The sequence below is a fragment of the Scardinius erythrophthalmus genome (genome assembly GCF_964197995.2).
Source record: "Scardinius erythrophthalmus genome assembly, chromosome: 12".
NCBI classification, from domain to species: Eukaryota; Metazoa; Chordata; class Actinopteri; order Cypriniformes; family Leuciscidae; genus Scardinius; species Scardinius erythrophthalmus.
This window is the reverse complement of record NC_138232.1, coordinates 36,364,285-36,471,828: the sequence shown is the minus strand read 5'-3', so window position 1 is coordinate 36,471,828 and position 107,544 is coordinate 36,364,285. Positions and strand designations below refer to the sequence as shown.

Below are 107,544 nucleotides of genomic sequence, written 5' to 3'. Positions count from 1 at the left end.
CATAAAATGAAAAATTCCTTGGATTCATTAAATATTGATGTCTTTCTTTTATCCTTTTTACTTTTTCTCTCATTTTTGATGTGATCCTATGATCTCTTCTTTACACTTTTCCTTTCTTGAAGACCAAACCCTTCCCCTCCCCTCGTCTTATAGTAACCCCAGAAGCAGTGGATCTCCCTGCTGGCTCTGCCTGTTGAGCCGAGTGTCTACTGTACTTGTTATTGAGATTCCCTGCTGACAGCCCAGCTCTGGGAAACCTATGGAGATGGAGGGATTCTGGTGTACCTGGCACTGCCATGTGGGAGGAAGGTGGGAATCAGTACTTACAGCATGTCATGAAAATAATTTATTACCTTACAACCTCAAACACACATCATTCCACAGCCACACACAGCCCTGGTGTAGATTATTCATAACTGTGAGAGAAAATCGCCTGTGGTTGCCAAGCTTATTTATAAGGCTTCACATTCCATCACTGATATAAATTTGCACAATATATGAAACTCTTGGCAGTCTTTCTTTTGAGCTTTGAGAATATGGGCTATAGAAGCCTGATAAAGCCACACTTAAAATTGTTGGGATGTCATTGTCTGAATGTCAAATATCGAACAAAGTGGACTTTATTTTAAAGATAACACAAGCAGACTTATCAAGCAAATCATTTCACATTTCAAGTTTCTTAGGTATTTAAAGGATAATTCCGAACATATCTAACCACTCGGTGAGTTGCACAGTTTTGAAAACGAACGTCAAGGGTTGTTTTAAGGACATGTTCGTGCATGCCGGTAGCCAGCCACTCTGAAGCGGTCAAAGGTGATTCTAAACGAGTCAAAAAGTCGAGACACGACTCATTGTCAAAATTTCTGTGTCCACCACTCTAGTTCATCCAAAACAAACCAGAAAAGAGACTCAAAAGTGCTAAATACCGGAATTATCCTTTACTGATAAAGCTGACTGAGTCTCATCGAAAAGTGTTCAAAATTAATGTCACAATGAATTCTATTTAAAAAAAAGTTTTTTATGGTCCAATTCTCGCCATTAACTTGTTGCTTATTAGCATGCATATTACTAGAATATTTGCTGTTTATTAGTATTTATAAAGCACATATTAATGCCTTATTCTGCATGACCATATTCTACATCCCTTAATCCTAATACCTAAACTTAACAACTACCTTACTAACTAATAAGCAGTCATTTGGAGTTTGAGGCAAAAGTCGTAGTAAATAGGGAAAATTGGACTAAAGTAAAACTAAACTAAACTAAAGTGTGACCAAAATTATACATTAAAAGTACTGAATATCTAAACTGACCAATCAGAATAGGTGATACAATGCCTTTGCTTCCATCCAAAATGTAGCTGAAGCGAAAAAGGTGGTTACATTTAGCTGGCTTGTAGCAGTGCATGCCGTTTAGAAAAAAAGAAGTGACGTATCAATGTGATGTATGCCATTGATGTTCCACGACAATACTTTGATTGACATGATTAGGCTTATAAATGTGGTAACCATAATCACAGTAAAATGGCGTATGTTGATTTCGCAATAAACAGGCATGTAAACACTTGAATCGCATCTGTTCCAATCAGACCAAAGTGCGCATGTGCTTGTGATGTACACTGACATTTTCATACGCAGATTCATAAACATAGTGATAAAGAAAGCATTACATTTTTGGGGTGCTTAATAAACTCATGTTTAGTTCATGTTGACAACATTGTGCTACATGAATATAATCAAAGTCTCTTTCAGGCAAGTCATTTCACTCGGCGGCCATCTTTGAAATGTCTCTCAGGCAGCTATTCCAGAACAATGAGACATCTAATAAGTATATAGATGCCTCATTAGCGGCTATACGTAAGCTGTTCGCCATATTGGAACAGTCAAAGCCGGTCTGTGAACATTTGAGAGCAAGTTGACTAAGCGTCAGCAAACGTAGTTAGATGCATATATGATTATCTAATTATAAAACACAAACCAACACATTCTCACTAGTGAAAGGTTATCCCATTTCTTCAAGGATTTAAATCTTGGCAGTTTCATACTACATACGTTCATACTATCTAGAACAGACTTTTTAGCAGTTGTGAAGTCCATCCATCCATCCATCTTCTACCGCTTATCCGGGACCGGGTCGCGGGGGCAGCAGTCTAAGCAGGGATGCCCAGACTTCCCTCTCCCTAGACACTTCCTCCAGCTCTTCCGGGGGGACACCGAGGCGTTCCCAGGCCAGCCGGGAGACATAGTCTCTCCAGCGTGTCCTAGGTCTTCCCCGGGGTCTCCTCCCGGTGGGGCATGCCCGGAACACCTTCCCGGGAAGGCGTCCGGGAGGCATCCGGAAAAGATGCCCGAGCCACCTCAACTGACCCCTCTCGATGTGGAGGAGCAGCGGCTCTACTCTGAGCTCCTCCCGAGTGACCGAGCTTCTCACCCTATCTCTAAGGGATCGCCCAGCCACCCTGCGGAGAAAGCTCATTTCGGCCGCTTGTATCCGGGATCTTGTCCTTTCGGTCATGACCCACAGCTCATGACCATAGGTGAGAGTAGGAACGTAGATTGACCGGTAAATCACGACAGACCGGTACAGGGACCGCATTACTGCAGAAGCTGCACCGATCCGCCTGTCAATCTCCCGTTCCATCCTTCCCTCACTCGTGAACAAGACCCCAAGATACTTGAACTCCTCCACTTGAGGCAGGAGCTCTCCACCAACCTGAAGCAGGCAAACCACCCTTTTCCGACTGAGAACCATGGCCTCGGATTTGGAGGTGCAGATTCTCATCCCAGCCGCTTCACACTCGGCTGCAAACTGTCCCAGTGCATGCTGAAGGTCCTGGTTTGATGGGGGCAGCACGACAACATCATCCGCAAAGAGCAGAGATGAAATCGTGTGGTCCCCAATCCTGACCCCCTCCGGCCCCTGGCTGCGCCTAGAAATTCTGTCCATAAAAATTATGAACAGAACCGGCGACAAAGGGCAGCCCTGCCGGAGTCCAACATGCACCGGGAACAAGTCTGACTTACTGCTGGCAATGCGAACCAAGCTCCTGCTCCGGTTGTACAGGGACCGGATAGCCCTTAGCAAAGGGCCCCGAACCCCATACTCCCAGAGCACCCTCCACAAGATGCCACGAGGGACACAGTCGAATGCCTTCTCCAAATCCACAAAGCACATGTGGATTGGTTGGGCAAACTCCCATGAGCCCTCCAGCACCCTGTAGAGGGTATAGAGCTGGTCCAGTGTTCCACGACCGGGACGAAAACCACACTGTTCCTCCTGAATCCGAGGTTCTACTATCGGCCAGATTCTCCTCTCCAGTACCCTGGCATAGACTTTCCAGGGAGGCTAAGAAGTAACTACTTGATCTAAATATTAAATATCTATTCAAGAGAGTACGATTTCAGACGCTGCCTGACTGTTTCTTTAGCAACCAGAGCTTCTAACAGAAACTGCAGTGACGCAATGACTCTACCATGCCGATTGGCTCTTTTATTTAGAAGGCGGGATTGATTCCGCCATATTGTGCGTTGCACTTTCTTTGTATGTCTAAAGTCTTTGATATAATGCAGTATATTGATTGCAATGAAGACATTTTTGGGCGCATCACCGAAAAAAAAACAAAAAGTTAAAACAGTGGCCAGTAGAACACCTACTATATTTGAGTTCATAATTTGTGCTGTGCATATGGGGTATGTGAATAATCAGAATAATGAGTGAAGAGGTTTTCTTGTCTCGTGTAAACATTTTACTGCGATTAGGCCCTTACTCTGATTATGGGAAATAATCACATTATTGGTGCACACTGCCATCGTGAGGACATTGGGCATACTAGCAACGAGAGACAGAAATAATAAAACTCTTGTTCTCTTTCATGCATCATTTGTAGTTTTATATATATACTTGCTCACACGCATATACACACTCATGCCATTCTGTCTCGCAAGGACTGCTGGATCTGGTTCCACAAGTTATCTTAGGTCACAGAGGGCATTGGTAACAGTACAACACACACACACTACTTGTTGGCGGTGATTGTATTTGACAGCTCAGAGGCGTAGGAGAGAGCCGGACTGAGGTTGTGACAGTCGGATCTTGTGGCAGCATTGATTGCAGGGTAATGGGTGCGGCTCACAGCCATCGACCGGCTGCTGGGCTTCATCCGCCTACAACTCCCTTTGGGCCGGAGGAGGCAGACAGACAGACTTTCCTTTCCTGCTTGTGTCAGATTGTGCTAAGAGAAACAAGGTGACGAGAAAGGATGCATCTCAGTTCTAAAGCTAATCAACAGAGTTCAGGGTACTTCTAAATCTGTCATAGTATTGATATTTTGCACAAGTGACAAGACCTTCAAAGTTGGAAGGTTTAGCAGGAAGGAATGTTGCAGGAAGGTTAAGGACATTTTAAGAAAACAGTTTTGCTTACAAGAGATTGTAAGACTTTGTCATTTAGTAGTTTTGGAAGATCATTCGGTTTATACTGCAGGGTTTCTGCGGGTTTTAATTCACCCTTCTACAAATTAAAGCCTCACCAAAGTCTTAAATCGGAACAGAAAGTCTTAAATTCATAAAGTCGCAAAAGATGACTATCTTCCTCTTTTTTTATTGTTTTGTTTTGTTTTCCCATTGAAATATAAACTTGAGATGCAAAATAACATAAGATGTCTTGATTTTTGAAACTGAACAAAATTAAAAATGATTTTAAAAGCAGAACACATGTCAGTGGGGTATGACAGCTTATTTTGTATTTTAATTAATTAAGTAGATTTTTCTGAACCAAGCCGTATGCTATTTTGCTTGGTAAATGTACCTTCATTTAAGAATCTTTAAACATTTGCAGTGGAATCAGAAGGAACAGTAAGCGTTATTTCTATGTTATAGTGCTTGGGAATTGGCTAATTTTTATTTATATATGTTGAAAAATGAATTAAAAAGTAATGGAGATAAGTTGGAAGTTGTATTTTCAACTTGCTAATAAAACTCATTGTGTTTCTCCCTAGACATTTACATTTAGAAAACATTAACGTATTGTTTCATTAAATTTTTCATTAAAATTAATTTCTTCAAAAGGTTTTTTACAAAGGCCTTAAATTAAAACCTGAAGAAACCCTGTAGTGAATTTATGAAGACAAAAACACTTTCTTAATGAGGATTTTGTCTTGTTCTCCAATAAAAATAAATAAATTTACTTAAAATGCAAAATTACACAAGAAATTATCTTCAGAGAATGTCTTCTCTCATTGGCAAAATGTTTTTCTTGTTTTCATCATAAATCTTTTATAGTTTTGCTTGAGAAATTAATTTTTTAAAGATGTTTAGATATTTTTCTGAACAGAGAGACAAAAATACTTCTGCTGCGCCAATATAAAAAAAACCTTAAATTAAGATATTTTAATGAAATATGAGAGCTTTCTTTTCCTCCATTGACAGTCCACACAACTACTACTTTGATTCTTCAAAAAGTTCATAAAGAGATCGTAAAACTAATCCATATGAATCGAGAGGTTTAGTCCAAATTTTATGAAGACACTCAATCTCTTTTTATGATGAACGGATTGAATTTAAGCTTTTATTCACATATTTTTGACAATTTTGTAAAAAAAATTTGGTGAACTTTAACTAATTTTAACATATAACTTTTGATCTTAAAAATGTATTAGTAAACGTTAACATTAAGATTAATAAATGCTGTTTAAGGCTTGTTCATTGTTAGTTCATGTTAACTAATGTAGTTAAAGGTGGGGTAAGCAATATTTGAAAAACACTGTTTGAAAGTTGGTCCACCGACACAACAACAAACGTAGCCAATCAGCATTAGGGGGCGTATGACGGTGGAGGAGAGAGAACGAGTAGGGAGATTTGAAGAAAGACTGTAGAAAGAGAGATGGCTGAGAGACATTAAAATAGAGAAAAGCTCATTAGAATATCACTGTAAAATGGAGGGTTATGATCAGGAAAGAGCTTTAGGACACGCATTAATATTTGAAAAGCTTTCCAGCGCTGGAGAGAGCTAAGCGGGAAGGCCTGAAAACAGACAAGGAGGTTGCTTTGATTCCGCTCCATACGTGACTAACTGGTTTTGAGTGTCATTGTTTGTCTGGAGCTGCTGTGCTGTTGGCAACTAACAACAAACTCTTGTTTGTATTTACTCTTGTGTATGTTTGTTTATTTTTGTGCATCCTTGTCGTTCACTCATCATCTTCGCTTTATTTTTCATGAAGCATTATTTTTTTTGCGCTTTTGCTACGATTAATAGACATTCACTCTTGCATTGTGTGTATAACGGAGGCCAGCTAGATGACTGAGAGAGTGCAGTGTTTACTGTTTAGCGTCCTTGTTAGTGCACTCGCCTCGCATGCCAGTACGGGAGTATGGGGTCTCTGCGTTACAAAAGTGGGCATTTCTAAATTTGGCCTCGACCACTGATCTGGTAACTCCTATTACTATCCTGCAGAGACCTATCCCAGACAGCAACATAGTGTCGGCCCAGATCCGGCCCACATCTGGGCCGACTCTATGTTGCTGTCTGGGATACTTTGCGATTGGGGTTCGAGACCGACTCAGATCAGGGTGGTTAGGATTGGAGGGTGAGCTTTGGAGGCGGAGCAATGAAGAGAGGGGTGAGTTTGTTTGGGTTGATTTCAAATATCAACAATGTTCAGCAACGAATCTGAGAAATAACATACTACAACTCTAACAAAGCTTACCAAATGAAACCTCACTGTAAGTCATACCTGATTTTTTGCATTGTGGAGGTCAGTCATACATGATGCATCAAATCACATGATATAAATAATTTATTTACATTACAGCGAATAAAAACGAAGAAAAATAACATCACAAGTATGTTAACCTATTGTAAATATATAATACATAACCAAGGAGAGCCTTGGAGAGCTCATTTTTTTTCTATGGTGTCATAGACAACAAATACAAGGCAACATGTGGCACACCGCTCCAGTCATCCATCCGTCATCCATTCATCCATCCGTCCACACTCCTCTTTTCCAGACTGTTGCAACCCCAGGGAAGAGGTGTTTTTGGCTGTACGCTCTGACGATTTGACGAAGCTGACTGCCTTTTCTCTTTCTCACTGAGCTTTACTCAAGCCTGCAGGCCAGGTGGAAAAACCACTGCAGGCCCGTCCCATGAGGCCCATCCTCTGTGTGCATCCTATGGGAATCAAGAGACGAGAAGGTTTGCACACTGCCATGAGTCCCGCCTCAGGTCTTACACACCTGTCTGGATAGGGGTGTGTGTTCCCACAATTCCCTGGGGCCTTTCTTTGCTGTCTTTAGCACATGTCACTCTTTTTTACTAGCACAGTTTAAGGGTTCATCAGATGAGTCTGGTGGAGGCCCGCAGGGTGTTTTCGGAGTTGAAGTGTGGAACGGTTTGTTTCTGCCGTGCTATCCGATTCCCACGTGGACATCTTCTGTAAACACACAAAAAAAGTTTTATATTCCCAAACTTGTAATGAGTAGCGTTTCTGTGGTTTTCTGTCAAAATTAAAGATTGATGGTTTAACGACAGCCATAAATATTAGTGACCAGTCACTGTAATTGCCACAAGGACCCGCCGTTAATGATCTGTCCCTCACGGACTGCGTGATTTCGCCACTTCCTGTGGATTTTTTTTTTTTTTTGCGACTAACTAACTTAATACAATTTTGGTCGACTAAAGGCTGATTTATACTTCTGCGTCTGACCTACGCCGGAGCCTCTACGCTATAGACTACGCATTGGTTTTCATTTATACTTCTGCGTCGTTGTCCGCGTTGACGCGCAATTACACATGCAGAGTGTAGAATTACACATGTGAAACCCGAGAGAGGGGTTCTAGCAGGCTTATCACAGCACTTGCATCCGCGTAGAACTGACGCGGTTACATTTTTGCAGAGGTGCACATCAGGGTACGCCGAAGGGTACGTGTGCTACAAACAGCCTACGACGTAGCTATGGCGTGAGTTCGACGCAGAAGTATAAATTGGGCTTAAGCCTCTTCTCATCGACTAACATTTAGTCGACTAATAGGAGGCAGCCCTATTATTATTGAATGAATGTATACAAAATAAGAAATATTAATATTGTATTATTATTATTATTATTATAGCTGTATTGATATACTGTAATCACAAATGTTTTGAACAATTTGTGCAGCCTACAAATAAGCACAGCAAACTTGGGCTTTTAAAAAACAACTGCAATTTTTCCTAACAGAAAAATCACATTTAGATTTTAGATTATGGCTGTCAAAAAAAAAAAAAAAAAAATTATATATATATATATATATATATATATATATATATATATATATATATATATATATATATATATATATATATATAATCAAATTAAATAAAAATAATCACATATCAATACTTGCTAATAAAGCCCCTAAAAATTATAAAGTTTTCAAAGTCTAAGACAGTGGGCCTCCCTTTTGACATAACTGACCCAATGGTTATCATGATTAACTTCATGATTACTTGTCAGATCAATCAAAGACTCTTTGTCTTGTATAGACAGTGCGTCACTTTCTGCTGGCTTGAACTTGAATGGATTGCGAATCCACTCATCCTGGATTGTCTCTTGTCAGAAAAATAGTGTGTGAATTGCTGACACAAACCCTTCAAGTGTTCAGTGACCAAAGGCTGAATAGTAACCACTGACAGCCCTGTCTCTTTCATGAAATCAGCCAGCGTGAGAAACATGTCCAAGCATCCTTTCTCCACACGAGTGGCCCATAGATCCAGCTTTCTCCTGAACGAGGACTCTTGCTCATATGCCAAGAACACATTGCCGTCTCTGCCCTGAAATGATGTATTAAGCGTGTTGAGGCGTTCTATTATGCCAACCTTGCAATCCAATTGAAATTGCTCATGTGCTGCGCCAGTGGGGATTTGAACATTTGACAGAAAAAGTAGTACTTCCTCACGCAAATCAAAAAGTCGTGATAGAACTCTGCCCCGTGACAACCAGCGGACTTCGGTGGGCAGAAGCAGCTGTTTGTAATGCGCTCCCAATTCATCTAATAAAATGTGGAAAAGACAAGCATTTAGAGGTCGTGCTTTAATCAGGTTGACAATTTTCACAGCTTCATCGAGGACACTCCGAAGATCATTTGGCATCTTCTTGGCAGCTAAGGCTTGTCTATGGATTGTGCAGTGGGTCCACACGGCTCTCGGGGCTACCTCTTAAACCTTCGAGATGAGACCACTGTGGCGGTCCGTCATTGATTTTGCCCCATCACTGCATATGCCACAGCAGCGTTCCCAGTCTATATCGTTCTTTCTCACAAATTTGTTCAATTTTTTGCAAATCTGTTCACCTGTTGTGTGGGTGGGCAAAGGACTACTAAATAGAAACTCTTCTTGAATGTCCATGTTTTAACAGATGAGTGCAGCTGGCCACATCGGTGGATTCGTCAATCTGGAGTGCAAAAAATTGGCTGTGTCTGAAGCTGTCTAACACTTGCTCCTTCACATCCTGTGCCATGTCTGAGATGCGCCGACTTATTGTGTTGTCAGATAGTGGAACAGAATCGATCTTAGAAGCCGCTGCCTCTCCTACCACCAGAGAACACGTCTTCCGCTGCCGGCAGAATTAACGTCTCTCCAATGGTATGTGCTTTGCCTGCCTTGGCTATACGCAATGCAACGCGATATGAAGCTTCAGTGGCCTTTCCATTTAATTTGACAAAATCTCCCACAATTATTTTTTGACATTGAAAGCTTTGAAGTTTTCTGTGGAAAAATTCTGGAGGTTTTCCTGTTACCTCGACATGCTTGGTTTCAAGGTGTCGCCGAAGTTTTGCGGGTCTCATGCTGTCATTAGCCAAAATCTCCTAACAAACCACACATAAAGGTTGTGGTTCATCAACTTGTCCTGTCCACGTAAATGCTAACCTCAAATACTGATCATCATTTCGTCGTCTTTTGGGTTTAAGCCCTGAATTTGAAGGCTTTGAATCGGGGGGGTCTCAGAAATCGCTCCATTGTATTAATAGGCATATCTGTATTGGCGGGCTTGCCAAACAGCAGCGAACTCACAGCTACGGCATTCTGGGTGAAAAATGTTTATCTTATTTTTGTCTTATTATTTTTAGTATCGTTTAAATAAAAACATTTAAATACATAAAAAAAATTACATATAATAATTAAACTCAATAATTATATTTTAAACTAATTATTAGGCTATAATTTTTACCACTCTTCGGGCCTCCCCTGGCATGCTCTGGCACCCCCTGGGGAGGCGCGCCCCACACTTTGAAAACCCCTGGTCTATAGTAATCCAATTTTGTCCGAGGTAGACATTCACACAGGGCTTTTTAAGTTGATCTATGTTCTTATGAGCAAGCCTGCATCACTTTTTTTCTGAAAAAAGTTACTTTTTATCATTGTTGGAGAAAGTAATGCATTACAATATTGCATTGCTCACTTAAAAAGGTAACTGATTGTGTTACTAGTTACTTTTTTATGGAAAGTAATGTTACCTTTCTTTTTCATTACTTTTTCTCACCTGGACTAGGCTTGCTTGTTTTGTTTTTTATAATAATAAAAAAGTTATATTTTTGGCAACTGTAAAGGCCCTTTCACGCCAAAAGTGAATTGTATAAGCCTCAGGCTGAAGGAAATACCTCTGCACTTACTCCCAATTTCAATCAACATGGGGACAGGAGAGGTGTCAGTGAATAAATGTTAAAAGTGTTAACTCTTTCCCCGCCATTTGTCAGAAAATACTTCCCCGCCATTGACGGAATTTTCCGGCTTTGCGTGTTTTCACTGTTATACAGTAGGGGGCTCTATAACGCATCTTCTGAAAGATTACTGAATCTCCTGATCAAAACACGTGTGAGGAAGATGCAGAAAAAAGCGATATCATATGTAACTATATGCATATGTAAAATAACGCGATCATCAACATTAAACAGCATATAACTCAAAACTGCCTAATGTTACTGAACGAAATGTTGATACAGGATGAGCATAGGACTGTGAAGCTTTAGGGGTGTTGATGGACTTGATCTACTTCATCTGTGTTTTGTTCATCGTTCTGAATCCGATCTGGATGTAGTCTTTGACAAAAACACAATTTTCTCAGCTTTTTCCTCAAAATGTTGCTTTTTTAATGAAACTTGCCTGCGTTCAAGTGTTGATAAAGCTAGAATAAAACTTTTTTTATTTTTATTTTTTTAATAAGAGAGGCTCTGTTCTTAAGTTCATATATTCAAACAAAATATTCTGGGGGCCATGAAACTTTTGTGAAAATGATCAAAAACACTGGCGGGGAAAGAAGTAAGTAACTCATTACTTGAAAAAAGTAATCTGACAACAGGTTCTTTTGCATAATTAATTGTACTACATTTATGCGTTAAGTTCAGCTCTAAACATATAAAGTATAAAATGCACAGAAAAAGGCAGACGGAAAGACAGACGAATGGAAATCAGATACTGGCAGACAGGCACTTGCTGTGGTTTAAATTGTCTCATTAACAGCTTCTCTCGCTTCCCTAGCAGCTCGGCAGGGGAAACCTTCCACCACAAGGAATTTTTATTATATTTTCCTCTTCGCTTTATTAAATGTCATGTTTTGCATAGGGCAGAGTGCGCCCCTGGCTCTTAAATTGGCTCGGAGGCAGCAGGGTACGCGGGGGACACTGATTCTTGACCAGACCAAAGCTGTTCCTGTTTTAATTAGTTCCATCCTCTTGCTCGCAAACATTTAGTTTTACACAGTGAAGAGAACCTTTAACTCACTGGCTGTATGGGTTTAGAAAACTAATCACCTACCAAGTCTTAAAGCATTATATTCACAGCCAAAAAATAAAATGTTTGCCACACCAGCAAATGACGGCTGAATTGAGAAAATTAATGGCCATACATATTTCTTAGCAGCCATGAAACTGTTTTGCGCATAATTTGAATTAAATACTTTTTTTTTTATAGCAGTGACAGTCTAAACCATTTTCTGTTGCTGAAACTGCACAGTGAAGACAAAATATTGATTTTATTTCTCATAATTTTGTTTATGTGAGAAGTATCCCACACATACTGTACTGTTCAAACCCATCCATAAACCAATTAAAGCTAAATCAAAATATTTTTAAATAACAAAAGAACAAAATTACTTAAACTTAAATAAAATGATCAAAATATAAAATATAAAAAAGCTAATTCAAAATATGAATACATACTTTAAGTAGTATATAAATAATACAAAAATATTGCAGATTTTCCCCCATTTTTGATTTAAATATTCATGCATCACAGAGTTAAAGTGTCACAACCCTCCTGTTTTAGCACTGAGTATTTGCTCTTCATTATGATATTAGGACCATTATATCACCTTCCCATTGTTGATGGTCATTCAGCCCAACTGTACGCCCTCTGAAACTGTAATGGCAAAAGAGCCGGAAAATTCCGTCAATGGTGGGGAAAGAGTTCATTTCTCATTTGAAATCATTTCAACCCCAGCAAGCTACTGCTGGATGACAGCATCAAACAAGATTGTTTGGGTAAGTTATTTAAAGTTATTTATTATTTAAAAATGATTTAATCATTTAAAATAGGTCACGTGCCAAATTATTTTATTCTGGCTGTTGCTGCCACTCTTTTATATATTTTCAGTTTTATTTGAGAAAACAGTAATTTTGCTAAATTTTGCATTCTGTAAATTTACCAACTCAGCAACCATTATGCATATTTGCTGTAATTCTGCATGTGCATAAGTAAAATTAAATAAATAGATAAAAAGTTTATCACGGTCTGTTTCATACATTTAATCGTCTGCTGTAATCCAGTCTAATGATATTGTTTATTATCAACATGTTCCAAAATGTCACGATTGATGTTCACTGTCATGATGCATCGGCTTACATAAACTTTTGTTGGTTTTGTGTGCCATTAATTTAACAACCCGCCAGTTGTCACCATAGGTGAAATGCTAATCATTGTAACAAGGATGTGTATTTTTTTTACATTTTGCATTATTTTTTTATCTCATTGTGCTGTTTGCTTGTTGCATTTCTTGTCAAAGGTATGGCGTACTATAGAAGAGGACACAATAAGCTAGGCTGATTTAAGGCTGAGTTAACGTATTTCAGACGAGGGTAGGGGGTAAGAGGGCCAAGGTTCAAGAGTCACGGTTCACTACTGGGTATATGTTGTCCTGAAAAAAAAAAAAAAAAAAAAACTAGACATTAAATCCTTGCAAAACACTTTTGCTGCATTGTTGTGTCTGTTTGGCACTTTCACTTCAATCAATAAACTCTCTGCTTTAGGATCCTACAGGGCTACTTTTGGAGAGTTATATTAAATGGATTGTAGTCGAAGACCATTTGTGCTGATTATACAAAAACGAGGTGGCAATTTCTCCCTGGGGAGGAAACACAGGGCAACAGAGCCATTATGGCATCACGGTCCATTCCACTGCCCCGCTCGTCCCTGGGAGCCAAAGCAACAATCACAACACAACCATAACACATTACAGGCCTCAGAAAGCCTGCTTACAGGTGGAGGTACAGCGGAGGGTAAAAACAGCAGTACTGTGGGTTGTAAACTTTCAAAAGGTCAAAGAGTCTGAATGATGGCTCATCAGAGAGTGCTTGATTTTCTTCCTCGCTCTTCGTATTTTCTCTCTATTACAATCTCTCCGGACCACTACTTTTGTTACCTCCCAGACGAGCTCTCACACTCTGCATGCAACGCGGCGTCAGAGAATCATTACAATCACCTAATCGCTACGTCCTTGCAGGAGTGTTTGATTAAACATGCTTCAGTCTGAGCATCTTTGATTAGCTAGAAGGAAAGACATGAAGAGAGAGAGACGGTGAGAGACAGGACTTGAGAAAATTAGAGAGAGAAAGCAAGAGGAGACAGATAAGAGAAAGTCGTCCTAAGTCACTGCTGCAGTTAGAAAGTGTGTTGCTATAGAAACGGTTTGCGGGCTGTAAGGTGAAGGAGGGCACTGCGTAGTACAGTGTGCCTTTCACTTCATGTTTGTTCATGACTGCACGTGTGTGTGTATCAGGTTTTAATAATTGTAAATCACAATTGTTGATAATTTCTCTGGAAATTGCAATCACAGTTATTCTGATTTACATGGTTTACAATTATAAACTTATTTTGTCTGAGGCAACTGCATGCCATATTTATTTATTGTAGGCTTCACATCTAGACCAAGCTGAGAAATGTTAACGAATCAATCAGACAATCAAGAAAATCACACTGTCCTTCTCAGCAGCAGGGAAAACAAAGCTGTTGAATTTTGAATAAATTATATACAGGCAGTGTGCAATGCGACAATACTAGAACACTCGAATCCCATTATAATCAGCAAAGCTGTCACCGCATTCATACAAGTGTGTGTATTTCTGTGTACATGCAGTTAATACATATTATTATACGGCTCAGTGGAATACTTGATTCTGATAGGTCAATCGTGGTATGTTATTCCCCGATAACAACCGTTAAAAACTGATAACGCAGGCTTGTCCGGGAAAATGAAGTCAGCCCTTGCTAGGAACAGTTTTTCTTCATGGAAGTTTTGGTGAGCTAATTAAATAATTAGCTAATTAAATATTAAAACTCAAATCAATATTTTTGTGTACAATTATTTAATTGTCATCAGGGCATCGCAGACTCGCTCTCTTGTTTCACTGCGTCCATTTTGCAGCAATCAATATCTTTTATCCCCATAATTAACTGTGTGGTAAAATGCAGTGTAATAAATGGTATTACTGTATCATATTCCTTAAATGTCCGTCTAGTCTGAACTTGCCGCTTGCTAGCAACTGCTTTCTTCGCTGAAAATACCTAATAAATATTTAACGTCTAATTGTTTACTTATGTGGCAAGTAGCCGTGTAATAAGCGAGATAATGTACATCCAGCCGGTAGTTATTTCAGAATAAACCCCGAAAGGTTGATCAGCGATATTCCGCAATAACAACCGGCTGGATGTACATTATCCCTAACATATACATGTATTGTATATTATATTAAAAGGATAGTTTGCCAAAAATCAGTATGAACACTACCATTCAAAACATTGGGGTTGGTAAACTATTTGTATTGTTTTTGAAAGTCTCTTTATGCTCATCAAGTAATATGTTATAAAATGTAATTTATTCCTGTCATGGCAAAGCTTCATTTTCAGCATCATTACTCGATTTGAGTGTCACACGTCAGTGTCACATGATTCTTCAGAAATTATTCTAATATGCTGATTCACTGCTCAGAAAAAAATTATTATCAATGTTGGAAACAGCTGTTTAATATTTTTGCGGAAACCATGATATGAATAGAGAATAAATATGTACATAGTAACATTATTTATAATTATCCAATAGATAATGTTTAGATAGGATTTATACATAATGACAGATGTGACCCTGGACCACAAAACCAGTCACATGGGTCAATTTTTTAAAATAAATAAATGAGCTTTCCATTGATGTAAGGTTTGTTAGGATAGGACAATATTTGGCCGAGATACAACTATTTGAAAATCTGGAATCTGAGGGTGCAAAAAAATCCAAACATTGAGAAAATCGCCTTTAAAGTTGTCCATTTATGATTTTTTTCCAGCTACATGGGACCAACATCAGAAAACCATGACCGTGCATTTGTGAAGTTTGAGTGTTTAGAGAAAAATCTGTGTATTTAAGCTCACCGTGTGATGCAAAGCACTACAAGGCAGATAATGGCCACTTGCAGAGCCCCAATGATGGATGCGATCAGAACGTAACGCAGTTTTCCAGAACCAGGTACCACGTACATCACATTATAGTCCTTCCTATCACACTGCGGCCCAATGAAGCCCGAATGACAACTGGAAAACACACACAAACAAGATAAACTGATGTTAAAGTTTAAAGCAAAGAGAAGATGGGCATAATCAATAGACTATTTCAGCAGACCCCAAGACATCAAGTAGTGTGTGTGTTGATGTGATGATAGAGGACAGTGAAAGAGCGCGAGTATAATCACATGGCAGTAGGATGTTGATGCCACTTTTTGTGGATAATTACTAGGCATTCAGTGTTTATAGGTGCAAAAAAGCAATGAAAGTGTGTGTGTGTGGGAGTGAGTGTGCAGCAGGGAGCTGGTGCACACTGGGAAAAACATAGTCTTGTTTAATTAGAACCTCGACCTCTCAGAGGAGGCGGTTAAAGGGACACCTGCCAGCCAGCGCACACTCTCTCTCTCTCACACACACACACACACACACACACACACACACACACACACACACACACACACACACACACACACACACATACACACACTCTCTCACACACACACACACACACACACTCTCTCTCACACACACAGCTGGTAGGAATGAGTCATCTTTTAGGCAGAGGCACATACACAATATCTGTTCTCTTTTTCTCCTTCCTTCACATCTTTCATCTCATTCTCATCTCATCTCTCATTTCTCTCCCCTGCTTTTGTCTTCTCACCGCTTCTCCAAAATCAATCTCACACTGTCCTTTAAAGAGTGGGTGTGTAGGTGAGGGAGAAGGAAGAGTTTGCTTCGTTGTATGTGTGGTGCCGTTACCTGCAGGTGGGGGGCGAGAGGTTGCTAGGATACTCGCACTCTCCATGGACACAGTAGTTCTTGTAACGCTCCGGACACGGGATGTAAAGACCCCACGGTACCTCACTCACCTGGTCTCTCTCCTCTAAACACAGCCAGAAAAAGAGAGAGAGAGGAAGACTGTTGTAATTCTGCAACCATGTTTATGTTGTCAGGTTGTTATGTGAGCACTATGCTGCGGAGATGACGAGTCAGCAAATGTTATGCAGCCAACACTGACTCAGAAAACACTAATTTATGAATAAAAAATTAAAATGTCTCCTTGCTATTTTTCCCGACACATTCATAATCATTAGGCAAGCTTTTTGCGTGCGCTTGAGCGTGAGGCATATTCTGCCCCCAGGTGGCCTAAATGAGTCAACAAACTGAAAAAAAGGTAATTTTTAGGTATTATATAATGTAATCTTGACAAAAACGGGTTTCATAAAATTGGTATCGAAAAAAGTATAATTCAGGAACTGGTCTCGAAGTCAAGGTATCGGTATCGATATCGAACATTTTTGAACGATACCCATCCCTAATTATGCCCCTTTTTACAAGATGTAATATAAGCCTCAGGTGTCTCACATACTATTTAGGATGGATAGTATGGACATTGAGACGCAGGGTGAGTTTGAGATCGTTGTGCTAACTCGTTTCCTGCAGCACTCATGTGAATGTGAATAAATAATTTGCTGAAACCTTCCCTTTCCCCACAGCTCTCAAATTTCAGTCTTCAATTTCTATCGGTTGCTCACAGACTTCTCTAAAATAATTAGACTGAGCACAAAGAGGGTGAGTAAATGATGACAGAATCTTAATTTTTAGATGAACTAGCCTTTTAAAGGAGTTTTAGACTATTTAGCAGAGACTACGTTTGGGCTCTAAACGGTGAGTAGAAAAGTGTGTGTACGTGCAAGAGAGCATTTGAAGGGTATCCGTGTAAGTCAATGGAGGGATCAATGCAACAGCAGTGACACCACACCCTCTGTTTACTCAATCACAATCTTTCTTCCTTTCTTTTCTTCTCTTCTCTCTTTCTCTCACTCTCAAACTCCCTCCTGACACTGTCTGTGAAGCAGGTCACACCACTCAGTCAAACTGTCACACACACTGGGAGGTATCAGGGTACGGTGGCCTGTTGAGGACACATAAAGCAGGCTAGTTCTCCAGAGACTCACTGTTTTCAATATGCTCCTTCACACCACTCTGTTTATCACAGGAGAGGAGCGACACTGTTTTTAGAGCTACTGACATTTATGTTTGGTGCCTTTGATTTATTAACACTTTTAGTGAATTTGAAATTAAAAGCAAACCAGACACTTATTTACTAGTAAATGAAGGAGAAAATTTATTTAAGAAAAAATTAATGTAAAATGTAATGTTTTTAATCAGAGTAGGTCAGCATTTAATTAAAATGTTTGACATCTATGAGTGGGAAACATTGTTAATTTGAATGACTGCTGTAGCAAAAATCTTTTGTATGCATTATTTTGATTTCTTTCCCTAAATGGGAAACTTAATGTACAAAAATGTAATGTGTTTTAAAAAGACAAAAATACATTAACCTACACTACCTTTCAAAAGTTTGGTTTTGGTAAGATTTTTTCTTTTTTCTCCAATGCTCAAGAAAGCTGTATTTAATTTGATCAACATATAGTGAATATTATTACAAATTAAAATCATATTTGTTTAATATATTTAAAATTTGATTTATTCCTGTGATCAAAGCTATATTTTCAGCATCATTACTCCAGTCTTCAGTGTCACATGATCCTTCAGAAATCATTCTAATATGCTGATTTGCTGCTCAACATTTCTTCTTATTTTCAATGTTGTGCTGCTAAATATTTTTATGAAAACCACAATGCAATTTTCAGGGTTGTTTGATGAATATAAAGTAAAAAAAAAAAAGTATTTGTTTGAAATATAATTTTTGTAACAATGTAAAAGTCTACTGTCACTTTTTAATGTGTCCTTGCTAAATACAAATATAATTTAGTATGCTTTTTTTTTTTTGCGCAGTAACAACACTTACATGTTGTTCAGGAACCTTCAGAAAAAAATCAGTTTTAGATTTCTTCATTTAAATTGGGCCAATAATGCATCAAAATGCTGTGAGGAATTTTATACAAATGATCATGGGTTTCTAATTTTTTATTATGACTGGGGCTGGGTCAAAAAATCTAAAAATTGCATTTCATGTGATTATTTTAATCTACTAAGCTCTACTAAATATACATTGGCTACAGAATATAGTTATGCTTATTAAAAAATCATAAAAGAAATCACAAAGCATTGTAAGAGAAATGGTGTGTGAGGGGTAACTTTTCTCATAACCTCATCAGATCGGGAGTAGAATGAAAGTCATTAGACTGTCAGGCTGGAGCAGAGGTGAACACATTTGTTTTGAAAAAATTGAGAGTTGCGACTGACCCTTACAATGTCCGAGGTATTTGACCTCAATCCTCTCCTGCTTCTGACACGACACCTCTTTCACCTGGCAGGGGTTGTCATAGGAACGGCCGTCTGATGCACAAACTGGATTAAAACTGATGTGGGAGCAATCGATGTTACACACACACCTACAGAGAGAGAGAGAGAGAGAGAGAGAGAGAGAGAGAGAGAGAGAGAGAGAGAGAGAGAGAGAGAGAGAGAGAGAGAGAGAGAGAGAGAGAGAGAGAGAGAGAGAGAGAGAGAGAGAGAGAGAGAGAGAGAGAGAGAGAGAGAGAGAGAGAGAGAGAGAGAGAGAGAGAGAGAGAGAGAGAGAGAGAGAGAGAGAGAGAGAGAGAGAGAGAGAGAGAGAGAGAGAGAGAGAGAGAGAGAGAGAGAGAGAGGGGGGGGGCAGAGTAAACATAGGGCAGAGTAAACTTTACTGTCCGCACTAGATGAAGATTCATGCCTGGGTTTTCTAGTAAGGGTGAGACAATAAATTCCCTATATAAGACTGTTTTGTTTATTCAACTATAGTTATGTCCCAGGGCTTATTTTTATTATTTTTCTTTATGTACTGAAACAGAATTTTTTTCTTGTGCATTTTTCATGTACAGAAGACAACTTTGTCAAAACTATCCGTTCACATGGATCTGCAATACGATTAAAAACGCTGTATTTCAGGCCAGTAGTCACTTTGTAAAGAAACATACGCGCCTATAGACTAAACATGTAATACGCATGCGCATGACATCACCATTTTCACAAATTCGCTTTTTTTGTCGTTTACACTAATACAATAATGGTACGGTATCATTTTCAAAAACTTTGAAATCAGTTTTCAAAAATTCAAAACTGCGTCTCCGTTCCCTCCTTCAGGGAATGAGGGTTACCCAATGTAACCGAGATGTTCCTCTTCAGTCTGTCTCTCGACACCACGAATAGGAATCCCTAACAAAGGGCCACAACTGCTGAGCCCCTCTTGCCTGGAAGGACGATAGGAGAGGGCTTACACAGAGTTTATCTGTCACTGTTGTTCTGTGATAACCAATACAGTGAGATTTTTAGATAACACTGGGAAAGCATGCCCTTTCTGTTAGGAAGGAGAACGCTGCGTTCTTCCCCGAAGGAGTTATGTGGAGATATACATATGGACTAACCCAAAGTTTGTACTGCAATATGAAATACTGGGTGACTTAGCCCAAGGGAAAGACACAGGCTTCGATTAGGAGCAGCCGTGGAAGGATACACATTTGGGATCCCCGCAGGGTCACATATTTGGAACCCAGCCTAGACCCGGTTCTCAATTATTCAACGGATAAAGCCTGGCACCGGATGCTCTGCCACATCCGGGCCGAGGGTGTTGGAGGACTCAACAGGTTTTTCACTCTGGAGCAATAAGGGACGCACTGTGGAAAATGCATATTTTCGAGGGCCCCGGGGCCAGCTGTTCCAGTGCGCCCGTGCCGAGTGTTCCCTCGGTCAGGGAGTAAAACAGTTGGCAGTGGGAGGTCTCTGAGGAGGCTAACAGGTCTATCTCGAACTCTGTCCAGATCAGCTGAACCGCCTGGGGGTGGAGTCGCCATTCTCCCGGGAGAACAGCTCGTGATAGCTCGTCTGCCACATGGCTGAGCACACCGGGGACATACATGGCCCGCAACGACCTCAGCGTAGACCACCTTGTCGGTTGATGTACGCAACGATCGCAGTGTTGTATGAACGGACCAGCACGTCCCTGCCCTATAGCGGCCTCTTTAAGCGGCTCAGAGCGAGACGTACTGCTAGCAAATAGAGGCAGTTGACAGTTGGGGGCCCATCCACACCCCTGACACTGCATGCCCTTTGTATGTGGCACCCCAGCCGGTGGCAGAGACATCTGTGAACACCTCAGCATGCCTGGACACCTGTTCCAAGGGCACCCATCTCGGGACTCGGCCATGCAGACAGTGCTGAAGCTGTCTCATATGGAGCAGCCCGAGCGGAGTTACCTCTGCTTCCGCTGCCATATGCCCCAGGAGCCTCTGAAAAAATTTCAGTGGTACCGCCGTCCTGCCTTTGAACGTGTTCAAGCAGTTCAGCACCGACTGAGCGTGTTCCTCTGTGAGGCACGCTGTCTGTGCAACCGAATCCAACTCCATACCGAGAAAAGAGATCCTCTGCACGGGGGAGAGTTTGCTCTTTTCCCAGTTGACCTGAAGACCCAACTGGCTGAGGTGCCTGAGCACAAGGTCCCTGTGTTCGCATAACTGATCTTGAGAGTGTGCTAGTATGAGCCAGTTTTCGAGATGGTTGAGGATACGAACGCCCTGTTCTCTCATGGGAACAAGGGCCCCCTCCGTGACTTTCATGAAGAACTTGGGGATCATGACCACCCTCATGCAGGTCCATCAGTGCCTTGACCTGATGGACCTGCAACAACGCCATAGCGTGTATGGCAGAGGCGACTTCCCCACAGGCCTTGTAAGCCTTGTCGGTTAAGTCCGACGAGTACTTACAGGCTCGGGAAGGGAGACACAGCACTCTGCGCCAAGTGGAGTTAGGACACAGCTGCATAGCAATGGCCCGCTCCACTGGAGGGGTGCGCGTGTAACCCTTAGCCGCCCCGCCATCAAGGGTGATGAGGGAGGAGGAGCCACCGGGACGGTTTCTGGCCGTTCATGACCCAGTGAACTCCTCATGCACCTCCGGGAAGAAAGGAACCGGGGTGGGTTGCTAAGAACCAGCGCGCGCCACCCTGAGAAACCAATCTTGAGGGCTCAGGCTCGAGGGCTCGGGACACAGTGGAGGGTTCTACACGAGGCTGATCCTGTTGGTGGCTTGGGAAAGCATGTCATGTCATCACCATCATCTCCGGGTCCAATTCGGGCACTGCTGTCACACCCGAAGGGGGCAGCGGCGCTGAATCATCATCCGCAGAGAAGCCTGACCCACTCTCCGAAGCAGCGATCGACATCTGGTCATCCTGGGGAGCGCTGAAGGACATGGCTGGTACACACCTCGTGGATGGTCCAGCGCGTTCTGTCGGCGTCTCTACTGGCTGCGGAGCGTGGGAGGGATGAGGGTTCCTAGGGGGTTGGTTCGCCGAAGGAAGCGTGCTCACCAAGATCCTCAGGTCACCCGTACTACTGCCTGAAGTAACCCTTAGAGGAGAGTTAGATTGAGGCAGAGGTGCAGGGACTGAGTCTCGACCGTAGCTCCGAGATGGTCATCCTCCCACAATGGGTACATGACTCATCCACGAACGCTGCCACAGTGTGTTCAATGCCCAGACACACGATGCAGCGCTTGTGACCATCCCGCGATCCCAGGTAACGACCGCATCCAGAAATACAAAGGTAGAGTGACATCTTTAAAAAGATGCGCTCCACCTGTGTAAGCTCTTTCAGGGGACTGCTCTCCTTGGTGCTCCGCAGGGGAACGGTTGCAGCAAACACAGACAGGAAATGCAGCTTGTCGTGCACTGTCTCTCTTCACGGCGGTCTTACCAGCCGTAATAACGGCTATTCAGCGCTCTTGGCGCACTGTTACCAGCTGTGAAAACAGCCTTTTTGTTTTGCTCATCAACACAAAAACAAACAAAAAAAGAGATAGAAGAGAAAGAGAAAGAAAGTCGACCCTGCTGCCGCGCTGTATCGCCCGCACCAGACACGAGAGATCCTCCTGAAGAGCTTGCTCGTTGTTTGATCACTCAATAGATTAAACAGCATCAAAACGCTCGGCTCCGAAGCAAAAAGTTGAAGTGCAATCGCACCTGCTGCTCATTGATTGCTGCAAATGATTGCACGCCAATGTGCATTGGCTCGTTTAGTTTCACTCGAATTCGTCGGTCCCCGGCATGGCATCGAGAGACCGTCTGAAGAGGAACAATTTTGTCCCTATAATAAGGTTTTACAAAAGTTACTGTACTTCATTACCAAAAAGACAACAATGTGCATACTTGATATGAAATCTGAGACATGTGATGTACAGTATGAAGAATACAAAGAAAATTCATAGTAAATATCACTTGTTAACATTTCCAATCAAGTTGTAATTATGTAAAATGTATGCATTATTATTTATGTGCATTTAGGTTACAAAAAATTTGCAATATAAAGTAGTTATCATTAGATTTCAAAATGTCATCTCCATTGCTGTCATTTCCACCACATAATCAATGGTGATTTGTACGGAGCCCCTAAAGGGACATGGTGATGAGAAAAAATATGAGATGGTAGGGAAAATGATTGGTCAATGCTTTTGCACTTTATCGCAAATGTTTTGCGTTCCCTCTGGAAACTTTGCAAATGCAAAGTTTTGCGAGGGAACGGAAAAGTCTAGTGAGTTAACACAAAAGCATTGAAATATATATTTTTCCTCCCATCTAATTTTTTTCCCATCACCATGTCCCTTTAGAGGCTCTGTAGATTTGAGATGGTGGAAATGACATTTATTCATGAGGGATCAGATGATGCATGTATATCCACTGTTGGACATTGTTAGTAGACAAATTTAATAAAGTAGTGAGCTTCTTTAAGTCCACATGGTCAAACATGTTCTCAGAGTCAGAAAAACACTGATTAATAAATCAGATTCAGAATACAATAATAAGAGAAAGCCATTTGCACAAACAAATCACAGCAAATCAAATACCAAGTAATTGTACCAAGTGATGTTCCTATTAGAGTACAGGCAAGCACTCACAAATAGATGCACACAGATTCTTAATTTATTCAAGCATTCTCAGAGTATCTTTCAATTTACTTTGCATTGCATTTGCAGTTTATCTGTTCATTTATTTATCTAAACACACAGTTCTGCCAGACACCCCATTAATGGAGACTTCTGCTATCCTGGCAGAATGAGCATCGTCTCTCCCTCTCCTACTTGCAGCCTGAGATATTTATCTATGTGGATGAATTACGATATTGCCATCTGTTTGCCTGTGTGGTCTCATATTAAATATATGATTGTTTTAGCAAAAGTTTATTATAAAGTTTATTAAAAATGTATTATTAGATAAGGAATCATTCTGTTCTTGCTTTAAAGATTTTAAAAAATATATTAAGATCAATGTTGTTATTGTTAACTAAAACTAAATATTCAAAATACGTAGTTATTGTTACTTAAAATATAAATATTAAAAGACAACTTGAAATGTAAAAAATAAAATAAAAATTGCCTTGGCAACTATTTGAAATAAAATGTGAAGTTGAAGTATAAAATTACTAAACAGAATTATTTTTTGAAAAACAAGAATAAAACAGACAAAATAACCAAAAAATAGTAAAAGTTAAAACTAAAATTACTGAATAATATTATATAAAATTATTATCAAAATATTAATATATAGTGTAATAGTAAATAATATTAAAACAATTCTGATTTATATGGGGGTATGTTTTTAATGAATGCAAGTTCGATTAAACCATAAATATATGAGGAAATTATTTCAAATATTTTTTGATTATTTTAATTATGAGGAAAGAACAAAACATTAACTTGGTTAAGGTTTTTATCTGACAATATTACTTGTCAAAAAAGGCAAACTACAGCTACAGGTTTTATTTTATATGCATAAAATGCTTAGAAAAAAAAGCTCACAGGACAAAGCATACACTGACTACAACATAATCAGTGAATCAGTTAATCAAATACAATTTCATTGGTTCTCCTGTTTTTGCATCTGTTCTTAATTTCTTTTTCATGACACCCTGGCCAAAAATTATTCACGATTTGGCATGTTTCATTGCATTATCACAAATAAAACAATTGACTCAAAGCAAAACTATGCAGTATGCTTACAAAATCTTTAACAAATTTTTAATAATATTTGAGTAAAGTGTGTAGATTTTTCTTAGGCCGGACATCACTAATGGACACACACACACACACACACACACACACACACACACACACACACACACACACACACACACACACACACACACACACACACACACACATCAATATGTTTATTTGGTTGTATTAAAAAATAATAATAATAAAAATACTAAAATTGGTTGTTTTATAGGTATGCTTATTTTCAAGATGTAATGTTTGTTTGAATCCCAGATGTGCTTTCAGGCTTTTGTACCAAACACTTCGAACATTGAGTATAAAAGAACTTTATATACAGTCATATTGCTAGTTAATAAGATGAAAGTGTTTGTGTGTGTCTGTCTGGCATTGGTAAGTGTATAACTATAGTAATTACCATACAGGCACACTTACAAATTCTTAGAGAGAGAGAGAAAGACAAAACGCTCTTAGACCACATACATTTGTTAGATCTCATCTGTCTAATATATTTACTGGCGAGCACTTCATCTCTGAGTCTGGTATTGATTTATAAAACCCCTCTGTAATATTTCTAATCCCTCCATATATGCCCAGAGGATAACAGACCAGACCTGGCAGCATTTGGCAAGACATACGCAAGACAAAGCAACATGAACCACGTCTGACTCACTTATCCACACATATGTTCTCACACAACCATTTGACACAAAAACACGCACATGCATGCACACACACACACACACACACACACACACACACACACACACACACACACACACACACACACACACACACACACACACACACACACACACACACACACACACACACACACACACACACACACACACACACACAAGATGTGATTCTTCAAAGAGCATGCTTTGAAACAGATTAATTGCATTTCCACTGAGCTGAAGTAAATGTGATTAGAGGGTATGAATTGATTACTGTTGGCTTGAGCTGGATTTCTCTGCTATAGGACCATCAATGCGCGCAGATGTAGCTGCTAATTGGTTATCAGACACAACACGCACATACAAATAGATTCCAGGGGGAATGAAAGGTAAAGAAAGAGAGAGAGTGATGGAGAGAGGACTTCTATAACGTCTGGAATTACAGCTCTGCAAATCAATCTAGCACACTCACTGTTCGCTTTGGCTGATGTAAACTATATTTTCTCATTTTTCACAGCTTTCCAAAAATATAATTGATGAAAGCAACTTAGAAAGGATCAGCAGGGATTTCATGACTCTCAAAGATATACTTAATCTCGTGGAATTGGAGCAGCTATATTTGGTATATTAGATTCCCTGCATATTAAACCACAAAAATTACAGCGACTGTAACACAAACATTTTCTAACAGGCCATTTTCTATAAATGCATTGCTGTTTTTCGCTCTGTTTACACCTGGTTCTAAGATGCGTTTTGGTCGATCAGATCACAAGTAGACGAGGGAGACACATTCCTGTTTACACCTGGTGTTTTAATCCGTCTCTTTCGTCCACTTTCAACCACTTCTGCCCTGATTTCTTTGAAGGGAGGGTCTATAGGTGAGTAAATGTATGGGCTTTTTCAGATATTTTGATATAATGGACAAAAAAAACTCACGCAATTTACATATAAACATGACCGAAGACAATGGAAAAACATATGGAGATCAGAAGCTTTTGTTTCTGCTCCGACAGTCGCAAGACCAGCCCAAATGCTGTGAGTGTGTGTTAGAAATCAGGAATGATGAAAGAACATTGTGCTTGGTATGTATATTGTCTTCAAACCAAACTTGGGTCTTCAGTCGACAAAGTTTAAATCCCGCCTGGCTAGAGCTCTTCCCATAATGTTTAAGCAGTAGGCGGGGTCAGTAGGTGGAGAGGAGACTGTCTTTTGTGGCTGTTCGAACACATTCTACACTACGAATGTAATCCGGTCGAATGCGTTTTCTACTACCTCTGGAAGTGGTTGAAATTGGACAAGCTCAAAGTGTTTTAGACCCCGTTTACACCTGTATTTAGCATTGCCACTTGTGATCCAATCCAGGTGTAAACAGTGCTAAAGTATGTTAGTCATACTTTCTTGCACCAAAACAAAACACAACCATTTCCCACCTCACTCTGACCCTTATTAAACAGGCTAAGTTTTTATACATTTACTTTCTTATTTTGTGTATATTCTGTAGCCTATGTATTTTTTCACTTCCGTTCAAAAGTTTGGGGCTGGTAAGATAGTAAAAAAAAAAGGCAATATTGTAAAATAACTGTTTATTATAAATTATGTATATTCTAAAATCGAATTTATTTTTGTGATGGTAAAGCGTCTTTAGTGTTACATGATCCTTCATGATCCTAATGTGCTGATTTGCTGCTCAAAATTATTTTGTATTATCAATTGTTTAAACGGGTCATGACATGAGAAATTAAATTTGCCTTGATCTTTTTTTGACATATAAGAGGTCTTTGTACCATTAAAGCTCCAATATGTAATATTTTTTCACCACTCGAGGGCGCAGTTTCCAACAATAACAAAGGCGAAGCTTGATGACGCTATGAAGGAGGTGACGATGGGAGATGTCGTTTTTAATGCGTTTTCACATCATTTATTTGTTTTTGTATTATCTGTATGTCTGATCGTATTATTTTATGTCATCATAATTAATGAACTGCATGGAACGTGAAATGTTATGCTATATTATTACAGGCATGTGGTGTAATTCATACCTATTAAAATCATCTTTACTGTAACTATTACATTAATTGTACAATAAAAAAAAATATTTATTTGCTTACCTATCAATACACTCGCGAGAGCAGAGTCTCTGTCAAGTCCAAGATTGTCGCACAGCTCTCTCCATCTCGAAAACGCCTGGCCGATATTTATCCGGGTTTTATTCCTCCGTTTGTCACACAGTCTGCGTGTATCCGAATATGGACGCTTTCGTTTTGTTGGCACTTCAATACTCGCCAAAGAGTAATCGTGATCCATAACAGCTATAACCATACAGTCTATGGCTATAACGCTATAACCACCACTTCCGCATTTGACCATGTGATGTTCCGGTGTGGTGGAATATCACATGGTCCACACCGGAAAAAAAGGATAGTGCGGACATTGCGTCACTGAGAGGCGACATTTCTTTTCCGGGACGGACAGTTATTTAAAATCGGAATTTCTCTGAAATAAGTACACAACTGGAGGAAATATATCACACTGTGCAAGTTATTTTCGGAAATTTTATTACAAAATTGTTACATATTGGAGCTTTAAAACATCCAATAAAAAAGCATTTATGTAATCAAGCTTAAAAAACAGCTTTTTTTGATATTGGGTGACCTGTGATGTCACACGGTCAAATACATTTGCATATGCCTGCCTCCAGAGCAAGACATCGACGAATAGCTATACATCATCGCACCATAGAGTCCGCCTACTGGCATTCAGTCGTTTAATGGCAGACATTTGCCTACACTGGATGTGAGCATCACCTTGTAACCAACTACCTTGCAACCAATCACGTCAATGTGTGATCGTCAACGAGTGAATCTTTATTAGCATATTCATAGAACCGCATATACTAAATGAGGCAAGGCTGTAGATTTTTTTTCAAGGAAAAAATGCTTAAATGTGTAATTTTGGTGATCAAAGATGAGTTTTAAGGGTAAAATGATCGACTACAGGGGGACTTTAAAACTGTCCCAGATCGTGTCTGAGGATTATATGTTTGTTCTAAGCATTTTGTTCTGTCAGCGAGGCAAAGTGTAATGGAGAGTTAGCGAAGAAACTTTTGTTGAAAAATGAGGCATGCAGCCAACTGTACAGGATCTGACAGCAGCTGCATCACAAACCGTAAGTAAATGATTTCATAATGCTGTCTGTAAATTGTTTTTTTTCTTGCATATGGGTTTTTTTAGTGCAAAAATCTTTATTAACATTATAAGTGAACTTCAAGGAACAGTGAATTTTAAAAGCTGTGAAAACTAAGAAGCACCTACACTTTCTCTAGACATTGTGTACCTGAAAGAGAAAAAGCAGAACGCATCTTTCAGAGTAATCAGCAGAATGAGGGAGAGGTGTGACTGCAGAAGAATAAGCCTCTGATTTCACAGTGACAAATTGAGCTGCTGTTCTGACATGTAATTGGCAGGTGTGGCACAGGTCTTTTGTAGAGCTGCTAAATGACATTATCTTTGGTCAGTAATGAAAAGGAAGTCAGGCAGGAGTAAAAAAAATCATTCTTTTTTTTTTTTACGTAACGATTTTGTAGTTCCTGGCACTTTCCATGACTTCTAAATTGTTAGAGGCAAAAATCCCATGCTTTTGTATTGAGAACTATATACTATTATCTAACATAACATAAGAAAAAGTAGTCATCATTTTCACATGATGAATTGATATTCAGTTCACTGCAGTAATCTAACCAATTTGATCAGAAAATAGAATATGTAACATTCCTTAAAATTGTTAGATGCATGAAATAACAAGCAAATATATTTATTTATGGAGTGTCTATTTATACCAATTGCAAATAGCCCGCCTTGTTGGCAGAGGCTATTTACACCACCAAAATATGATTGAGCCAGGCGAAATTACAAAAGAAATTTGTTCATGACAGGCATTACCCGCCTTTTTCCAAACTCATTCTTCTCCCTTTTCCATTGCATATCGACTCGGAATGGTGTTTATTTTAAATAAACATTAAGGAATTATTAAAAAAATTAAATGAAAATATAATAGTGGGAATAAGCGTTTACTGGGTTAAGGGTTAGGAGTAGGTGTAGTGGAGGGCTTTAGGAACAGGGTCAAGCAAAGCCCCAATAAGGCGGCATCCATTTAGGATTTTATTCAATATAATCATATACACTGAATGTGTTGTTATAATGTTATACTGTTTTATAATATACTACAACACTCTGAGGTGCAAATATCTGCCAATATTTGCACTAAGTATAAATAGCATCTATCAACTATTTACACATAGTGCAAATAAAATACTTTTTGTTTCTATTTACACTTAGAGCAAATATCCGCAGCCATTTCTTTAGTTTATGGGCAATATAAGCTTATCAGTAAACCAAATATATTTTATCTATTTAATTACAATGTTTATTTTGTTTATTGCAAATCAGGGTTTTACGATAAACTGTATTTAGACATGTTCCAAATTTCAGTGACAGGACTGCTAAAATTAAAAACTTATTAATAATGAATAAATAGAAAATAGCTCATATAATATTTAGTCTGACCCCCCTTGAGGACTGTTGAAGGTTAAGCATCTCTTTCACTGACCATTTGCTGGAAAACAAACAAGGAAATTAATTTATTAAGAGTTTCAGGGCCTTCATTTTTCCCTCTTCCCTCCCTCTTTTAACCGACATCATGAACCTTACCGTAGACACACTCACACACATGAACTGCCTGAAATGCCTCATTTCCCTCTTTTCATCTCTGTCTCTTTCTGACATTTTCTCCCTCAATCCTACCCGTCCCTTTTTTCACATCTCTATCTTCTCTCCCTCTCCCTCTGATCTGTCTGGTTAGTGTATTACCATGAGGGATATTTGAATGGTAATTGCCCTCCCATGGTCCTGAGGTTTTAATCTGTCTGCGAGGGAAGAGGAACTCTATTAATTGAAGATGGGATTGCAGCAGAGACGTGCACTCGTTTGCCCCTCCATCTCTTGGGTTTCCTGTCCACTGTCCTGAACGATGGGTCTCGTACAAGGAAATAATCCATCATCTTTCCAGACTGACAGAGAACTTGCCCAAACAGTCCGGCGACAATACAATTAACATTTACAATCTGGTCAGAATGCCACAGAATGCCAAGGGACAACATGTTAGTCAATGGGTTAAATAAATTACAAGGCTGAAATGAAACAGAAAAGAGAAACCTGAAACCTTGTCCATGTGAGAGTGATTACAAAAGGGTCAGAATACTGACCTGGAATTTTGCTATACATGCGGCAAGAAGGGAGGTTGGTAAATGACATTAAAAATAGACTTTTTTGTAAATAAATTTTTCATCAAAATGTAATAACTTGCTCTGCCTCTGAAATTAGTTTCCTGTTCTGCTGATATGAACTGGAAAAATCATTGACTATTTGATAATTGATCTATCATTGAGTATTTTTGTCCTGATTTCCAGTAAAAAAAATCTCAGCGTTCTCAAAACAGAATCAATTTACTTGAATTAAGTTTATTACTTACCCTACAGGCAAATTGAATGTGTTCTCAATTTGAGTGAGACAATAAATTCTCTATATAAGAGTGATATTACTACTAAGTTCAAATAAATGGTCAGGGCTTGGTTTTATTATTATTTATTGTTTTTTTGTTTATTATTATTTATACATGAAGGTCATAGTTAAACAGTCTTGAATTTTTTTATACCATGCCTTCACAGTTTATTTTTGATGACTCCACGCAGTTTATTTTTTTTGTAGATTTTAGACAGTTATTTTAGTATCATATTGAGTATAGTATTGAGATACTATAATACTTTTCTATTTTCACTTAAATTTATTGTTTTTGTTATTATTATTACTATTTTTTTAAAGTCTATATAGTTTTTAATAATGTTATTTCAGTTTTAGTTACTTTAGTACATAAAGTTAAACTAAATGAAAACGAGAAGTGTTGCCTTGCCAAGTAGATGAAATAAAATAACATCCATATATGTGTGTGTGTGTGTGTGTGTGTGTGTGTGTGTGTGTGTGTGTGTGTGTGTGTGTGTGTGTGCGTGTGTGTGTGTGTGTGTGTATTCACCACTGAAATTAGTTTCCTGTTCAGCTGAAATTAATTTTTTTCTTGATTTCCAGTAAAAATATCTAATAATATTCAAAACAGGATCAATTTACTTATCAAGAATTCAGTTTATTTTACTTACCCTACTGGCAAATTGTTTTTCTTGCTTTAATCATAAACCTCACTAAAGATAAGGGATAGATACCACAAGAGAGATTGCAAAGCTAAAAGGGGAGCAAGAGAGAGATGAAGAATAAAAAAGAAAGGAGACGGAAAGACAGAGAGAAGGACAATCGAATAGAGATTATTTACTGCAGCGCACACCACACAGCACACACCCTCGGCTATGCGCTGTAATGTATCACAGTGAAATGCCGTAGACTTTATCAGCCATCAGAATCAGTGCCAGGAAGAACAGAAACTCAAGAGAAACAGGCCTGCAGAAGACTCTGCATCTGATACATACCATTAGACACAGCCCCATATTCCTAAAGCCCTCCGGTTCTCTGAGGAACAGAACGTCAGGACCCTGAAAAGCTGTGGCGTGTGTTTGTGACTCACCACACGTCCTCAGAATCCTCGTCACACTCTGCCCCAAACTGACAAATGTCGCACGTTGATGTCTCCTTCTGACTGATCTCTGCAGAACCCTCGTTAACTGGTGAGAGCGAAAGAGAGAGAGAGAGAAAAGTGAGTGAGAGATCTTAAAGGATTCATCATATCATGAGGAATAAAATGTTCCTGTTTCCTTTCAGATAAAAGAGTTCAGTGTTCTTTTATTGGTTTATGAAATAATCTGAAACTGATGCTGTTGTTTTTCAAATAAGCTTTGGCAACACAAATACATTTGTCATTTTATTCCGAAAAGAATTCCGCTCCATCACAGAATGGTACATGCACGTATAGGCCTACTTCAAAATATCCTGTAAAATTTACTGTAAAAAAAATCCACAATAAAAATATGCTGACAATGTTTCAGGTGTTACAGGATGGCATATTGGTACCTGCATATTTTACAACTTTTAACCGGATATGTCATCAAGTAATTTAATGTTTATACAAATCTGCTTGAACTACCAAAGTCTGATTTCCCAGACAGCAACACAGTGTTGGCCCAGATCCGGCCCACATCTGGTACCCGTTGAATCCCGGATCTGGGCCGACACTATGTTGCTGTCTGGGTTGTACCTTACAATGTGCTGATAACCACCATGATAATAATACAGGTGGTAAAATAGAAAGCCATGCAATGAATCAAAATTCATCATAAGTAGGTTATATTAACTAAGATTAACAAATGCTATAGAAGGTTTGTAATTTCTAAACAATAAGTTATCTAAACCTTATTGTAAAGTGTTACAGAAAAAGCGAATGTAATCCTATAGGATGTGAAAATTTGAATGTCTCGGGTTTCTAGATGACCATATGTAGATCACAGCAGAAACCATGAGGTGTATGATTAAATAATTGGTTGATTATTGCTGGGGACCAGCCCGCTGGCTGCAGTATCAGCCAATTTGCCCCTCTGCAAAATAAAAATGTAACCGTAAAAGAGATTTGTGATGGGTTATTGATGGCAAACAACCAGATACTCTTCCTTTAGCCCTCGCCTGCATGAAAATCTGACATTATCACCAGTTCAATAACATAGAGATCAAGACACCTCACCTTAGTGGTTTTATGCCAAAGAAACAAACAGTGTTCGGTATGCATTTGCAATGTATTCTAAGCTTTAATAGTGCCCATGACTAAAAAACTTCAATTAGGGCAGTGCTAATTGCAAATTTACGGTGCTTGAGCAGCAGTTGGCAGTAAATGAAAAGATCTAAGTAAACATATCATGTGAGGGCTTCTGAAGGCTAAATATGGGTCAAGCAGCAGCTTTTAGCCTGAGAAAATAGCTGGTTTGAGTGGGTGTAAAGGAACGGCCTGATTTTCCACACATTATGGAGTATGAAGTGTCAGGTCTGAGCTGCTGCACTGTGTTCACATTCAGATTCAGGAAGTGTGTGAAGTTGCTAATTAAAAGCTAACTAAAATGGAGATATTAGCAATGGGTTGATTTGCACTTTGTGAAAGTCACCTTCTTGTTGTCGCTTCAAATGCAGAATGTTAGTATGTTCAAAGTCAATTGTGAGTTACTTGAGGAAGCACATTTTTACATCAGTTCATCATGCTGTATGATGAATCTGATAGTTTGAGGTATTGAGGACCTACAATCGCAAAATCGAACCCGACAGCTCTGAATATAAATCATTATTGTAGTCTATACTCAGGACATGGTTCTGAACACAAGATTTTTTTTTTTTTTTTCAATAATTTATTTCTGACAAAAAACTAAAATAGCAGTTTTTAATTCGTACCTGCATACGAATATGTCTACCTCCCTACTATTTAGTAGGTGAAAAAAAGTAGAGTGTCCAAATTTACAGTATTCATAAAATAGTCTTTTTTGTCACTACCTTTATGTGTGTGTGTGTGCTTGAAAATTCTTGCATATCGCTGCTCAGTTATGTGAGGCAGAGCAAGAAGGAAGTGCTGTTTCCACGTCGATAGAACATATCTGATTCTGAGTGTGTATGTGTTTGATTTAGAATGTATGAGCCAGAGTTCATCAATGATTTACACTCAGACATTAAAACATGTTTGATCCTACTGGAGGAGGGGAAATGCTTTCCTCAAGCTAAACTCTTCTCTTGAGTCTCTAAGCAGCTGAACCCCTCCCTCCATCTCCCTTCCTGCCCTTTTCTATTTCTCTCCCACAGTGGCTACATTTGTTCACTTGTTCTACGCTTTCTCACTCTTGTATGGCTTTCACATGTCTTTATCTATCTGCTTTCGTTTTGTATCCTCTTATTTCAATTATTTTCTTCTCATCCTCAATTTCTTGTTCTTTGCTCTTTGAGCCACATTCTTCTATTGTTCCGTTCTTCTATTTTTTTTTTCCCAGTCCCTGTTTATCAATTCCTGATCAGTAATAGGGATGGGCAGGGTGGCTTACTAGCTGTCCAACAACAGTTGGGTTCTTTCTATTCCATAAAAGAAAGTACATCACGATTAAGAAATGTTTCTTAAGCATCAAATCAGCATATGAAGGAATCAAACCAAACAGAGCAGAGTAGGCTCTCGGAAAGGAGGAGTTTAGAGAGCCTGAATCTTCAAACTAACCGTTTTCAGTCTCTGAGAAATGAGGTGATGTGCAATATATATAATGAGAAAATTAAAGTATTTTTTTTTTTACCTCTGATGCATGAAAATGCATTGTAGGAACAAAATTAGGAACCTTCAAAATAGCATATTAGGGGCACACAAAAATATTAGTGCAATTATAGAAAATCAAGCATAGCGTTAGTTCTGGCAGATCACATTAGTCAAGCTCGCATCAGATGACTCTCAGCTGATCCACGTCTACCTATAAGAATACGACGCCTATCACATCATCCATATATATAAGCTCCTTCAGTATTATCAACAGCAATCGCATTTCTCAGGAGCAAATTACCCTGCCCCATCCCCAGCTCCTCCTGTCGTCACTCAGGATTTGGCATTCTGATTCCCCTTTGAATCAGACTAATATCTCAAATTATGTTGTACATTAAAATCTTTATTAATTAATTATATCTGCAATACATTCATGTTGGTTCTGTTCTGTTTACCCTAAGGGGGGTTGCCGCTGCTCTCCCTGCTCTTATCTATGCTAGGCTGCATGGATGCGCAGGGAGTTCTTGCCCAGAACTGAACCATACCACCAATCCAACTGTATGCTAAATACAGTATATCATATTTGACGATAGTGGTCCTTACAGAAATGAATACAAAAGTACGAAACACAAAATCATGGAGACAGTTGTACTTCACAGTACGCACACCTGTACGTCTCGTCTTTCACATGACTTGCATCAGCATTGCCCAATAAATAGAACTATAAGAGAGAAACATCAGCTATTACCTCCTGTGGCAGTGTGCCAGTCAAGCATTGTATTGTGTCGCTCGCAACTATTTAAAGTTTAAACTATTTAAAATTTGACCTTGTTTGCCATGACCTTTTGAGACAGCCAGTGACTACTGAAAAATTCACACGCAATTACAGATCCTAAGTTTATTATTTTTACACATGCTTTTACATCTCTAATGATGTCTTTTACAGTTAAAAAAAAACAAAAAAAAAAAAACAGTCAAACTATATAAGGAGATCTTGAATTCCTCATCATTTCCTTTTAACTGGTTATGTTTGCCCTCTTGTTTCCAACAGCAACCCAGTTTTTAATCCAGTGCATGGACTTATACATGTGGACCAATGTTTGATGATTGCTTTATTTCTTTCAAATAAATGTGTCCACTGTTTACTGTGTGCACATTCTGCTTTCATGCTACATACAGTATACAGGATACAGTGCACAGTGTACAATATATAGTGTCCACTATTTTTTTTTTAAATAGGAATTGAAACAGTAGGCAATATTCCTTAAACATGGATGTCATGGAAATGAAAACATTTTATTTAGCAATTTGCTTTTTTAAATGTAAGAATTTCATAAATGCCTGCAGTCTGATAAAAAAAAAAAATCATGGCTGTAATTATCGTTCATTTTGGAAATGGAAAGTCAAGCAGAGCACACTGCAGTGGAGCAGTACCCTATCAAAAGTTAAAGGGATAGTTCACCCAAAAATGAAAATTTTGTCATAATTTACTCGCCATCAGATTGTTTCAAACCTGCAAGAGTTTCTTTCTTCTGTTGAACACAAAATAATATATTTTGAAGAATGTTGGTAACCTGACGTTTGACGGTAGCCATTGACTTCAATATATTTTTTTTCCTACTATGGAAGTCAATGGCTACACCCTGGTGGGTAAATGATGACTTAACTTTCATTTTAGGGTGAACTATCCCTTTAAGGGTGCATACTAGTACATTTTAGTAAAGGTATACATTAGTACATAAATGGTCCATATTAGTTCCTTTTGAAAGAGTACCACCCCAGTGTCAGCGGAGTGTGTATTCCCTGTATGCAATAACTGTGTACACATGCACAGTACACGCATACTATTTATAAATTATATATACTTTACACACATACTTTATCGAAAGTGAATACATTTTTACACAAAACTTGATCAAAAATACAAATTATGTTCTGATATAAACATGTGACTTGGTAAGTATCAAAATGCCTACTATTTCAAAGTTTATCTTTCTCCATTCCTTGTTTCACATTCATCCCCAGTTGATCAGTCGAACTTTCCTAATATTTCAGAATATATATATATATATCATCCCTCACTTCAGAGCATCCGTCCCTCTCTCTTTCTTCTGTTTCTCTCTTTTTAGATCTTCCCATCACCCCATCCTGTATCTCTTTTTAATTAGCCATGTTCTAGAGTGAAATTCCTCATCCTGGATTCACATCATAAGTACCGCTGGCATATTCACATCTATCAAGAGAGGCGGACAGAAGCTGCAGTCATCCGTACTCAGTATGAGCATCTACAGTATGTGTGTGCGGATGTGAACAGACAAAGCGAGATATGAGATCATTATTGTAAAGCTCCGTATTAATTAGAGATGAGTTGAAAATACTCACCATCATTCCCTGATCCAGAGCCAGCATCTACAAAGCAGAAAAACAGATGGTCAGGATTGGAACAGAAGTGCCGTGTCCATTCAAACGGATTTAGTTGTGTTTTTGAACCAATTCTTAATGTAACTTGTTCAATATATTCAATACTGTTATTCAATATATATATTCAATATATTATTCAATATATTTGGTAATTAGTTTGCACACTCATAGATACAATCAGTCACACCTCTAAATCCATCTGTCTAATCGAGTTGCTGTTTTTGCAAATTATTTGCATTAAATTGAAAATTCTGTCATCCTCTATTTAGCCGTGCACATTTTGTCTAACTTTTTTCTTGTGGAATGCTTATTGATTACTGGCTGTCAAGTTCAGTTGCAATTTTATTTTATGAAAATTAATTAGGTTGGGATTTTGAACCCTCTTTCCTCATTAAGCAAACTGTAGTTTTTTAAAAAAGAAAAGAAAAATGGTGTAGTTTAAGTAATAATCAAAAAAGATGCATAATGTCAAATTGAAAATTTAAATTGCATAATGTCAATATTAAGGGGATACAAATTAAAGTGATAAGAATAAAAAGTAATCTCACCAGAAGTATCTGGATTTCTTTCTTCAGATAAACACAAATTAAGATTTTTGAAAAAATAATCAATTAATGTGAGTCCATATGTAAGTACTGTATATGGGACCCCCCAAAGTTGACGCTTCATAAACCACACAAAGTGAACACAACGGTAATCCATACGACCCCAGTTGATGAATTGATGTATTCTAAGCAAAATGATAGGCGTTTTAGAAAAATACTAATATTTATAACATTTTGACCTAAAAAAAACATTGTTTCAGGCCAACTGTCATATGAAAAATATTAGCATTTTAAAATATTAGCAATTAGCATTAGCACACATATAATTTTGCTTCATAAGAGATTAATTCTTATTAAACTTCTGCATTACCACCGTGTTCACTTTGTGTGGTTTTGGGGGTCCCATACACTAATATTATATGTATCAGTATTACAAAAATCTTTGTTTTTTATTCATCTGATAATGAAAGCCATATTCATCTGGGACAGTAAATGATGAGAGTTTTCATTTTTGGGTGGAGCATCCCAAATACAACCAATTGGGCCAGTTTAAATTAATGTGACCGTTTGTTTTTATTCATTATTGACAATAATGTATTTATCGTTGTAATTATTAAGTTATTGGCATCTTATTAAAGGTTCTCTAAGTGATGCGACGCGTTTTTTAGGCCAAAACATTTTTTATCACATACAGCAAACATCTCCTCACTATCCGCTAGCTGCCTGTCCCCTGAACACACTGTAAAAAAACGTGGTCTCTGTAGACACCACAGGCTCCACAAACGGCAACAAAAACAAACTGGGCTCACCCGCACCACGAAACATAATAAACAGGGTTCCAGCCAATCACCGACAAGAAGTGTTGGAGGGTGGGGTTTGCGGGGTTAGTGTAGTGCGCGTACACATGAAGGGGGTGTGGAGGAGAGAGAAGCATGAAGAGGGAAAATTTGAATTATGGCCGACACACGACCAAAGAGACGACGTTCCGATGAACAAATTGCAAAGAAGAGGGACAAGGATGAGGGACAAGGATAAGAAACGCGCAAAGTCCCGAATTTACATCGGAAAAACCTTCGAAAGGTGGCGAGAACTCCGCCGGCAGAAGGGCTTCCAATCCGACATAGTTGCTCTGCTTTTGCAGAACAGGTAAATCCATTTTTCTTTCTAAACTGACGTTCATGTTCGCCAAACCAACACAAGGATGTAATTAGCTAGATCTATGCAGTCAGCGTTAACTTTGGTGAATACAACATGTATGTTTCTAGCAGCGATCAATCTCTATTGTAAATGATCAAGCAAATTCACAGTAGGGCGACAATTTATGTGAACGATTGTTTTCAGCCACTGTTTGTTATGAATTTGAATGTTCATTTGTAGGCTATTGACAACTTTGACAAAAAAAATTTACGAAGCCGCCGTTGTTTATGCTCACTGGGAAACGCGAAGCTAACGTTATCTTGCTATTATTGCGTCCTTGTATGGGAGCTATAGTTATAACCTCAGGTGGCGAGACGATTTTAACGATAAACTTTTTCTGCATTCTGTTTTGCAATATATAAAAGCATTTATCTAACTTGGCGACATTACACATTGAATGAAGTATCAGTAAAACTAAACTTTGTTTGTAGTGACTATTTTGACTTTCCTTTATGTTGGAAGGGAGGGGAGGAGGGAGGAGACGGGATGAGGAGGAGGGAGGGTCTAGCTAGCCTCCGTTTTGTTTGACAACAATTCGAATGTCAACAAGAAGTAACGTCTCCCGGGATCGCTTAGAGCACCTTTAATTTTAAACAATTTATATAGCTAAATATGTTATATGAATATCCACCCCTCCCTCCCCACCGCCCGCAGATTTGAGCTATGCCACTTGAATAAGCTTATAGATCAAACGTCAAATAAAACTGTCACTTTGTAGGTTAGATGGTCACTGCCTATGCTTAGATTACAAATACAAATTCACCTGTTGTGCCATTTTCCCAATAGCCACCTTATGAATCTTTATCTGAGTCAGTGAAGGTTGCACAGACAGCGCACAGGAGAACAATAGAGGCAATATCACAGACATCATGCAAAACAAAAGTCAATGTGGCACAGTGCACTTCTTTACAAGCCCTACTTAAAAGAGGCATTTATAGAACACTAACGTACACCAGAGGCTTCTAACTCTAGAACATTCCCAGGACTTAAACTGAGCTGTTATGGGCCTAATGTATTTGATATGTAGAACTGAGAACTAGTGGGTGAAAGAACAAGAATTATCGAGGGAAATGTATACATTGGAGAGGAAGGGGAGGGAGGCTGGCTGTCACCTCATTTCCAATTTTTAACACTTATAAATCTGCCCTCCGGCTGCATCTGTACCTCTCAAAATATAAATAATGGAGTTCTTGTGGTTTCATTTGAGGTGAAAACAAAAAGTAGCCCCAGATAACCCCACTTTCTCTCTCTCAAGTTCAAGGGCACAGCCGCTATGACTAGACTGTACTGTGTTCTCTCGCTCTCAGTCTTTTTCGCCATCCGCCCCTGGGCTTGACGGCAGCTTTGGGAAAATCTGACATTCATCAATTTGTTATGATGGAGAGGAGCAGCTTATAGCTCTGTGCCCTCCCATCAATCACCCCACCAATTATTCCCCGCCCAGAACAAATATAAATCTTCGTTTGAGATGGCCACAGGAAGGCGAGGCCTTAATGTGTTATTCCTTTAATTCCAAACTGTGCCTCTCCTGCTCTAGTGCAGAAGTACTTTTCTAAATCAGTATTTTTTTGTCTTTTTTTCTGTAAAAATATCTTAACCCCTCTAAGGGGCTGTTAACGCGACACCATTTTCAACTAAAAACGTAAAACTTTTAATGCATTTTGGCCATTCGTTTACACGACAACAGCGTTTTGGGTGCCTGAAAACGCAAAGTTTTGAAAACGGGTTTCAAAGTGCAAGTTTTTGAAAACGGTCTCTGTGTAATCAACAAAAACGCGAATCTCAGAAGACGGTGTTTCATCGCCATCTAATGGCCTGGCAGCAGAATAGAGGGTTTTTAGTCGTTTTCGCGGATCCGTGTGAATGGGGATCGTTTTGACAATGGTATCATCTGTACACGGAAAACACGAAAAAAAGGAAAGACATCTCAGTTTTAAGCACATCATCGTTGTGTAAACGTACCCTAAGTAAGGGATAATGTAGAGCCAGCTGGTCATTATAGCAAAATAATTAGCTTTAGTTCAATCATGACATCTCTCTGAATAGTTTTAGCATGTTATTGCTATAAAATGTTATAAAATGATAATGTTTAGTGTCTTGGCGGATTACGCTGCTGCTGTTGATTAATTCTGCTGCTGCAGAGCAAGCATGGACTTGCTATTGCTAATAGATAACAGACATATGCTGCTGCTGCATTAATATATATACAGTACATATATCCTGTAGCAGATCTAGGCCGGTGGAGCTGGGGGAGGTGGAGGGTTTCAGACAAAATCTGAGAGCAGCCTGCAGGACTAGCTTACAGCAAATAATGAACCAGACGATTTAAATGTTCAACAAGCAATCTCATTGGCTGCAGTATCAGCAGAGGCCAATCAGCTTGTGCCATGCTGTAATGATGCGATTTCTAGCAGATTGCATGTAAAGGACCTATCAGCTAGTTTCATGGCTTACCTAGATATATTATGAATAATACAACTTATTCTATTATTAAAATGTATGAAGATGGCAAACTGTGAAAATAATATAAAAGCATTTAATTTAATTATATAAATAACCATTTAATTTAATTAAAGTCCCTGTAAAGGCAATTCTAAAAAAAAGTTTTAAACACATTATAAATGTTAGAAATGTATTGCTAAATCATATTACAAAGACTGTGCACTGTGTGAAGTACTGAATTGTGGAGTTAGACCGTTAAACAGTTTTTCACCGTTGCTGTGTTCCGGATTTTTTGGGCGGGGCTAAAACGGGGGCTCGATGACGCACTGAGGCCCCCTGAGCTATTGGACACGCCCCTACTTGATGACGCACTGGAGCAAAGAGTATAGAAGTAACAAGAGGCGAAACTCAATAGAACGTTCCATTGCAACAAACTCACCCATGCGCAGAGCTGCAGCTCCGCCATCTTGGACTGAACGCAACACCGCTGTCATAGGATTGAACTATACCGGTTCAAATTCAAAAGCGGTTAAATTAACTAAAAAGTAGTTTCTAGTTTTTAATATCTCTAGAGCAGACATCCCATGTCTCCCGGAAGATCCGGGAGTCTCCCGCATATTTATAGCGGCTCCCTGATGCCCGCAAATTAGCTAAAATCACCCGGAATCTAGAGCGAGCGAGCAAGAGCGCGCAGCTCCAAACCGTGTAACGTTAGAGCACACGGCAGAAAGGGTGAGGGAGCGAGATCAACATATCAACCTAAAATGTGGAACACAACTTGTTCAGATTTTTTGCTTTCATTTTCTTGCAGTTCTAGAGTAAAATATATTTTGTAATATATATATATATATATATATATATATATATATATATATTATATAAAATATAAATAATTATATTTTAAAATTTGTACATTTTAATAAACTCAAACTTATATAACTTTTTTCTGTTTCACTTTCATAATTTATTTCACTTCAACAATAATCTGACAAATTAAAACAAGACCAACCATAGTATTAACGTTACAATCATACTAACGTTACAACCATTTAAGTTTGGATAGTGATTTTCATGTTTAAGCGAAAAAAAGGTGACAGTTAAAGGGTTAATTTAGTGATAACAATGAATTAATAAAGCGGTCATTTGCCAGGTTAGGTGTTCATATATCTCTGAAAGTATGCGATTTAAAAAGCCCATTTCGAGTCTTGACAATTTCGACCAAATACATAACGTTAGCAAACTGTTACTGCGGTTATGGGATAGCTTACATTAACGTTACAGCACCTGTTATCGTTGACGTTAGCTCACTTTAAAGTTAATAAAACCTTTTCTACTTTACCTCTCTGGATCATTGGGGAATCTATGAAATGCTAGTTGATTGGTTGTACACTGGTAGTTGTTGCAGTTGATGGCAGAACACTGTTTTCTTTGTTTGCAATTATTTTCAGACATAATGTTAATGCTGTACAGTAGTTGTGCTACCAGTAAAGCCGTTGGTTCAGTCCAAAATGGCGGCCTCGCTACCGAAGCGCCACCTAGTGGCTGTTGTCAAAACTGCAACGGAGTTTCGCCTCTTGTTACTTCTATACTCTTTGACTGGAGCCCCATTCACATCAGTTTGCAACTCAATCGCGAGTTACTGTCAGTACTATTATTTACTACATCCTACAGTTTGCTAGCTAACTATGCCTTCGTAACGGAAATGCGTATTACCTGGATGCGATCACGTACAAAACAGATCGGTGTCCTTATTTAAATTTCCGAAAAACTATCATATCAACAAGGTGGATTAATTTTGTGAAGAGCCACCTTGATGGTGAGCTGAGGATCACCGCCAAAACCCGCCTCTGTAGTGATCATTTTACATGGGATAGTTTTATAAACTTTCGTCGGAGACAACTGGGATTCATTGACTGATAATCCGCTGTTACTGGTGAATGTGGCCGAACCGACTATCTCCCGCCTCGGCCTTCATCCTCCCGTCGCGCCGACAACTGGTGCCATCATTGGCAGTGCGTGCCCACCAATGAGTGTAAGTTGCCTTGTGTGCTTATGTTATAATTATAGTAGGTAGTCCAGGCTCGAACATGTATGGCTTTGTAAAACAAATTAAGCTGCTAGGAGCATCCATTCCGGCTGTAGCGGTGACAGTTGAGTGTTGTTGTGAGTCGACGGCAGCGTGCTTTCCCGCGAGTGGGCGTGGTTTCAGCGCAGCCAGCGGACACGCCCCCAGCGTTTGAGAGCAGAGACTACTGCTCATTTTTTCAAGATTTTGATCGCTTATCTTATGTACTTGCCGGCTTTTTTTATCATTAAAATTTGTCTGGGTGGCTAATAACACATTTTTCTGTGGTGTGACAAACTCAGAACACATACTTAATTTTGACTTTACAGGGACTTTAATAGAATCATACCATAAGGAGGATAGGAAAGTCAAAATACATGTACAAAATACCACTACAGCACTACTATTTTTTGTAATTGTATTTCACATTATTACTGTTTAAAAATGCAGCCTTGGCGTGTATTGAGTTTTTCTTTTCACTGTTCTGTTCTTGTTTTGCCTGTCTGAGTTTCAAGCTAGTTTCCTGGCTGTAAATTAGTTTCCACAGACCTGTTTCTGTTCACCTTGGTTACATGGAAACTTGTAACCGTGTAAACGTGTTGTGTTTTATTTATCATGCAATCTCCTGAATGTTCATTGTGGATATGATAAAGACTGTGTTTTTGTCCTCTGTCTCCTTCGTCACGCAATTCATTCAACCAGCGCCAGACAGAAGCAATCAATTATGTTCAACAGCATTTTTGTTGTTGACATTAGTGAAACTATAGTTCCCAGCATGTTTTGAAAGGAACTGAATAAGTACTATTTTATGTGTTTTTGAGCAGGATGAGAAAATACTTTAATGTTCAGTTATGTTGGGATTTAGAACCGGTTCAATTAACAATGTGGTAAAGAATGTAGTTACGAAAAAAGCAAGCACAATTTTATAATTCAGTGATGTGATATAAAATATATGAACCTGAATAAATTAATAATTTCGGGGAGTATAAAATCACTTAGAGTGAATCACTAATCTGGTCAATTAAAAAAATAATATTTCATTTCATAGTGCTTAAATTAAATGAAACAATTATTAATTCATGTGGAACCAATATACATGATTAAATCATGCAAATTCAACACACATTTATTTAAAAAAAAAACAAGACAAAATAAAAGAACAGATTAAGAAAACGATATTTTGCAATGCCCTCTTCCTCACCCTTTCAGTTTCTCACTTCTCTTTCTCTTTCCCAAACTTCTGTGTCCCCTGATGGGTCACAGGTAACACAAATTGTCAGAAGTATGCAGATGAGGCTGAGCTCGTTCATATTCATGAAGCTGTGGTTTTAATGAGGGACTCAATTACAGGACCACATTACACTGAACCTGTGACACTTCGGCTGTCTGAAATAGAAAGAGAGAGAGACAGAAGCTCTATGTATTCAGCATCTCATTTCTTCATCTTCAATCTGCGTTTTAATTCTCCAGATCATTCCTCGTTCCCTTTGCTGATCAGACCAATCCCCGTTGCACTCATGATCTTCCATAATTAGCCAAATTATTTGTCTGGGTCTGTCCTTTTGGTATTACATCATACTGTCTCCCTCTCTGCCCGTCTCTCTCTCTCAAACTGCTCTGTGGGGAGCGTCTAGATGTTCTGATGGATTATACTAATGATGACTTTTCCGATTCCATCTTCCTCCAGCTTGGCCCCTTCCTCAGCACACACACACACACAGGGTCTGATTTATAACCACCTCCCGCTATCTTTCTCTTCTTTACAAGTAATGGGGGATCAATTTGAGAACAGTGTGACCTGTGTTTATTCTGTCTCCAAACACACACATATTTGTGTGCACCCATATAGCACAGCACACACAATGATTTGTGGTCTGTGAGGAAATGTAGCCCACTTTACTTGACACTGATTACTGTCTTTGCCTCTGAACAGCCCCGCATCTCTGCATCACACTCAGACACACAGATGGCTGTTTTTCTACCATGGCTGGGTTTTTTTGTTATGTTGTATCAAACAGAAAATTAACTGAAAAGCAGTTTGTTTTAAAGATATCTAGGCACGGTTTAACAGACAGGGCTTAGATTAAGCCAGGATTATGCCCTAGTTCAATTAGGGCATTTAAGTGGCTTTTATAAATGTGCCTTAGAAAAAAACAAATTACTGGTGTGCATCTTGAGACAAAACAATGCCGTGACAAACCTATTACCCAAGTTATTGAAAGAAAAAAAAAATGAATCAAACAAATATTATTTTCTATAGGGACTATACTACTAATATACTACTACTAATATTTGTTTTATGTTTTTAAAAGAAGTATCTTAGGCTCACCAAGCTGCATTTAATTGAGTAAAATAAGTAAAACAGTAATATTGTGAAATATTATTACAATTTAAAGTAACTGCTTTCTATTTAAATATAATTTAAAATTCTATTTATTTATGTGATGCAAAGCAGAATTTTCAGCATCATTACTCCAGTTTTCAATGTCACATGATCCTTCAGAAATCATTCTAATTTCTTTAAAAAAATCTTACTGACTGAAACAATAGTGTAAGCTGATCAATAACTAAAAATATTTATATATCCTAACTACACCTGAATTTAAGCCGCTTTATATTTAGATATTTATTATTATATATTTATTAGGGGTGCAACGGTATAGTATATGGTAAATGTATTCGCCCCAAACCGGCATGGTTCAGTGCTGTTATGATTCCTGTCTTATGTTCCCCTTGTCTTGTGTGGACTTTTGTCATTTCCTGTCCTGTACCATGTTTTGTAGTCCCTTGTAGTTTTTCTTGGTTATTAGGCTTCCCAGGCGTTTCTGATTAGCCACGCCCCCTTGTTATCTTATTTAGCTTGTTAGTCTCTGTATTTAAACCCTGTGTCTTGTTTCAGTGTTTGTGGGTTCATGACTTTGTAATGTTGTTTGTGCTGTTCCTGAATCCTGTTCCCTGTTACCTAGTCTATGTCTGTCTAGTTTTGAGTTTATCTAATAAAGCTGCTGCACATGGATCCTGCTTCCTCCTTTGATTCAACCCTGCATCGTTACAGGTGCATACAGTCAGACGACGAATACAGTCAGTCACAAGGAATGTACAGTTACACCCCAAATATTTCTTTGTGTTCTCGATTAAATTAGCCACCTTCCTCATTTAATAAAATAAGACTAAAATTGGGGTAATCATGGCCTCCTAATGATCCCCATATACTAATTGGCTTCATCACTCTGTCTCCTCTCCACCAATAAGCCGGTGTGTGATGGGCGTTCTGGCGCAATATGGCTGCCGTCGCATCATCCAGGTGGATGCTGCACATTGGTGGTGGTTGAGGAGATTCCCCCCTCTATGTAAATCGCTTTGAGTGCTGAGAAAAGGGCTATATAAATGTAATGAATTATTATTAATTATTATTATTATAATCTAGAGACAGAGGACAGAAAGAAGACTGGACCAAAATACTGTGTGTGTGTGTGTGTGTGTGTGTGTGTGTGTGTGTGTGTGTCCTCACATGAATTTACCTCTAATGAGTAGTGTGTATGTGTATCTGTGTGAGAAAAATGTAAATAGGTGGAATGAAATAATTTGCCATTATAGCAATACATAAGCCCGATTGTGATTCCCCTGTGCTTTTCTGAATTGCCTTCAGAAAGCTGTGTCTCTCAGATAATTTATCAGAAAATTAAGAAAAGGCGAAAGAAAGAGACTGAAATGAGAGAGAAAAACAACGTGTGAACTGTGAAGTAGTGAAAACAAACAAGAATCGTTTATGGTATTAAATGTTATTTAAAGATTAAATTCCAGTGAACATTGGAGTATCAGTATGTTCACCTCCGGTGTCTGTTGTCAGCACTGTGCTCTGCTTCTCTTTCTCTCTTCCACTCTAATATTGTACCAGGTGAGATTTTCTCGAATTGCCTGCCATCACAATATCACCTGAAGTGTCACACTGTCAGAATGTCAGTCAAACCTGTATCTCAGCTGTCTCCCTCAGCAAAACAAACTGTAACCTGCACAAAATGTCTTTGCAAAAGTAAAACATTTTTTAAATGTATATCTTTGATGTTTTTCAGTAATAAATTGAGCTTTTATTTAAATTCCAACAGCCTGTTTCACACCACACACATTAGCAGAGTGCGAGGGGAGCTGCCGCAGCAGGTGTGTGTTGAGCTTTCACACTGTTTCACAGCAGTGAAATCCAAATTTCAGAAGCGATCTCACCAATGTCACAAACTGTGCTCAGATTTGCCAGAATGTCTGCGATAAAAACCCAAAGATTTTAATATGAACTCAAACATCATGTCATTAAAGTCTTTGAAGACCAATTTATCTATACAATTCACATTAAATTTATAACTCTATACTCATACTATACATTAACAATTTGTCCCTGTTTTCTTTTTCTTAAAGATCATTATACACTCCCCAATCACTTTATTAGGTGCATCTTGCTAGTACCGGGTTGGACCCCCTTTTGCCTTCAGAACTGCCTAAATTCTTCATAGCAGATGCTTCATAGTAGATGTTGGTCCACATTGACATGTAGGCCTGTCGCGATAGTCGATAAGTCGATTAATCGCACGATAAAAAAAATGAGCTCGATAATTTTTCCGGCCGCGATAATTCCATTTGCATGCTTGTTTGTTTTCCTCGTCTCTCTCTCTCTACCAAAGAGACTGGATGACCACTCTCGCTCGGTTCTTTAGCGTATAGGAGGAGTGAACCCTCTTGTTGTCAGTTGCATGGTCTTTGTGTGGGAAGGCGGCGCTTGTCAGTCACATGGTCTTTGTATGGGAAAGCGCCGGCGGCCGCGGGACTGTTTGCGGCTACTGCCGGGAGAGAGAGAAGACGCTAGTTGTGAGTTGCGACAGCGAGCCCAATCACATGAAAATGCATATCTATACCACAAATGTTATTTCTCGTGCCATTTATATGCCAAAAATAGTTTTTGCGTGCATATGATACACTCTTTATGGCGTGTAATACGCACGCACTCCTCACCCCTAATCCTAACCAAGTATTTTCAGTGCGTAGCATGCACGCAATAAAGTGCGTCTCTGTCTTCCCGACAGTACACAATCACTTGACAAAGTAACAGGAGTAACAGTGCAAAATTTGGGTGATATGGCTTGTTGAGGCTTTTTTTATTTGTTTACAAAGGTCCTAACTGTCAGTTTTGCCTGTTATGGAATGTATCACTATTTAATAATGTCTAAAGCCTAATATTTAATATTTTTTGAAGTGCAATTTTGTTTCATTTTTTTTTTATTAACAGACATTTATTTTGTTAACAGACACTAAGAGTCCATTGCTTTCATTGTTTTTGGTTGTTTTGTTCATTTTTTTGGATATTTAAAATGTTTTCCGTTTTCAATGTTTAATATTCTTTAGAAATAAAAGTTTATAGATCGTTGAAAAGGTGTACCTGCATTATTATGCCATTATAATTATATTAAATGAAAATGGTCTCAGTACGACAATATTATCGTTTATCGCGATAATTTCTTGGACAATTTATCGCCCAGCAAAATTTGTTATCGTGACAGGCCTATTGACATGATAGCACCTCGCAGTTGCTGCAGATTTGATGCGAATCTCCAGTTCCAGCACATCCCGAAGGTGCTCTATTGTATTGAGATCTGGTGACTGCGGAGGCCATTTGAGTATATTGAACTCAGTATGTTCAAGAAACCAGTTTGAGATGATTTGAGCTTTGTGACTAAAATGGTGTTTTCTGGCTGGAAGTAGCCATCAGAAGATGGGCACACTGTGGTCAAGGGATGGACATTATAAGCAACAATACTCAGGTAGGCTGTGGCATTTAAACAATGCTCAGTTGGTACGAAGGGGCCCAAAGTGTGCCAAGAAAATATTTAAACACACCTTTACACCACCACCACCAGCCTGAACGGTTGATACAAGGCTGGATGGATCCATGCTTTCATGTTGTTTATGCCAAATTCTCATCAGATCAGGCAACATTTTTCCAATCTTCTACTGTCCAATTTTAGTGAGCCCATGGGAATTGTAGCCTCATTTTTGTGTTCTTATCTGACAGGAGTGTCACCGGTGTGTCTTCTGCTGCTGCAGCCCAACTGCTTCGAGGTTGGACGTTTTGGGTGTTCAGAAATGCTCTTCTGCAGACCTTGGTTGTTACAAGTGTTTATTCGAGTTACTGTTGCCTTTATATCACCTCAAACCAGCTTAGCAATTCTCCTCAGACCTCTGGCATCAACAAGGTATTGTATCCCACAGAACTGCCACTCACTGGATCATTTCGCTTTTTCAGACCATTTCAGATCAGCAGTTTCTGAAATACTTAGACCGTCTGGCACCAACAACCATGACACGATCAAAATTGTGACACAAACCATTCTGATGCTCAGTTTGAACTTCAGCAGATTGTCTTGACCTTGTCTACATGCCAAAATGCATTGAGTTGCTGCCATCGGATTGGCCGATTAAAATTTGCATCAACGTGCAGTTGAACTGGTGTACCTAATAAAGTGGCCGGTGAGTGTATTTCCCAATCTCACAAGTGTCTTATCAGCATTAATATTCTGAACCAACCGTGTCATTCTGTATTCACCCAACACCAGGTGCATTCGTCACTCTCACTAGCCATTAGCCGTCAGTGAATGATCATTACTTTAGCTTATAATCACTGTTATTTCCTCCGTGGTGTGGCTCTAAGGAACCCGAGTACTGCCACGAGTCAGAACTCAGATTGAACCCCGCTGGATGTTTCACTGTGGAATGTTGTGCCTCTGAGCGTCGAGGGCATGTGAACATATCACTTCTCCCTGCTAATGGGAGTTTGCAGTTAAATTTAAACTTTAAAAACTTATTTGCAAAGCTCGAACGCCTATGAAAGATAATAGAGAGATTCTGAGCCTATAACACTATCCTTGTTTTTGTTGAGCAAAACACCAGTTCTTTAAATGTGCAAAAATGTGCAGGGTTTAATTCCCTTGTGCAACTTTATTATTAAAGATATACATACATTAATTTATGTATGGACTGTATGTATGTATTTATTTGTTGGTTGGTTGGAAAGTTGAATTCAGAATTCACTTGCCTGAAAAATCTGGCCACAATCCATTTCTATGATGGAATCAATGTCAAATCTCTGTTTAAAGGACAATATTGAACCCAAACATAATTTTTGTCTTGTATTCCAGACCAGTCTATCTAATATATATATATATGTATATATATATATAAGTGCCATCTGAAATTTTCTTCTAGAATGATCATTTTTATCAAGCTCGTATATTTAAGTTCAGTAATTTCACTTAAATGACAATGAATAGGTAATTTTCATTGCCATTTATGTGAATTTACTGAACTCTTCATATATACACACACACACACACACACACACACACACACACACACACACACACACACACACACACACACACACACACACACACACACACACATATATATATATACTCTTAAAACTTTTTTCTAATCTTAACTTTTTTCATGTTTATAAAGCATACATTTTTACTGCTTAAACTTGTGTTTTGGATACATTGTGAGTCAATAAAGAAACAAAGAATAAATTGTAAGAAAAATAAACTTATACAGATATTTTCTGAAAACATGTCTTTATGGCTGATTTGCTTCTCAAATAAATGTATCCCGTTTTAAAGATATTTAGATCAGTTTCAATGGACAACAATACAAAAAAATATTTTATTTTATTTTCTAAAGATTTAGTAACACCACAATAAGTTACAATTTCTTAACAATAGAAAATCATTGAAGAACAATATTTAAACAGCATTTATTAATCTAGGTTAAAGTTAATTCATAAAAATACTGGGTTTTTTTCTTAATAAATTAGCAAATATAATTGTTTACAACTTGAAACGTTAAAAAATGCATTAGTGAGAATTTACAAAGAATTTAACATTAAATTTCATCATCAAGGTTATTGGAAAAAAATTCATTCACTACTATCTAAATTTATTTGGGCTGGTAAAAGACCCAGAATTAAAATTTCTGTCCTTCAAAGGCCAAAAAAGCCTGGGGGTTTAGGACTCCCAAACTTTCAATTATATCATTGGGCCTTTGTGTTGCACCCTCTTTCCACCTGGTTTGACACGGCATCTTGTGTATCTTGGCGTTCTATTGAGGAAAATATTGTAAAGCCCCACCGACAACAAGATCTTATTTACTCTAATATCTCTATTAAACAATCTAAGGTTAAATTTGGGTCCATTATCACTGAGCTGGGTGGATATGTGGTATTCCCTGCATATACTCTTGTCTATTTGATTTCATATGTCTGGTAGTTTTGCCATTGTTATGTATTTATTATTTATTTGTTATGCCACACTACCATGTCAATTTCTCTGTTAATCTTGCTATTACTGTTAAATTGATGCTTGCCACATCTGTTTGTTCATTTGCTTGTTGTTCTTTGTTTTGCTTTGTTTTTCAAAAAAGTTAAATGGAAAAACCAATAAAAAATTGATCACAAAAAAAGAAGTTAACATGAATTATTATTTAATAGGCTAAATGCTGTAAAAGTATTATTCATTGTTGGTTCAAGATACCTAATGCATTAACAAATAGAACCATATTGTAAAGTATTTATGATATTTGCTTCTCAAACAAATGTATCATGTTCTAAAGATGTTTGGATAGTTTCACTGGACAACAAAACAAAAGAATTATTAAGATTTGGTTCATTTCTTAATAATTTGGTAACACTACAATAAGGTACAATTAGTTAACATTAGTAAATTGTTGAAGAACAATATTTTAATTGCCTTTATTAATCTAGGTTAAAGTTAATTCACAAAATACAGTTTTTTTTCCATAATACATTAGCAAATGTAAATGTATACAACTTAAAATGTTGGAAAATGTATTAATATGAGAGTATTTAGAATTAAAGTATTGTTCACTGTTAATTCCTGATACCAAATAGAACCTTGTTGTAAAAAGTGTTAAAGATTGCAATCATCAGCACACACACAGTGTCACCTCTAAAACACAGGGACGTACCGACAGGGCAGGCGCCCTCTGACACCAGCAGCACTTCTCTCTGCAATTTGCAGGCATCTTTGCGCAGGAGACAGTGGTTCTCATAGCTCTCTGCGTTAGATCCGCACACTGGAGCATAGTCACTGCTGCACTGTAAAGAGAGAAAGAGGCACAGGTGTCACAGATGCATGTTTCTGTTGTAAATGTTTAATGGTCGAGATCAGATGAGGACAAACTTTAATTACATTGGCGCTCTGAAACACAAGACATCTGTTCAGGTGTACATGACTGCAGATAGCGAAGAGTGAAATAATGGCTGGTATAACACCTGACTGTGACTCTACAGCACACACACACACACACGGGGAGGAACACAAGTCCGCTGGTGTTGTTGTGGCCAGCTGTGGTGTGGCGCCTGGAGGAAGCAGGTCACCCAGAAGCAAGAACACTGAAGGTGAACCGGTTTCACTCGTATATCAAGCCAAAGCAAATAGAGGTTATTTACATCAGCCGTTAAACAAGAGGTTATCCATCTATCTGAATACACACACGCACACACAACTGACACACAGCAAACACACTGTAAAATCACTGGAAACACACATTCACACCCACACAGAACTGCTGACTAATGGCCTGAGGGGAAAAGAGAGCACAAGTGAAGGACAAAACAGACACGAGAGGGAGGGTGACTCTTTCAAAGTTTGAAATCTCTAGTGTGATTTATAAATCACAGGCAGTCAGCCATTAACACAGGACAAGGTGATTTAATGAACCAGAACACACTGAATCTGATGGAAATGTCCACTGATATGTACATTGCCGTGAAGTTAGGTGGACTTCTGTAATGAAGAGGCATGTTAATTCATGGTTTAATTTCATGTTTATACAAGGTAAATAAATGTATATGGAACCACATTTACCTTTAACAAACATCTAATACTATAGTATTTTTTATTTTTTTTTACTTTTATACTGACATACAAATTTCTTTATTCTGTGGAGCGTGAAAGAAGATATTTTTGAGTGTTTTTTCCCATACAATGGATGTCAGTGGTCCATATTAAAATCTGAGGGTGAGTAAATGATGACAGAAGTTTCATTTTTGGGTGAACAATCCCTTTAACATACTGTATTAAAACCAAGTCTCAAAGTCCCATTAAGTTTATGTAGTTTTAATACATTTTCAACACACTGTTATGGCAATTTGTAAATTCGTTTTGGTGGCTAATTTGAATGAATTTGTACAATCTTATTCATACGTTTACTTACAATCTGTTTGCTCCAGTTAGGCCACCACCTCATAAAATATGTTTTCTCATGAGAAATTTTTGAGTTGCTTTAATAATACAGTACAATAATCAGCAACGACTATAATACAATAAAAAGTTAATGTTAATTGAACAAAAACAAAATGTTAATTGCTGCAGTCTATTTAAAATGTTTAACTAATCTGAATGATTTTTTTTAATCGGTTTGAATGAATAATTCAATGACTCGCTCATAAATATTTCACTTGTTTCATCACTAGATGAATCAGCTTTTTTTTCTTTTTTTTTAAACGAACCTCTTGAATGAATGATTCAATGACAAATACATTTTTAACGGTCACTTGTCGCCCCCTGGTGGTGTAATGATGTAATCGATACAATCATTGTAATGACAAGTTCCGTTCAAAAAGTGATTTACTCCGTTTTGTTCACTACCGTACACATCAGTGTTTATATCCGAACTATAAACTTTTATCCCAATACTTCTGTGATAATAAGAATATTTGAAACACTCTCTCTCTGGGTCACCAGCAGCAACAATGCAAATTTGAATGTTCCGCTGTGATTGTGTCAAAGGTTTAAATAGACACGTTTAATAGGTGAATCTGTGTCATTTAGGAATGAGATCGAGATTATGAATCAAGGTTGCAATCTTTTAACGATTAATCATGCAGCTCTACTATCTAGGCCAATAAAACAGAGCGTTTGTGATGAGCGTTTGACAGATTAGAGAGGTGAATGAAAGACTGAGTAGGAAGATATAAAGAATTGTAAGGCTTAAATAAGAAAATGGATAATAGCAGGTGAAGGATGAATAGAGAGGAAGGAAATATGATATAACCGCTGTTTCCTCATATATCTTCAACCAGCAGCCGCATTTTGACGAGGATATTAAAACATGTCATTAAGAGAAATTCTTTCTTCCTGTTCCTCCATTTACTGTAACTGCTCTCATCTATCTCTCATATAGTTTTTCCTGCTCTGTAGAACTGTATCCCTCACTGTGTCCTGGAACTCAGAGCGGAGCCACAAGTCATCTTCTACCAGCCTGGTCTCAATGTTATACATATAACAGCTTCAGATCCAAAGCTACAGCTGCTGTTATTACCACAGGAACAGAAGTGATGGGCAACCTAGCCAAAAAAGTAACAGTAGGAGTAACACTTAACATTAAGGTTTCATTTGTAGTTAAATACATTAGTTAATGTGAATTAACAATATACATTTGTATAGCATTTATTAATATTAGCTAATGCTAACTTCAACATTTATTACGTAATACAGTTTTTTTTAAATCAGAAACTGAATCTGTTAACTTTAGTTAAGGCACCCTGAACTAACATGAAAAAACAATGCATAGTATTTTTTATCAGCTTGCTTATTGCTAGGTCATGTTAGCTAACCCATTAACGTTGACCAATAAAAATGAGCTAAGCTAAGCTAAATGAGATAAAGTAGCAAGTTATGCTACCAAGATTTTAGCTCATATTTTTTATAAGTATGAAATATCAAAAATTGTGTTTTTGAGAGTAATTTGATCTTGATAAAAATATCTAAAAGTACAACTGAAGTATTGTGTGTGTGTGTGTGTGTGTGTGTGTGTGTGTGTGTGTGTGTGTGTGCGCGCGCTTATGAGGAAAGAAAATGAGTGTTAATGGTTTATATTACAATTTACCGTAGTTTTATAGTTTTAAAAAAATGCTACCGTATGTAGTAATGTCTGTTCAATAATGTAGTGTCTTAAAAACTTTGAAAATAAAAGGAACTTCATCTCATTAGATTTTTTTTACCTAATTAGATCTAACTCATTAGATTCAATTTTATGGATGCAAATCAGAAGATAGGATTATTAATAACAAATGAACGATAAGCTTGGCATCAGTGCCGAAACAGCTCCACAATATGTAACACGTAAAAACAAAAGACTCAAGAGTAATACATTATATGACTGGATGAGCAACATTAAACAGATGATATATTCACACTTGCTCACCAGCACATCAACTGTAGACTAATGTGCCAAGTTATATGGCGCATAAGTCACGTTAGAAAGATATTTACGAGACGAACAGCACCACAATGTCGTAATTATGTGTGGGATCCCAGAGTTTCCGAGTTAGGGCTGTCAGAAAACATGGTGGATGCAATGGTGGATCATATCATTGTTTACAATGTACAGGTTCAGAATGTCATGAGGGTGTAAATAATTACAGGACCTTTTTTACTGAACTATTCCTTTAAAGAAAGCTCAATTTGAAGGATGCATTAGCAAATTTTAGTGTAGCATAGTGCTGTCAAAAATGGTCAAAAAACATAATTAGCAAACAAATTACCAGCTTTCATTGTTTCATTTAAGGCATTTGTTGGGGGACTTTAAATAAAGTGATATTACCTTGATTACCTAAAGGGGTCACTGTATCCCATAATTAAAAGAGCAAGAAACATGTCCTGTACTATTAAAGCGATACTGTATAAAAACCAAGTCTCTTATTCTGTAAGTCTCTAATACATTAGAGATGAATCCACATGACTCAAGAGAAGTAGCTGCATACAAACTATCACATACATACACCTGCCAAATCACACACATTATCTGACTATAGACTATCTGAGATGTGTTGGGAACAGCATTGGAGGAAGACGTTTGAATTAATCAGAGCTCTTAGATACAGTAATGAATTGGTAGGTGGAAAAGAAAAGAAAGAGAGAGGAAGGAAAGGGACTGGGCAAAAGTCGGTTAGCATGTTGCTGTGAGTGTGGAGGTAATGTTACTGTGATAGTGGCTCCTAATGGAAGCTTTCGCTAGCATTATTGAGCTAAAGCACTCAGTTCTTCATATCGCTTCCAAGGTGATGGTCTCCGTCTGTGGACGTTGATCGTACGCGCATGTGTGCGTGTGTGTGGTTCAGGAAAACTATGTTACGGAGGGAAAAATGTCCCCACAAAGTTGGCAATCCTTGTGGGGATGTTTTTTGGTCCCCATGAGGAAAACAGCTTATAAATCATACTAAGTGATGTTTTTTGGAAAATGTAAAAATGCAGGAAGTTTTCTGTGATTATTAGGCTTAGGGTTTGTGGATAGAATATACAGTTTGTATATAATATATCATCATCATCATTGTATTTTTCATTTTATGCTTTCCCATATTCATTTATATCCACTTTTCAAGACAAATTTCCACATTCTCTCTGACTCTTGAAATTGTTGACTTTATTTTAAGACTTCAATGTAAATGCCCTTTTTGCATGTGAAATGAGTAACAGTGCTTCGCTGAATATTATAATAAATGTGCCCCATCCTTCAACAGCCTTTGTTCTCTCCCATATTCATTTAATACATTCTTTATCATTTTATTTTCACTTTTTCATGACCATTTTCCACATTCTCTCTGACACTTGAAATTTCTGATTTATTTATTTTTAATAATTTATTGCTTTTTTAATTCTTCAATGTAAATGGCTTTTTGCATGTGAAATGACTAACAGTGCTTTGGAGAATATTATAATACATCACAATTTTCCCCATCCTTCCACTGCCTCCTTTGTTTCTCATTTTTTAGTTTTTGTTGGCATTTCCATGATTGGACAGGCCAAATTTCTGTTTACCCAACAGGGTATAGTAAATGTGGCCGGTCACGTGTGTTCAGTCAGGATTCCTCATTTCTGGTTCTGGAGAGCCACTTTCCAGTAGTTTAGTACTAATCCTGCTCCAACACACCTGGCTGTATTTATACTGTATAAAAACCCAAAGACCTTAATTAGTTCATTGATGTGTGTTCATCAGTAATTAGAGCTGGAACTAAACATCCAACAAAAGTGGCTCTCCGGTACCAGGAATGAAGAACCCTGATCTAAGTTATGGAAGTGTGAAATGAGACATTTTTGCAGCTATAGGCTGGAATTCACTACATGGCTTTAGCTCAGATTTCTGAACTGATTTGCAGTCTAGAAGAGTCCACAATAGTTGGCGAAAGTTTGTGCCAGTCTGCAGATCTGGACAGATTTGACAGAAAATTGTGTAGTGTTTGATGGGCACAGACTTGATATTTTGAGGCAATTTCAGTAAACATATAGTAGTGTAAGATGTGTCGCTACTGAAACCGTAGCTGTCTTTTTGTGTTCAGAACAATTTATAAGTCTGGTAGTTGTGATCAGATTTTAAAAGCCGTGTGTATTCCAGCCTTTCGTTTCAATAAACGAAAGATATATTACAATACAACAACTATATATTTCAAAAAAATAAAAGAGATTACGTTTATAGTACATTTTCATTTTAAAATATCCTATTTGAGAAAAAGAAAACCTTTATTCTTCAACAACATTGCATTCAACAGGAATTTGGACATCGTTTCTATTGTATAAAATGTTCTCTTGAACCATTACATTTCAATTCCTAAGGATTTGAGCATTGTGCAAGAATACTACTCGTGTACTGGTTCTTCTCTCAGGCCCATTATTGTATGACAGTTACATGCACAGATGTGTAATTTAAAGTGTGTCAGTGTATGTTTTTCAGTGTTTTTCTTTTCTAAATTGGAACATGACAGACTCAGACCCATGCCAGACTAGATATTATATAGTGCTTTGGCACTTGCACAGTCATTTGACTCACATGCTACAAGACAGATGGCCAGAGTGCAAGGATAAATGAAAGAGAGAAAAAGCATTTTGCTTGACTTTTATGCAGATGAAAATACACTGATAGCCACTACAAACCTGAGATTTAAAAAAATTACATAGGTATTTCAAATTCAAATATACGCCACCGTTCAAAAGTTTGGGGTCAGATTTCTTTTCCCCTTTTTTTAAAAAGAAATAAATACTTTTATTCAGCTGCATCAAAGATGCATTAAATTGATCAAAAGTGGCATAAAAGACATTTACAAAATGCTTCTGTTTCAAAAAATACTGTTCTTTTGAAATTCTATTCACTCTCAAAAAAATATTGCAGTTTACACCAAATTTTTAAGCAGACAACCATTTTCAACATTGATAATAATAAGAACTGTTTCTTCAGCACTAAATCAGAATAGTAGAATGATTTCTGAAGGATCATGTGACACTGAAGACTGGAGTTACGATGCTGAAAATTCAGCTTTGCCAGCACAGGAATAAATTACATTTTTAAATATATTAAAATATAAAATAGTTATTTTAAATTGTAAAAATATTTCACAATATTACAATGCTACTGTATTTTTGATCGAATAAATGCAGCCTTGGTGAGCATAAGAGCCAAAACTTGTGAACGGTATTTTATGTTATTTTATGTTTACACAATATGTGTTATTGCTTTCCATCTGTGATTACTTATTAATTGTTGGTCCATAGCTACATGTGTCGGATGCATTTTTAATAATCTCGTGCCCACGAGTGTTTCATTTATATGGCACCATGTCAAATTAAAAACCGTTCAACGCTGTGTTTCAAACACTCCCCCCATCCTCCATTGTTCGGACAAACAGGCGAGTTACTCAATCAAACAGATTGCATTTCCATTCGGTGTAGCTAGTGGTCCAGAAAGAGACTGACCGCCTTCCATTTCTGTCTTTTGCTCTCTCTCTGAGTATGAGAGTTGGATCAATAGCATGTCAGTAAGTGAACTTGTGTGAATCACATCCATTCATCTCTCTCTCACACACACTTCTCCCATTCCACTTTCTGTTTGGGAGTCTAGAGGCAGGGCAGGGCTTTGGCTAGCAGTGTCCAACCGCATGAGTAGGGCATCCCCACACACACCCTTAAAGCGGCGGGTACCGTCTCTCGCTGCGCATGATACTTAACCGATAACCCTCCCCACCACAGCTAGAGGCACTCACATGGCCCCAGACTAGCGTTAGTGCCGCTCAATTGTATTAAGGGCAGAAATGAATGCAGCGTGACCCTTCTTAAGTGCACAAGGCATCTTTGTGCCGAGCGAGGCCGGGCGATCGAGCAGATGCATCAAAGAAAATTCCCCCCCGCGCACTGTGCGAGCAGACAGATAATGCTATTTACCTGAGTGATGCAGCTTGGCCTGCAACAAGACGCAGATGCACGATGTCTGAGTGAAGCAGAGCACTCTGACCGAGCGAGAGAATGTATGTGTGTGTGTTTTCTGTGAGAAGGCATGTGTAGGTGTATTTTAATTTGTGACAGCTTGTTTACTCTGCGTGTGGTGCTTTTAACACGGTCACACGTTCAACATGTGGTGCTAATAAAGCATGCAAATGTTAGATTCCTACCTTAAAATCACAGATGCACGTCACCGTGTCCCCGATTCGCAGACACTCGCCGTCAAACTTGCATGTGTTTGTGTCACACAGAAAAAGATCAGTGTCCTGCTCTTCAAACCCTGTCATGAAACATACACAAATATAGGTTATAGATTACAAACAGATATTGTACAAAACATGCTAAGAACATTTAGCTGTGGTTTTGGGGTCTGTGAGATTTTTTTAATTCACATTTTTATCCAGCAAATTTTTTTTTTTTAAATGACAAAATAGTTTATAATATTACAAAAGGTTTGTATTTCAAATAACTGCTGTTCTTTTGAACTTTCTATTCATCATAGAATCCTGGAAAAAAAACGTTAACGTTTCCACAAAAAAATGTTTGCATCAGAAATGTTTTAAATACTGATAATATTAAGAAATGTTACTTGATCTATAGGAATATAGATGATTATCAGCAGTCATCACAGGAATCAATTACATTTTAAAATGATTAAATTAGAAAACTGTTATAGTTATTTAGTTGTTATTAGTATTTTGTTTTTAGTTATTTTATTAGTATATTAATAATAGTATTCATACTTTACTGTAATTTTGATCAAGTAAATGCAGCCTTGTTAAGAGACTTTCAAAAACAAAAAAAATCTGTCTTACCGACCTAAAACTTTTTAACGGTAGTGTATATAAAGCAAAAAACATTTTACATTATAAAATTAAAAATTAACACTCATTTTACTATTTAGCATTGCACATATTTAATTGATATAATTTTTTAATTGACTGACAGCACTAATTGCAATAACTACTGTAATTTTACACACACATTTTGGGTTTGTTCATAATTTGACAATACCAGTTAGATCAGGTCACAGGAACTCATTTAGCAACCAAGTAAGCGTGTGATGTCTCAAAAAAGGGCTTGAATGTTTCATAATCAGTTCATATCAGTTTAACATCGACAACAATCTTTCCCCTAAGAGCACCAGAGGTCAGATGAAGCACTGTAGTTCCTTAAAACTGAATATACACATCACTTGGTGTGAAACAACCTCACACAATTACTTCCTCGGGACAAAAGGACATTTGGATCCAAGCTGGATAGAGGATATTAAAGCTAAAGCATATCATGAAGGCAGTAGCAAACAACAGATACTCTGTTGCAACAGCTGCTTTGATAAAATAGAGCATATCCGTGTCCCTGGTTTGAGGTCATAACAGCCCAGGGTATGAAGCTTACAGACCTCTGTACAAAATGTGGGCAGGATGTCTCTTAATGGACTGAGGTTTTCTCCTTGTCTGTCAACATAAATGGTAAATTCATATCGGAATACAGCAGACAGCATACACACTAAGAGAAAATAACTAATTAAGTTTTCATTATTGCTAAATACACTTCCAAGGCCTCACACACAACCTCCATATCTGACTATTACATACTGTACAATGCCTTGAGTCAAAATTGAACTCAAAGGCTCCTCCCTGTAAACGCAAAGATGAACAGTATAATTCAAGATGAATATTTCATAAGCTCCACCATCTGCAAGTCAAAGAACAGGATGTGCCGAGCATCAACGTCACACTGTATAAACGTTACAACATGGAGCAATGATGATCCTCGTGAAAAAAAGTGCACTTAAGTGTTTTGATCATATATTTGAAAAATGTGGGACTCTTAGCTTTCAGCTGTTTGCATTGAACAAATCACACAAAAGTAATTGAAATAGCTCAACACAACAAATGTTTCAAGTGGTTTCCCCAATTCAACTGAAAATACCACTTTTAATGACTTCTGCAGTCTCAATGAATAGAATCCCTCACAACAGCACAAATATGCAAAACAGGTGTTGATGCAACTAATCAAGGGCTTCATTAGTTGCACCAGGTGTGCTTGAGCTAGAATACATGAAATATCTGAACTGGCTAGGTTTGTTAAATGTCACGTTTGACTGCATGTTAGAAACATGGCTAAGTCAAAAGAATGGTCCAAAAAGTTAAGAGAAGATATCATCACCGTTCACAAACAAGGAACAGGATAGAAAAAGATAGCGAAGTCACTAAATGTTCCTAGAGACAGTTTGAAACATAGTTTGCAAGTTCAAAGTTAAAGAAACAGTGGTTACACTACCTGGACGGGGCAGAAAAAGGAAGCTATCAACGGCTAAATCCAGATTTCTGAGAAGGCAGGTTCAGAAAAATCCTTGAGTGACTGCAAAAGTTCTGCAGCAAGACTTGGTGGCAACAGGCACTGAGGTTTCAGCTGCACAGTAAGGAACGTACTTAACGCATACAGGAACTCCGATATGTACACCACTACTGACCCAAAAGCACAAGAAAAGTAGGCTCCAATTTGCTCAAAATCATATGAATAAGCCACAGAAGTTTTGGGATTCTGTTCTGTGGAGCAATGAAACAAAACTGGAACTTTTCGGCCCTATAGATCAGCGATATGTCTGGAGGAAGAAGAATGAAGCATTTGCTGAAAAGAACACTGCCTATAAGCATGGTGGGCTCGTGATGCTCTGGGGCTGCTTTGCATCCTCTGGCACTGGAATTTGAAGAAGGCGGTAGCAGCATGCAAACCCAAGAATATTACTGAACTGGAGGCCATTGTTCATGGGGAATGGGCTCAGATTCCTCAGAAACGCTGCCAGAAGCTGGTGTACATACATCTTGTTTGCAGCAGGTCATTCTACTAAGTAAGATGCTTGCCATGAAGGGGTATATTAATTTTGAGACTGCAGAAGTCATTAAAAGTTGCATTTTATATATATATATATTTTTTTTTTTCAACAAAGGACATTTTTGAACACTATAGCCCTTAAATACAATGAAGTTGCAATATGTTTAATCACGGGATTGGGACGGGACAGGAACATTTTTTAGCGGGAAAATTTTTCGTATTTTAATGACAAGACATTTACTAGGCTTTGTTTTTGTTCACATTTTCATTTTTATTCTCGAACTTACAGGATAAGCATATGTATGCATGCTACATTATGCATTTATTTATTTATGAAGAGAAAGTTTAAAAGAGACTGTGGGTCACTTTTCAGGTTTCATCATGATTTTTTTGTCCAATAAATCGCAAATATATTTGTGCTTTGTTAATTTTAATATGACAAAAAGTCTCAGCTTTCAAATTCTGTCCATTTTATCACAAAATTCAAAGAACAAATGCCGTGTTGGCGCTCTTTAATGTGGCGCGAGAGATCACTGTAGCACCACAGCGGGAGTGAACGCCATCATCCCTTTCTCTTTACGTTGCAGAACGAAATAAACATGAATGAACATCAGAAAATGTGTTGAAAGATTCAGTCCAACTTACTGGAATCGCTCAATCCGTGTTTCAACCGCAGAAAGATGTCAATAAAAAAGCTCGTAAGCAATCTCACTTAACTCAGAAAAGCCATTCCTTGATAGTCAGCAAGAGCGCACTCGCCACCAAGTGGACAGGAGTGAGAATTACAGTTACAAGTTACAATATATCAGCCTCAGTGTAATCTTTCAAAATGACGGACGACTTTCAGATATTTCCGTCACTGCTAATTATCCGTCAATGACGGAAATGTTTTGGTTACCGTGACCTGTGTGTGACACTGAAGACTGGAGTAATAATGCTAAAATAAAATCAGCTTTACCATCACAGGAATAAATTACATTTTAAAATATATTCAAATAGAAAAAGGTTATTTTAAATTGTATTAATTTTTCACAGTATTACTGTTTTACTGTATGTGATCTAATAAATGCAGCCTTGGTAAGAATAAGAGACTTTACTAAATCTTACCTACCCCAAACTTTTGAATGTATGAAATCTATGTAGGAATATATAATATGAAATCTATGTAGGAATATATAAATGTCATAATAGCCTACATATCATTTAAAAAAAATATATCTAAGCTTAGTAAGCTTCTTTTGATCCTTCTAACACTATGTGACTTTGCATAGCGGTTATTGGAATTATTTTGAGATCTGGAAAAAAAACTTGTAAAAAAATGCTATATTGATAATATATGACACTCATGTAGACAAACTTATCTGAGCCCAAATTAATGAGGAGTGGAGAAAGAAAATAAGATACAGGAAGAGAGAGAGCGAGCTCAGAGCACAGATGGGAGATATGATTTCTCTCGCTGAGATGAGACATGCATAAAATTTAAATATTGCCGGATCAGTTGTGTCTGGCTGTGCAGCCCATCATCTTCAGCGATGTTGCAGACTACTTAGCCGAGACAAACGAGTGGGTATGCGTGTGTGTGTGTGTGTGTGTGTGCGAGAGAGAGAGAGAGAGAGAGAGAGAGAGAGAGAGAGAGAGAGAGAGAGAGAGAGAGAGAGAGATGGGGAGGGGGGGAGGGGGGTGACACAGAGTGATACAGCGGTGCTGAAACAAGACAAGCAGCCAAAGTCTCAGGATAAGTAAGTCTGTGAGGAATGATAATGAACCAGAGACAAGCAGGCTGAGTGGAACAGAAAGACGACACACACCATATGACACTGCAAACAAAATAGAGAATTTCAGAGTAGGAGTTGTGGCACTCCAGTGCTGGGGTCACTTCCATTTCTATTCATCATATTCAGTGGATTCAGTGCTTCGCATGCAAAATCAACTGTCAAGATTTTGTGCTTTGAATTGCACTATAACTAACATAAGGAATTTAATGATTAGATCAATAATTATAAGTACTTTTGAGGTATATATACTCAATATATATATATATATATATATATATATATATATATATATATATATATATATATACCCCTGCTAAAATTAAAAAATAACAATTAATACAAATTAGCATTGCTCGCAAAACCTTTGCTTTCCAAAGAAAAACATTGTGTTCCTTTGCAAAACTTTTCCATCCCCGGAAAACTTTTGTGTTCTTTGCAAGTGAAAAAAAACAAAGCACAAAAGCATTGACATACAGTATATATAAGCATTGATATACATATATGTAAAAGGGGCTGTCAGTCAATTCAAATTTGTTACATACACTGATGAATTAATCAAATTAATCACATATTAGCAGATAAAAACATCAATAAAGATCATTCAAAGACATTACATTGTGGCATAGCATAGAGTAAAGCACTGAACAGAAATGAGAGTGGCTTTAGACGTCAACATACTGTTTGTAGGTCAATGTACGCAAGCAGAGGAACATATTTGTCCATTACAGTATGTTGCGTCTCTTATTTGGAATCGAATATGACTGAAAGTAATTGCGAGTGAGTCAGATGTTAATTTGGTAACCACTCCAACTATTTCAGTGTGTAAGTGAGATGTTTTAGAGTTTGTGTGTGACTCATTTCCAAGTCACTTTGATTGACTCATTAAAAATAACCAACTTTCATTGGCGAATCAGGCAACACTGGTTGCATAGCCTGGTTGGCTTTTACATCTCAGAATTAATTAAGACTGCACATCCATATTATCTCATCTAAAATTGTTAACTGGTAATATGATTACATGATATCGCAAACTACAGAGAACGTTTATAGTGTAACCAGCAACTGAGCTTAGCATAGCTAATTTTCTCTAAAGAAAGAGATAGTGTGGTAGTTTAGCTAGCTACACTGTTTGGGTGAACAGTGAACTTCACACAGGAAGTGGCATAGAAAATACAATGACAACAACGGAACTGAAAGTTTACAAAAAGTGACACCAGAGTTATCAGAACATTTGCTGACAAACAACACATCACAAGAAATCTGTGCTTGCATATGTTGCGCTAATGAACTCGGGGCAAGGTTTCTTTGAACTAAAACATCTGCTAAATGAATAAATGAATATGCAAATGGACTGAGTATCGTTAACCCACAGGGTGCAAAAGCTACCGAGCATCTGCAGTATTACCTAAGCTCACACTAATGTGAGTTATTGCTACCAGACCGCTGTTGTGTTCATGAACAGAGATATTTTATTACAGTGTAATGTGCAATATATTTGAGATGTCGGCTAAAGGAAACATTAAAAATAATTCTTAATGTGCAATCACATGCATCTTGTTTACAGCTGAAAAAATAGAAATCCAATTTTATATATTTTTTTATATAATTTTTCTTTTTTTTTATTTAGTCCCAAAGGACCCCTAAGCGATTCCATTGGCTGAAAGAACTTTTATTGCTTACTCTATTCAGTGCCTGATTAGAAATCCAACAAAATCGCTTTATCGTGTTGTCTTAACTATTTTGACCATTAATGTCTAGGTGGACTAAATTAAACAGGCAAACTAATTGTTCATGACACCAGCGGTATCTTGTAAAAGTAAAGATGTACAAAACCACATACAGTATTTTAAAAATCAGCTAGTTATTGAATTGTCTGCACGACTAATCAAACCATGTACAATTATGCAGGTTTTGGGTTCACCTGACCATGATTGGTCATATTTCTTAAAGGAGAACTCCGGTCAATTTTAACATTGAGCTAATTTTTTTGTCAATTTTGAGTGCTGTCAATACAGAGAACAACGACAAAAATCGGTGTTGCGTACACCGTGTTATCCTCTTTTTAAAATTTGCACCCTGTTGACTTCAATGGGGCATATTTTAAACCTGCTTTTACCCTCTTAACATCCTTGATGTGTCATTCCAAGTGCATAGGTCATGTGAGTGATTCCTTTAGAGTTAACACAGGTGAATCTGACTGCAGTAGATGTGAAAGATATGAATAAAAATGAAGTTAATTCGGCCAGCGCTCATACCTGTATTTACATCCTGTTTTCGGTTGAAGTCCAAAGTAGTCGATTGTCGAGTTCACGCGCATATGTTTAGTTACCTATGATCACGCGCGTGAACTCGACAATCGACTACTTTGGACTTCAACCGAAAACAGGATGTAAATACAGGTATGAGCGCTGGCCGAATTAACTTCATTTTTATTCATATCTTTCACATCTGGTGTAGGCAACACCGATTTGTGTCGTTGTTCTCTGTATTGACAGCACTCCAAATTTACAAAAAAATTAGCTCAATGTTAAAATTGACCGGAGTTCTCCTTTAAGGGTTTTGACATAAGATTCTTGTGTAGAGAATGGAGAATGCAGGGATCTTAAGACACATTTTTTTAAAGGTAAAACTATTTTCAACCAAAATTGCACAAGACACGATTCAACGGTCAAATACATTAATCTGAATGTGTATGGCGGTTGATTCAGTGCCATAAGGGATGTACTTAAAGTCAGCATGAAATGGAAATTCAACCTATTTTAAACATTTCATCCATGCATATCTTTCTTCTTTTTTTTTACCTTGTATTTTTTAATCACAATGGTATAACTCTATCCTCCAGTAAAATGACAGACTTCTCTCTGGTTCCATATGCCCTATGTCTTCCATCATTTCAACTGCAAAAACCTTGTCCCTTTCTTACAATGGACTGAAAGCACGCATTTAGATCTGCTTCTATCCAATAAATAACCGATGGATGGAACCAAGTCCTGTCCTACACTTTTTTTATTTTTCAATGATTAGTTTCACTCGGATGTACATCACAATACAGAAGCTACAGTCCGCTACATTGCAATTTTAAAGACCCAACTTTTCCAAGAGTATTTTACTGTATAAACTAACAGGCTAAAGCACAGCATGCAAACATCATGCTAATGAAAGCAATGCAACTGAAAAGTCAGTAATCAGTCGGCCATTGTGACCCATTCATAGCTGTGTGGAAGGCTACACTCTCTCTGCGCTATTAAGTGAATGCACAGGCTTTACATACATCTCTGACAATTAGAAAAAAAAAAAAAAAAAAAAAAAGATTTTCACCCAGAAATTGCTAGTAAATTTCACAATTAATAACAAAGAAACTGTAAGTAACACTGAATTAAAGTCGGCATGAAACATATATGTGATAGGCTTTTCAGTAAACACGTATTCAGAGAAGAGAAGAGAAGAGAAGAGAAGAGAAGAGAAGAGAAGAGAAGAGAAGAGAAGAGAAGAGAAGAGAAGAGAAGAGAAGAGAAGAGAAGAGAAGAGAAGAGAAGAGAAGAGAAGAGAAGAGAAGAGAAGAGAAGAGAAGAGAAGAGAAGAGAAGTGAAGTTGTTGCATAAGGGAGGGTAACAAAAAAATTTAAAAATAATGATGTGCAAGGATAAATAATTTGGAATAAAAACTACAATATTCCATTAAAAAAAATAATTGGTAGAAAGGCTTAAACAGTATTTTTTTGAAAATAATACATAATGATCGATTTTTTTTTACATTGTAGTAAACAGATTTCCCATACAGTGAAATCTCAGTATTTCAGTAGTGATTTGTGGGCTGTCACGCCTCCTGGGTTCAGTCACTGACGGTTGTTGACGCTAGCCTTGTTGGTAACAAATGCATGTAAGTGAGCACTACCCTGTCTCTCATAACAGATGGTCCAGTAAGAATAGCCCGGCCATTAGTGCAGTATTTATACACTCATCATTAATCTACCATTGAGCTCGTTGGCTTTCTTTTTCAAAAATAGACAAGCAGGAAAAGAACTGGTGTTAAATGAAGGACGTAGCTCTGTCTGTGAATTTTTTGGAGGTACCCTTGGAAAAACCTTGGTGTGTACAAGATTAATAAGGACTGAACTTCGCACCTTCTGGCACACCTGTGGAGGATCGACCCAAAACCCCTGGGAGTCGAGCTCGGTTTCACCGCCATATGGCTGCATGTGACAGCTGCCCATAAGTACCGATCGAATGAACAGTGTTTCCTGTCTGTCTCGTGTAGCCAGACAAATCGCATTCGCTCAAGATTTTATCTGGAGAATCACGTCACAATGCGAGTTTGGATGGCTGAGAGCACACACCGACAAAAATACACACATTAATATCTGAAACGTTTCAAGGGTCGTAACTATTTTACCAGAATGCAGAAAATTCAATTACATGTGCTAATTTAACAAATTAAGGAGCCCACATGAATCCCACACATTCCAAAGCAGAGCAACCTTTTTTACCACTTTGAAAATGGAGGGAAACCAAGGCCTAAGAGATAGAAGACAATGAGCTGTGCAAATGGAAGTTATTTTCCCCTTTTATCCATGTGATTTCACTCACTTTTGCTTTAGAAAATCTCTGTTTTTAATACGAAACAAATCTTGTCCAAATCACTGCCTGACCGACCTGATATAATCATCAGTCCCACAGTGAATTCAGGCCTACAGAATGGCGCTTAAAACACGGCAAAATTGACATGCTCATTGTTCACAAAGTTCTACACAGCTTTCTCCTTTTATCATAGTTACTAACAAAAGCTTGGTAGTCCAAATTTACAATGCTAAAGATTTTCATTCAGTCAGACAAAAGTAAGATTCATATTTTTAAAATTATGCATTGTGTCATGTATACTTATTGTAAACACACTTTCACCAGCACAGCAATATCACCTCAAAAAGTTTAGCTGATTTTGATAATTATCAGCATTTTATTGACATGTAAATGCACTCATTGAGCCATGACTGCAATAAACCACCTCTCTACAAAATCTGCTCAGTTTATTTACTTTTAAACAGTTTTGCCAGTAGCTTATGCCAAACAGCCTTTTACTATGCAAAGTGTGAGTCACTGAGAATAACGCCACACAAAGTAAGTGATTTGACAATTTACTGCGTTTTAAAGCCATGCATTAAATCTCATCGAGACAAGATTTACACCCAAATCACAAAAAAAACTGAAGCTGTGAATCTTCTCCTCTGAAGATCTTTAACATAGTCGTTTCTAAACGGCCTCCATTTGTGAATGTGTTTTTAAACTGAGAAAGTTTACATTGTATGCGTTAAATACACCCCAGTAACAGTGACTAGATTGTTTCAGTTCTGTTTGTAATTTCCTATCATTTCCATCATCCAAATTCATGTTTTATTCTAATTATGTACATTAAATGATGTTTCATTAACAAAGTGATCTATCCAATCAACACGTCATTCCAATCAGATTCAGCAATTAACAAATATATCCAATTAGCATGAGAGAAGGCCTCTATACAGTTTTCAGCATCCTTCCACCACCCCGACTCCTCACTCTTTGCTGGTTCCTACCGCAGCCAGGAATACAGGGGGAGTACTCTGGGTTCGGTCCAAAATACCGAGCTCGGAGCCCTCTGCTCGGACAGCAGGCCAAATACGCATACTCCTTTACTCTATCTGATGATTTGTAAGTGTGAACTCGTGAACTAACTTTAAAAGGGTAAATCACCGCTGGTGCTGCTTTTAATAAAACTTGGCTGTCTATGAAGTAGAAAGGTTGTGTTCATTGCTTTGTGCATAGGGATCATTGTTCAAGCATTGAATTTGATATTTGTTTCTGTGCAGCCCCATCCAAATTTGTGGGCTATGTCCTTAATCTTTCGCAGCCCTAGGATATACCACATATTAGTAAGATATACCATTGTACATCTTACAATACAAGTAATACTTGTGTAAGATATATTAGATATATTGCCTATTCTTATTATATGATTCATAAGATATATTGCCTGCTGTTTGATGCAAATGCATCAAATAATTGTGTAATTATTTGAAGAACATAATAGATGGATTCAGGTCAAAAGGAGTCAAAGCAAACTGATTCAACAAATATGAACGTTTTGGTAGATTTTTTTCATCTACAGTACTTAAAGTCCCCCTACTGTGCTATTTTAAAGGTTCCTAATTTGGGATGTCTCCTATAATAAGTTTACATGCATCCAAACTCTTTAATGTTCTTATAATATGCATTGCAGCATCACCTTTTTCTCTCACAGTGTCTGAAACGGTTCAATTAATGATCCGACCTCTCTAAACCCCTCCTTTCCCTACTCTGCTCTGATAGGTCAGATGGCCCAGTCTGTTGTGATTGGTCTACCGCTTACAGCACGTTTCAAAAACGAAACGCCCATTACCAAATCTAAATCCCAGCTCCGGAGGCTTCAGCCCTTGCATACACAGCGATACGAATAGTAACGATGGCGTTGGTTTAACCATATCAATTTGAGCCCGAGTCCTCGTCCTTTGAAACTGCATGTAAAGTGGATTTGCTTTCGCCGCACAGAAAACAGCGTCTTCTCGACATGTCAACAACACAAACCAAACTCTTCCAGGCCTCACGTACAACTAGTGTTTGGGAGCTTGTCAAAGTAGACATTGTTCGCAATAAATACTATATGCTGGCAATGGCATTATGCAAATTTGTAACAAACCTATGTAGGAATTGCAGAATTATTGACGACTCATTTTAGGCAGTTCAGAATTGGTTCTTTCTTTTGGCAAACAATAACTCCATTTACTGTGGTCTTTAAAACCTTACACACTGTGTGAAAGGTAATATATGAAAAAGCATAATAGGGTATGCTTTAATTTACAAAAGATTGCTTCTTTGATCAGTAACTTAGAAAAGGTAAAGAATCTTAAATATTTCTTATTCATTTTACATCATAGCTAGACTGAAACCTTTCTGTTTATTTACAGGTTTAGATTGTGAATCCCTGGTAAAGCTTCTATGTTTGCATGTTGTTCAGGTGTGTGAGCACGTAACCTGTTTTCTGTGTTTAGGAATTGTAGAACAGAGGAAATAACAATGTTCAGAATGAAAAACAGAAACATCTGCCATCATGCATATTTAAAGAGGGTGCTCTTCCTAACCACTCAGCTTTATGAGTGTGCACTCTGTGGGGACGTCTCTGATTACTGTCCTTTATTTCTCCTGCTCACCTCCAGGTACACAACTCACACTCCACCATTCAATACCAACTCGCTCTTTCTCCTTTAACGAGCCAAGCGGCATTATTATTTTATAACAAACACTCTTGCGTTAGCCATTCAATTAGCCCTGCAACATCTTCTAGTCATGCCTCCTCTGAGCCAAGTAATGATGGCAGAACAGAGATAAATAGAGGAGAGAACTCTCTTCCTGCTCATTTTTCTTGACTGAGTAGTGGCATCCTTCCTGTGCTCTACTGGATTAAATCTCAATAATGGCATTAAAGGCGGGATAGAACAGAGAGAGCCGAACGGAAAACCCCAAGAAACCCAAAATAGGGCACCACAACTTCCTCATTAGCCCAGGAGCTCAGACAAGCTTTCCCCGAAGACCTTCCACTCTCATAGTCTTTCTATTTCTTCTTCTCTCCCTCATACACACAAACGCAATCAAACTAGGCTCCGGCGCACCGAGTGTCTAAGGAATGAGGAATAAAGCGCTGAGGTGCAGGATTAGACTAATCCCTGTGGTCTTTCACAGTCTGAAGGAGAGAAAAATTTGCAGATGAAAGGCCAAAATAGTCAGGTGCTTTCCTCCATACTGAAGTTATACAATGCAAAAATCTTCTCTTTCAGTATTTTGGTGTCGTTTTCCAGAAAGAAAAAAAAATCCTTAAATCAAAATAATCAATGCATTTCTGAATCACATAAAAAAATATAGTTATAATGAATAAATAAAGTTAAAAAAAGATGATCAGCATACCCATTTGGGTGGTAATAGAATTTGGTTTGTCCCCCATGAATTCCACAAGTTTGTGAAAAAACGTATGATTATGTTATACAGCATGATTTGAGAATGATCCCAAGAGATCACTAGATTTCGAACACATTTTTAATGTGAACATTTATTGTTATTCCCCCATTTGGCAAATAGCTTTGTCTTGTTTTAGGTATAAAACGAGATATTCAAGCTATGCCAAAATAAGAAATTTGTCTTAAGAAAGAATAAGAAAGAAGTCTTAATATCTTTCTCAACCAAATCCATCATGTTTTAAGTATCATTTTTACTGGAAAATATGGGTTGTGCAATTTTAAATGTTCCTAATTTTGTTTTGGATGTTTCCATGCATCCAAGGTAAAAAAAAACACTTTAATTTTCTCAGCATACATTGAACATCACCTCTTTTCTCACAGTGTCTGAAACGGCTCAATGAAGGATTCAGTCTCTATAAAGCCCTCCTTTCTGAGAGCTTCCTCTGCTCTGATTGGTCAGATGGCCCAGTTTGTTGTGATTGGTCTACCGCTTACACCGCATATCAGAAACGAAACGGCCATTGCCATATCTTAATTTCAGCTCCAGTGGTTTCCTCAGCAGCACTTCTATTCTGTACACAGAGATACGGACAGTAACAATGGCGTCGGTTTTACCGTATCAATTCCAGTGTTAGTCCTCATCCTAAGGATGTGCATGCAAAGTGGATACGCAATGCAGAAAACAGACATGTCGACAACATTTGAGGGCAGGTCAAAGTACTAAGTAGACGATGAAGACCATGGATGGCCTGAAATGATGCAAATTTGTTACAAACCTACGTAGATATGTTACGGGATTGAGACTGGAATTGTTGACGACTCGTTTCGGCAGTTCAGAATCTATTGATCTTTACAACTTTGCTGATCTTTTACATTAACTAACAGCTATACTGCACACTACATGAAAGGTAATATTAAAAAAAGCATAATAGGGGCACTTTAAGAGGAATGATTGGCAGTTTACCATTCTGTGAGAGCCAAGCAACCATTTATGGGTCATTTAAACAATCAAATAATCTCTTTATTAGCTCCTTGATGCCCTCAGTAGTTCACCAGCGGCGTAACCTGCCTAAACTAGTGTGCATGACTGTGTAAGGCTGCCAAAGAGAAAAGAAGCTTACAACAAAAAGACATGTAGTGTAACGGACTTTGATAGATCTGCATTGAAATATAGTCAAGCCAGCCATCTGGCAGCTTGTCTATCTGACAGCTTATTTTATCAAGCTCTGCTTTCGACACTTGTGACAGCACTGTGGTGGGGTTACATGATGGGAAGGAATCGATACGACGGAGCCCAGCCCAACACACACAGAATGAGAGAGAGGAGAGAAGAACATGTCAACAGCAAATTTACAGGTCTGCTGTACTCTAATTCCCTTCATTTTAATCAGATTTTTTACTGACGTGTCTAAGTAGAGAGTAAATTGTTTTATGAAGGAGGTTCAGCACTGAATTATCTCACATAGGCCACTGTAGGTCTGTGCAACAGATAGATTTCTTGTAGGCTGTTGCCCCCCTACAGCTATTTAAAGAGAAACATAATTGCACAGCAGGGCCCTTTGTTCCCAAAGTATCTCTGACAAGCGCTCCCTTTCAGTGCTACATTTACTCCCCTGATATGGAGTAAAGCAGCACCAGATGTACTTGTTTGGGGCCTGATGATAGCCTTAACAGATTTCACATGCACAAATGCTTACCGGTAAAACCTTGCGGTTACAAATCGTTGCTGGTAACTCCAAAGTTGCACGTGTACTGAAAATCTGAGCTACCTCTCAGGATCACAATCCACACTAACAAGTTTACCTGTAGCTGGTCCCTAGGGCAGCGCCCTCACATCTTTGTGCCTAAAGAACGCATATTAGCACATTAAAGTAATAATATGCACCCTAATAATACAGCGCAATGTTCACCATTATGGGATTGAACAGGTATAAATGTGTACCTTCGAGGGTACTAACCTAGTGACAAGCGGTAACATCCCCATTTCTTTTCCTTGACATTGCACACACCAGAGTACAACAAGTTATTTGTCTGCCTGAGGAGATGTGCTACCAACGTTGAAATTTTAAAAATGACATGGATCATCTATAAGATTTTCACATAGATCCCAGTGTTTCCTACAGAATTCTATTTTTTTATGTTCTAATGTCATTAATTAAAATATATTTGTTACAAAAATACTAGACTACTACCTATGTTGTATGTAGGCTATGTTGCAGTCAGTAATACTGACTTAATTTCAGATTCGCAAGTACACAAAACGACGTGCTCAATTTCGAAATCCCTTGCAGTTCAGTAAGTGAGTCAAATGTTGATTTAGTACCTACTCTGAAGATTTCATTGAGTTCATTCAAGCTGAGTAAAATCGATAACGTGTGATGTCCTTGAGTCTTTTTGAACAATTCCTTAAAAGAGTCATTCGTTCGTGAGTCGGACTACACTGATGGCGTAGCATGGTTGTATATGCCATTAGGTCTTTTGCCATTATTTTGCAGTATTACTTTTTTATCTCATTACATTCAATTTAGAACTCAAACTCTCAACTTGTATTAGGGTGACGGTGACCCATGACAGATCAAGACTCCAGGTGGACTAAACATCTAATAAGCTAGCCTATGTGTGTTTAGTTATTCTAAATAAAATCCCCAGCTCAATGATTAATTAATAACCCCGTTAAAAACAGACAAACTTGTGAGAATAGTCGCGCAAAGGTGCACGAACAGAGGAGCGTGTTCGGGTCTCTTACCGGAGCAGTTCCACCCGGTGGGTGTTTGACAGTCGCTCAACGATGACGGGAACGCGCAAAGTTTTTTCAGTGGTAATATACAAAAAAAGCAATAGGTCGTAAGTAACACTAAACGTGTCCAATTATCCTGCCGCGGTCTGCGTGTCTGTCGCAGCACAGCGCAAAGAGCCATCTCAGTTCACCGGGAATGACACGGGGACATGAACCGAGGGATCCGATCCCACGACGAGCGCAGGCGACACAGATCTCAGCAGCGGAGCAGTGATACACATCTTCCGGGCAATGCTGCGATGATCCCCATGTATGTATGTGCTCTGATACCGGTGCGGTTGGACTATCTGTCTTGACAAGTGGAAGTGTCCGGTTGCAGTGGTGAAACTCAAAGCTGAGATGAAAAGATATAAACATCCAAGCGTGGACCTGAAAAAGCTGTCCGGATCCACTAGTTGATCATGCTGATCACTCCATTCTGAGGGGGAAATAATGCTAAGCGCTGGCTTAAGTATCTCTCTCTCTCTCTCTCTCTCTCTCTCTCTCTCTCTCTCTCTCTCTCTCTCTCTCTCTCTCTCTCTCTCTCTCTCTCTCTCTCTCTCTCTCTCTCTCTCTCTCTCTCTCTCTCTCTCTCTCTCTCTCTCTCTCTCTCTCTCTCTCTCTCTCTCTCTCTCTCTCTCTCTCTCTCTCTCTCTCTCTCTCTCTCTCTCTCTCTCTCTCTCTTCCTACATGAGGTCTGTCTGAGACTGTCTTGTTCGGCTGGTGTCTGGCTCTGACTGTGAGGATGAGGATGATGATGGTGATGAAGGTGAGAGGTGGGCACCCGCTTCGGCGGCGCGGATTGGCTATATGGAGTGTAGCGGGTACCGAGCCGTGTAATTCAGCATCACAAGCGAAGATCAAGAGTGCAAGTGAGACTTCCTTTACCCCGGGCGGAAATATAGCCTACAAAAGATGTTTACTTATTCACGTCATAGCTTTGACCTAAAAAAAAAAAAACTGCTCTAACGAGTACAAATGCATTTGTTGACTTTTACTCGACTTAATAAGCAAACTTTTTCGCATGTCTCCAGACATTTACTTTTGCACCTGAACGAACACAGTTGCAAATAAGCTGCTCGCTGATGTCCGATTCGCAAACACATTGTTTGAATGAATCATTTGAGTCGATTCTTCCATGTATATGCTTATGGGTTCGCAAAGCTTTCTGAACAATTCTGAATCAAATCACAAGAAGCACCCTGAAACACGTAATTGGAAGAAAAGAATGTTCATGTAAGCTTTAATCTGTTTAATCTGTATATATATATATTCATATAAATTAATCTGATAGATGTAAGGCTTTATTATTTGGAGCGGTGTGAATTTTTTTATATTGTTCATATGACAGAAGTCTACCACCTTTATTGTAGAACTGTTACTTTATTGGCTACAAAGTTAAACCGAAAATATTAACCTATAGTTTAAATGGTGTCACAATGAAACACTGACAAAATATTTTGCATATATTGCAAGCATGACAAAATATTAATATTTTGTTATGCTTGCCCAAACAAAAATGTAGAGTGTTCTGGGTACTTGTCAGGTTGCTTGGGTTTTCTCTGTTTTTATTTAATGATGTTTTGTTCTCATCTTGAACAACAGTGATAATTGCCTTAGTGATCACCACTAATTATGAAACCAACACCTGCAATGCATGCTGGGAAAACATGCATCATCCTGTATATTGCACTTGAGGTATTATTATTGGAAACCTAACCAAGCATGGAATCTGGACTTTTTATGTTAATTCCTACTATTTCAGGTGCGTTGCAGCATAATTGTTTTGCTTCCTCTTTTATTTTGTGTTGTTGTGCATCGGTTGGTTCATTCACAACACATCGGTTGGTTACATTCACAACACTAAACTCTTGATTATCTAAGCCAGTGCCAAGTCCAGTAACAGTCTCTAAATGGAATGATGCATAAGCACTTTTCTTCTCAAATCCCATCTCATCCAACATTTAAGTGAATTGCCCCACATGAGTTTGTGCTTCTCTGTGTTTCATTTCATGAGCATGCACAGTGAAGCAGTGTGTCATTCATATCTGTCTGTCAGCTTGAGAACAGAATAAGCAAAGCACACACACTGTTCATAACTCTCCTCTCCTATCACACCCAGTTGGTGTTTGTTCTCAGGATAAGGATGCATGACTTAAACTCAATTAAAGTCAGTTGCTTCCCATCTATTTACTACAACCAATTTTGCCAGACTGCTACTTTCACTATTTGGACCAAACACTGACATAACGTGATGTTTAACTGTGAATTACATTATTGAAGAGAGACAACAGACATTTAAAGTGGCCATGTTATGCCCTTTTACAAAGATGATTTTGTTGTTGGGGTCTGCTAGGATGGGCTTTCATGCTTGAATGTAAAAAAATATATATATATTTTTCACATATTTTACTCTGTTGCAACACCTCTCTGTCCAGTCTGTCAGTAATGCTCGGTTTAGTTGAAGCCCCTTCTTCCAAAAAGCTCAATGATTGGTCGGCTGGAACAGTGTGTTGTGATTGGTGGGTCGCTTTGAGCATGTTTTGGAAATGTCACGCCCCTTACCATAACCGCAAGTTTCAGCTTCGCAGGTATAAACACTAATGATGCCGTCAGTTTTGCCTTATCAGTTTGACAGATTTGGGGTGGAAAAAAAACAGCGTCTCTTCGACATGGCGACAACACACTACTAACACAAATCAACCAGGCCTCTGCCATATTCTTTGTGTATGCCTTAGGAGGGAATTTAAAGGAGGAATATTGTGACGTGTTGGTTCCAAGAAGAAAACTGAAGACTACAATCGAGCCGTTTCAGGGATTTCAGAAACAGTGCTGATATAGAGAATAACTCCCTTTGAAGTAGACTTTGTGCTTTATAACTTTGCAGAACTGTTTCATGGTCAAGCAGAAACATTACGCACTAAAGAAAGTTGAAAATAAAAAAAAAACTGCATAATAGTTAATCTTTGATCAGAAATTAAAATAACCATAATCACTTAATTTGTTGATTAATCAATCGATTTGTTCAAATTAGGCAATCAACTCATGAGACACTTGGTATCTGTCACAGTTTGAGAACCACTGTTCTAGTGTAAAGTAAACATGTCTCGACCTAAATCCTTTAGGGGCTGGTTCAAGTTTGGGGCATAAATTCAATAGCAGGAAATGATATTGAAGAATTGAGGAAATAAAGGTATTAAAAAGTATATTAGAAAAAAAAATATCTCAAAATATATAGTATGTTACCATTAAAATATATGTTAAAATTATATGTTAGATGATAAAATCTCAAAGTATTTTGTTATTGCATACAGTGCCCTTTGCATACTCAGTTGATAGTAGAGACCGTTGGTGGTATATTACTCCAAACTGCACAAATATTTTGTCAGGTAACTTATGTGGCATGTTAACATAAATTAACTGGTTTTATTCAAGACAAAAATATTATTCAATACAAGTATGACAAAATTGCACTGGTTGCGGACAGTTTCCATGAGCAATAGAGAGTACAGCTGGCTTTGCATTGAATTTGAATTTATTGTTAAGAGGAAAAACCCCTTGAGATGTGACATCTCGTTTTCGAGGGGACCTCAGGAAAACATACTTCACATACATACTGTACATACTAACAAAACAAAGACAAATGCTCTCCATCACACCAAAATCACCCATATCTTCCCAAATCCAACTATTAGATATTAGTCAATAAACAGTTAAGGTCATTCATATAGATAGACAATTATATCAAACATGAGGAAAACTAACAGGGAAACGTACAAATTCTACGAGGTGGCTAATTCGTACGAATTCATACGACCTCACTCGTACGAATTTTTGCAAAATCGTACATATTTTACGAATTGCCCAATTCGTATGAATTCATACGAATGACCTACCCCTGACCTGCCCCTAAACCTACCCATCACGTGGGTTTAGACAAATCGTACAAATTCGTACGAGTGAGGTCGTACGAATTTGTACGAATTAGCCAACTTTTTAGCATTTGTACGAATTCGTACGAATTGGTCGTGAGATAGTGTTGGGAAAACAGTTGCAGCTTGAATGCAAATAATTAAAAAGATACATTTTAAACTGGTGAAAAGAGGAGATTGATCTAAAAGACCTAGGTAAACCATTCCAATCAGAAGGGGCTTTAAATTTAAAGGCTCTCCTCCCACTTTCTTTGGATATATTTGGAACTAAAAAAAAAAGATGGACAGTGTCTCTTAGGCTGTAAGAGGTTTGATATGGAATCAAGTATTGTTTCAGATAGACTGGATAGTTTGAAAAAAAAAAACATTTGTGAACAAACTGCAGCCAATGATACTGTCGTCTAGAATTTAGTGAAAGAAGATTCAGTGACTGATACATTTGACAGTGATGAGTTCTAAATGGACACCTCAAAACAAATCTGCAGATACTATTATAAATTACATTCAAAGGTTTAAGATTGGATACGGTAGTGTTCTGATAAACAACATCAGCATAATCAAGTATAGGTAATAATAGTTGAGTAATAATTTTTAATCTAATCTGTTTTGTAAAACAATTAATTGAGCAGCTTAAGCTACGGTTTATGTTTTTTACAATAGAATCGATATGAGGTCTGAAGGTAAGTCGTGAGTCAAGCCAAAGGTCAAGATATTTAAACTCCTCAACATTACTTAGAGGTGTACCATCCAGAAATTTTACCTCAAGAAAATGATTTTGCTTATGGAGTGCGGATCTGGTTGCAAAAAGCATGCTATAAGACTTCTTTTTATTCAACAAAAGTAAATTAGAAAAGAACCATGTCTGAATAAGATTGAAATCAAATTGAAGTGAGGTTTAAATCTTATATATATTGTGATTAGATGTATACATAACTTTGTGGTCTGCGTATAGATGAATCTGACAGTCTGAGCATATTTGAGGGAGATCATTTATAAAAATGGAAAATAAAAGGGGCCCTAGGGAAGAACCCTGGGGGACACCCGTTTCCATTATTCTAGGCTGGGAGAGAGCAGAATTAAAAGACACACTTTGACTTCTATAATGAAGATATGAATTAAACCAGAGAACAGCTGATTTAGAAAGACCAATGGTATATAATTTGTCAAGAAGAATATAATGATTGACCATGTCAAAAGCCTTAGAGAGGTCTATAAAAATTGCACCAGTATAGACTTATTATTATCTTGTGCAGAAAAAATATATATAAAAGACTGTTGTTGTAGAGTGATAAGGTCTAAATCCAGATTGATTTGGAGATTGCTTTGTCAGATTACTGCTGTGCTTTTTTTAGACTTTTTTATAATTATTTTAACAGCACTCAATGGCCAGATTTAATCCTTCATCAGCATTAAGGCTCAGACTTATCCTGTTCCCCATTCCCTGTCTCTTTTCCTTTAGTAGACCTTTCGACAGGCTCACAGCCCGAGTCAATTGCACATCCCGTTACAGCGCTCGGTGTACCCTGCTCCCAATCCAGCTGTGCTGTAATGCACTTCTGAGCTGGTGGGATCGGACCGAAGCTCTGCTGAGTAGCAGCAGGATTTTTAGGGATTTTTACGAGGATCGTGGAGAGGAGTGGATTCCGCCGTTCCTTGAGACCGCTCAGAGGTGAAGACAAAGAATGGGAGAGTGTTTGAGCTAATCGTGTGTGTCATTGATTGTGCATGCAGGCGAGGGAATGTAAGCGTGCAAACCTGTGCGTGGTTGGGTGTGTGCTGTGAGAGAGAGGGTGTTTTTCCTTTTCTTATGTTGTGTAATCCGCAGTGTCAACTCAGATGTCTGTTACTGTCTAACACCGCCAGCCGCCGATTTCAGGACCGCTTCAGCACAACAATTCCCACACAATTCAATTAACAGACTGAAAATAGGGCTCCCAAGACTGTCTTTGTTACAGCACTAATATGACTGCCAACGGGAGAATGTGGTCCGTTAAAAGATTCTCCTCTGCTAATTCTCCAAGAAGGCCGCATTCTAAGCGTGGCTAAAGAGGCCTTTGTCTTACACTTCCTTTTTGCATGCAGAGCTCCGGTGTCCTCATCTCACACTGACGGCACTCCTATTGTGCTCTTCAGATGAGTTGCTTTAATTGAGCTTCTCTATCGGTTTAATTTAACTGAAAAGATATTTGCTTTCATTACTGGAATGAGTTTGGTTGGCCGAACTTGACCTTTGAAGTACTTATTTAGAGCCATGTGATTAATTGAAGACTTTTGTAAAGCTGCTATTGAAGTAATGGCAACACATGCATACATTTTTTTTTTGGGAAACACACTCGTATTCGGTACTGAACAGAAAGATTAGTGTTATCTGGTCAAATTAAATTGAATATTTACAGGGTCGCTTCTGTTTTGCTGTACCTTTGAATAGTAACTTTTACTAAATGAATATGGGCGATTGACTGTATTGAGTAACTGTACGTGTTCACTGGCGCGGAGGTGGGAGGGCCAAAAACCTCCCACCTTTCCAGAAGGAAATGAATAGTGGAATAAAGTCGTTATTTTTGTTTACTTTTTGCTCACAAAAAGTATTCTCGTCGCTTGATAAACTTAAGATTGAGCCACTGATGTCACATGGACTACTTTGATGATGTCTGTATTGCCTTTCTGGACATGAACAGTATGCCGTCCATTGACTTTCAATGGAGGAACAGAAAGCTCTCGGACTAAATCTAAAATATCTTAAACTGTGTTCCGAAGATGAACGGAGGTCTTACAGGCTTGGAACGACATGAGGGTGAGTCATTAATGACATAATTTTCATTTTTGGGTGAACTAACCCTTTAAACTGATCAAAAGTGACAGTGAAGACTTTTACAGTGTAACAAAAAAATTATATTTCAAAATAATGCCGACCTTTATATTCATCAATGTCACAATCCTCAGTCACCAGACCAGTCTCCTCAGCACACTACGTTTCCCATAATCCTCTCTGGCTAGCACCTGTGAACACTCAACAATCGCCACACCTGTCTGCTATCAGTCTCATCAATTCCCCTATAAAGGCCAGCGCCAAACAACACATGTTTGTCTGGTCTCCTCATTCAACCTAGTCTGGCTAGCATTAGACCAAGCTCAATATTTTAAGATTGAACATTAGTCTGGGGAGTCTGCTCTGTATTTGCTACTGCACAAGAGGTGGGATCAACGGGCATAGTTCAAATGACTCTGTATGCAATTGGATAGTCCTTCAACCAATCAGACCAACAATCCAGGTGACGTACTTTGCAGTGAAAACTCCAGGCAGGAAACGTGTCAACAAACGTGTTGGTTTGGAGCATTGATCAGCGGTTTGCAGAAGTAGCAATGGCATCGAGTGAATTTTGCAGGTTGTGCAAAAAAACAAAACATGAAAGCGATTTGTTCGCTAAACTAAAGAAGCCATTGAGCATCGTCGAGAGGTTAAAAGGAATTGGATTGGATTAAACCCGCTAATAGCGCGCCAGGTGGATAAGTCAGTTTGTGATTGGTCTCCGCAAATTTGTAACGGAAGCAGTATAGAAGAATGTACAGGTTTCCAGCCTGAGCTGCAGGGCGAAATCAAATCGCTGGCAAATCGGGCTGGGTTTCTACATTCAACCCTTAACCTGAGTGCTTTCGCCTCGAACTGTCCAGTCTTCTGTCTTCCTCAGTCTTCAGTGATCACATTGTCTTCAAGCCAGCCAGTCACAGTTATCTCTGCCTGCATACAGATAAGAACAGCCATTACCCTGCCAGTATCATCTCAACCATCTACCTTCCACTTACTCACCTGTTTACACCCTGTGTGTGTCTCAAAGTCTGTTTGGATTTTACCATTGTCTGCATTCTGCATTGTCTGCAAAGAATCCTGAAAATGTATTATGGTTTCCAAAAATATTCATCAACATTCATAATACAAAAGAAAAATTTCTTCTACATATTAGAATGATTTCTGAAGGATCATGTGACACTGAAGACTGGAGTAATAATGCAGAAAATTCAGCTTTGCCATCACAGGAATAAATTACATTTTATAAATAAATGACATGAAATATATTACAATACCATTAATTACCATCTTTGAAATTCTGAGTTTGATATTTTGTCCAATGTAATGGGGACATGAAAATGTGCTGCAAAGTATAAACGACATCAGTTGACATATTGACATTTCTTCAAAAAACAACATGATAAATACAGTTTCATAAAAACATAATAAATCCCAGTCACCTAGACTGCTTGATATGAATATGCTGAATGCGCCCTTGCGGTAAAAATCTGAATGCACTTTACCCTTGTGACAGTGTTTTAGATTGTATTGCAGTTGTACAGACGGGCCATGCACCTCCAAACCACAAGAGTGCATCTGTGGTTTGTCCCAGCTCTGTCTGCATTCAGGGCAGCAATAAAAGACAAACCGATCCGACGACTCCCTCAAGGTATATCTAACCTGAGTTTGTGTTCTCATCTGTCAACTTGACCCAACTGTGACTATCGAGTTTTATATAGCTCTTGTAACTATAAATCTTGACTTCATCATGCTTGTAGACCTCAGGTCTTTAACTTTCTCTCTTTAGGACAAAATATGAACGATTTAAGGGAGGAACAGATCCAGGCAAGGGCAAATCAGAGAGAGTAAATGGTAAAAAATTGGTACTCCACATTTTAACAAAAAAACAAAAAATATATATATATATATATATAATATTTAATATATATATATATATATATATATATATATATATATATATATATATATATATATATACAGTACAGCGGGGGAAATAAGTATTGAACACGCCATCATTTTTGTCAGTAAATATATTTCCAAAGGTGCTATTGACATGAAATTTTCACCAGATGTTGGTAACAACCCAAGTAAGCCATACATACAAAGAAACAAACAAAAATAAGTTCAGAAATTAAGTTATGTGTAATAATGTGAAATGACAGGGAAAAAGTATTGAACACATGAAGAAAGGGAGGCGCAAAAAGGCATGGAAAGCCAAGACAACTGCTGAAAACTTACAGTAATTAAAAAGCAATCCAGCCCCCTGTCCGTGGAAATTAATAACAGCTGGTTCAGTCCCAAATGATGGCCTACAAAAAGGTCTCATTGCCAAGGTGTCACACAAGACACATCTCATGATGGGTAAAAGCGAAGAGCTGTCTCAAGACCTTCGTCGCATCAGTTCAGAAAAGTGTTCAATCTTGAAGTATTAATAACAATATAAAAGTAAATCAGTAAAGATTTCACAGCAAAATTAGTCCATTATCTGAAGGGGTACATTTTTAGAATTATAAGGCCTTATAAAGGCCTTTAACTTGCTAAAAAATATAAACTATCAATCAGACAACAGAAAGCATGTAGATGGTGCACAGCAGGATTTTCAGCCATTTTGATTATGTTTATAATTTAGAGGCCTTGGAATTTTGTATATCAAATGATACAGTAGGATAGGGTTTGGCACCATAACCAAATTTTATTTCCCAGCATGTTTTGGACTGGATAAGGAATTAAGTGCTGTTTTATATGTTCATGTACTGTCCACAACTCAAGATAATATATATATAAATATTTCTTTTTTAGTGTGGAGTTGTAAAAGTGTAAATACGTTCATAATATCCACTTAGGTGGCCCGATCAGCATTGCAGTCAAATGCGCAACACAGTGCTTTATTTATCAGAGCATTCAACTCTTCATACCGACGTGTGAGGGTTGAAGTAGATAAAAAGATGAGAAGATTTTGAAAGTCATAGTAGATTTCACGGGTCCTTGTCAAAGCTGAATGCAAATCCAGGTCTTTGGTGTTCTTGCATAAAAGCAGGTCAGGCATAAAATGGGGATTTAAGAAGAAGAAAAAAACATCCAATGGCAAGTGAAAGAATAAGATACGCATTTATGGTGAGATCATGACTGCTGCTGATTTTGCCCATGAATAAAACAAAGAGAAGTACAACAGAAATGCAGAGGGAGGGGAAGGAACATAAAGTAATATTCAAAGTGTTCAAAGATGGCTCGGCTTGATGCACATCTGAATAAATCAATTCCATGAGGCAAGGCAGATTAGAGCATGCAGGACGCAGACTAAGAGAAAATAATATCACTGTCATTCACAGACAAAAGCATGCATTTTTGGAGCTTATAAATGAGAGTCTCATCTGCCTGAGGAATGGAATAACAGTAAGTGTGTGAGGGAAGAGGAAAAGAGAGACAGAGTTGTCACTTAGTTTTGTATGAATGTCTTAAATCAGGGAGTAATGTCATGGTTTATCTTCAGTTATGGATGAAAAACATTTTTCATTGTGGTTCATGAAATATAGCTTATGTTTATGGATTGGCTCGGAGAGAATGAAATAAAACAACAAGCTAATATCCTTCGCAGTATGAGTAAAAGTCAAGAAGTTGTCTAGAAGTGGTAGGAGGCTTGGTTATTTGATTTTAAGTCTCTGTTAGATCTTTGTGCACACTGTGTTTGTACAAAGCCTTTCTTCTGGAAACATCAGGATGAATTGGAGTGTGTTTGTGTTTTTTAATCAAAGCATGATAATTCATTTCCTAGCCGCAGTTTGCAAAAATGAACTAAAAAACCCACTTGGATTTAAAAACAAACAAAGAAACACATGCCCTCCACTGAGAGTTACAATAAATACTCATACCTAATATTAAAGACCCATAAATTAATATACTGTATTTAGTGCTAGTGAAAGAAGAAGCACAATTATGGTACCAAAAAATGCAAAGAAAACATGATTTTTCTATGGACTGTAGATTTATGTATAATTAGAATAAGAAGCAGTAATTATGGTTGATCGATAATGGAATTTTACAATTACAATTAGAATTTTTACATTTTATGCATTCGGCAGACACTGTGTTGAGATCCATTCTAACATCTCACAAGGAATATTTGTTTTTGGTGCTGAATCACTTCCCTAAAAAGAAGAGAAATGTTGAGGAATCCAGCCCATCTTACTCTTTGTTACCATGGCTTCATGTTTAATTTATTATTTATTTTCTTGCCTTTTGCTTTCTGATGGTTTTGACATTTCTCTGTGCCTCTTGAGAAGAGTGCCTGATCATGTAAAATAAATTGCCTCTCTTGAGGAAGCTTAATATTTTCAAAGCAAGCAATGCTATGATATTTATGTGTGCTTTTTGTGATTAGTGTTTTACTTTTATGTTTTATATTTTTTGCCTTTAATTTGCAGGAAAGTTGAAACCAACAGAAAACCAACTATGAAAGAGAGGGGGGAAACAGGTGACATTTAAAGTGCATTATGAAAACAACAGCTTTTTATATCTGGAGAATTTTAATGCTTGGTAATGCTTTATTTTACAATTTCCTTGTTTCACATTACATTTAGTGACTATAGTAATTTCTAAATTGTGCATAATTACATGCAACTAACCCTAAACCACAACCTAATCCGGTAACACTTTATTTTACAGTGTCCTTGTTACATAGGTTACATGTACTTACCATAGTACTATGAGTAAATTATGCATAATTACATGTAACTAACCTTCAACCAAATCCTAATCCTACCCTAACCCTATAGTAAATACATGTAGTTAATTAATATTACTCAGTACTTAAATATATAATTACACTGTAACAATGACACCTTAAAATAAAGTGTAACCCCTAATCCTAACCCTATAGTAAGTACATGTTGTTAATTATTATTACTTAGTACTTAAATGTATAACACTGTTACACGACACCTTAACATAAAGTGTAAAGTTTTGATAGCATTCCCATAAAGTTATAAAATCTTTATTTCTGAATGTTCTCTGAACATTCAAAACATCGTTTATTAAAGGTTTTTTTCTTTTTTTCTTGGTTATACTAATGTTAAAGGGATCGTTTACCCAAAAAATGGGACTAAACCACTTAATTCATATGGTTTTACAATGTCTTTATGAACTTTTTGAAGCGTCAACATGTCAGTTGCATATAGCTACGGAGGGATAGAAAGCTCTCAGGAGATGAACAAAAGACTTAGGAACAACATGAAGGGTGAGTAATTAAAGGGATAGTTCACTTTGAAATTAAATTTTGGTATGTTTTAGCTTACCTCAAGGGCATCCAAGATGTAGGTGTCTTTGTTTCCGCAGTAGTTTCAATTTTGATATTTTTAGGTCAAACCGTTCTTGTCTGTCAGTCATTTAATGCAGGTCTGTGGACACTGTCTCAAAGAGCATGCACAGAGTCCAAATTAAAACAATTCCCCATCGTAAGTACACATTGATGGCCTAAGACACGAAACGAGCGGTTTGTGTGAGAAAACGAACAGTATTTATATCGTTTTTACCTCTTATACACAGCCACGTCCAAGTGATCAGAGGGCGCGCGCCTCAGATCCCCTTAAAGGGATGACAGAAATTCTGTCATCCCTTTAATGACAGAATTTTCATTTTTGCTTGAACTATCCCTTTAAGGAAACATTCCATTTTTCATTCTGCAAACTTTATTGAAAAACATTCTGAAACAAGTAGAAACATTAAAAAAAAAATGTTGTAAAAAAAAAAAAAACGCTCCATGAACAATGTGGGTTTTTGTGCTAACATTTTGAGAACATTATTACCTTTGAATGGAAATTCTATTATGGTTACTGGAAGGACATTTGTTCATAACTTTGAAAGAGCCTTGCTAGAAAGGAGTTGTTAGGTGAAAGGCAGCAGACAGGGAAAAAAATATGAGCCAATTTTGCGCATTTAAGAAGCATTCAAAAAGCATATAAGATATATAGCAAAATATTACTGATAAAAAGGAAGATGCTTTTTAGAGACAGATAAACTGTGGTTATGGCATCTAGTAGCTGGTCACCAGCCAGAACTTGATGAGTTGGGGCATGTTCTGGCACAAATTTATGAATGCTCTGCATGTCTTTGAATTGAGAAACATCAGGCCCGTGACCTTCTTTTGCACTGGTGTAGACGGATCTGTTCATTTTCAAGTGCGCATGTGAGCATGCGCATATGTGGCCTCGCTTCCTTCTCTGAAGGGTTTGAATTGTATTACGTCAAACTGCTATTTCTGTGCCCACAAACATGGTCGTTGTGATAGATGTGGCCAATCATGTGATCTGCTCCAAGGGAGAGGTGTCTGATGGGAGATTTCTTGGGGCTATGGAGCAACCTATTTGTTCCAGTCTGTATAAGCACTGGGGGTCTCGTTCACTTTGAGGAAGTGTGTATAAAGATCAGCTCTGTGTCTTCAGCATTTGTTAATCTCTATTTTTAGACCTTTGGGGGTTTGAGAGGAAGCTGTTGTGTTTGATGTGCAGTAATTCTCACATCTCCTAAATTCCGGTGTTTCAAGCAAGGCCTCGGTTTGATGGCGAGAGGACGGATAAACAAAAGCAATATCTGTCTGCTTGCTGAGCGCCTCATCAAGGCTTCCTATTGCATGTCACATCTGCTTTGTTTTCTGATGCAGATCTGAAGGGGAGTATAAATAAATGTTTTTCAGACTTTTCTGTCCAACTGTTTCAGTTTTGTTTGATATAGATGTCACCAAATTTTACAGACAAAATAAGTTTCACAGCTCAATTACACTGTAAAGGAACCTGTAAAAATACTACAGTAAAAACCTGTTAATTGGTTAACAGTGAAAACTGTAAATGGTTTAACATCGCAATATGATTTTACTGTAAAATGCTGTCATATTTCTGGCTTTTTGCAATAAAAAACTGAATTACAGTAAAACACAGTAACAGGACATTCCCAGAAGTCCCTGTGTGACACATCATATGATAATATTTGTATAATATTAGTATGTTTTTTGTTACATGTTGTTTGTCTACATTTACTTAATATTAATTGCATTTATTTTTGGATGATGTGTGTTACCTTGATGATCTTTGTGTGTATGACCCAGTGCACCATCTAAACACACAAGTAATGACCATGTTTTATCGACAGGACACTTTTGATTGTTCAAGACGAGTATTGGTATATTAACATTACATCACTTTATGAAATATACACAGTTATAAGTTGTGAAATATACAGACACCAATATGCCATCTTGTAATAACTGAAACATTGTCACGGTGTTTTTAAGGTAAATTTCTGGCAACCACAGCTGCCATTTTTTTAAGTATATCTTTTTTAACTGTATACTATGAACAGCCTTCATTGGTCTCATTCTGTACTTATAAGTCTTAGATGCACAGAACGATTATCATGCAAAACTTCCATCAGATTCACAATGAATTCTTACCCTCATATACAGTAAGGGTATACAGCACAACTGTAAAATAACAAGATCTTGTAACAGCAACAATAAATTTGTCTGTCCACACAGAGCGTCTGATTCTAAACTTCTACAATAAGTTTCTCTTTGTATTTGTATTTGTACATGAGAAGGTTCAAAGGTGTTTTTGGTGTGGAGGATTATTTAGCATTACACCACATAAATAGAATCCATTGAGTGATAAGAACACATTAGAAGATGTTATGAACAATGTGTTTTGTCAGTGCAATGACAGCCATTGTGGTCTAAAACAGCATTGGACCCCATTGACTTTCAATATAAAGACAAAAAGAACAGTTAATATCGAAATGTGTCCGATATGACGGAGTGCAAATGATGCCCATTTACATAGCATAAATGTCCATAAACTTTTGACATGCAGTGCATCTCATCAATGTCAGTAGACCAATTAGAAGCAGTCTCACATTTTTATAAGCATGAAGAACAAGTTCTGTGTGAATGAATCCACGATTGTTAAATGAAACCCATTGTCACTTTTTCACTGCTGCCCTCCACTTTCAGACACTTCAGTCAGGAGATTAACAGGTCACGTTCACGGAAACTCTATTACTGCGACTTAATTGAGTTCATAATTGCATTAGCTTGCTTCACTTACCAGCCCAGCTCGCTGAAAGATGACTGAAGTCGCCTTTGGCTCTAACTTAAGTATTATAGTGACAAAATGGCCAAGTACATTAAATGGATACTCTCTAGTTTGTACTTGTAGGATAACCTTAATGGAGACCTATACGCTTCAAAAGTGTTTACACCATTTTCTTAGTTCTGATATTGTATACACAGTCACTTAGCCATCAACCAAGTAAGCAAGTGCAGACTTAAGCCATTATTGGTCTGTTAAACAATTAGGTTCATGCAGTGATGCGCAGACCGATCAGTGTCTGACTTGTAGCAGTGCATGCCGGTTAGAAATGTTGTCCCACTTGAAATGGCATCGACGCCTTGTGACATATGCCTCTGAAATACAGCAAGGGCAATTCGAGAGCAGCCAGCTGGCTTATTTTGCACAGCTTCTCCTGGTTTATATTTTATAAAGCTGAATTTTCAGCAGCCATACATCCAGTCTTCAGTGTCACATGATCCTTCAGAAATCATTATGCTGATTGGCTGTTTAAAGCATCAAAATGAACAGTTGTGCTGATTAATATTTTTGTGAAAACTGCGATACTTTTTTGGGGGATTATTTGATAAATAAAAAGTTCTAAGGAACCACTTTTTTTATTTTATTTACTGTCACCCTCCCCCAATCTCTTACCCAACTTAAGACCCAATTCGTCCTTGCTGAATTAAAGTATCAAAGGGTTAGTTCACCCAAAAATGAAAATTATGTCATTAATTACTCACCCTCATGTCGTTCCAAGCCCGTAAGACTTCCGTTCATCTTCGGAACACAGTTTAAGATATTTTAGATTTAGTCCGACTCCGAGAGCTTACTGTTCCTCCATTGAAAGTCAATGGACGGCATACTGTCCATGTCCAGAAAGGCAGTACAGACATCATCAGAGTAGTCCATGTGACATCAGTGGCTCAATCTTAAGTTTATAAAGCGACGAGAATACTTTTTGTGCGCAAAAAGTAAACAAAAATAACGACTTTATTCCACTATTCATTTCCTTCTCTCTGGGCCTCGAGCTATTTCATGTAGTGTTTTTGCGCAGCGCGTCTATGTTGTACGTCACACGTAGGCTCACTATTGGCCAACGCTGGTCATGTGTGATGCGTGTGACGTACAACACAGACGCGCTACGCAAAAACACTACGTGAACTCACTCGAGGCCCAGAGAGAAGGAAATGAATAGTGGAATAAAGTCGTTATTTTTGTTTACTTTTTGCGCACAAAAAGTATTCTTGTCGCTTGATAAACTTAAGATTGAGCCACTGATGTCACATGGTCTACTTTGATGATGTCTGTACTGCCTTTCTGGACATGGACAGTATGCCGTCCATTGACTTTCAATGGAGGAATAGAAAGCTCTCGGACTAAATCTAAAATATCTTAAACTGTGTTGCGAAGATGAACGGAGGTCTTACAGGCTTGGAATGACATGAGGGTGAGTCATTAATGACATAATTTTCATTTTTGGGTGAACTAACCCTTTAATTTCTTTTTAAAAAAAATTTACCCTTAAACTTAATGGTATGTATGTGTATGGTCTCACTTGTTTTTATTGGTATAGGTACACTGTAAAACCCAACAAGTTAACTCAACTCAAACCGATTGAGGAAACTGATTGCGGCAAACCATTTAAGTTTAAAAATAAATACAAATGAGTATTGTGAACTTATATATACTGAGTCATCAATATATACCTATACCTATACCTAAAGTGTATTAGGTAAGACATGGACAAATAGCATAACTTTTAGCCATTTTACACAAAGATTTAGTGTAGAAATAAAGTTTATTTTTTAAGAATCACAACCTTTTCTTTCTTTGTTTCTTTCTTTCTTTCTTTCTTTTTCTTTCTTTCTTTCTTTCTCTTTCTTTCTTTCTTTTTCTTTCTTTCTTTCTTTCTTTCTTTCTTTCTTTCTTTCTTTCTTTCTTTCTTTCTTTCTTTCTTTCTTTCTTTCTAGTGATCACAATTACCAAATTTAGAAATGAACGTTTTACAACCTACAATAAATGTATAACCTTTATTTTCAAAGATTAATCATTTTAGGGAGTTACATTTAAAGTCTACTAAGTTTAAATTATGCACACGCACTAGTTTGAATGGGCATGATTTTTTTCCCCACAATCTTCTTTTGTAACATGAACTAGTATCGGTATCATTAGCAATAGCAGACAATAGCTTCCTGAGGTCTTTCTCGGTCAGAGACTGCAACATTTCCATTAGCTCTGAATCACAAATGCCAACTTGATGATATTGAGCTCAGAGCTGAGATCACCATCCATTGACGAGTTCCCTGAAAGTGATGCTTGGCGATTGATGAATTAGACTGCTCCTGCCTTTTGTTGTCAACGCTAATGGAACGATAGCACTGGCCAATGATTGTCAGGGTGATATTGGGAGCTCAATAATACATCTTTATTTAGACCCACGCAGGAGCAAGCAGGATAAGGGGCTCGAGTGAAGAGAAGTGCATTAGCAGGCATTAGCGAGCATGCTAATCATCACTCAAGGGAGGAAAGAGGAGGCCAGGAGAGAATAAAAAGGACTGAAGCAATGCAATCACTCCACTCTCAAACATGAGAGAGCACATTTACTCTAAACGCAGGGATCATCAGATTCGAGTGTTTATGGACTTTTCATAAAATCAATATTGAATTCAAAAGAGCCCCATGCTTTTCTCACACACTCATAATAAACCTTATTTTTTAACCCAAACACAATGAAAAGACAAATGGATATTTGTGTCAGTCCAGTAGGTAATGTGTGTAATCAAAAGTCCAACAGTCTTCATTTCAGTGGCTACCAGAGGTTTGGTTGTGTCATGAACCTCACACTTACATATCCGATCACAAGTGGATAATGATAAGGTGTATTGGTGTGATAAGGATAATTTTGTGATCTGATCACACACATTAGAGACTCTAAACCTTCCTGATGTGTCCCAGACTACAGTAAATGCCCGTCTACTCACCTGTCAATCAACCATTGTGCCAAAACAAGTGTTGTTCTCCTTAAATGTTACATTTGTGATGACATTTTTGTGCTTTTTCAGCATGCAGTAACATAGATGTGTCAGGGTTACGAGCCATTCAGAACTAAATTGGAGTTGAAAAATTTAAGTAGAACTGTGGATGCAGAATTGCAAAATTCAAATTTCTTTCTTTAAATGAAAGGAATATTACTAATACAAATACTAATTTTAAATATGCCTAAAGAATACCTTCATTGTTGGTTTGACAAAGCCTTGTTTGAAAGCTTTGAGGAAAAAAAAAGTTTTGAAAGAAAAAAGTTTGAAGATGGATGGATGGGTTGATTTCATTCTGATCCTGAATAAACTTTCTGAGCAACTAAGCCCAAGCGTAAACAGGGCCTTTGCACAGATATAATGGAATTCTAGAGTTTTTTAATATATATATTTTATTTCCTTTATTGAGGCAGCCACAGTAAGCGCTGTGACACACCAAGCTGATGGTCATTCATTGGCCAACGTTGGGCCGTCGGTGAGTGTGGGCTAGTTTTGGAAGTGTGTTCCACACGTCTGGCTGTTTAGTTTAGCCAATGAGTCAATGCACAAGAATAAATGAGAAAGTAGGCTAATGAAAGTGAGCAAAGAAGTACAGACGGCACAGACCGAAGCATTGTATGTCATCTTACCGGAGCATTGTGCTAGTTGGCAGTCAGCTGTAGTCTTTACGGTGTGTTCAAACACATATTTTTGTCCCAGTCACAGCGACACGAGGCAATAACACAGATCGGCTTTGTGGCCGCTAGTTCTTTGACGTCGACCCGGTGTGTGTCACAGTCTTATAGTGACACCTTATACTATAGCGGTTAGTGGAAATGGATGGGCTAAGATGGATTCAAACTGCGTTTTTCTGCCACTGAAAAAAGTTGAAATTTCACCCAGTCAGATTTCAAGGGCAATAAATAATTCAGAATGTTGAAGGAAGTATTGATGAGGACAAACACCTGTGTTTGTCAGCAGGCCAGATGTGTGTGATCAGATTGAGTCAGCGTCTTACAAAAACACAGCACTGCTTTGTGCTCGAACAGGCCTGAATCACTGTAATGGTGATGCATCTTCCAGGTGGTCTTATCACATGTAAATAACTTATTTCACTAGACACACATTTTGACGATTTAAAGGATAATCTGCCTATCACTTTTTCTTTGAAAACAGATGATAATATAAAAAGAGCCTTGTAACAATCTTTAGTTCATGCGTTGCCATATGGTTTTTGAGCACTGATGCTGAATTTTCCTTTTGATTGGAGGCACCATGTCTTCAGGCTTTCTCCATGTTAGTTGCTATACATGCAAAGTTACTTATAGTCAGTAGAATGTCTGTTGGGGGCCATTAAAAATAAAGTGTTTGCAGATATTAAGCAGACAGTCTACTAATACTCTAATGACCGCTACTTGACATGTAGTTGCAAAGTTACTTATAGTTAGTGGAATGGACTATCGAAATAAAATCTAGGTTCTATAGAACCTTAAAGCAATATGTCTTCATATAGAACCTTTTAAGGGTTCCCATCATGGCATTTAGTTTTAATTAATTTTGTTTTAATACATTTTTTCATTTTTATTAGATTTTATGAGTTAAGCAGCTCAAAAACATACTTTATCACTAGAAAAATTTTATATAACTCATTACATGAAAGTATTATGCAGTCGTTTAAGAAATTTCTCCTTTTTGGTATGAAGAGTTTTTTTAAATTGAGTCTAGAACCCTAGGCTTCTTTATATAACCCCATTAAACCGTTTTTTTTTTTTTTCTTTCTAAGGGTGGTGTATTCTTAGGCTCACCATTAAAAATTTTTTTTTTATTTTTTTTTATTTTTGCCCACATTGAATATACACCTCACCCAGCAGTCTTTTTCCTTTCCTTCCTATTCTGTATCAAGTTACTATTTTGCTGTGAAAAACCACTGTGTGTGATGGTCTAGTTCTGTTTTGTTTGTTTGGTTTTGTTTTCATTCGTTGCAATGTTGATGTTTACCTGAGTTCTGTTCAGCCACAGCTTGTCTGTAAGGGCAAAATATTCATCCAAAACATAGACCTCTATATAAACTGAATCAATAATAAGTTGTAAATGTGTTCAGAAAGTTGTGAAGTGAGCAGGATGTGTTAAAATTTAAATGTAAAATACTGCAGGCATATATTATGATACTAAGCGGGGCAGCGGGTGTCCGAGCCCTCCCTAGCTCCACAGCGCCCCACAAATTACCAGTGTTATTCCGTGGTGGAAAATGGAACTGCAGCGCGCTCTCATAGAGAGTCATAATTGGGGCAGATTTCAGACTGCCCTGCTTATTTTCATGTTAGCTTGCATCAACCCCGCTCCATACCGAGACGATATCAATCCGCTTCAGCTATGCTTATATTAGTCTGCATCAGGTCAGTAAATAGTTGCCATGTCTGTTCTTCCTATGTGGAGTAGAGTATCAAATGAATGAAAGTATAAATCCTTTAGTTTAAACGTGCTCATGTGAATAGCATTATATAGTATTTCTTTTCCTCACTGGAATTCCTCCACAACTAGTAATTTTTAAAACAAAATCTGGAGGCAATAAATAGGCTATACATTAAAGGCAGGGTAGGTAGGATTTTTCTAAAAAAAAAAAAAACATTCCAAATTTGTTTAAACTGTCTTTATATACCAATACATAATTAAAATGTAAGCACTCTGAAAAAGAGAGTATAAAAATCGAGTGTCTGTAGACCTCTCACGACTGTTGTAAACACAGCTAATTATTTCCATTCACTCCACCCCCTCCCTTCTGGGCTCCTTCCAAAGCCACGCCCCCAAAACACATGAACGCGCGACACCAAACGCTCAGGCTCAGCTGGAAGACGCATTTATTTACCTGAGACGAGTGGAGAGGAAGGAGCGCAGTACATACAGTGACATCATGTCAGAATCACATGTAATAAAATACCTAACTTTATCACTATAAATATAAACATAAGATTTATTTTAGTACTCACTATCAAGCTAGCATATCGATACTGGTAAAGTTTAAAATATATTTTGTTTGATTCGGTAACAAGCTATATTTATAGGTAACGAGCTATATAAGGCAAAGCTAAAAACAGGTTGTATTGATACACGTTTTTCCATTACCATCAGTTACACTGTGATGAAGGTGAATTTCGTGTAAGATTCATAACATATACGGTGTTTTGCGAGTTTCCATGATGAAAACATTGTTGACTCTAATGAGGACTACACTCCGGAGACAAGTACCGCTTCATCGGTTCGAGGACAGGTCCAGGTTCGAGGGCGAAGCAGAGGAGGTCGTTCAAGAGTGCGGGCAACCAGGTAGTTTTTGCCTTGTTTGCCTTCGCTGACTGCATATGCAGGTGCTTTGAATTTTGAATGCTCTTTCTCTGCCATAATTTTACTCATCGTAGGTTCCGCGCCTCTCAAATCAAACGGGTGCGCGCGCATATGGGCAGATCTAGCAACAGGGGTGGTAGCCATGGTTGCGAGAGTGAGTGACAGTCGCCCAAACCAATCAATTGTTCCGTCCCGAATGGAAATAATGAGCTGTGTTTATTGCAGATTAAAAGGTCTACAGTCACTCGATTTTTATACTCTCTTTTTCAGAGCACTTACATTTTAATTATGTATTGGTATATAAAGACAGTTTAAACAAATTTGAAAAAAAGTTTTTTTTATAAAAATCCTACCTACCCTACCTTTAAGGCAATTCTAAGATAGCACTGTTCCATGCATGTGCCGTGTGTACATAAAGCCTGTCAATCAACATTAGAGCGCCACCTTCAGGATGAATTAGGCAACCTCTGCCAAAATTGTTCTGAGTGTATTCAGAGATAACAAAATAAAGCTTACAAAATGTTTATAATAAGCTGGCACTAAGACCTAGAATCTGGCCTACCTAAATTTACGGTCAGGAGCCACTGGTTCTGTTTACTAGTTTGGTTTTTGATTAATACCACACCTGTTTTGTTTTCCCTTGATTAATCTCCCTGTAAGCACTTATGCGTAGACACACAAACACACACACAGAGAGAGAGAGAGAGAGAGAGAGAGAGAGAGAGAGAGAGAGAGAGAGAGAGAGAGAGAGAGAGAGAGAGAGAGAGAGAGAGAGAGAGTGAGTTAACTGTCTGAATTATCAGAGTCATTTTCTATGAGTCATTTTCAGACCTTTTTGCAAACCTTTGGACCTGTTAGATCAATAGATCAAAAATGATTTTCAGGTCAGAATAATTGAATCTTAATCGTCAGACAAGAATTTATCAGTAATGTTTTACCGGGGCACAGTGATATATTTCACAGAGGCTCGTGTCTCAGTTTAAAGGGTCTAGTGACACGCCTTTCATGTGTTTTTATCTAAATGTAAAATGTCTTTCACTCTGTATTGCTTTTGAAAGTGACACCGTTGTAACCACTGCAATGTAAGGTTCAAGGTCTGAGGTCAAGAGAATTGAGTTATGCATGATTCATATGTTACTAGCTTATATAAGCCATAAAAAATGAACTCAATTTAGCTGCTTAGTTTGTAGTCATAAAACCTGAAAGAGAATTTGCATTTTAAAGCCATGGGTTCTCTCTGGTATTTCCTTTTGCAGTTATGAGAATAGGTTTTAGGGTTTATGAGTAAAGTAAGGTTTGCGGTTAACATTACTCAAGACATTCCAATCCATGCGCTACATCAAATAGGATCTATCTATCTATCTATCTATCTATCTATCTATCTATCTATCTATCTATCTATCTATCTATCTATCTATCTATCTATCTATCTATCTATCTATCTATCTATCTATCTATCTATCTATCTATCTATCTATCTATCTATCTATCTATCTATCTATCTATCTATCTATCTATCTATCTATCTATCTATGGATATATATAATTGTGTACATATAAATCAGATGAGGCTGTACATACAGCCTTTTCCTGTAGCCTCTCTTTCTGCCTATTTTCCTCGTTCCTCTTCTCTCACTGACTGTCAGCAGCGTGCCAGACATTGTTCATAGCCAAACAGTCTGTTTTCTCTGTAATCAATACAACCCTCAGCCCTCATCACACATTCGGATGCTGTCGTTTCCTATTTAAACTGATGCTGGCCCAAAATCAACACAATTTGCTTTTGTTTTGTCATTTCCAAAGGACATTCTAACATTGTTCACTGCAAGCCACATTAGAAATGAATAGAATGATTTGCATGCTGTCTTTTGAGATAATGGATGGATGAATGGATGGATGGCAAATGTTTGGGCAGTGTGTGCACATGCAACACTCTTACAAATAAAGGTTCTTTATTGGCATTGATGGTTTCATAAAGAATGTTTAATGGGAATCTATTATGTTTTTGTTTTTTTCAATGTCCCTTTCCTTTATTGTTATCTGTTTGTGCATGTAAACAATCTGCAAAGTTTTAAAGCACAAAGTCCACTGCAAATGGAGTTAGGCAGTGTGTCCACCAAAGTGTTTCCCCCCCTTAGGCCAGCATATTTTATCAATAGTTTTTAATGGGAACTGTGTGTCTGTTTCATGCTGAGCGCTGTGTATCATGCATCACTGTAAATGGTTGCATTAATGCAACGGTCCTCTCTCTTTCTACATGTTAAGCCATGTAGACAACCAAAACAAGGGCCAGAGCAAGTAATTTACACTGTGCTGACTATTATATTCAGAAACAAACTATCTGCGAAGTCAGATACTTGAAACACTTCCATGGATATTCCATATTATAGCAACCTCAATTGAGAAAAAATAGCTCTCAAGTGCTCACAGCTAGAAGAGCACCTGGCAGTTTCAGCTAGCTAAAAATGTTTTGGTGAACACACAGCCATAATTTCTCCAATAGAAAACACTTGCCTGAAACACATCGTTTATAGCCATTATTTCCATGACAAAGCTAACACATTTGCACATGAAGCATACAGCCCCTGGTTGCCAGATTATAAAACAGCACTTCAAACGCTGATGCCTGAACACGTGTAAAGCCATCTTCCCGTGAGGCCAGTTGACAGGTATTACGAGTTCCCTTGCTTTCCATTAGGAGCACCTCAAAACACTCGTGTCGCATCTGGAGAATATGGAAGCACTCAAGTGGAACACAAGAGTCCTCTTCTTTCTCTGTGGGAAGAAAGGAAACAAAACGGAGGGGTAGATGATCTATAAAAGATCTGTGGTGAGCTGTAGGCATGTCACAGCCAGAGATTGCACAGGGCATTCAGCATTACTCGCTGAATGAATGTGAAGTGAAACACGTGATGAGGGCAGAGATGATGGAGAGATGGATAAGGAGAATTAACCCCAAATTCTCAGTCTTGATGCTATTTGAGAAACGTTATTAGAGAGCGTTCAAATTACAGGTTGGTTAAAAGGGTCTAAGACCCTCTATTTGTAGCCATAGCTCCCCTAGTTATATCTAAAATCTTAATAATAACTACAATTAAAATAATAACCTTAATAATTACGAGCAGTTTTCACCACAGTGCTAGATATAGTCAGCTATGCATCATTGCTGGAGCTATTATTTAGCAGCAGGGTTTTTTTCCTGCAAAGGAAATTGCAGTTGAGACATTTTAAACGTGTATGTTTGCAGCAGATTTTGTTAAAGTCATTTCAGTTTAATGGGATTGATTCCCTGTACAGTAAACCAAAGGCCCAATATAGGATGATGTCTGACATGTTATGAGATTGATTTGAAGGCTATTTTAATAAACATCAATCATCACCAGCGAACCGTTCCTACTGATAAAATATGACAAATTATGTTTATAATATAACAGACAATACACGATACCTGGCAAAATGTGAGTGCAGCCAGTATTTATTGTATGTTTATTATAAGAATGAATTTCCGATATGGTGTAATTGGACATAATTGTGTTTTGTACATATTGGGAGGGGTAACTAGTTAATTTGTACCAGTTTATTAGCAAATAGTGTTTAGGCACAGTTTAGGAATTGCACTGTATTATAATAGTAACAGTAGAAGAACATCAGATTTAAAATATCGGAATATCAGTGTGAATTAATATCTTTATTTTGCTACCTAAGACCTCCCATATTGACCCCTCTAAAGCATTAAATCAAGAATTGCTATGAGACTAACAAAACTTCGGAGTCTTAAACAATGGCTGAATCCGAAATCACTATTCCCTACATAAGTCCTCTACAGTTCACTTGAAGGAGTAAATGAAAACAAGTGAGCAGGGCTGGACTGGGACAGAAAATCGGCCCTGGCATTTTGGCCCAGACTGGCCCACTACATATGATCATAAACACCACCCATCTTTGCACGCCTTTGAATATGTTTTTGTTTAACTCCTATTCATTAAAACCACTAATGCCATGTAATGAGTGAGTATAAACGAGTGAGAGTTAACAGATGAAATAAGTACAAAATTGTAATTTATTAATACAGTCGAACTATACTCCACAGTGATGAATCCAAAAAACAAGCTTTAAGCTGCATTGACTGTTTCTCAAAGGAATTTTGGTAAAACTGTGGTGGGTGGACCTCTAGGGGGGTTTGCGGGCATGGTCCCCATAAGAATTTTTTTTGCATTTTAATGTTAAATTCATCAATCTGGTGCAGTTTGAGGGTTCAAAATTAAAAGCTCCAACCCATATTCAGTGTGCAAGTATAACAAAGAAAACAAATCAAACCTCTTTTAATAACAGTGTCTGTCTATATTACACTACTACATAATAATAGTTATAATATTAATCTCATGATAGTAGCCTATATATTGTAAAAAATAATGCATCGAAAAATAAAGAAAACTTTCATAATTAGTTTTGTACTAAACTTGAAAGAGATAAGCACATGATCTTTTATTTTGACGGAAACTGCATCGAGCTTTTATTTTGGCTGAAAACATGGATACAAACGTGACGTGTCTCATTAAACTTCTAGTAAATTGCTGTAATTGTCAACTATGCAGATGTGGAAATAATCTGTAACCGGGTTATGGGTTCCTACACTCATAGCCAAAGTGTTTTGAAAGTAGTTCTGCTTACCGCGGACTCTACGTAACGTTACACTTTCTCATCTCTCTCTGCTGATCCTCCTCACTATCCTCATCATCAGCCACTGGAGCTGATAAAGGTCCTGCTGCTGCAGAAAACATTATATATCTTGACACATTTTACAGCGTCTGCTTGAAGGGCCTGTATCTATTTTTCACGCTATTTCTCTGCACATACCTTGCGTTTCCTTTCCATCTCTCAGACTATTTTGACAGCACACACTTGACACTGCACGCTCGCTCAGAGCCCAGAGGGGGAGGTGTTTAATGATGTGATTGGGCCAGCCCAGTGTCAATCAAGATAACAACCAATGGGCCGCTGATCTACGCGTTTCATGGGCCGGTCTGTCAGTGGAAAAAAAAACTAACGCTTACTTTTTTTTTTGACCAATGCATTACACCGGCACTAACCCAGCGCTGTCAATTAAACAAAACAAAACGAATGGGCCGCCGATGTACGAGTTTTATGGGCCGTCAAAAAAAAAAAAAAAAAAGTATGAGATGTATCGGCCCAAAAGCACGTCGGCCCACCGGGCATTTGCCCGGTATGCCAGATTACCAGTCCAGCCCTGCAAGTGAGCGAATTCGGACAGCCACTGAGCGTACATCGGCTGTACACTCATTATTGCGGTGCAATGTGGGATTGAATGAGTGCACTTAATATCGTCCACTATGTTTCAGACACCACTACAAATGGCTGTCCCTTCAAATAGTGCCCTATTTGAGGGTATAGGGGACGATTTCGGATTCAGCCAATGTCTGATTCAGAATTGATGCTGCCATGTGATTGGCTGATTCGATATTTGTGAGCAGTTGAAAAGGTCTACCTAATAAAGTGACTGGTAATGAGCCGGCATTCCCATGTAGAACCCAGAAACGCTGCACTGTGTTTACTACATGATCACCATTTTTGGGTGAACCACCCCTTTAATATGTGTGTGTGTGTGTGTGTGTGTGTGTGTGTGTGTGTGTGTGTGTGTGTGTGTGTGTGTGTGTGTGTGTGTGTGTGTGTGTGTGTGTGTGTGTGTGTGTGTGTGTGTGTGTGTGTGTGTGTGTGTACCCAATATATATTTATATTAAATATAATACATAAAAATATGGGTAAAACTGATTAATTGATCCCAGGCTAACTCTCCTAATGAACTCCCATGGTGTCAGACTAAATGTGCAGACACAGCAGAGTATACAGTGATCATCATAACACACCGGAACAAGAGTATAGGCACAGAATCAATGACAAGACAAATGTTGAGCTATATAGAACCTCCCAGGACTCACTGTGCATACGGCTCAGTAAACGATCTCACAATGACTAAACAGTACCGACAATACTAAACAATTTAGCACACTTTGAACTTGAGTTAGAAGTTATGTTTCCTATGGGAGGTTGATGAGACCTGGGCTTGGTTGTACCTGCAGCTCATGCCAACCTTCCTTCACATTATTTAGAAATTCTGGCTCTGCAATAGAGCTGGAATATTTAAAAAGAACAATTGAGAGAAGCCAGTGCTCAAATTATGCCTCAGCATCTGTTGTTCAGATTGCTTTCTAATATTTGAAGCCTGTGGCTCGGTGCCCCACTTTATAAGAGCAAAGAAAACTTGGACTCGTACAACTTCAGAATCATTTTGTGTAAAAAGGAGGCTGGGGGATAATTTAATACCATTTCAAATTATTAAACCTTCCTAAGTGTGCTGACGTAGTGTGTTCTTAGCAAAAGAAAACCCCACATGGAAGCAAGATATGGATGTAATCATAATCTGTGTGAAAATGTTTTATTATATTTACAGTAGCATGGAATATTCTGTAATTTGCAGATGTATTAAAAAACCTAATCAAATGAACAATAACTGTATGTTTGGAAAATATGAGTACCACGGGGTTTTATCTGTGGTTGTGCACTGTATTTACACTGGCAAATTAGCAGTGAAACTGGCATTGTCTGCTGATTTTGGCCCAACTCCTTAAGAAACACTTAAATTATTGCAGAAACCACAAGCACAGCAAGAGGTAAAAAGGCTCTTCTGGCCCTTTCTCTTCAGTTGATAGTGTAACTAACTAACAGTGTAACTGCTGCTATCTTTGCTAAACTCTTTTGGCCCACACCGGGGTGATTCTTAGAGACAGTATGCAATTAAAGTGCAAAAATGTTGCATGTTTTATAAATATTGCACTTTCGAATCATATGTGTATATATATTCATATCGGAAAATATCACTGATACATAATTAGATATTATAGAAAAAAAATTAATCGCTTGAATTTGTTTGTAAACCTTTGAGTCGGCATGGAATGGAAATTCATCCTTTCTATTTTTAAATAAATCTTATTGATCTTATTGTGAATGAATGATTCATGCATTTTATTCATTTATTTATTTATTCATTTTTACAGTTTTTGCAGATTTTTAATCAAAAATTCATAACTCAATCTTCTGGTGAAATGACAGACTTGTCTCTGATGATGTATGGCAGACTTTTCCAATCATTTAGTCTGCTTAAACCCCACCCCTTTAATCTGCAGGCTCGCATTCAGATTTGCCTTCCGCCAATCAACAACCAATGAATATAACTGATTGTTTTCTTTTTTGATAATTCATTTAAAGGGGACATATCATGCTAAATCCACTTTTTTAGCCCTTAAATGCATTTTGTTGTATATTTGGAGTGTTTAGAAGTACAGAAAATATGAAATTATTCTCTTCAGGTGCTTCGTTGATATCTTTATATTCTGTTTTGGTCATATTTTTCAACCTGTTCCGATTTATCTGTTATCTATGACGTTTTGTGAACTAATACGTCACAGTATTTGCAGCGGAACTGCCAAATAAGGACATTGACTTCCGGCCCAACACTTCGAGCAATCCGCCATTTCTATTTCTCACTGCAATTTTGTAGTCCAAGCTAAAGGATGCAGAAGTTACGAGAGGGTAAGTTAAAATGTTCGGTTGTTGGATGTAGTAACCCACACACTTCATTACACCGTCTAATTTAGATGAACTGCCGCGCTTGTGACAGGAGAATGTTTAACTGAAAGAACGAGCAGAGAGAGAGAGAGACCCGGTAGCGCGCGCGCTCGCACTCTCTCTCGGAGCCAGGCGAAAGTGTAAACAAGACTTCACCGTCTCCAAACTAGGCGCTGTCTTGCTCTCTCTCCCTCGCACATATTAATCAAAATAAATCGACACGGTGGTAAAAGGTCGGAAGACCAAAGTTTCATGTGTAAATACAGTAACACACCATTGCGATAACCATATGAAGATGTTGTTCTGCAGGTTCGTCGTCTTCATTTTTATCTCGCTCCGGCTCCGACTCTGGCTCCGACATGTAAGGCTGGATGGACAAGTCTTCCGTTGTTGACAATTTGTTAATAACGTGTGAATAAAAAGTTTCTGTGCCGCTAGATAATCGTATCTCTGCTATCAAACTACAAAAATGGCTGAACAGGGTGGAGTTGAACCTCTGCAACCTGGAGAGGGGGCGGGGTATGAAGTGTCTCAGTTGTATTTAAAGAGACCGCACCAAAACGGGTTGATTGAGACGCACGTCAGAAAAAGGGTAGAAAAGGGGCCTGTGGAGCTATAATAATGAGGAATTCAGACCCAAGCATTGCAATTCCGCTTTATATAGACTACAAATGTATGATTTATATGTAAAAAGGAACTATTTAAAAGCATGATATGTCTCCTTTAACTCAAGTGTATGTCACAATATGAAGGAAAAGATCTGTCGCTACTTACATTGCAACTATAATGCATTAACAACAACTGGATTTTCAAACATACAGTATAGGTATAATTTAACTTTAATCGTTGTTACTTGCAGCATCAAAAATTATACCATCTAAAATGCATCCCATATCCTCCACATAAAGGAAAACCAATAAGAATGCTGCCTGGATGAACTTCTGAGAATCTGAGGAGGGAAACTTATTCTTCTTGGAATCTACACCATTAGTTATTGTAGTTCCTAATGAAGTTGACAGCCAAATGGCCAATAATCTACTCGTCAAGGCCAATTTCTACGTGCGTTTGGCGATCAGCGAATTTGAATTTTGGTAAACCCTCACTTATCCTGCACTCATGGTTCATTGAACACCCAACTTGATATCTGACATCAGCACTAATTTAATTCTAGATCCAACACAAGCTATTTAACATGAAGATCCTGATCCAAATCTACTAGACAAAACATAATATTAGGGGGTAAGGTTTGGAGGGATCCTGCGTGGCTACTACAGTACATGTGCCATGCATGTTTATTAAGGTGTCTAAATAATATATAAACAATGAACATTTTTTTTTTTTTTTTAAATAGTCTTGATATTGGACCCACAGTCTGCCCATGTCTATCGGTTCCCAAGCCACGCCTGCAATGCAAATGGCAATGTAAATATATTTTTCCACCTGTTACATCAAATATTAGCGGTCACATCCATGTGCAGGACCCTGATCACAACTGTGGAAAACAATCTATCACATTTTTTAAGTTAGATTCTTATACAGAGCCATCAATCAGAGACTTGTAAGTCTCTTACAAGCATAATATATATATATATATATTTTTTTTTTTTTTTTTTTTTTCTGTCTACTGCAAGGAACTCTCAGAGGCCTATTTCAATCCATCATATATTCCTTCTGCATCATAATTGTTCCTTTTAATATCATCACTGTGTAAAACTTGACACCTACATAATAGCATACAAAAAATATATTTTCATTAACTTCTTATACATTAACAGAATGAGTAAACTGTTATTTCTATACCAAAACATTAATGTATTCTTTTTGTACAGTATAGTGAACCTAGTTCTTTGTTTTCGAGGGTTGTTATAACCACTAGCTATAAGTTCACATTCACATTTTTTCTTATAAAACTTGTTTTATTCATTTTATTTGAAAAGAAAAGCAACATGACAAAAGAGAGAGAAAGAGACAGAATAGTTTAGAATTTTGTATCAGTTCATAAAATGAGGGAATAATGTCTTCATTTATCTTCTGTTTGGGCCGTAAATAACATCATTTATCATTTTTGTTAGATTTCATAAAATAGATATTTATTGATTGGTACAAAGGCAATGAAATAAAATATTATCAGTCACAGCAGTATGAAGTTATTCATGTCTAAAGGTGGAGGAGTGGAGCGATTTGATTTGGAGGGCTTTTTTTGATTTTTGTGAACATCCCTCCTGGCAAAATCAAATGATAAATGATTTACTGCAGGAACTCAAACACACACACACACACACACACACACACACACACACACACACACACACACACACAAAGGGGACCGCTGGCTGGTCCCCACAATGTAGGTGATCTCAGGTTTTACTATTCTTATTCTTACGTTGGTCCCCACGATGTAATATAAACAAGGGCACACACACACACACACACACACACACACACACACACACACACACACACACACACACACACACACACACACACACACACACACACACACACACACACACACAGACACGTTGTAGTGATATTAGGGAGAGGTTGTCAATATGAGTCCAGTTGCAGGACCTTTATTGAAATCAACATGAGACCAGCAAGATGACTGGACCGTTGCGAAACAACGGGTGGCAAGGCACATACTTGAAGCAGAAAAGCCTTCACCAGAAAGGGCAAAACAGGATACAACTCAGGTGATTATTCACATGTAAGTATTCACAAAGTCCTTTGAACGATACATTCAACACAACTTAGGTAAGTAATCACATAAGATCTCTCACAGTATTTGATACGTGGCATCAAACGTAACTCAGGTAAGTATTCACAGGTAAGATCTCTAACAGTTTTTGAAACAAGACATCAAACAGGTGAGTAAGGCGGGACGGTGAGTATTACTTCCTTAGGCCCATAACCCTCCCAATCTACCATATTCTCCAGGCAACCTCCTCGATGGTGGGAGTCCAGGCAGTAATGGACAATATACTCCGACCCAGTGGAGGACCGTCAGCAGCACCAGGCTCTGTGGAAGTTTCAGACACGGAAGAGTATTGAGGTTTGAGCAGGGACACATGGAAACTGGGATGAATACAGTAAATTCTAGGAAGGTTGAGTTGGTAAATCACTAGATTAATCTGTTTGACAATGGTAAATGGTCCAATAAATCTTGGACTTTTTACATGGGAGTCAGAGGCGGATGTCCCTGGAGTCCCTGAATGTCCCTACTGCCCGTTAAATTGTGAATGATACCCAGACGAAAGACTTATGGTCACACCCAGGAGTAAGAAGAAGTTGTGCCATACCGAGAGATAAACTGGGGTCCGCGATCTGATACTATATCCTCGGGTAAGTCTTTGATGAAGTCAACCCCTAGGTGTGACCAGAGTTGTTGAGGTTCGGGCAATGGAAGGGGTTTGCCGGCAGGTAAAATAACATGGAGATTTGGCGATGGCACATTCTGAGCATCCTTGGATGAAGTGTTACACTTCCTGGGATACATGGGGCCACCAGTACTTCTGTCAGAGAAGCGAGAGGGTTTGACTAATACCTGGGTAGCCGGTGCCTAGTGAGGAA

General features: G+C 38.0%; 1 protein-coding gene across 1 annotated transcript; it reads right to left on the bottom strand.

The window, feature by feature from the left end:
* Positions 1 to 6,776: 6,776 nt before the first annotated feature.
* tmeff2b (transmembrane protein with EGF-like and two follistatin-like domains 2b) lies at positions 6,777 to 75,645 on the bottom strand. Its single transcript, XM_081380678.1, has 9 exons — positions 75,111 to 75,645; positions 59,902 to 60,011; positions 52,428 to 52,557; positions 37,116 to 37,142; positions 32,094 to 32,190; positions 19,015 to 19,163; positions 16,561 to 16,684; positions 15,670 to 15,828; positions 6,777 to 7,431 (listed from the first exon to the last, which is right to left on the bottom strand). The coding sequence occupies exons 1-9, from the start codon at positions 75,280 to 75,282 to the stop codon at positions 7,335 to 7,337; spliced, it is 1,065 nt and encodes a 354-aa protein (XP_081236804.1). The 5' UTR covers positions 75,283 to 75,645; the 3' UTR covers positions 6,777 to 7,334.
* Positions 75,646 to 107,544: the final 31,899 nt, after the last annotated feature.

Bases quoted from the DNA above. Each gene is read 5' to 3' on its own strand.
- tmeff2b (XM_081380678.1), bottom strand. From the start codon at position 75,282: ATGGCTCTTTGCGCTGTGCTGCGACAGACACGCAGACCGCGGCAGGAT. The intron at 19,164-32,093 runs GTGAGTCACAAA...CTCTCTCTGTAG, and splicing joins GAGGATTCTGAGGACGTGTG to GTGTGTGTGTAACATCGATT. The intron at 15,829-16,560 runs GTAACGGCACCA...TGTGTTTTCCAG, and splicing joins CTCTCGCCCCCCACCTGCAG to TTGTCATTCGGGCTTCATTG.